This window comes from Archocentrus centrarchus, unplaced genomic scaffold (assembly GCF_007364275.1).
Source record: "Archocentrus centrarchus isolate MPI-CPG fArcCen1 unplaced genomic scaffold, fArcCen1 scaffold_35_ctg1, whole genome shotgun sequence".
Lineage (NCBI taxonomy): Eukaryota > Metazoa > Chordata > Actinopteri > Cichliformes > Cichlidae > Archocentrus > Archocentrus centrarchus.
The window spans coordinates 3829646-3936766 of NW_022060262.1; the positions used below are offsets into that span (position 1 = coordinate 3829646).

General features: G+C 42.3%; 1 protein-coding gene across 1 annotated transcript; it reads left to right on the plus strand.

Moving 5' to 3' along the window:
* The first annotated feature begins 8648 nt into the window (after positions 1 to 8648).
* Positions 8649 to 91667, plus strand: LOC115776627 (5-hydroxytryptamine receptor 3A-like). Its single transcript, XM_030724353.1, has 12 exons — positions 8649 to 8706; positions 9380 to 9448; positions 21846 to 21911; positions 22398 to 22558; positions 69819 to 69863; positions 70006 to 70115; positions 73156 to 73325; positions 86585 to 86745; positions 90582 to 90792; positions 90875 to 91045; positions 91137 to 91225; positions 91437 to 91667. Exons 1-12 carry the CDS (start codon positions 8670 to 8672, stop codon positions 91665 to 91667), a joined length of 1521 nt encoding a protein of 506 aa, XP_030580213.1. The 5' UTR covers positions 8649 to 8669.
* Positions 91668 to 107121: the final 15454 nt, after the last annotated feature.

Consider the following 107121-nt stretch of genomic DNA (forward strand, 5'->3'; position numbering starts at 1 on the left):
GTAACCTCAGAATCTCATCTCTGGGTTTTGCAGATGATGCGGATCTCCAGCTTACACTGGAGCAGCTCACAGATAAATGTGAAGTGGCAGGTATGAGAATTAGCACCTCTAAGTCTGAGGCTATGGTCCTCAGTCAGAAAAGGGTGGAGTGCCCACTCCCCACAGGGACAAGTCGGTGCCCCAAGTCGAGGAGTTTAAGTATCTCTGGGTCTTGTTTACGAGTGAGGGGAGAAAGGAGGGGGAGATAGACAGATGGACTGGATCTGCAACTGCAGTGCAGCTGTACCAGTTCATTGTAGTAAAGAGAGAGCTGAGGATAAAAGAGAAGCTGTCAGTTTACCAGTCAATCTATGTTCCCACCCGCAGCTATGGTTGTGAGCTCTGGTCAGTGACCAAAAAAACCAAGACTGCAGATACATGTGGCAGAAATGAACTTCCACTGAAGGGTGAGGAGTGCAGCCATCCAGAAATGGCTCAGAGTATAGTCGCTACTCCTCCACATCCACAGGAGCCAGTTGAAGTCGTATGGGCATCTGATTAGGATACCTCCTGGGTGCCTCCTGGGTGAGGTGTTTGATGCATATCCTACCAGGAAGAAAATGGATGGACTACAGACAAAATGTCATTCATGTTCAACTAGTGTGCGCTACAAGAAACTATACAATGTTTTAGAGCATTTGTGATGAATCCAGATAGTAAAGATGTGAATCCACAATTTGTGTTCAGATGTATTTGTTTAGATCCAAACAAAGTTGCACACAGCAGGTCATAAGTCACTGCAACATACAGAACTTTGAAATATATCTGGACAACTGCACATTTCCTTATCAACGAGGATGTGGGTTCAAACGCTCTTAGACGTTCACACATTCATCAACCACACATGAGTGATATGAGTGTGAGGAGAACAACAAGAAAAACACAGCCAGTTAAGTGCTCCATTAGAAGAATCAGTTAGATCCTGTTATAATACATATTTTGTTGTTGCTGCAAATAGAAATGTCAGTGTTCACCAGTTATTTTATACTGATAATTTTCAAGTTCACTGCATATACTGCCTTTATAAAGCAGAATGCACAAACTCATCCACATTAACAGTGCTTTTTTTGAGGGGGGGGGGGGGGGGGGTGACTGATGATTAGACATTACACTTTCCTTTGATTGGATTTCATTGTGAATACACAGAGCACAGACTCATCACATGAGGAAACCTCCAGCAGAGATCCTGTGGGAAGAAGAATGGAGGCAGCATTACTAATGTGTGTGTTTGAGATCTGTAAGGAGGACAAGTCCAGAACGAGGAGGAGGGGACAGACAGAATAAAATCATCAGTGTACAGGGCAGCCCTCCTCTTCATTTTAATCATATGTTGAACAATACAATTGTTTACATACTATTGGCAAACTCAAAAAGACAATTACAGAAAAAATGTTATACCAATAGTTTGAGTTTTTAAGGGACAAGTAGTATGTGAAAATGTATTCAAATACAAGTTCTTTCACGTGAGATTGCATTGTGATTTAGACTCTGTTAATTAAACCTGCTTTCTGGAACCTTTTTTTTTTTAAAACATTCCCACCAATTACTCATTCCACCATTTTGCTCAAAAAAGGCTGGGGACCACTGCCTTAAAGGCCTCCCATCTCACAGTTGCAGAGGTTCAGTATGTATTTAATTCAAAATACATGTCTATTTTTGTTCCACTATACTGTATGAATTCTGGGTTCTTTAGTCGAATCAGCTGTAAACGCCACTTTGTTGAGAAAGAAAAGTTGGGATCTTTAAGCCTAACAACCACAAAAAGCTCATAATTCAGTGACTGTTTCACTATTATCAAAGCTGGCATTTTTCACTTAAATAGAAGTACAAATACTACACCTGGTAAAAGCTGAAGTACTGAGTCGACTCCTTTACTCAAGTAAAAGTAAAAAAGTACAGGCTCTGAAATGTATTCAAAGTAAGGAAGTAAAAGCAGCTCTTTCTCTTTCTGTGCAAAGCTAAGTGAACCTTGTGCTATATTAATATAATAATAAAATATTATTATATGGGAATACATATATTAAGAAAAAAATTACTATTTAAAGTAATACCTGAGCTGGTAGCTCCCCCCCGTCTGCAGGAATGAGACCTTGTTACACCAGCCTGAGGTCACTAGAGTTAATATCAAATAGGTGTTTAACTTTGCCAAAGCAATCTCAGACTGTAGTTTTCTCCCCCGTTGGATGAGGAGCGACATGTTTAGCTGCATGTTCTTCAATTTCTAAAATGATGTGGGCTTTATAGATAATTGGAAAAGTTTCTGGGGAAAACTTCGTACTGTTAGGAGAGACAGCATCCATCCTACTTTGGATGGAGAAGCTCTCATTTCTAGAAGTCTGGCCAAATTTATTAACCCCCACCTCGCCAAAAAAAAAAAAAAAAAATTTTTTGTTCATTAGGAATTAGAATTTATATTATTTAAATATTATATATATTTATATAGAATTCATAGCTTTTTAGATAGTGCACTTGAAGTGAAGTTGTTGTTTTGTTTGTTTGCTTGTTTGTTTGATTTAACATCTGCATATTTTTCTGATATTAGTGAATGGGAAGATTTGTTATTGTCACTCATGACAGGAGTCATTGGAGCTTTAACTGTCTTAACACTGTGTGGATGCTGTGCCATCCTCTGTGTTAGAGGTCTGACCGTTAGACCCACTGTTAAATATCTCACACCAAATGGAGCCCATCCCAGCTGTCATAGGGCAAGAGGAAGAGTTCACCCTGTACAGGTCACCAATGTGATAGAAAAGTTGTGTTTCAACTCTAAAAGCCTCTGTGAACCTCTTGGGTATGTAACTGTTCTTGTACAAAGACTGAGTGTGTGAAATGTCAGCTGGTTATGATGCTGGTTATTATCTTGCTGGTACCTAAAAGGTGGTGGGAACTCCACACAGCTAAGAGAACGAGATTGTATCCACACAGTGAGTGTAAAGGAACTACTATAATTTTGTTCTTTGGTCAATGCCAGTATGGAGACTGTTCATGCTGTATCGATCCCTCAATAAATCATCAGAAATCAGTTTGGTTTCTCCACTCCTGGTATTAAAGCTTTGGTGAATCATACCCAGAGCTGATTGAACTAAGGCGGGGGTCGGCAACCTGAATGAGCCGCATGCAGCTCTGGAGCCGACCCCTGAACTAAGTGATCAGCTGTTCTGGAAATGAAATCCGAGTTGGCCAATCTGAGCTTGTTGCTTTCTGGACCTGGTCCTGATTATTTTTTCCAACACTGAGAATATGTTTTCTTATTGTAGCAGCCATTTGATAGTGGAAGTTCTTGAAAGTTGTTTTGTATGGGAGAAAATAAAATTAGATTTGTGAAATTCTAAAAATAACTAAAGGATTTTTAAATACTTTGCATATCCATGCCTTCCACTGTTTAACATCTCTTCTTTTACTAGTACTGCCTTATTCTGTTAACTACTACTACAGTACAAAAACACTGACTCAACCAATACTAATTAAAAAAAATACTTTCCCTGTCACAGTTTCTTTTAGCCACAACTGAATAATCTAATACTCCCAACAAATACTGCAAACCTCTGGAAATCCCAAAGAGGCATGAGCAGCACTGCTTAAAATGTGTCTGCTTCTGAGTGCATGCAAGGCTGTGGCGTGGCAAGTGCTCAAGACATCCTGATACCTGATGAGTGACCAGGAGATGGCAAATGTGGAGAGTCAGCCAGCTTGAGTGGAGGACCCCCAGACTGAAGCAAATGTTTGCCAGGAGAAACCAGCTCAACAACTCCTGCAGGATGGCACACAGCAGGGTGTCCACCAAGAGGTGAGAGTTTAATAAAGTCCTAAATTAGTGTTGCTCTTGTTGTCGCTGCTGCTTCTAGTTTATGCAGTTTGTTTTGGCTGAAATTGAATTTTTTTTTCTTATCAATTAATGGTCAAATTGTCTCGATCATTTCTTTGATTAATTTAGTTGTTTGGTACATAAATAAAGAAATGGAGAAAAGTAGTTTCTGGAAGAAGGTAATGTCCTTAAATGCCCAGTTTGTCCCAAAATGAAGATATTTGACTTTATTGTTCAGTTAAGACACCAAAGTAACACATTTTCACTCTGGAGCTGAAACCAGTGGTGTTGTTGGCATTTTCTTTACTGAAAATAAAATAAAATCACTGAAATCTTTAAATGTTCAAAATACTTTCAGATTCATTTTCTGTCAATCATAAATATATGAACTATAGTGCGGCAACTGTCAGTTAATGCATTTCAAGCTAGTTATTGGCAAGAAAAAAATTTCCTACTGGAATGATTTAATGTGTTTTCATGTTCATGTGACCTGTTTTGAGGCAGATCTATTTTTCATTCAGTATATGCACACATATCCTAACTTACCTGTATGTAAGCAAGACTTGTAACAACTTCCACACAAGCACACACATTTCCACACACAAACACAGATCAGTATGATCAGTTTAGTGAATGAAAACTTGCTTAATTTTTTAGAAACAGTTTGTTTTTTCTGTTATTGTGTATGCATGGTTTTGGAAGTAAACGCTTTTTAAATGGATTTTAAGCATTGTTGGTTTTTTTATTTTTATTTTTTGTTTAGTAACTCCTGCCAGTACTGCGTGTGGCCCACATTAAATCTGTATTTTCCAGATGTGTATTAAACGCCTGTCCAAAAGGGTTTTTTCTTGGTCCTCTTGACAACATAAGAGACATGCAAATCAAAATTTGGGATTTTTTTTTTCCTGATATTGTAAAATATGATGTAACATAAAATGTAAATTTTATGAACATTTCTTATCATGTATTACAGTAATGTTGTAAATGTCACTGAATACATGCTGTGTGCATATGTAACACAACATAAAGTTAATATGCAAAGACAAGATCATCAGCAGATAAAAATATTGGGCTTTTGCAAGTATATTTCACAGATGGATTTTTCAGGGCCCAGTCTTGCCCATTTACAGAGTTATGCAACGAGTTTGGATATAAAGTCTTTAGCCGAATATATATTAGGATATAATCCAGAAATTAACCGGCTGAGTATCTGGAATAAGAATTTTTTTCAGGGTCCAGTCTTATTATGCAGAATTCTCCAAAACGCTACAGATCAGTTGTGCATTCTTCAGGATATTCTTTGTATCTGTGTCAAATGCAGAGATATTATTACCTCAGTACTGTATTTTAGAGAATTTATTCCAGTGCCAGATGACACACAACAATTAGTTAAACTGTAGGAATGTCTTAAAGACCTGACCTCTAATTTCCTGCTTTTAAATTTAGATTAAACTGAAGTTATTGTACTCAGCCCTAAAAATCTTAGAAACATGGTGTCTGACCAGATATTTACTCTGGACGGCATTACCTCCAGTTGCTCATAGGGGGTCATTTTGACTGTTGAGTTTTCTCTGTAATTACTGCAGGGTCTTTACCTTATAATATAAAGCAGCTTGAGGTGAATGTTTTTTGTTATTTGGCACTGAATTGAGTTGAATTGAATTGAATGGAATTTGGTGCTAAGAAAATAAACTAGAAATGAAATTGAATATGGGTCATTTGAGTTGCTGGAAAAAAAAAAAAAAACATTGGTATTTAGATTAGAGGACTTAGAAGGAATCTTAAAAGAATCTTTTGTTACCAACCTTACATGTGGATGTCTAATGAAAAAGTATTATATTTCATTATCTTTTTAAGCCGAGTGTGAAGCAGCTGGCATGAGAATCAGCACCTCTAAGTCTGAGGCCGGAAAAGGGTGGAGTGCCCATTCCTGCTCAGGGACGAGTTGCTGCCCCAGGTGAAGGAGTATCTCGGGGTCTTGTTCACAAGTGGTGGGAGAAGGGAGCTGGACATTGACGGACAGATCGAGGCTGCATCTGCAGTGATGCTGATGTTGCACCTGTCTGTCGAGGTGAAGAGGGAGCTGAGTGTGAAAGAGAAGCTTTCGATTTATTGGTCAATCTACATCCCTACCCTCACATATGGTCACGAGCTTTGGGTAGTGACCAACAGACTGAGATCGCGAATACAAGAAACAGAAATGAGCTTCCTCCACAGGGTGGCTTGCCTCTCCCTTAGAGAGAGGCTGAGGAGTGCAGCCATTCAGAGTAGAGCCGCTGCTCCTCCACATTGAAAGGAGCCAGCTGAGGTGGTTCAGGCATCTGGCTAGGATGCTTCCTGGGCACCTCTTGGGTGAAGTGTTCCAGACATGTCCTACCAGAAGGAAGCCGTGGCGCAGACGCAGAACACACTGGAGAGATTATATCTCTTGGCTGGCCTGGAAAGTCTTGGAGTCCCCCAGTATGATCTGGAGTAGGTGACTGGGGTGAGGGAGGTCGTGGCTTCTCTGTTTTGTGATGGATGGATGGATGGATGGATATTTACCCAGCAAGCTAGGTAAAACTGATAATGTCAGAAACTGACTAAAGCGCGTGCAATTGTCCAGGTGAAAGTAGGTGCCAGAGTAAAGTGAACTTAAAATTTGTTATTAGGAAACAATTTCTGCTTGTTTAGATCTGATTACAATAAGGGGAAAAAAATAACTCTATTATTTTTTCACCATTTCAAACTATGATTTCTCCTGATGGAGCACTAAACTGTGGTCTCTCCACCTCCCTGCTTCTTACATCTTCTGGCAGATGACAATTAACTCTTGAAAGCTTTTACCCACATCCTGATTTTAGCAGAGCCACTGAGGAAATGTGTTGTTACACAGATAGAGGCTCAATATATAGCAATTACTTACTGACTGTAGCATTAAGACAGTTTGCCATCAGGCAAAGCAAATCCAAGAGAGTTGGGATGCTGTAAAAAAAATGTGAATAACAGAATGCAATGATTTGTACATCTCAGAGCCAACTCCTTTTATTCACAATAGCATATGATGATACTTTATTGATCCCACAATGGGGAAATTACAGTTAACAGAACACCATCCAAGAAGACAACCAGAACAAACATGGGGAGACAGGTGAACTGTGGCCATGCTGCCCCCCTTCTGGAGGCGCTGCCATTAAAAAGACAGAAACAATAGTGAAAACATATAGGGATGAGTGAGGGAAAAAAACATCCCATACTTTGTATACATACTCACATACACAGAATATAGAAATAATCAAATGAATAAACAGAAAAAAAAGTACCACTTTAAGAAAAATATCAGTTCATTTTGAATCTGATGGCAGCAGCATGTCTCCAAAGCTGGGCTGTGGCAACAAAAGGCTGGAAAAGTCCAATGAAAACGGTTATAAATGGTTATAAAAAAGAGCATTTAGTAAATTTCATAGTAAAGATGTGCAGAGGTTTAATTTGTAAACATCTGCATCTACAAATTGTGGAACAATTTCTTCAGTGTCATCATCTACAGTATATAATACCAAAGGATTGAGAGAATATGGAGAACTCTCAACAGAAGGGACGGGCCTGAAAATCAGCAGTGGATGTTTGTGATCTTTGGGCCCTCAGGTGGCCCTGTATTAAAAACAGATGTGATTCAAGCATGGAAATCAGTGCACAGCCTCAGGAATATTTTCAATAATTTTCAATTATGCGTGTGGAAATTTTCTTTAAAAAAGGAAAGTTTGCATCCAAACTCACCATCAGATTCACGACACGTCTATACTGGCCAGTTTTGTTCTTACAGCTGTGGCAGTGACGCAGACATATTCCAAATCCACAGGTTTCTGCTCCCTGCCTACAATCTGCATACTATCTCAATACCTTCACACCCCCTTATGCCCCCTGTGTGTGAGGAGGTAGAGAGGATAAAACAACTTTCTCAAGAAATGACCTCTTTGCCGTTGTTGCAGGATGTGGTTTGTGATGTCTTCTATTTCCCAGAAGAATTAAATTATTGAGCTATTTGTCTGTTAGTGTTATCAGGAGCACTAAGAGTAAATAATTAGTTTGAGGCAGGATTTTCATTTGTTGCAGTTCAGACAAAGATAATGCAAGGCTGATCCAGCATTTGTAATATTTTTCAGCATTTTTAAGAGGCTGTAATTGAAGTTAAAATCTCTGTTGCCAATGTGAAGTGGGGGGGAAGGGTCCTGAGCTCAGAGAGTGGCAGGATTGTTAATTTATTCCAGATGATTATGTATTTAGAGATTTTATAATCCCGGGTTATACTGAAAGTTTCTTGTAATCAGATATGTGGATCTCTAGATATAATAATAATAAATCATTGGCATATAAAGGCTTTGTTGTGTGTATTCTTGTCGTTTATTTCTTTTATTTTTTCTGATGCTGCAGCAAGTGGTTCAGTGAATATGGGAGTTAAAGATGGACAGAGAAGGCATCATTGTGTGGTTCCCCTGGGAAGTGTCAGATGTCTGTGATGTGACCCCGTTTGTGGTTATTGTGGCCCTGGGTGAAGTGTTTTTATCCAGTGGATGATCAGCTCTCAAAAATCACATCTGTGCAGGGTACTGCATAGAAATGAGCAGTTTACTTTATCAAATGCATTTTCTGTGTCTAAATTAGGGGCGAGACTTATTAAGCTGAATAATCTTCAAACATGCCTGCCCACCCTCTGGCCAATTGGTCTTTTCATTTACCCCTCCCTCTTCTACAGTAAGGCAAAGTCCTTTAACAGACATAAATAGAGCAGGAAGCATCTGCAGACATCACAGAGGACGGACGTGTTTACAGAGCTGTGACAGCAAAAATGATCACAGATTTCTTCTTTCTGCTCTTACTCATAGGTAAGCTAAGATTATTCTGTCTGATTTAACACAGGTGATCATTTCTGCTATTTTTATTATTATTATTTATTTAAATTCAGGAACACTTTGTTTTTTATTCTAATAGATAAAAAAATCTGTTTAAGTTAATAAATTAAATTAATATAATATTTTTATATCACTGTGTAGCTTACTAAATCAGCCTTTAAGATATCTGGAAATATACAATCAAATTCTAAACAACCTTTTTTCCTTAAATTTCTTGTATCTACTGACTGAACCACTCACAATGTTTCACAGTCCTAATGTGCATTTTAGAGATCTATAATTAAGAAACATTGAAAAACCTGCAGAAAATGTGTCAAAAATGAATAAATAAAATAAAACTCCTTGGTAACTGTTCATTTGTAGAAGCAACTTAATAGGAGAATCAGCTGGATTGGTGAAAGGAAAAAGAGGATTGTTTGGAAAATAGGATGCTGGGAGTTTGGTGGGCATAAAAGACATTAACATAACTCTTGCCTCCCTTCATTGGCTTCCAGTGAAATTTAGACTTATGTATCTATATTTGTAGGTATGTAAAATTACATCACATTTTCTTTGTATATAACATTTGGATTTTTCTGTAATGTGACACACTCTGCAAATGTCTGTGTGAACTATGCTAAAGATTTTTTACTCTTTTTTTTGTCAGGTGGACATGGCTCCAGTTCAGAGCTACAAGATGGTGATCAACAAATAACCAATGAGACCATTATCAGAGGTACTATTATTTTATTAAATGCTGTAAAAATCAACTTGAACATACACACATTATGTACATGAGAAAAGTATTTTTACATACTGTATTTTTTTAACAAATAAATAAATGGTATCAACACAGAAACGTGGCAAAGGAAGCACACCATCTTTCAGTTCAAAGCTTTTACATATTAGGTCATAACTGTTACTTTGAGTTTTTTACTTGTGAAGGAAGGCGTCATAAACACTTTAGTTTTCATTTAAAAGATTTTATATAAAATATCATGTACATGGATCCTCTCGGCTCAGAAAATTGCAGTGTGCAAGCAGTTAGCTACTACCAACCTTACCGAGAAGCTAACTTAACGTTTTATTTTCCTGCTAATCACAACCCTATTGGTTCAAAAGAGGTGGGGGCGGGACTATGGTTTAGACCTTGCCTTTCCTTTGTTGGTGCACGGGCTGGTCCCAGCCCCCCCGGCACAGCCAATCGGCAGCACAGAAACCCTGAACAGGAAAACATCTACAGACCAGACCACACTCTCCTTAAGAAGATGTGGCTATTTTGCATTTTCTGAAGCAGTGGGAGAGTGACATTTTTACTGTTCACTTTTCACTTTAATATGTGTGTGATTTTAGCAAAGTTATCAGGGATCTTCGTACAAAACATATTCTCCAAAGCCGTGACGGTTGAACAACAAGATTAATATATATTTATACAGCTGTGGAAAACAATCTAGGGCGAGACTATGCTGTAGTAACGTGAGACTTCAACGCGAACCCCGCCAGTATCGTGCAAGGCGGTGAGTCAGTGATTGTTAGACATTTTAGTAATTAATTTTCTTAGCCAGCTCAGTTATAGACAACTTTAAAGGCTATAAAATTTATATTAGCTAGATAGTCACTAACTGAAGCGCACTGGAGGACGGCGAAGAGGATCTGGACAGTCTGCAGATTTATATTGACGAGTGTTTCGAGTGAGTTGTCATGGGTAAAACAGACAAGACGCCGACTCCCTCCGGAAACAAAGCAGTGCCATCCACCAAGAGGAGTCGCCTTGAAGATTCCCCAGAGGCTGCTTCTTCACATTCCAGCGAAGTGGTGGATATTTTGGAGTCCATAGACAACAAACTGTCCAGGTTCGACGCTCGCCTTTCCATTCTGGAAATTCTCCATAAGGAGTTTCAGGCTCTCCGCGAGTCTGTAGAGTTTAGCCAGCAGCAGGTGGAAACGCTTGCTGCGGAAAACGCCGTCCTCAGAGAGTCGGTGAATTCCCTCACCGAGGGAATGACCCGGCTCTCCGAGGAAAATAAGAAGAAGAAACCGTCATCGAGCTCCAGGCCCGTACCATGAGAGACAACCTCGTGTTTTCAGGAATACCGGAGAAGGCTGAAGAAGACCCGGAGACAACAGTGAAGGAATTTATTCAAACCTACCTGAAGCTCCCGGAGGACACAGTGAAGACCATCACCTTCGATCGTGTTCACCGCATAGGACCCAAGCGACCCGGAGGACACAGACCCAGACTGATCGTGGCCAAATCTGAGCATTTCAAGCAAAAAGATCTGGCGAAGAGCCGCGGCCGGGAGCTGAAAGGAACGGACTTTAGCGTTAATGACCAGTTTCCCAAGGAGATCCTGGAGCGACGCAGGGTCCTGTTCCCGATCCGGAAAAAACACATCCAAGGAGGCTCCCGAGCTGTCATCACGGTGGATAAACTTTACATGAACGGACAGTTGTACCGCGACCAGGAAACCAGGAAACATGGCTGTACTGATCTAACAGGTGATCACGAAGCTGAAGTTGGTTTCTGATTGCAGCTTCTGATTCGGGAAATGGGTAAAGGGCCATTCCACTTAATTTTTCACTACCTTCAGCATCTTTAATCTGCTCTAGTTAAAAATCTACAACACCTACACACTTCAAACCTGGATTAGATTATTCTAAACTGATAGCAGAATAATTTAAACCAAGTTTGTGATTTGTGAAACCTTTATCTGATTTGTGAAACTTCAACAAAAGGCGATTTCCGCACCTTTCTTCCGTCTGGATCACATTAGAACTGCTCCAGCTCCAACACTTACACACTTGAAACCTGGACTAGATTTTTCTATCGTACTGGCTAAATAATTAGACCACAATGAAAAGAAAAGTCAAAATAGTGTGTGGTAGTATGACAAGTCCTAGTTAAAACCATAAACATGCCAAACTTCAAACTTGTAAACACTTTTATTTCACAGCTTTTCTTTGATTTTAGAGATTTGATCATCTCTCTATTTCTGCTCGTAGTTGCATGAGAAGCTCTCCTCTCTCACTGTAAAAAAGGCATTAAGTTATGAATCACTTGAATTCTTTTTCTGTTTTTTATGCATGATTATTTTTGGATTGTCATATTGCTTCAGTCCTTTTAATTCTCTTACCTCTCCTCCACTTGGCCATGTTCAATTTGTTCCACTGCCTCAGCCCTGGTTAGTGCTCTGGTGTTTTCCAGTGCATTTATAGATGCCTGCGTTACATGCAAAAATGTAATGGTAAAAACTGTTTTCTAAAAATACAAATATTTACTTTACATTCTAATAAAGGTTACAAAGGGTTTACGCTAACATGTTTCATTATTTCAGACCCTGCTTCACCTCACCTATTTCTACCTATCTTTGTTGTGACCAGTGGACTTTCAAACAACAGATTTCTTTTGAAAAATGTTTTTGTTGCACTACTAGTCTTTTTCCATAAGTCAATGAGCATGAAGAACAGGTGCTAATGACCTCATTATTTTACTCAGGTGTGTTAAAGCAGGACAGCGGCCCTGGAGCCCTGGATTTGAACCCCCCCCCAACCTAAAGGAAGCCTTACCTTAAAAAAAGGTCAATTAAACCTAATAATACATACATTTCAATTGAGAGTAGTAATCAAACAAGCCAGTAAAGTTCAGATTATTATTCTGTCATGGCCGGGGATGAAACGGGTGAGGAAGGGCAAACACGCAGGACTCCAGAGGTCGGCATAACATAAAGGGTATTTATTTAGTTAGGGGGGAAAGAATACAAAAACCTTGGAAGGGAGACGGAGGGCAGACACAGGGAGCACAGGAACATGCTGGCACAATACATCAGCAACGTGACAAGGAACACATGGAAACTGAGGGCTTAAATACACCATGGGTAATCAGGGTAAGAGGAAACAGCAGGGCACAGCAGGTGAAGCAAATGAAACTAATAACACAGGGGAAGCAAAACTAAACACAAAGCACAGGGAAAACCAAACTGTCAAAACAAAACAGGAAGTGACAAACCAAGGTACACGCTGACTCAACAGGGGAACTGGCATACAGACACAAAACCATAGATACAGGGGGAGACAGGGACAAAGGGAACAAGAATCAAAACATACTGGGGACAAAAACTCAGGAAATACGAAACACAAAACACAAAATGCTGGGCAACGGCCCAGACCGTGACATATTCACACTTGTTCCAAGCAGTTTGGGGCTGGGTTGGCTGCTTCCCTGGGGTGCTGCTGGCTCTGTGCTGATACCCGCTTGCCCACAACTGGTGTCCATGTGAGTTCTGTGTGTGTGCATGTGAATGTGTGACGGTCATATGTGTGAGCATGAGTAAGCGGCAGGACCAGACGGGGTACTGGGCAAGGTATTAAAGGCTTGTGCTGACCAGCTCTCTGGAGTCACTCACAAGGATTTTTAACATCTCCCTGAAGCAGGGTACTGTTCCATCCTGCTTGAAAGCAGCCACCATTATTCCCGTGCCCAAGAAAGCCCCCATAAGCAGCCTCAATGACTACAGACCGGTGGCACTGACCTCTGTGGTCATGAAATGCTGTAGCCCCTTAACTGGCAAGGGCCCGGTGACGGGCCGTTTGTAGTCCCTTTTATATGGCAGGCTAGACCCTCCCATTTTTATTGACACGTCATTCGGCCAATCATGTAACTGGCTGCACCAAATCACCTGACAAAGCTACGTGACGCCCTCTGAGTATTATTGGCTCTGGGAAACCCATTTCTTAACATGATTGGCCGAATGAGGTGTCAGTCAAAATGGGCGGGTCTAGCCTGCCATATAAATGCACTTCATTCGGCCCGCGGACCAGACGCAGCCGATTAATAGGCTATGAAATGGGTTGTTCAGAGCCAATAATAACAAGAAGGCGTTATGTAGTTTTTGTCAGGTGATTTTTTTGCTGCCAGTTAAGGGGTTAAGAGGCTTATCCTTCACCACCTCAAATCCTGCCTCCCCCAGAGCTTTGACCAGTATCAGTTTGCTTATAGGGCGAACAGGTCAACAGCTGATGCCATCACCACTGTCATACATGCTGCTGCCAGTCACACAGAGAAAAAAGGGAATTACGTCAGGATGGTTTTTGTTGATTTTAGCTCGTCATTTAACACCATTCTGCCGAGCATTCTTGTCAAGAAGCTGACCGACTTGGGGTTCCCTCCCCTCATCTGTGACTGGATCTACAGCTTTCTGACAGATCGCCCACAGACAGTGAGAGTGGGGACCTCCAGATCCTCCACCCAAACGCTCAGCACCGGCTCACTCCAGGGCTGTGTGTTAACCCCTTCCTCTACGCTCTATACACACATGACTGTGTCCCCCATCACCAGTCAAATATCATAGTTAAATTTAGAATAGAATAGAATAGAATGCCTTTATTGTCATTATACAGGATGTACAATGAGATTGGAGGGCCACTCCTGTTCAGTGCCATGTAACAGAAAATCAAACTCTCTAAAATAAAAATATTATAAAAATATTATAATCTAGTATGATCAATATAATCAAGAGATATACAGAAATAAACAATGTGTAAAATATACAAAAAATAGAATGTATAAAAATATATACATACATTGGTGCATCTGTACATTGTAAGAAAAGTAAATATGTGTATACATATAATAATGAAGATGATGAATATTGCACTTGGTGAATGAATATTGCACTAGTGAATGAATACTGGATATTACACAATATAGGAATGTCAGATATTGTTCAGTATGAATAATATAATATTGCACAGTTACAGTGGGTGAGTGTGTGAGTTCAGGGTGGTGATTGCTCTGGTGAAGAAACTGTTCTTGAGTCTGTTTGTTCTGGCTTTGATGCACCTGTAGCGCCTGCCAGAGGGCAGCAGGTCAAACAGGTCAAAGCCAGGGTGTGAGCTGTCCTTGATGATGTTCCTGGCTCTGCTGATGCAGCGGGAGGTGTAGATGTCCATCAGGGAGGGGAGAGGGCAGCCAACGATTCTTTGTGCTGTCTTGACTACCCTCTGAAGCCTGACCCTGTCTGCCTCAGTGCAGCTGCCGTACCATACTGTGATACAGTACGTCAGCAGGCTCTCAATGGATGAGCGGTAGAAGGTCAGCAGCAGGTTTGAGTCCAAGTTGTTCTTCCTGAGGACCCTCAGGAAGTGAAGTCGCTGCTGAGCCTTCTTGATAACAGCTGTGATGTTATCTGACCAAGAGAGATCAGCAGAGATGAGGACACCAAGAAACCTGAAGGTGTGGACCCTCTCCACATGCTCGCCGTTGATGTAGAGGGGAGCTGGGTCAGTCCTGTGCTTCCTGAAGTCGATGATGATCTCTTTGGTTTTCATGGTGTTCAGTACCAGGTTGTTCTCTGAACACCAGGCTGTCAACTTCAAGACCTCCTCTCTGTAAGCTGCCTCATCTCCCTTCGAGATGAGTCCGACCACTGTGGTGTCGTCAGCAAATTTGACGATGAGGTTGTTATTGTGGGCCGGACTGCAGTCATGGGTGTAGAGGCAGTACAGGAGGGGGCTCAGCACACAGCCCTGTGGGGAGCCAGTGCTCAGTGTGCGGGTGGAGGAGAGATGGGGGCCAAGTCTCACAGTCTGGGGCCGGTTGGTTAAGAAGTCCTTGATCCAGGAACATGTGAGAGGGGGGAGGCCCAGGGTGTGCAGTTTGGTGGTGAGAATGTCCGGGATGATTGTGTTGAACGCTGAGCTGTAATCCACAAAGAGCATGCGAGCGTAGCTCTGCTGCTGCTCCAAGTGGCTCAACACAGAGTGCAGCGCTACAGCGATGGCGTCCTCTGTGGATCTGTTTGCTCGATACGCAAACTGATGGGTGTCGAAAGTGGGGGGCAGGTGGTCTTTGATGTGCTGGAGAACCAGCCTCTCAAAGCACTTCATGATTACCGGTGTGAGGGCCACAGGGCGGTAATCATTTAGGCTGGTGACAGATGACCTTTTGGGGACAGGGATGATTGTTGATGATATAACGGTGGTGGGTCTCATCTCTAATGGCAATGAGACAAAGTACAGGGAAGAGGTTCACAGGCTGGTAGCCAATCTTGTGCTGAACACCAGCAAAACCAAGGAAATGGTGATGGACTGGAGGATGAAGACTGTGGGTCATGCCCCACTGCAGATAGATGGTGTCTGCGTGGAGAGAGTCCCCTATTTCAAGTTTCTTGGGCTGCATGTGGCTGACAACCTAACGTGGTCTACCAACACATCAGCAGTGGTTGCCAAGGCTCAGCAGAGGCTACACTTCTTAAGACTATTAAAAAAATGCCACCTGGAGGTAAACCTGCTGCAGACTTTCTATCGCTCCACAATAGAAAGTGTGCTGGGATACTGCATCACAGTGTGGTATGCTGGCTGTACTGCAAGGGACAGAAAGGCCCTGCAGAGCGTTGTTTGTGGACAGCGGGGCCTGACTTTGTGGCTTGCTGAGCCTTGGCACCTGTGGGACATGGTTGCGGAGGGTGGGAGTCACCCCTCCCTATCGCTCCCTACCGCTTCCCGCTGATTGCCACTGCCCGTGGGTCCCGGGGTTCATGGTCGGATGTCTTGGCGTGGTTCTTGGCCCGCTCCCTTGGTGGTTGTGGCTTGGGGATGGCTCGGGCATCTTTGGCGTGGGGGGGGCTTTGCTGGGTGTTGGGCGGTTCTCGGGTGCCTGGGGCCTTGGGGCCGCATTCTCGGCTCGTGCGGGAGCTGCCGGCCTGCGGGTGGGGGTTGGCTGCTCATTGCCTCTGGCTCTCTGGACTCTTGTCGTTTGACCGTGGGGGGGGTCCATATGGGGTCTCCCTCCTTTCTCCTCTGGGGTGTGTGTGCAGTTGCCATCAGGATGTGTGGCCTCCCGTCTTCTGAGGTCCTGGTGGGCCATGGATAGGCCGCGTCCCCTGGGTCCTTCCCTGTTCACCTCTGGATCACGGGGGGTGTGGTTGCAGTTTCTTGCCCCCATTGGTGAGTACGTTCCATGACAGAGGCACATACACACATTATTTTCAAGCAACAGCAGGATTGTGTGTGTGTGTGTATATGTATGTGCATGTGTATAGATTTGTGGATGTGTGTATGTATGTATGTGTGTATATCATTCTTTGATTATTCTTTTCTCCCCTTTGCTTTTTGCTTTTGTTTGTTTTTTCTTTTCTTTTCTCTTTCTCACTCTTTTTTCCTGCCCTTTCCTTTCTACCTGTCAGGCCTGGTGTAAATAAACAAAATAAAATTAAAATACAAACATTAACAAGAGTAGCCTACTGGAAAACTTACAGAGCTATTCTTGGAAAAGCAAATATGTTTGGTACACCAGAGCATTCGGATCATATTCCGATTGCGAAAACTGCCAGACATGACAGGCTTAAAAAAAAACAAAACAAAAAAAAACAAAAAACAATCTGGCGACTACTGGGCTCACATTTTATTTGCTCTCTGCCTCTCTATGTAATTCTTCGACCCACTGCTTCAGCCACTACTTAGTTATTTTAGTTATTTCATTATTTAATCCAACTAATAATTTATCAGTTAACCAACAACTATCTTGTTCCATCAAAAAAGAACATGGCAGCATGTTTGCAAAGTTGCATCTAAACAAACTGCAAGACATCTGGACCAAAGTGGAGATATTTGGTCAAAGTGCACAACGCCAAATTTGGAGAGGACCAAACACAGCATTTCAGCACAAACACCTCATATCAACTGTCAACATGGTGGTGGTGGAGGAGGGGTCATATGAGTTTGCTTTGCAGGGACAGGACCTGGGTAACTTGCAGTTATTGAGATGACCATGAAGTCCTCTATATACCAAAGTATTATAGAGTTAAATATGAGACCATCTGTCCAACATCTAAAGAAAAGAATCAAGGTGCTGCAATGGTCCAATCAAAGTTCAGACCTTAACCTGACTGAAATATGTGGTGGGACCTTTAGAGAGCTCTGCTTAAATGAATGACCATAAACCTCACTGAGCTGAAGCAATGTTGTAAAGAAGAGTGGACCAAAATTCCCTCACAGCAATGTGAGTGATGGAGAACAATAACTGTTACTGCTGCTAAATGTTGTTCTACAAGCTGTTGAGTCATGGCACCTACTTGGTTTTTTCCATACAGTTTTTCTGCATTTTCGCTTATGTCATTAAATAAATAATGACATGACGTAACATGTCATGTGCTGTTCATCTGAGTTTTTACATAATTGTGGAACCTAATAAAAAGAGGACAGTGTTTTTATTATGTTCTGATATGTAAAACCTAAGAATTGAAGGAGGATGTGTTTTTCACAAAATTGTATTATAAAATCTATACATCAAACACATATGCATGCATTTTGGGTTTCTTTAAAGTCTAAAATACTGAAATATTTCAGTTACTAAAATATGTGACATTTTATTTAAAAAAATAATGAATTAGCTCAAGCAATCAGCACTGACTACACATAACCAGATAAAGATTTCCTGCAAAAGTCTAAATGACAGCTTTTTGAAAAAAAAAACAAAAAAAAAAAACATTTGCGATGCATAAAACTAAAAATATGTGATTCCACACTTACTATTCAAGTCTGTCTTTGTATATTTTATGTACTTCCTTACAAAAAAAAAAATGTTGGTGCATTGTCTAAAATGTAAATTAAAAACAATGCAATTTGCAAATCTCAAACCCATAGATTATTCACTATAGAACATAGAAAACATAAAAATTTTAAGCTGAGAAAATATACCATTTTAAGCTGTTAAGCTTATTTTAGATTTTATGACAGCAACACACTTTAAAAAGGTTGGGATAAGGCCATATTTCACACTGTGTAGTATACACGCTTCTTTTAACTAAGGAAAATAATTGTTGGGATTTTAGGAGAGGAATTCTTTCCCATTCTTGTCCGATACAGGATTCTAGCTGCTCAGCAGTCCCACATCCTTGTTCTAAAAGTTTTCAGTGGTAATAGCCATAGTCCAGGGTCCTGTGGGCCCTGTGTGTTTTTATTTTTGTTTTATTTTATCTGTTCTGGGTTTCTTTTGTTGTGGGGTTTGGTCATGTTTTGATTTTCTAGTTCCTTGTGTTTCTGGGTGTTCTGTATCAGGTCTGCCTCTTTGTTCCTTCATCTCACTTCCTGTTTTATTTTGATAGTCATCTGGTCCCTGGGTGTTGTGTTCAGTTTTGCTTCCCCTTGTCTCGTCAATGTAATTTGGTTCACCTGTGTTCCCAGCTGTTTCCACTCCCCTCATTATCCCCTGGTGTATTTAAGTCCTGTGTTTTCTATGCCTGTTTTCACATCCTTGTCATTGCCTTGTCGTCATTGGTCTCCTACTGTGTGTCTCTGCTCTGGATTTATGATTTCGCTTCAGTCTCGTCAAGTGTTTTGTTTTCCAGTCTGTAGTTTTTGCCACTCGTCCCGTCCAGTCCGGCTTTTTGTTTGCCAATAAAGCTGAGTTTAAAGTTTTACCTGCCTGGCGTATCCTGTATTGGGGTCCTCTTCCTGTCTACCACACAGTCGTTGCATGACAGGTTCCTTCTCAGATGTGCAGGCTGCTAATTTCATAGGCACTAAATCACCCCCGTGCCATCAGAGATCCGGGCTTTTGAGCTGAGTGCTGATAAGAAGTCGGATGGTCCCTCTCCTCTTTAGTCCAGAGGATGCAGCATCCATGTTTTCCCCAAATGAATTGCAAATTTTAATTCATCTGATGACAGAACAGTTTCCCTCTTTCCCTCAGTCCATTAAACATGAGCTTTGACCCAGAGGAGACAGTGTCTGAATCGCTTGTGACTTCTTCAAACTGTGTATACAGAGAATGAGTTCTGGACGTGTTCCTGAGACCATGCACTGATTTGCATAGTAAAATCATTCCTATTTTTAATTCCTGATGACCTGAAGCTTTCTCCCTTGCACACAGCAATTTCTCCAGATTCTCAGAATCTTCTGATATTATAGTATGTACTTGGATTATCTTGACTTGAGGAACATTATTCTAAATCTGTTTTACAGTTTGTACATGCAGTTTTTTCCAGATTCCAAGGCCTAGAATTTTTCTCAGCAGACAGTGTGAGGGCCAGATGCTCTCGTAAAGTAAAATGAAATTAATATTGTATCCTAAGTAATAAATCATTCGATAAATCAATTTTCCTTTCAAATTTATACTATTTGTAATGATGTCATGTGCAAGTCTTGCACTTACATGTTCTTCTTAAGCTGACGGTTGTTATGGAGACACAAGTGTGTCTGCAAGTGTGTACAGTTGTGCTCATTATAGATATAATGACTCACTCACTCTTTTATAATGAGCACGAGAAACAAAGGTTACGAGTGCAACAAGTTTATCTTGGCACAATCTATTTCTCAGAAGCTGTTTCTGTAGCAGATTTTTTAAAAAGAATATAGAAACATGAAGAGTGAGATGCAAAACCTTCTAAATCTGCCTGGACACCTTTCTTTTATAAGAGCATTTTCTTCTATCTGGACCTTATGGTAAATTTTAGTAATTTCCTTTCACTGATGATGGCGAGCTGCCTTTTTTTCAAAAAATGTAAATATAGTAATTTACCTGCTTTTTTAATAAATAATATATAATTTTTTGAAGCCAAACCAGTAAAAACTTCAGTCTGTCCTCTGCCCAGTGTGAATGATGGCAAAAGGTGCACATATCAGGCAATGATTAAAAAGTTGTAGTTGTAACCACATGCGGGTACACCCTGAGCCGCTGATCCACCTACCTGTCTGATCCCCCACAAGCAGACCATGTGAAAGACCCCCAAAGCACAGCAAAGGAGATGGTCCCACACACAGGCTGGGGAGTACACTCTGCAGCCAGTAACGATCCTTCCACAGGTTCACCGACGGAAATCTCATGACGACTTTTACTTCCTATAGGTAGACAAGTTCGATCACCAAAAATTTTTCTACACAAAACAAGTCTAGACTCACATTTATGGAGCTAAATTGGGGCCATAAAGTTTGTTCAAAAAAAAAAATTGAAACTGAAGAATTATTTTGAACCTGAAAAAAAATTTTAAACAGGAAGAAAAAAGTTTTGCAACTGAAAAAAAAAAAAAAAAAAAGTGAAACTGGAAAAAAATTTCAAAACTACTTTTCAGATTCAAGTTGGTTTTTTTTTTGTTTTTTTTGTTTTTTTGCATTTTCAGATTTTTTTTTCAGGTTCAAACTTATGGCCCTGTTTTGGTGTGGGGGACGGCGCCTCAGGCATGATTCCACACCCCCCCGTCATCTGAGGCGCCGCCCTCCACGCCAAAACAGGGCCATAAGTTTGAACCTGAAAAAAAAATCTGAAACTGCGAAAAAAAAAAAAAATCTGAAATTGCAAAAGAAAAATCTTGAATCTGGAAAGAATTTTTTTTTTTTTTAAGTTTTCCATCTTTTCTTTCAATTGCAAAACTTTTTTTTCCTGTTTAAATTTTTTTTTCAGATTCAAACTAATTTTTCAGTTTCAAATAATTATTCTTTTTTTTTTTTTAACAAACTTTATGGCCCTGTGTTAGCTCCATACACCTTCAGCTCTGTTTTACAATCTGATCACCACCAACAAAAGCCGGCTCAGTGCAGTCAGAAAAGGCTTGAAGTCACATGGTCCAATCTTGCATTCTGATTTGGTCTAGGGACATGGAGGCATTCACAGGCAATAGGAAGTGCGTTACATAATTCAGACTAGTCAGAGATGGGTATTTGATGGGTTATGACGCCACACGATTGACTGGCGTATAATACCTGTTGCAGTACTATTCAGGGGGCTGGCGGGCCAGATGTGACCCGGGGTTCACCAGTTAACGTTCCCTGGTCTAAGATGTTTTTTTTATTCCCAATTATGTTATTGACTTATTGATAATTAACCTAACTAGTTGCAAAATATTCCTCCAGTTCCTTCATTTTAAGACCATAATTGGGCCCCATATCCCAATTATTTTGAGACTCTTTTGAGATTATGTTAATAAAGTATGGGTTTATACATTTGCAAATCATTGCATTTTGTTATCATTTACATTACAGCATTCTGGCATTTTCAGAATTGAAATTGTACATTAATTATGTATATTTTTGCATCATGATATCTTCTGTAAACAAGTTGTGTCAACGTGTTAAATATGCAAAGCAAGAGATGTGTATACATATGCTTGTATAGAAATTAGTGTATTCTTTCCTGTCAGGTGAAAATGCCTCCAGTGTAGAGCCTCAGACTGACCAAGAGTTTCCAAATAAAACCACTACCACAGGTAAAGACTTGCAAACACTTCCAAAGTTTTCTCAGAAATTATACAAAGTCATCCTGGCCCAACAAAGTTAATGAGCATATTAAAATCAATACGTACTCATTAGCAATGCTTTACTGTTTTTATGTCATAATACATATCTAACCTTCCTGAGCTGATTGCACTAAAATGAAAAAAGAATATATATATATATATATATATATATATATATATATATATATATATATATATATCTTAAAAGATCATCACGCTTTAAATATTTTAAACGTTGCAGTCCTGATCTCTTAGTCAACAAATAGTCTTGTATATATTAAGCTAATCCTCTTTTTTTTTTTTTTGAATGTGAGCACCAAAGTTCTGAAGTTTTTCTTTTTTTTTTTTTTTTTATTGAAAATCAAGAATGAAAGTAAGGAAGTTGCTTTATTGTTGTTGTGTAATTAAATAATTATAATAATTTTTGACAGAAAATGTATCTTGATATCATTTCAGATAAAGAAGAGGATGGGAAGAAAAAGTGTAATTTTCCAGCTATTGCACGCCACCTGAAACTGGAAAAAGACAGTATCGAGTACACCCTGAGCCGGCCTGTTTTAGGCAAGAACAGAACAGAAGTATACATTGTATTGAGCCTCTATGCCATTATCAATCTGGTAATTTCTTTGGACAATTTTTTACGATGATAGAAAATATATTAGGTGGCTGATGTCTATGTCCTGTATCCCATATTTCCCAATATACATATAGTTACATTTTAATTGCCTGTATATAATCAAAATGGACATTATTTTTAAGAAATATTCTGCTCCCTAAAAACTAGTTGTGAATAGATTATAACTAGCATAAAAAGTCTGTGTTGCTGTGAGACAGGGTTCCACACGAACTCATTTTATAATTAGGTTCATTTATGTCCCAAGTCTCTCTGGTCTCCCCATATAAATCTCTATTATAGCTGTAATCCTAAAGTTTAATTGGTAGAGTCTAGGTAGGGCTTGATAAAGGGATTTCTTATCTTAATGTACAAGATTAGAACTTGCCTTCAAATCTGAGTTTTTTTTGTTTTTTTTTTTTTAAGATTTCGTTGGTATTAAAGTAATCCAGTGATACTTGTCAGTACTTCCACTGCTACACACACCCACACAAACAAAAAAAAATAGTTAATTTGGTTCACTTCATTTTTCAAAATCTAACCAAGTGCAGTTTTAAAAACCCACATGTTGCTGTCATTGTGTAACACAGTAAACCGAGCCTGTCAATTCCACGGCAGTGATTACCTGCACATGTGAAATTAGATTATTTACTTATTTATTTTTTATTCACTGATTTTTTTTTTTTTGTTTGTTTTTTTTATTTTTTTTTTTTTTTTTTTTTTTGCACAGTAGTTCTGACAGAAATCTATTCCATAAACCAGCATATCTTTTTTCTGGTTCTTTGCCAGTGGCGGTCCTAGCCTGTTTTGGTGCCCTGGGCGAGTATCCCCGCCTGTGCGCCTAATTTTATTAGACGCACAGATTCATTCTATATGGAACACTGCAAGGGACATGGGGGAAAAAAAAACATGGGAGGACAAAAAAAAAGAGTTTTGAAAAGAGTTTTGCGACATCCCGAGTTACTTTTGCAAGATCTCGCAAAACTGTTCATTATTAGGACATACGCTTTCACGTTTATCTTGATATGGTTGTGTCAGTCGCCTTTATTTATAATTAGGCCCGAGCCAACCAAAGGGTCGGTGAGGAGCCTATAGTGATTGTAAGCGGGGGGAGGTGCAAAAAAGGGGGGCGGTCGCATGGGACGCGGTCGCAAGTGACCCCGGACCTCATGGGGACGTGCGTCATGTCGAGACGTTTCCGAAAATGTATATATGAGGGTGACTGGAAAAGCGGTATATTGGAATTGTTAGCGTTATTCATTATTAGGCACGAGCCAACCGAAGGGTCGGCGAGGAGCCTATAGTGATTGTAACGGGTGGCGGTGCAAAAATGGGGGCAGTTGCATGGGATGCGGTCGCAAGTGACCCCAGACCTCATGGGGACGTGCGCCAGGTCAAAACGTTTCCGAAAATGTATATATGAGTGTAGAGGCTAATCTATAGTTTCTTTCGATCTTCTGTAATTTCCATTTAACCTCTTCCTTTGAATGACCAATACAGAGCCGGTTTTACGCGTGTGACAACATTCAGCCGCAGCACGGTAAAACTACCGTGTTGCTCCATCGGCCATCTTTATTCTTCTACATCTTCAAATACAACAACATTTTATTCTTCATGGGCCTTAACAACAGAATTGCGCCCTCTGTAGTTCAATCACATAAAATACATCTTCTTAACAGATGTTCTCAAATCCAAATGTTACAAATGAAATACATTTCCCTTTAACTTACTTATACAAATATGAAACACAAAAGGAAACTAATATATGACATAAATCAGTTATAAATTTATAAACTCTACAAAATGGTGCTTACATTCCGGCCCCTAATTGTTCTTGCTGAGGCATGACAATTACCAAAATTACATAAGCAACATTTTCAAACTCTTTTGTTACTGTACCAGTACTCTTAACTGTAAACAACATCATAACACAATGGCTTTAAACAAAAACACATCACTCATCCATTTCCAGTAAAAGACACAATTTGTCCACTGGTCTTTCCAAAACACTGCTTTTTGTCTTAACCAAAACTCTTCTCACATGACCATTTGAATCACAAATTGCCTTTTCAACCTTTCCCATTAACCATGAACCTCTTGGTGCACTATCATCCACTATAAGAACAACATCACCAGGTTTTAGGTTTCTTTTCACATTTAACCATTTCTGTCTCTCTTGTAAAAGTGGTAGATACTCTTTGGTCCAACGTTTCCAAAAAATATCAGACAAGTATTGGACCTGACGCCATCGTCTTTTTGAGTACAAATCCTCCTTTTGAAATAAACCAGGTGGCAACACAGGTTGTTTTTTCATGAGAAGCAAATGATTTGGGGTTAATGCTTCTATATCATTTGGGTCATTAGAAACTCTTGTAATGGGTCTATCATTTATAATAGACTCTACTTCACAAAACAAAGTATGAAGATGCTCATCATTAAGAGTCTGTTGTCTCAGTAGCTGGGTAAGGATTCTTCTGACAGAACGTATCTGCCTTTCCCAAATCCCACCGAAATGAGATCCAGCTGGTGGATTGAATGTCCATGTAACACCTTTCTGCAAAAGTGACTCAGCAATTTAATCTCATTCCAACCTTTGATTGCCTCGCGCATTTCCTTTTCAGCACCTACTAGGTTTGTACCATTGTCTGACCTCATAACAGACACTTGACCTCTCCTGGCCACAAACCTTCTAAATGCATTAATACAAGAGTCTGCTTCAAGTGAGTGAGCGACCTCTAGGTGAATCGCTCTTGTGGTGAGGCATGTAAACAAAACACCGTATCTTTTTACATAGCTTCTGCCACATTTAACCTCAAAAGGTCCAAAATAATCTATCCCTACATTTGTGAAAGGGGGTTTGTCGGTTTCAAGTCTGTCTCGTGGCAAGTTTGCCATTCTCTGTTCACCAGGCTTACCTGACAGCTTTTTACACTGTACACATTTTGACAATATTTTCCTGAGAGCTGCATCAGCTTTTGGAATCCAATATTTTTCTCTCAGTTTAGACAGCACAAAATTTCTGCCACTATGACCTGTTTGTTTATGAATATGTCTGAGAATCAATGTGGACACATGGTGGTCCTGATGAAGTATCACAGGGTGTTTCACATTGGATGGTAGAGCAGCCTTATCTAACCTGCCACCAACCCTTAAAATACCATTGTTCAACACCGGATCTAGTTTCACAATGTGACTAGTCCTTTTAACCTTTTGACCCTTCTGTAGAGTTAAGATCTCATCTTTGTAACTTTGTTTTTGACAAAACTTAACAATCTCCATCTCTGAATTTTCTAATTCTGTGACTGTTAAATAACCATCTTTGTTTGATTTCTGCACTTTCTTAGCCATTTTCTTTTGACATTGAGTATCGCTGGCTGACAAGGATTTGCGTTCACGTGACAGCTCTTGGAGGAGCCGTTTAAATCTCAGCATCCAGGCAAAGGCCTTTTTTAGTCTGTACCAATCTGAGTAGTGACAAATGAGTTGACTGATAGGATCAGTTTGCATGACATCAACATCAACACTCATAACTTTCACTTCTGCATCATCATGAATGTTCAAGGATATTATCGGTGACGCTGGCCAGTGTTTATTGTCCTTTACTAGAAAGTCTGGACCTTGAATCCAGGCTTTGTTTGACAGGAAATCACTTGCTTTCATTCCCTTAGATGCGTAGTCAGCAGGGTTCAACTCAGAGTTTATGTACCTCCACTGACTGACCTTAGAGTGATCTCTGATAAGTGAAACTCGGTTTGCAACAAAAGTCTTAAATCTGACACTGTCATTCGCAATGTATCTCAACACTGTGGTGCTATCAGACCAGAATGTGGATTCCTCAAATGGCATTCTTAGCTCGTCTCTCATCATTTTGTCAATTTTTACAGCTACAGCCGCCGCTGTTAGCTCTAATCTAGGAATAGTGAGTTGCTTCAAAGGCGATACTCGTGATTTGCCAATCAAAAATGAGCAATGAGCTTCACCTCTTTCATTTGTGACACGAAGGTATGCAACAACACCATACCCTCTCTCACTCGCGTCTGCAAAAAGATGCAGTTGTGCAGATGTTACATTTCCAAATCTAACTGGTTTAAAACACCTGTCCACTGTAAATCCTTGTAGTTTTGTCAAGTCCAACAGCCACTGTTGTGACTTCTTAGCCATGTCAATTGGAATGTCCTCATCCCATGAGAATCTCTTTCCACACAGTTCCTGCAGAATCATTTTGGCTGGGAAAATAACTGGGGACAGAAACCCTAACGGATCATAGATTGAACTCACAAATGACAGAATGCCGCGTCTAGTTTGTGTCATTGGTTTTTCATTGATTTTGATTTTGAACGAGTCTGTTTCAATGCACCAGTTTACTCCTAAGACTCGCTCATCTGGAAGGTTGTCATGACAGAGGTCTAATGCCTTAACTTCAGATGCTCTTTCTGTTTCAGGAATAGAGGCAAGAACAACTCTGCTATTACTATTCCATTTTGTAAGATGAAACCCTCCACTTGCGCATAGTTTTGTTAGCTCCTTCACCATAGCACAGGCCTCATCTTCATTCGACACGGATAAAAGACAATCGTCTACATAAAAGTTATTCTGCACTGCACTAATGGCCATGGGTGACACCTCATCTGAAGCATCCTCTGCTGTTTTCTTTAAAGCAAAGTTGGCACAGCTTGGTGACGATGTTGCACCAAACAAATGCACAGTCATTTTGAACTCCTGTAGTGGTTCATCCAGGTTTCCCTCAGGCCACCAGAGGAATCGAAGCATATCTGTATCCTCGGGCGGGACCTTTACCTGATGATACATCGCCTCAATATCTGACATTAGAGCAATATAGTCATGTCTGAAGCGAGTTAAAACACCAACCAATGTGTTTGTCAAATCAGGACCTTGTAAAAGTTCCTCGTTCAGTGACTTCCCCTGAAACGAGGCAGCACAGTCAAAAACAACGCGGAGCTTTCTTTTCTGTGGATGGTACACGCCATGATGCGGTATGTACCACAGTCTTCCATCATCACGTTCAAGTTGTTCATTTGACACAGGGACAGCATACTTCTTGTCTATTAGTTCAGAAATGAACACTGTGTACTCTTTATGAAAGTCTTTTCTCTTCAGCATTTTTCTTTTGAGGCTTTCTGCTCTCTGCACAACTAACTCACAGTTGTTGGGTAGTTTAACAGACTGATCTTTAAGAGGTAGGCTTATACAATAATGTCCTTCCACCTTTTTAACTGTATCCTTGACAGAGTCCATGAATTTCACATCCTCTCGTGACATTTCATGACGCTCTTCAGAAGCCTTTTCTGGAAAATCGTGGTTAAACTGTTTCACACACAATGTTTCAATCTCAGACATTGATATGCGGTTCACCGAAACACTTTGTTCACTTTCTGAGTCATTTCTTTTCAAAGGACCGTTTATAACCCAACCTAGGATTGTACGGACTGCATATGGACCCTCATCTACGCTGTGAATAATTTCCCAGGGTTCCATTGCCTTGTGAGCGTTTGCTCCTATCAAGAGTCCAACATCTGCATCTATTTCAGTCAGTTCTGCTCTGTGCAGGTGCGGCCACTTAACTAAGTCTGTCTGCATAGGAATGCTCTCTTTTGAAACTGGAATGTCTTTATGTGTGTACGTATCAGGTAAGTCAATATACACATTTTCTGTTACACCACTTACTTCTAAACCTGAAACAATGTAACTTGGCTGCAACCTTTTCTGACCCATAGTGCGGAGAAGGATTTGAGTTTTCTTTCCTTCTATGCCAAGCTGTCTCATAAGCTTCTCTGAGCAAAAAGTTGCTTGGCTGCCATTGTCCAAAAATGCATAAGTGTCAATTATCTTGTTGTTTTTCTTGAGCTTAACATGAACTGGCACAATAGCCAAAACTCGACTGCTATTACCGGCCCCAGTAGCACCACATGTGCCACCTGTGATGGGGACAGGGCTGGGAGCTTCAACATCTGAGCTTCCAGTGTCATCATTTGGTTCGTTATTTACTGCTACATCCTCTGTCGTGTCATAGTGGAGCAAACTAGGATGTCTTTTGAAACAGTAGTCACATAGCAATCGTTTCTTGTAGTCTTTACTCAAGTGCCCTTTGCTCAAGCATGAAAAGCAAAGTCCTTTTCCTTTAAGGAACTCTACTCTCTCTTTGTGAGGCAGTTTTCTTATTTTCTGACAGTCGGCAAGTGAGTGATTTCTGTCACAATACACACATGGTCTTTGAAAGGCATTAATTGTCTGACGCACAGTGCCTTTGTTTGCATCTAGCAACCTTTCATTTATTGCAGGTGCCACACTAGTGGCAAACGCACTACCCTTTGGTCTAAATGTCTTCTCTGGTTTTGAGTATTGCTTGCACTTGTCATCGGTATCTTTAATGTCACCAAATAAAGGATCTGATGCTATCTTAGCTTGTCTGTTCAGGAATTTCACTAAATCTGAAAACCTAGCTCTTCTTCCAGAGTTTTCTTGGATGTCGAAAGCTGAGACTCTCCACATTTCTCTCATCTTATAGGGTAACTTGGAAACTATTACCCTGAGATTTGTGGGGTTGTCTAATTCCTCCAAGTAGTTAATATCTTGCATGGCATTATTACACCCAGTTAGAAACAGTGAGTAACTATGAAGACCTTTGGTGTCATCTGCTTTCAACTGAGGCCAACTTACAGCCTTCTTCAGGTAAGCTGTCGCTATTTTGATGTCATTGCCATAATGATAATGTAAAAGTTTCATTGCCTCATGGTAGCCTTTTTGTGGGCTCATGTGTTGGCAACTTCTGACTAAGTCTCTAGGCTCACCTCTTGTGAACTGTTCAAGGTAGTAGATCTTGTCATTATCATTATCTGTCTTGCTACTGATTGTATGTTCAAAGGCTCTAAGGAATGGATTGAATTCTAAGGGATCACCACTGAAAATGGGAACATCTCTCTGAGGTAAATTTGTGAGTCTTTGTTGCTTAACCAACATCTCTGTAATACTATTCTGTTTCAGCATTACTTCACACAAATTAACCTTTGTGTCCATTTCAACCCTCTGAGAAGGAGTCTCCTGTGCAACTTGGTACTGAGATCCACTTAAGTGAGTGTTCGACTGTCTGTTGACACCAACTGGGGGCAAACCACTAAATGAGTCTGCACGGCGATAAGTTACACTTCTCTTTTCGTTGTCCTCATACTCACATTCCTCCAGTACCTTTATCTTTGCAGTAGAAGCAGCAATTTGAGTTTCAATTTGCAGCTGCTCCTTCCTTGCCTTTAACTGCAGCTCTTCCAACTCCAGAGCTTGTTTCTCCTTTAACTTCTCTGCCTTTGCCATCAGAGAAGCTCTTTCTGCTTGTTCCTTGCGACGTGCAGATGATGATGATGATATTATTGAACCACAGCGCCTGGACCCGACCCTGGACACGCAGGATCCTGGACGCTTCCCTCTTGAATCACCTGTCAAAGACACGCTGTCATCTGGACCCACGTCGTCCTGTTGTTTCTGCCTTGCGCCGATTGTCCACTTCTCAGCATCCATCATAAAATTGCTGAAATGCTCCTTTTTGGGCTGATACCAATATGTCTGATCAGCCTCTTTCTCTTCCTCTGACAGCAGTTGTAGAACATTCTCATTTGTTTGAACAAAGTCACTTATGAGTTTTGAAAACTCATTTAAATGTTCATCAACAATATCTACAGCGTCATCATTTTTCATCATAGCACTTATTTTATTCAGTTTCGCTGTCACCTGAGAAAGCTTTGCTCTTCTTGAACCGATTTGTCTCTGTAAAAGGTCCTCCAGGCCCTTTTCCGTGTATTTCGGCGCCCTCTTTTGGCCGTTTTCAGTACCGCAGACATTTTCTTGCTCTCTGGTTTCTTGTGACTCGTCATCCGCCATCTTGCCTTGTTTTCTTTTCATTCATCAACAAGAGATCGAATAAAGTAGTCCATGACACAAAGCATGCTTTGCTTTCCAAATAAGTGCCATCTAGTGAAGACTACAACATCCTTGTTGTCTTGTATTTTTCTCTTGGCTCATTTAGGCAAGTTACCAGTTCGTAGCTTGTGATTCCATGACGATCCGTTGTTGTGGTTACATCGCTGGGCTCGGTCTCGGCTCGTTCTTGCTGAGCGCGGTAGTTTTACTTATTGTAGAGGCTAATCTATAGTTTCTTTCGATCTTCTGTAATTTCCATTTAACCTCTTCCTTTGAATGACCAATACAGAGCCGGTTTTACGCGTGTGACAACATTCAGCCGCAGCACGGTAAAACTACCGTGTTGCTCCATCGGCCATCTTTATTCTTCTACATCTTCAAATACAACAACATTTTATTCTTCATGGGCCTTAACAACAGAATTGCGCCCTCTGTAGTTCAATCACATAAAATACATCTTCTTAACAGATGTTCTCAAATCCAAATGTTACAAATGAAATACATTTCCCTTTAACTTACTTATACAAATATGAAACACAAAAGGAAACTAATATATGACATAAATCAGTTATAAATTTATAAACTCTACAAAATGGTGCTTACAATGAGGGTGACTGGGAAAGCGCCTAATTGTTTTTGCTCGAATTTTCCATTATTAGGCCCGAGCCGACAATGTCTCAGCAAGGAGCCTATTGGATTCACTATGCCACATATCCCAAAATGCGCAAAAATCCCCACGGTCGCATGGGACATGGTCGCCAGTGACCCCTGACCTCATAGGGACGTGGGTCAGGTCGAGACGTTTCCGAAAAGGTATGCTTCGGGGTGACTGGGAAAACGCCTAATTGTTTTTGCTCGAATTCTCCATTATTATTATTAGGCCCGAGCCGACGAAGTCTCGGCGAGGAGCCTATTGGATTCACTATGCCACATACCCCAAAATGCGCAAAAATCCCCACGGTCACATGGGACGCGGTCGCCAGTGACCCCTGACCTCATAGGGACGTGGGTCAGGTCGAGACGTTTCCGAAAAGGTATGCTTCGGGGTGACTGGGAAAACGCCTAATTGTTTTTGCTCGAATTCTCCATTATTCTTTATTATTATTCTTTATTATTAGGCCCGAGCCGATGAAGTCTCGGCGAGGAGCCTATTGGATTCACTATGCCACATACCCCAAAATGCGCTAAAATCCCCACGGTCGCATGGGACGCGGTCGCAAGTGACCCCTGACCTCATAGGGACGTGGGACAGGTCGAGACGTTTCCGAAAAGGTATGCTTCAGAGTGACTGGGAAAGCGCCTAATTGTATTTGCTCGAATTCTCCATTATTCTTTATTATTTATTAGGCCCGAGCCGACGAAGTCTCGGCGAGGAGCCTATTGGATTCACTATGCCACATACCCCAAAATGCGCTAAAATCCCCACGGTCGCATGGGACGCGGTCGCAAGTGACCCCTGACCTCATAGGGACGTGGGACAGGTCGAGACGTTTCCGAAAAGGTATGCTTCAGAGTGACTGGGAAAGCGCCTAATTGTATTTGCTCGAATTCTCCATTATTCTTTATTATTTATTAGGCCCGAGCCGACGAAGTCTCGGCGAGGAGCCTATTGGATTCACTATGCCACATACCCCAAAATGCGTTAAAATCCCCACGGTCATATGGGACGCGGTCGCCAGTGACCCCTGACCTCATAGGGACGTGGGTCAGGTCGAGACGTTTCCGAAATGGTATGCTTCGGGGTGACTGGGAAAGCGCCTAATTGTATTTGCTCGAATTCTCCATTATTCTTTATTATTTATTAGGCCCGAGCGGATGAAGTCTTGGTGAGGAGCCTATTGGATTCACTATGCCACATACCCCAAAATGCGTTAAAATCCCCACGGTCGCATGGGACGCGGTTGCAAGTGACCCCTGACCTCATAGGGACGTGGGTCAGGACGAGACGTTTCCGAAAAGGTATGCTTCGGGGTGACTGGGAAAACGCCTAATTGTTTTTGCTCGAATTCTCCATTATTCTTTATTATTAGGCCCGAGCCGATGAAGTCTTGGTGAGGAGCCTATTGGATTCACTATGCCACATACCCCAAAATGCGTTAAAATCCCCATGGTCGCATGGGACGCGGTTGCAAGTGACCCCTGACCTCATAGGGACGTGGGTCAGGTCGAGATGTTTCCGAAAAGGTATGCTTCAGGGTGACTGGGAAAGCGCCTTATTGTATTTGCTCGAATTCTCCATTATTCTTTATTCTTTATTATTATTATTATTAGGCCCGAGCCGACCGAAGGGTCGACCGTAGGGTCGGCTCGGGCCTAATAATAATAATAAAGAACTCTAACTATTCCAATTATGCGCTTTTCTAGTCATCCTCATATATACCTTTTCGGAAATGTCTCGACCTGGCGCACGTCCCCATGAGGTCCGGGGTCACTTGCAACCGTGTCCCATGCCACCGCACCCATTTTTGCAGCCGCGCCCCTTACAATCACTATAGGCTCCTCGCCGACCCTTCGGTTGGCTCGGGCCTAATTATAAATAAAGGCGACTTTTGCTGGCAGTCTCTTGCCAAAGGTTTCATCCTCATGGACACTGCCATATCAAGATTAACGCGAAAGCCCATGTACTAATATTGAAAAGTTTTGCGAGATCTCACAAAAATGCCTCTTTTTTTCCTCTCTCATTTTTTTTTTCGGGTTCCATAATTCTAAACTCAGGAACCGAGATGAGAGAATCCCCCGCCTGCCCCTTTCCTTCTGTTACAACCTGTCTGTCAGACCATGGCAGAAAGCTACATGCACCACACAGCAGGCAGAGGGCGCCCATTACCCCACAAGTGGAGAAGTGCGGTAGGCGCTGCTGCGGTGATCGCAATGCGTTGGCGGGAGGGGCAGTCATGCCACCCTGGATGAAAAGCCGCCCTGGGCGGCTGCCCATGTCACCCATATCAGAAACCGCCACTGTTCTTTGCACATGGGTGTTATGGACAGACCTCGAATCTTTTGATGGGAGGCTGATGGGAGACTAGCATGCTAGTCAGTCTGCTTCTGGCTCTACTTTTGCTGCTCTGAGATCAGTTAGTATCTGTGCTTTCTATGTCAATTAAACAAACGTCTGCAAGGAAAGCTGTGATGATGGAAAGCAGACATCAGCTCCTAAATAGGCAAGCTGAACCAGTGCAGGCTCCATGGAGCTTTCATCCAAGTTTTTAAATCATTTGGGCACAGATCAGAAGATAAAACTACAAAATCTAATTTTGACCTGTAATCTAGGGTGTCCTGGTGCCACATGCACTTTTGAACATTTGTTTTTGGACAAACTGTCAAGCACAGTCCAATAGCACACCACACTGGTTCAGATTGGGCAGGATTTTCCTCCCAGTTACACCTCTCCACGTCTCATTGTTAGTGTTCACGTGAACAATGAAGTTCCTTATTAAGACAATGGAGTCAACAGATGGAGCGCCCTCCAACACCCGACCCAGTGATTTCAAGAAGGCAGTATACTCTGGATAATCTGGAAATTCAGTGCATAAACATCTCATATTCAGAACAGATTCTTGACCTGAAGGCGAAGCAACACTTGTTCAAGCCTATTGTTCAACCACAGAACTGGAAGGATACAAGTTTATCCACCCCTGCCCGCTGCCTTTCACCAAGGGCAACTCCAGATTGAAACAGCATCTAGCACTTCTCCAGGAGATTGCTTTAAGATCCTGAAGTGTGCATTGAGGCAGGGCCAAATATAGCTAGCCAGTTTATCTCAACCTGATGTACTAGCTTTGGAAGCTTTCCCACCAGTGAAGTGAAACGCATATAAAACACCAATTCAATTCAATTCAGTTCAATTCAATTCAGTTTAATTCAATTCAATTTATACAGTGCCAAATCCCAACAAACAGTCGCCTCAAGACCCTACAATAATACCAGGACATGACCACAAGGTAGTTAACACAAAATGCACCACAAGCACAAGACATCGATTTATGTGGACCCAATTTCACATCCTATTACCGTATTTTTTCCTTGTGGTTTAAGTTTTCCTTTAATGTACAGCCTCTTTTTTTTTTGTTATTTTATTTATAGTGGGACACTACAGTATACATCCTAGACAAAGCTTTAACAATGCGGGCCTTCCACATGTAAACACATAGCAGTTAGCAAGATGACAGCTGCGTGTCTCCCTGATCACAGCCTTCAGCCAGTCCAATGTTTCTGTTTCAGTGATCTGAACCAGTGTTAATTTTGACAGGAAACTTTGATTTAGTTTTAGTCATAGACTTTTGACTATGTTACCGTTTTTATCCTTTGAGGTAGTTTTAATTTAGTTATTGTCTCGTTATTGTCATGAAAAAAAGGGTTGTTGACGAAAACTATGACGAAAATATTTCGTCAAGGAAATTAACACTGGTCTGAACATGCTGATATCCAGATCAGTGATATACCTTCCACAGAATAGCTGCTGCATCACTACATGATTTCCCTAATCAGCGATACAGGAACAGCTGACTGTCTCCACCACTCCACTTTCCCTTAGCATGACCCATGCTAAGTGCTTAGCTTGAATACTGTGGATATGGATGCATACTTACAGCTAAATCTTTAATTTCTGGAGAGAACAGAAACATTCCTGCACTCCCTTCACCTTCCTTCTCACTGCTCAGCATGGCATCTCTGTTGGCCTTAACAGTCATACAGTATGACACTGTGCAGCCATGTCTCCATGAAACATAACACGCTGTACTCCCAGTACTCTCTCTGATGTCTTACCAGTGCCCACAGCTTGTCCATCTCATTAACTAGAGAACTCACATTCGTTACAATAGCCAACATAACAGATGGTGTACATTTCCTTCTCCTTGCTCTGATTTTCACTCTGGCTCAGCACTCGTGTCATCTCCTCTTGAGTTCCAGCAAGATGATGATCTGGCTCCAGGAAGCAGTGTTTTGGAGAGATTAGACCAGTCTTTAATATGAAAAACTTAGATTTCTTTATATGTGGTTCTGCCGTTCTGTGAAACATAATCTTGGTGCTCTGGGAAGTTCATAATTCAGCCATTTACTTATAGGGTCTATAACATTTTCTCACAAAGGAAGAACCTTTGAACATTCCGACAGTGCAGGAATAAAGGTGCCACTCTTTTTTCCAGCACACATCATTAAGTAAGCTAAGCCTTGTTGGGGTAAAATAATATCTGTGAATTATTTTATACTGTGTAAATTTGCCTTTCGCTTCACTAATGCATTCTTCAGTGTTGGAAAGGATCCCCTCCCACGTCTTTTCATCTGTTATAGAGGACAAATCCTTTTCCTATATCAGCTCAAGATTGTTACAGCCATTACTGTTTGTCCGAGGACACATTTCATTCCATTTTGATGCTTTAAGCTGTGCTTTGGGTAGCTTTAGGTACAGTATCTCTCCACTACACTTCTGTCCCTGCCAGTGGGAACAGTAGCTTTTATAAAGTGTCTGATCTGTAAAGACTTCCAAAAATGGTCCCTTTTCTCTATATGGAATTTTTTTCAGAAGTTGGTCAGATGAAAGAAAGTTGCCATTTTCACATAAGTCACTTTTATTATTCTGATACTTTTTCTGAGCCACTGAGACCAACAGATGGTCTGTATCTCTGTCTTTATTTTTGAGGGATTCATACAATTCTTATTTACCTCTTGTCAGACCATTTTCTAATGTTCTAAGATAGGGTTTGTAAGAGCCATATACAACTTATTTGTTATGGTGAACATACGGTGTTGCATGTTTATGCCTGGGATTACGGTAGGCATGTAGGTCACGTGGGAGGTGTTTGGTTAATGGGTAGGAAGTATTATCACCTGGTCACCGGTGTGTCGGCATGGAGTATCGGTGAGTAGGGAGAATGTATTTTTGTTGACCGCTTTCTAAGCACTTTCTTCACGCTTTCTATGTGCTTATCAATGCCTTGCTTTTTATGGAGTGCCATGAAGTAGCCTACATGTGCTCGGGCTTGACTGCTGTGTGGATGGTTAAAACATGCAAATAAACAACCTGAAGTGCAATGTTGGAACTGAATTTTTTGTCGATTAACCAAGAGCGAGTCAGCAGTGCAGTACTCCCTGCTCAAAGGTGTAGGGGCAAAAGGTGGTGGAGTTGTTACACAATTGCTTTTTTTATTATTATTTGTTTCTGACTGTTTGTGTGAGTGCTTCAATTGACTTTAAAGGTGAGTTCTTGTTCAAGTCAAACCCAGTCTAGTCCAGCACCAGCTTTGTCCCAATGTCTTGTGAGTCAAGCAACCTCAAAGGAACTATGGTAATATTTCATGTTTGGCAATAATAGACCCCCTCTCTTCTTTGACTGGCATAATTTATCTATACGGATTCTAGATTTTTCCCATTCCAATTAATTTTTATCAGCTCTTACTAATAGTTTCTTACACTGTAAAAAAGGATTTGGGGCTTTAGCCAGATGGACTCAAGTAATTATGCTGGGTGAACTCATGGCCCATTTCCACTAACTAAGATGAATTACAGCAATTTCAACTTGAAAAAATACTTTAAAACTCATTATAATACGTTCAAGTAACAGCCGAAAATGTGTCAGCGGTCATACTTCATGGAACATGCATACACACTTAATATAACCTCATTGTCATATGATGTTCCCTCATCTCTGAAAGTTAGCTAAGAACGTAGCAGCCATTTTGCTTCAGAAGACGAGCTGCAGGTTTTTATCAAGTAAGTATTTCTAAGTTTTTTTAAAATTTTGAAACATTAAACACCTGTTCTTTGTCTAAGTCAGTCACTGCAATTTTCAGTGCATTTTTCATGTTTAGTTTGTTGTGGTTATTGGCAGTACATGTTCACGCGCTGGTTAGCTAGCTTTGAGTTGCAAATCCTGTTGACTTAGCTAATGTCAGTCCACATTTGATCAACCACGGGATGAGTGGATACAGTGTTTATTATATATTATTTTTCCTTTTTAATATCTATCGGTCTCTGTCAGACTTAATTGGTTTTATCGGTTGAACACACACACACTGTTGCTGCTCCACCTCTCGCCACAGAGGTTTTTTTCTTTTCTTTTTTTGCATTTTGACCTAGCTACCATCACGCTACAAGTAATTGTCGTAAGTATATGTGGTTGGTGCTCACTTGACAATTAAATTTTCTTGAGTAAACGTGTTGCGATAGTGTCAATAGCAGCTGCACTGAACAGTTATGGGCTGGACACACAGGGAGCGACGTCACTCACTCTCCATTCACTTCCTATAGAACTTGTGCCAAGCAATTGTGGCCTCATCGCACAAGTTCCATAGGGAATGAATGGAGAGGGAATGCGCACACATGCACACACCCGTTTGTACTGATAGTACTAATTACTCTCTGGAGCTTGAAAAAAGGCGACTGGACTTCTTTTTGTTTCTTGAAGACGTTTCACCTCTCATCCGAAAGGCTTCTTCAGTTCTCAACCAAATGGTGGAGAGACCCAGGTATTTAAACCCCTGTGGGCGTAGTCCCCTGGAGGTGGTTATGACCCTCTATTGTTCATGTGCGTAAACACCTGTGCCCAGGTGTGAAGGGAGGCGTGGGTCATTTCAATCAGTGGTTTCAGTTGAAACCAATTTAGGACTCCGCTCCATTGTTTCCTGTGGCCTATTGAGGTCACTGGAACAAAGGTGTGAATGGGGGTTGAGACGTCTGGGAAGGGAGCTCAGGACAGCACTGTAAGCGGGGGAAAGTTGGTGACGTAATCCACCTCCTCTGTTCAATGATGGTTGTTCACAGTGGACATAGATGGCTTCTTTCACTCCTCTTTCAAACCATCTGTTTTCCCTGTCCAAAATGTGAACATTGGCATCCTCAAAAGAGTGCCCTTTTTCCTTCAAGAAACAAAAAGAAGTCCAGTCGCCTTTTTTCAAGCTCCAGAGACTACTATGACCTGGATGACAGAGAATCTACACAGATATACAGTACTAATTACTGTTTTTTTCTTTCCCTAAAAACTTGCTAATTTTAATTTAATTGCTGTAAAAATTAAGAAAAATAGGGTGGCCCTGAAGTGCAAACCACAACAACATTAACAAAAGCACTATTACAAATTACAAAAGCACAACATTAACAAAAGCACAACAACATTAACGAAAGCACAATTACATTAACGAAAGTACAACAACATTAACAAAAGCACAATTACAAATTACAAAAGCACAACAACATTAACGAAAGCACAATTACAAATTACAAAAGCACAACAACATTAACGAAAGCACAACAACATTAACAAACCTGAAAAGGTAGGTCCCAGTGGGAAAACCTGGGAAATTGCTGATTGGACGACGCCACTTTTGGCTTTTAAACCGGAAGTTAGGCCATAGCTTCTGCAAAAGTTCGGTGACAGCTCAGCCAGCTCTTTTCCACAGCTATACGGTAATACATAGCGCTGTGACTAGCTGTGTCCAAATTCAGGGGCCGCATCCTGCGAAGGACCCGGCCCACGTAAACTGGGTCTTTCGCAGCCCACGAAGACCGCAAAGACCGGAAGTGAGCGGCTGTGAAATTGGACGGTCTAGCCTTCATTTCTGCCACCTGCCCTTACATCTGCATAGCTCATGTCGCCTAGCAACCGTGACAGTGCGAAGCACAGCTGTGTAAAAGCAGCTGATTAAACGGAGAACGAACTTTTTCTCCTTTTTTTGTTTTAATTTTAAGTCTTAATTCAAAATAAGCTGTTAAAACAAGCATAACACATTTCAACATCAAGGAATACAGCTGAGCGAATGATTAATTTCCAACCATATTAAGTGAGACATTAATGTTGAATAAAACTATGCACTTATGAAGCTTAATTTTAATTTTCAGGCAAACCAATTTGCTCAGGAACAAATGAAATGCTGAAATAAACCAAACACCAGCCATTAGAGATCATCTGAAGGAGTTGTGCCTGTGTTTAACTTCCAATCAGCGGCGAAAGCCAGCAGGGCTTTGAAAAGGATGTGACATCTTAAAAGACATATAAAAATCTTAGAAGACATATTAAGTGAGACATCTTAATATCTCACATCTTAATGTCTCACTTAATATGGTGGGAAATTAATCATTTGCTCAGCTGTATTCCTTGATGTTGAAATATGATATGCTTGTTTTAACAGCTTTACGTGGGCCGGGTCCTTCGCAGGATGCGGCCCCTGAATTTGGACACAGCTAGTCACAGCGCTATGTATTACCGTAGCTGCAGAAAAGAGCTGGCTGAGCTGTCACCAAACTTTTGCAGCAGCTGTGGCCCAACTTCCGGTTCAAAAGCCAAAAGTGGCGTCGTCCAATCAGCGATTTCCCAGGTTTTCCCACTGGGACCTACCTTTTCTGGTTTGTTAATGTTGTTGTGCTTTCATTAATGTTGTTGTGCTTTTGTAATTTGTAATTGTGCTTTTGTTAATGTTGTTGTGCTTTTGTAATTTGTAATTGTGCTTTTGTTAATGTTGTTGTGCTTTTGTTAATGTTGTTGTGTTTTGTAATTTGTTATTGTGCTTTTGTTAATGTTGTTGTGCTTTTGTAATTTGTAATTGTGCTTTTGTTAATGTTGTTGTGCTTTTGTTAATGTTGTTGTGCTTTTGTAATTTGTAATTGTGCTTTTGTTAATGTTGTTGTGCTTTTGTAATTTGTAATTGTGCTTTTGTTAATGTTGTTGTACTTTTGTAATTTGTAATTGTGCTTTGTTAATGTTGTTGTGGTTTGCACTTCAGGGCCACCATAGAAAAAATACATTAGCTAAAATTTTTGTATTACTATAGATTGTTTAATCATCTTTCTCTTTGTACAGTGGCAATTTTTAGAAACCAAGCTGTCCAAAGCACACAAGCAAAAGGTATTGTAAAACTGAAATTTGACTTTTATGTTAATTTATATTTGTTTTGCTTGAGTTACAAAAATCATTAAATTCAATTCACAACATATTAGTTTTGGCTCTTTTTTTATTTATTTATTTTTTACTGTGCCTTCTAATAAGTTTTTCTATGTCTGAATACATTAAAATGTGGAAAGCTAATATCTTTTTGCATAGTAAAAAGTAATTTTCTATTATTTTTCAGTTTGTTTTACTACTATTATGCTGATGATAAACAGAAATTTAATGTTTCTTCTTTATTTCTTCACAGGATCACTGCAGTGCAGACGATGCAGTGTAATGAATGAGGTGGTCCTGCAAAAGTTGCACTTACTCCTCACCCAGCCAATACACTCCAATTGTCCATTACAAACTGAAGCACTGTAATCAGGTAAGGAACTATCCTCTTCCCTGTGTCTGTGCAGACTGTTTGTGCTCTTTCAGGACTGAATCATCTCTGAAGAAACTTTTATTAGAGACCATAGTCAAGCCTGGACAAAACAAGTCACATCAAAGTTAAATTGTGAGCTGTGCAGTTTCTCAGAGACTTGCAGTTATAAACAGTATTTTGCACAACTAAAAACACACATAAAGAACAAAAAAATTGTGAAATGTCTTTTTAAAGACTGTAGCTTTCAGTCTAGTGTATACAGTACTTTTTGTGCACATAAAGAGTAAGAAACATCAGCTCTGTACTGTTGAAAATTTTCCTACGAACTTGTATCAAAGTTGTACTCCAGACACTTCATATTTTGAAAGCACATATTTTGAGACACATTCAGACCATCTAGACTTAACAACAGAGGGTTGCATAGACAGTCAAGCCCCGCATGAGTTGCTTCAATACAATGTTGCATCTCTTTTACTGCGAATGCAAACAGTTTTGCATGTGTCTAAGACAACAACTCAGGAAATTATAAATGAGCTTTGTAGTATTAGCTCAGTTGTTGATGAATGCACACCAAAACTAACTGAAAGTGTACTGATAAAGCACAGCTGTTCAGTTAACACTGCGGTCACTGCTGCTGTCACAGAGATAATCAAAAAAGTTAACCCCCTAAGTTTCCTTTCAAAAGATGGACCTTTTGTTTCTGAATATAAAAGAAGAGCTTTTTATAAGAGTCACTTTAAAGTGATGGAGCCAGTTGAACATGTTTTAGGTGGATTATCCAGATGGACATGTGCTTATGTCCTAGTTTTGAAAGTTTTGACAGAGCTGTTAAATCATGATGATGTGTTATAAAAAGTCTTGGAGACAGAAGACAGGGAAACTGTTGGACACTATAGAACATACAGAGATGGTCTGTACTGCAAACAGAATATTTTGCTCTCGTCAAAAGATCTAAGCATTCCTTTAGGACTTTCAGATTTACCAATATGCTATAGATCATGTGTACAATCGGTCTATCTCGCATGTCTGTGTCATAGCAATGATGTGAAGAAATATGGCTACAAAGCCATTCTTGGACCACTACTGAAAGATCTTGAAGTACTTGAGGAGCAAGAATTATATGTACAGAAACTGGGAAAAGCAGTTAGAGGTAAAGTGCTGTATGTTTAATAATTTCTGATAATCTGGGGCTCATTCTCTTGCTGGATATCAAGAGAGCTTCAATGTTGACAAATTTTGCAGATTTTCTTTAGCCAGTCGGGAACATATTGACATTCATGAGGTGAAGGAAGGAGTGTTTCCACTATGGACAGTTGAAACTCACAAGAATGACCTTCTAGGATTAAACAGACAACAGTTAGATTCCCTAAATGATGTAAAAAGAGACTGTTCTCAATAGATTTTCACATTTCCAAACAATCCAGGGCTTCCCTCCCGATGTCATGCATGATCTTCTTGAACTAATAGTGCCAAGAGAGTTAAGTCTGTGTATTAAGTCTCTGATATCCAAACGGAACTTCACATTAGATTATCTGAACTCCATCACTGAAGCCTTTCCTTTCAAGTTTACAGATAAAACCAACAGACCTCAGGAAATTCCGCAGTCATTTGAATTGAAATATTCTATTGGTGGGAATTGCCATGAGAACTGGACATTACTGAGACCCCATTTACACGACGCCGTTTCGATGCATTTCAGCCTTCCGTTTACAAGGTAGCGTTTCAGAAATGATCTGCGTTCACACGGTGTCATGGTCCCTCCACCCTCCGGTGTGTTTGTGTGTGTGTGTCTCTCTCTCTGTGTCTCTCGTCACCCTCGTCATCTGCCTCACCTGGGAGTAAGCAGACACAGCTGTTCAGGCTCATCTAGTCTCCTATTTAAGTTGGCCGGTGACAGTTAGTCTTCGCTGGATCATTGCCCTTAACAGTTTCCAGCAAAACAAGTCGAGACATTCCAGACAAGACAAAACAGATGTGAGCTCTGGAGTCGTGGACCATCACAGGAGAGGGTCAGGGTGGAGTGAGAGTGAATCCCCGAACAAGAAAGGACAACATACCTATTATTTCCCCCCTATCATTTGCACCTTGTAAATAAACACTATCAAACTCTAACCTGGAATTTCTGCCTGCCTGAGTCCTTTTAGCCCCAGCCATGACACACGGTGACACATGAAACGATGAAAACGATGTAGTTCCCATGCCAGGCCACAAGTTGGCATTGGTTTTCCCTTTGCAAAGCTGGTTTACACAAGACACGCATGCATGGAGGGACACTGTAGGAGGCGCAGGAAATTGTTCATTATTTTCAAAACGGCCAATGTGAGACTTTTTGTGTGGACTGACGATGAGGTTCGAACGCTGCTGCACACAACACTGAATTACAAAACAGTAAAAACACAAGAGAAGCACAAGAAGCACTCATGAATCCCCGAGTACTGTTCATCAATTTGTGCATGTGCAGACAACTGTGGCCGTCTCAACCATAGTGCGCATGTGCGAGTCACCCCATTTCAAATCACCCCGGTTTCAAGCGTTTACACGACAACACAAGTTGGTGCGTTTCCAAAACACATCGTTTTCACTCCATTGTCATAAATGGAAGGGAAAAAAGCATCAAAACGACGCCGTTTTCATTTTAAAACGGTGTCGTGTAAACGGGGCCTGAGACTTCTACCATTGATGATTGGTCATGTTATACCAGAAAATGACAAGATGTGGCAAATTCTATTAGATTTGAAGGAAATTGTTGAAATTCTGGCTAGTGGACATTTTTCAGAACAGACATTGTCATACCTTTAATGTAAAATATCTGATCACAGGTACCTATTAAAAGAAGTGTTTCCTGATTTCCACCTCCTGCCCAAGCATCACTTTCTGGAACATTATCCAGAACTTATCAGAAAATTTGGACCTCTGATTGATTTTTGGACTATCAGGTTTGAAGCAAAGCATAACTTTTTTAAGAGGGTGGTGCGTGATTCTCACAATTTCAAAAACATCTTGTTCACACTGGCAACAAAACATCAGCTTTCTTTAGCTTAATCTAGACTTGCCAAGTCTTTTCAGACCTGATGTGGAATTTAGACACATTACAGTTGTTTCACCTGATACACTAGAGCAGTCTATGAAGAAGGCTGTAGAGCAAAAACATGGAAACATACCTCTTATATCTCTTGCAACCCATGTCTTCCTCTTTAGCAGAGGGTATTCAGAGGGTATGTTTCTGTCTGTGAGGAACACCAGCGGCCTGCCTGACTTTGGGAAAGTTGTTAAAATTTTAGCTGTAACTAGTAAAGTGTCTTTCATTACTGAACCGTACCAATCATGATACATAGAGCTCCTAAAGAGTTATGAACTGATATGAAAAATAAAATCCCCAAATTGCCCAGCCCTATTGCATAGGTGTATTTGGTGAAATTGTGTTCATTTTTGCTGTTTCCATGCCTTGCTGTTAGATCCCACAGGTAAAATCGGTGACAGCTTCTCCGTTTCAATAGGGTCCTGGCCACACACGTCAGCGGAATATTACCCCAACTGATACTCTGTGGCACTACTTAAAGCTATAATGGGGTGACCCGCCTGGCTTCTTACCACTGATAATCCTAACGTCTGCCCCGCTTCCTCTGCACTCCGATGCTGCCAGGCAGGAACGCTTACACAGCTGACCCCGAAGTACAGTCCCGTTAGATGTAGTGGCTAACAACTTATCGAACCATGCGCTTGGTACTTGCCAGGGATTATATAAGGGCTAGGCAGAAAGCCCTAGGGTCATAAGTAAATTTTAAGTGGATTCAAGACTGGGGGGAAATAACTGTCAAAAGGACTACTTCTGACTGTCAAAAGTCAAATTTTATTATGCAGGTTTCAGCTTGAGCAGTTTGCAGTTAGCTCAAAATCAATCCTTAATCAATCTTTAAAATTCAGTACCCAACTTATAAATCAGATCTCAAAATCAATATATATCAATCACAGAATATAATCTTCAGAATTACTAGATCTAAATCATAATGCAATACTTATGAGCTGAGTTGAAGGAGAAGGGGGGGACATGGAAATGTCCAATTGTCCATGAATCCTTTTTTGGAAGAAAAGACTTCGAGCGGGTGCCTGGTAGGGTTTCCCGGGAAATGCGATCAGAACCATTGCCCGTTTCCTGGGAAGCGTTAAGACGGGAAACCGGGAAAAAAGTCGCGTGAAAGAATAGAAAAGAAAAGAAAGCTTCAGAATGTTAAATTTAAGGAAATATTGAGAGAAGGGTTCGTTTAATGCAAAAAGCATTACTCTTCATTTCAGGCACGTTCAGCCTCCGTTTAAGGCTTCAGCCTTCATCTCAAGCGTTTTAATAGAGGTATTACACAGTTGTACTTTTTTCCTCTTTAATTTGTTGAAATCGTAGGCAATGTGTTTACCCTAAGGTATTTTGTATTATGTAATTTTATATTATTATATATTGTTATATTGCATTATATAGCCTATAAAATATGCCTGCCCTGAACAATAAAGAAATATCTGTTTAACTTCGAGTGTTTCTTTTCCTCGTTTGCAGCCGCTTAGTAACAATCATGAATTAGGATACGGGCCTAATGTGTAAAGAAATTATCATGAAATAGATTACTTTAACATATTTCGCTTTTAAAATGGAGTTGAGTAAAATGTATATTTTTTAAGCTATAATGATTGGCCAGTTTTTCAAAAGATGATTCACAGCGAACCTACTTTAACCCTCAGACACAGCGTTATAAATTTGTTGTTGCCAGAATGGCAATGACCAAGTCGTAGTGCATTACTCAAGGCCCTGTGTTATGTCATATTATAGTGTAGTACGGTAGTTAACTTTTCAATGACTATTACAGCGTTCCACTGGTGGAACGGTGTGCGTTGTGGACAGCACCAGTGGCTGAGCCTTTATCAATGCTGTGTGGAGATGAACCGTATTGTTTTGCACCAGCAGTTGTAAAATATCTTGGTATAATTCCATGTACAATGCAGGAATATTCTAATTATATTTGTTAAGGGAGTGTTGAGGAACGATACAACACCGCATAGCTCGAGCACTCAAATGCCGAGATGTAGGTTTTATTACATAAATCAAGCCAACGTTGCCCCCTACTGGGCATAACAGGACATAGCTGGAAAGCTATGTCCCAACACAGTTAAGCCCGACACAGGTTACAGAAGGCCTAATTAAAAAAAAAAAAAAAAAACTTTTTCCCGGGATTCCTGGGAAATGGCTCGTCTTTTCCCGGGATTTGATTCATGTTATTTTCGGGAAAAATATTAAACCCTAGTGCCTGGCCAGAAGCGACCACACCCAAGGTCTAGTCCGTTACTGCTTCGGTGAAGCGGGGAAAGAAGGGGAAGTCCAAAAGAAATAGGTTTTCTGTTCTTCTGTAACTTGTCCCTTTTACAATCTCTGCCGCTCCTCAGAAATCCACTGCGACTCGATACATAGTCCCTAAGATGGAAATCCGCGGCAAAAGCACCTCCAATCTTCACCTGAATTGGCAGGGAGAAAGCACTCAAAACCGTTCAAAGTCAAATTAGTATTCCACAGAAGAGCTGGGCTCGTTCTCTCTGCAGGGTAGTTCTGGCGCGGGGAAGAAGCTCCTGAAATTCTCGTCCGATGCTTCGGTACACCATCCTTTAAGTCCAGGGCACATCCTAGATTTCATACATCATCATTACAAATTATCACCCCACCGTCCATACCCATTTATGGGACTGTTGGGCTTAATCATTACTTCACTGGGCCTCTTAGGTACTTTTCCATTCTAGACATGTCTGGACATGTTTTCAACTTTGCTCCTACTGGTCTCTAAGCAACAGTTTTGGGTTCCTCATTTCACCCTCAGCTCAGTGATTTCACAATTTCTTTTAATACAATGCATGCAGATCATCTCTGCTTTACACACACTCTTATCATTTGATTCTACATCATGTAAATCATCCTTTAACTATTCTATAACTCTGAATTACGATTGTCCACACAGTGCAGGGCATAGGCTATCATGTAACCAAGATCTCAACTCACTTGACATTGTGTTCTCTCTTGAGAACTGTCATTTTGTTGCTGTTTTCTAAATTTTAACTTTTTGCATTTCTAAGATATTTTAAGTTTCAAAATATCTTAAAGGTAGCAGATGAAATTTTGTCAGCTGATATCACTGAAAAAATACTGATTAATGTAAACAGCTGACAGTTCAAAGCATTAAAGAACTTGAAATGCAAAAACTATTGAATGGATGTTTGTTGGCTTATTGCTCATTTTGTATTTACTCTTCTTCTTTTTTTTTTTTTTTTTAGCCATTGTCAGATAGTCTGAGAATTTCCCAATCAAGCAAAGATGCTGCTGCAAGTGATAATTTCACCACAGGATATTAGGAAGGTTCACTTGGACTGTGTTCCAGATTCAGTTGCTGCTCTGAACCTGGAGCTGAAAAACAGATTGCAGTTACACCAGTCATTTGACCTTCAGTATGAAGATGAGGACTTTCTTCTTCTGACTTCTGTAATCTCACACACATTGATGATCTGCCAAAGGAGAAGGTTACACTGAGAGTCATTTTCTGCTCTGCTGTGTCCTCAGACTCTTGTGTGGACACCTCAGGTTTAACGTCATCTCCATCAGCATCTTCACTGAGCAGACATTCAGAGTCCTTTGCAGGTCGTTTACAGCCATGGCCAATTCAATTTTCCATTCCCACCTTTGCATTTGATGTTGAACTGAGGCTCAGGCAAGTAAATGAAGGTTTTAGAAAAAAATGGGACACTTTTAGCCATTTCAAGGGACACGAAGTCTGAAATTCTGGAGAAAACTACTGAAACCATATATTCCTTCCTATCCTGGGAATGATGATTTTGAGAGTGTAGCCATTGCTCTGATTACATTTATTTTATGTAAAAATACATTTTTTTTATTGTGTGTAAGGGGGGGGGCGACAGGAGGAGGGGAGGTGAAGGAGCACAGGGGTGCCTAATCAGCGCCGTTCCTCTGTTATTGATCATATCATATGCACAGCTGTTAAATACAGAAAATGCCGACTAGAGAAATATTTTTGCTGCATTGCTTTGGCGCCCCCCTCTTGTGAGGCGCCCCTATGCATTGCAATCAGTGCACACCCACTTTTTGCGCCACTGTCTCCCATCTGAGCTCGGATCCATTCTTTAAGTGTGCTCTCTTTCTCCCACTCTTTATTATATTTTTTCTATATTTTCCCCACTTACTGGAGCTCATTCTTATCCTTCCTCCTCACTCTGGGCTGTTATGAGTGTTTGTTTGGGTGTGCGCCCGGTCAACTTGGGCGGGAACAATAAACAGGAAACGGGGGCTTGGAAGGGACAAACTACCTACCACTCGTCTTTTGCTTTATTATAGGGCGCCGAGAGATAATCAAGGAGTTTCACCCGGAAAGAAAGTCAAGCCCAAATAAGCAACTTGACGTTCAAAAACAAGCCTTTTCGGCTGATTTTGGTGCAGCCAGTTACATGATTGGCCGAAGGAGGTGTCAATCAAAATAGGAGGGTCTAGCCTGCCATATATAATGCACTACATCCGTCCCGCTTACAGGGTGGCTGTCAGTTGGCGAAATCCTCGATCTCTGAGGGGAGAGAAGCTAGAGAACTGAGGCTCCAGCATAGCATGAACAGTTAAGAATCAATTTGAAATAATAAAAAAAGCAATCTATTAACTGATTAAGTCGTGTTTTAGACAGCTTATTGCTAACGGATCTATTCTGACCCAAAGTTCACCCGTGACCGGTCCTGAATGACAGTCTCTCCAACTCTTGCCGGTACTGCGGATTGGCGCAGAATCCTTTAGTGGTACATAGTACCGGACCATACTGGCTTACTTTCAGTATGGTCTAAATTTCAAAAATGGTGAGTTTTCACCAGAGGGCGTGGCCGTGACACCACAGTGAATTTCAGTCATTCGCCAGGAAGTTTTGATTGCCTCTCATTCAAACCTGCATTATCCAATCTGGATCAAACTTCCACAGTAGAATGACGGTCCGCCCCTGAACCCATGCATATGATAATATGTGCTGACAGTGGCAGCGCCACCTAGTGGGTACAGGAAATGTCATGTTTTACACTTTGAGGTACAGCTCCAAGGCGGTTGAGCAGAACCATCTCAAATTTCCCCTTGAAAGCCTTAACCTCTTTGAACCGGTGGGCCCGCTCATTTGCATGTACATTTTGTAATGACGCTAGAACTGCAACCAGATAAGAGAGAGCAATGATTCTTTTTGCATATAAATCCGGAGGACTTACACTTACATATCGTGCATTCAATGTGTCCCAGAGCGCTGTATACTTCCTCCAACAGCTTTGTGTAAAAAGCGCAAACAACAAAAACATTATAATCCAGATGCAACTCCTTTACTGATATGATCAGCTGTTCACGGGACTTCCTAGTTGGAATTTACGCCATCACATTGTGAACATGAACTCTCGCAGAATTTACATGAACCATGACAACAGAAAATGACGTCATCTCCCGCGAAATTTGTTTTTCTTTTCCCTCTGCTTGTAGTTGCGCTCTAGCAATCACTTGTAGTCGCCCTTTCGGTCACGATTGCATTCTCGTTCACATTAGATTTAGACACACACTGATCACACCTATTACACACTTGCCACAAACACACTACACATTCGCGCATACAAAATGTTACCGCAAAAACCTGGACCAGCCAAACGGTATAATTTGCAGGAAGCTTTGGCGCTAGTCACGGCACCAGATGAAGATGGCGTTGCGGTTCACTCGTCTGGTCCAGATTCGGCCGACAGTGGAGAAGAAGCCGACTTCGTTGAAGGCATAGACCCGTTCCATGACATGTATGTATATTTTCATGAAATATTTCTTTTAGAGTAAGTAAGGAAAATATACAACTCTAATAATTTAGCGCCAAATACACATTATTATTATATTACTCTCATTCTAAACATGCGTAACACACCATGTAACTTCTTCTGTGTACAGTGTTGCTGATGTTGAGGAGGAGATAATTGAGGGGTCCTCCTCCACTGAGGAACCCTCCAGAGTGCAGGGTTCCTCAGTGCAGGGTTCCTCCACTGAGGAACCCTGCACTCTGGAGGGAGGCAGAGGGAGAGGAAAGAGGAGGAGGAGGAGTCAGCCTCCGGCAAAACCAGACAAGCGCTCCAGGTCAGAGACACTCTCTAGTGAGGAACCTGCCTGGAAGAGTGAAACAGAGCCTGACAGCTTGCCACACCCCCCACCACATTTCCTGCCTGAAAGAAGGCCAGGTGTGCAGCCACCTCTGTCAGAATATGTGGACGGTCCATCTCCATCTGAACTGTTCAAAATGTTTTTTGACCAAGCAGCCATCAAAACACTGTGTGCAAACACAAATAAAAATGCAGAAAAGAATATTGCTGCAGGGAAAAAATTCAAACGGACTGACATCACAGAGGCTGAGATGTACCAGTACATTGGGCTGACGCTTTACATGGGGCTTCTGAAGCGGCCAAAGATGAGAGATTTTTGGTGTAGCGGTTCCATCTTCCGTGTGCCGTATCCTTCTCAGGTCATGTCCAGAGACCGGTTCCTCACCATCACTTGGAACATGCATATGAGTGACCCTGCAGAAGATGCTGTCAATGACAGCAAAAAAGGCAGAGATGATTATGACTGCCTGCACAGAATACGCCCCCTGTACGACAGCTTACGTGTGGCCTGCAAAGCTGTTTACCACCCCCAGCAACAGCTTTCAGTGGATGAACGCATGGTAGCCACCAAAGCCAGAATTGCTCTAAAGCAGTATATAGAAAACAAACCCACAAAGTGGGGAATCAAACTTTTTGTGCTCTCAGACAACACAGGCTACACTGTGAACTTCAACATTTACACAGGCAAGTCCGCTCTGGCAACTGGGAAGGGGCTGTCATTTGATGCTGTGATGTCACTCATCAACAAAGGCTACCTGGGATCTGGTTATCATATTTATTGTGATAACTTTTACACCAGCCCAGCACTTTTCATGCACCTGTATGACCTGGGGTTGGGAGCTTGTGGCACATTTTGAGACACAAGAATTGGCGTGCCAAAAACCAGAGTCAATGCCCTCACAAAAAAGTCTCCAAGAGGGACAATCAGGTGGATCAGAGAGGGACCTCTGATATTCATCAAATGGATGGACACGAGGGAGGTGAGTGTGTGCTCCACCCTGCACACCGCCTTCTCAGGGGACACTGTGAAGAGAGCATGCAGGGTTGGTGGAAAACACAGAGCAGTTGAGGTGCCAGTGCCGTCTGCTGTGAAGGACCACAACCGCTTCATGGGTGGAGTTGACCTCTCAGACCAGCTGATTGGCTCCTATTCATCATGGAGAAAAAGCAGGAAATGGTACATTACAGTGCTGCATCATTTCATTGACATTACTGTAACAAACAGTTATTTGCTCTGCAAGGAGCTGTGTGGCAGACTGGAGCAGCAGCCGATGACACACCAGGCAATCCAGGAACAGTTGACAGCTGAGCTCTGTGGGGTCCCCTCACAACCGGTCCCGGAGAGCTATCAGCACCTTGCTGTTACCATTGCTCAAGGGGCATCTGGCCCAAAAAAGGCCACAGATGGGCGCAGGAAGTGCAAGCTGTGTGGGAAGAAAACTCCCTTCATGTGTGAGGCATGCAAAGTACCTCTTTGTTTGATTGTGGACAGGAACTGTCACAAGGCCTATCACAGCCCCACAGATGGTATTGAGAAGTGACATTTTACTCTGCCTTCCTGTACATTAGTTCCTGGGCCACTTAGAACTTGATTGCACTATTGTAAATAGTTTATTTTGGTGTAAATGCTGTATTTTTTGCAAGTTGTGTAAATTTATTTTTTATATGAATTCTGGCTATACTTTGTGTTGTGGGCGCGTAATAATCAGGCACGTATGAGAGAAAAGACAACGAACTCCGATGTAAGCACTATACCACCATTTTACTGTACTTCTTCTCCGAGGGTAAAACAGTTACAACACACCTAGTCCTGGGTTACAGCGACGCCTAGTGCTGAAGTATAGCAACTGAATACACAACATATTTCCCCCCTTGTTTAAGAGCTTACCCGTTGGGACAGAAACGTAAATCTCCTATATTCAAACAATATCCTGGCAGTACCATAATACCAATTTAAACAGTTGCTTCCTTTTTTTCCAAGTAGTGCAAATTTACTTTACTAAGTAATTAAACATTAATATAAACTGCATCTTGTACAACTAACCATACCTGACCTGTACGCTGCACTTAAACAGTGTTAACAACTTTCCTCAAACATTCTTAATACATATTTGCAAACCTCCAAAGAACTTTGGGTATGAACACTATCAGTACATTTCAGTCACTTTGCATTCTTCAAGCATTTTCTTTTTTTTTTTTTTTTAATTTTAGATTACTTGTAATGTTCTTCCCTTCCTCCCCGAAGGCCATTAGCTAGGATTATTGTTCGTAATCGTTAAGCCAAGCAGGCTTCATCCTGACCCGAGCGGGTCTTGGTGTTTTGTCATTTGTGTTTTGCGGAGGCCCTGGCTCAGGATCTGGGGCAGCAGGACCTGTGACACTGGTCGTTGCTCCTTCCGGAACCAGAGAGAGGTGAGCAGCGTTCCACGTGCGGCCATCCTCCAGCACATAGGAGCTTGCATTCACTTTCTCCATCACCCTGGTAGGTGCATGGAATTTTGACAGTCCTTTTTTAACATGAAAGGGCTTCCTCACATGAACCAGACTTCCCTTCTTAATTTTAGGTACTTTTGCACCTCGCTTTGCATCCGTGTAAGTTTTTGATACATTCTGTCTGGAGGCAACACGATCACGCAGTTGCTCTTCTGGCAGAGGCGTGACTTTACTGGCTGGGCCAATGTTCACTTTTTTGAGCATCCTTCTGTTGAACATAAGTTTATACGGTGACACCCCTGTAGTGCTGTGCGGAGTGGCACGATATGTGAGCAGGAATTCCTGTATGAAAGGTTTCCATGGCTTCCTCTCATGCTCTGCTGTGAGGAGTGTTTCCTTAAGTACACGATTCCAGCGTTCCACAGCGCCATTTGCTTGAGGGTAATATAAAGACACTTTCCTATGTGTGATGTCTCTCACTGCCAGGAATTCTGCAAACTCGCCTGACGTGAATTGTGTCCCATTATCACTTATGAGCTCTGTAGGGTTTCCAAACCTCGAAAGTAATGTGGACAGGAACGTGGTGATTGCTGTGGTGGTAATGGTAGGAGTGAAAGCAACCTCTGGCCACTTTGTGTAGTAGTCAATCAGAGTTATCGCATAGCGACAATCCCAGGTTGCTGGCTCAAACGGACCCACAATGTCGATTCCTACCTTCTGCCACGGGCCATCTGGCAGAGGTACTGGGTGCAGAGGTGCAACTTGTGTTTTAGCACTTTTATCATTCATCTGGCAAGTCACACACATGCTGATGCTGTCGTGCACACACACGTCCATGCTTGGCCACCAGTATAAATCCCGCAGTCTCTGCTTAGTCCGGACAATGCCTTGGTGGGTCTCATGTGCTAGGCTTACAAGCTGTTGTCTTAGGGCCACAGGAACCAACCGTCGCTGAGGGCCCCTGTACACTGTCACATCTTGGACTGAAAGTTCATTCCTGACAGCAAAGTAAGGCTGAAGCACTGCAGGTAAGGACTTTGCTGTCCTGGGCCATCCTTTTGTCATTTGTACTCTCAGGGCAGTAAGTTCTGGACATACCTCACATGCCACAGTGAAGTCCTTCACTGAGAGAGCTTTCAGTTCTGTGTTTAGCAAAGCTACCAATTCTGGCTCTTTCACTGGTTCTGCATTTTCTTCAGATGGAAGAGGCAGCCTGGAGAGGCAGTCAGCGGCCAGATTTTGTGCACCAGGGCGATACACCACATCATATGTAAAACACAGGAGTCGGGCCGACCAGCGTGCAATTCGCATTCCTGCACGTCCAAGTCCTTTTGTAGCCAGCAATGTGGTCAGGGCCTGATGATCTGTGTGCAGGGTAAATCTTGTCCCCCACAGGAAAGTTCTCCACTTTTCAGCTGCCCACACACAAGCTAAGGCTTCTTTTTCCACAATGGAATATTTCCGTTCAGCAGGTGTGAGTGAACGAGAGGCAAATGCAACTGTACGCTCTGTTTTGTCAGGGTGCATTTGTGTCAGTATGGCCCCTCGACCATAATCTGAAGCATCTGTTGACACGATGGTCGGGAGGCCTGGGTCAAAGGCCGTCAGTGCTGGGCTGTTCACAATGCGCTCCTTAACTTTGTCGAAACTTGACTGTGCAGCTGCAGTCCATTTGAATACATCGTTACGTAGGCAGTCACGCATGGGCTCCACCAGCGATGTGTGATTTTGCACAAACTTGGAATACCATGCTGTGAGCCCCAGGAATGAGCGCAGAGTGGTGGCATCATTAGGTGCCGGAGCTTCTGTGATTGCTCTTAGATGGTCCTCGTTTGGTAGAATGCCCTGGGCTGACACTGTGTGTCCCAGGAACTGCAGACTTTTCTGGTTAAAATTACACTTTTCTGTGTTGAGCTGGAGACCTGCTTCCTTCAGTGCAGCGAGCACCTCTCGCAGGTTGCGGTCATGTTCCTCCTGGTCCCGGCCATAAACTATCACATCATCTAGATAGTTCTGGACCTCTTTGAGGCCTTTTAGTACCAGAGACATGAGCTTGGAAAATGCACTTGGGGCTGAACATAGTCCATATGGGACTCGGCGGAACCTGAATAGTCCTTCATGTGTTATGAATGCTGTTATGTCACGGCTCTCTTCAGCCAGCAGCACCTGATGATAAGCATTCGCCAAATCAATAGTGGAGAAAACCGTGGCTCCACGCATTTCAGAGAATATGTCATTCATATGGGGAAGTGGGTGACTGTCCATCACTACTGCCTTATTCGGCTCACAGAAATCCACACACAGTCTCACTTTTCCATTTTTTCTCAGTGTGACCACGATGGGAGATACCCACGGGGAGGCATCAATCCTTTCAATCACATCCATGTCCAACAGCCTTTCCAGTTCAGCAGAGACAGCTTGTTTGACAGAGAGCGGCAGTCGTCACAGCTTTTGTTGCACGGGCTGGATGCCTACTCTGACTTTTATTCGGTGAATGAACCCTTTAGCAAGGCCCAGTTTCTCCCCACCCACTGGTCCAGCTTTGGTCTTTGTAACCTCTGCGACGGGAGCTGCAGGTAAGGTGCCTGTTGGGGAGGTGAATGCATTTGAGAGCACAGCGTTGTTTCCAATAAAGAGTCTCAGGGTTTTGAATAAGTCTAGTCCTAGTAAAGCTGTGCCCATTTCCACTACTTATAGCTTAGCTGGCACAGTTAAGTTTTCATGCTGCACGGTGGCTGACAGGCAACCAAGTACCGGGACCTCAACTTTTGTATATGTCACTAACCTTGAAGGTGGGTCGGTCAGTGCCACATCACTGAAGTGTTTTCTGTAGAGACGTTCAGGAATAATAGACACTGCAGAGCCTGTGTCCACCACTAGTTTCACCTGGCAGGAAGCTGACTTTGCGTTTATTGTAACTGCGCATGTGATCTTGTCATTTGTTTGTCCATTTTGTAACATCATCACTGTATTCATTTCAAGAACAACCACTTCTGCTACCTTGACTGTAGGTTTCTTGGACTTGCATACGCGGGCAAAGTGTCCTATTTTGTTGCAGTTTCGGCAACTCACTTTACGTGCTGGGCAATCTGGAGCATCTGCAAGATGAGCTGATGTCCCACATCTAAAACAGCTTCGGTCCTGTTTCGGTGCTGCTGCCGGGTTTGTAGGGTCATAATTCCTTGTTTTGGGTCTGAATGGCTGCTTTGGCTTTGCCTTCACAATTTGTACTGCTGGTTGCGGCTCCGACGTGAGGCTCTGCGCGTGCCCGATCGCCGCTTCCACTTGGCACGCCATTTTTATTGCAGCGTCCAGTGTGAGATTTCCATCCGTCTGCAGTAACAACTTCTCACGTATTCTTTGTGAGCTAGCATGCTCTATGAGTTGGTCCCGTATCATTTCGTCTGTATTTCTAGCGAACCCACACGCTGCAGCCAACTCGCGCAGCGCGCCTACATACTCAGCAACAGTCTCGTGCGGTCTCTGCCGCCTTTGCCTGAACTTATGTCGCTCCACTACGACATTTATTGCTGGGCTGAAATGTGTCTGCAGTGCACCCACTGCTGAAGCATATGTCGTACCTACATTTGTGAGTGTATAAAATACACGTTGTCCTGCCGTGCCCAAGCAGTGCAGGAGCAGTGCACGTTTCCTCGTATCGGGCCAGTCGTCCCCCTCTGCATGTATGGCTAGCAGGTAGTTATCAAACATCTTCATCCACATGTTGAACAGAACTGCAGGTTGTCCGGTGGATGGTAGGAACAACGCAGGGAGAGGCACAACATTCGCCATCCTCGTCGCCAATTTGTTGTGGGCGCGTAATAATCAGGCACGTATGAGAGAAAAGACAACGAACTCCGATGTAAGCACTATACCACCATTTTACTGTACTTCTTCTCCGAGGGTAAAACAGTTACAACACACCTAGTCCTGGGTTACAGCGACGCCTAGTGCTGAAGTATAGCAACTGAATACACAACACTTTGTTAACAGCATTTCTCAAAAATCTCATTGTGGGCAGGAACTGTCAAATGGCCTATCACAGCTCCCATGGGGCTGTGATAGGCATAAAGCTTTAGCAATGCCTTTCTATATATCAGTTCCTAGGACAGTTAAAAATTTGATTGCACTTTGTAAATAGTTTATTTTGATGGACATGCTGTCTTTTTACATATTGTGCATAATATTCAATTTTTCGTTTTTGCAACAATTTATAAAAATGAGTGTTTCTCCAAAATGAAGTTATGAATGCACTCAAAAAAATTTTTTTATGTGGTTTGAAAGGCTTTTGTGCAACTTTTTTTCATTTATTGTTTTGAGGGATATAGCTTTGATATATCTGTATCTAGAAAAATATGTGTAAAAAAAAAAAAAAAAAAAAGATTTTCAATTTCTTGTGGTTTACTGCACTTTTTAGTGATTTATTTAGTTGCTATGGTGTTATGATATACATATTAAAAATTGGGCTATAGAGATTATATTGATGTATAGCAAGTAGAATTGCTCTAAAAATTGGCACTGCAGCATGTAAAAATGTAAAGATAAGGTCAGGCGGATTTGTTCTATGGTAGGTAATAAGGGGTTAAGGAGTTGGCCTTACATTGTTTTCCAAACTGTGAGTTTTTGCCAAAGGGCGTGACCCTGGCAGGATGGCAAATTTCGGTGTTTCGCCATGAAGACAAAAATGGCAGTAACTCAAAGCCGTTTGCGCAATCTGCATCAAACTTTAGTGGTTTGATAAGCCTCCCGCCCTGAACACAATGATATGCATAAAGTTCCCAAATGTTAGAGCGCCTCCTAGTGGGACCTGGAAATATCATGAAATACCATGTTTTTTGCATAGCCCCGGAGCTACATTTTTACCTACATATCTGAAATTGTGCATGCTCATGTGACATCCTAAGACATACAAAAAAGTCTCTTGGACCCATACCTGAAACCCTACAAGAAGTCAGCCATTTTCAACTGAAGGTGTCAATTTTTGCCATTTTCAGGCCTGCTATTTAAATCATCCCCTCCCTGGGGCATTTCACCCGGTGAGACCAAAATGGCTCCAGATCATCCACACAAGTAGCCCATCAAAAATAATTCATGGTTTTGTAGAATATTCAACGGCCTTGTCACAACAGGCCGTTGAATTTGGCCTTCGTTTTTCTCCCTTGCCACAAAATTTTTTGTGCACTCGTTCGCACATGCTTTGCCCGATCAGCCTAAAAATGTAATCACTTATGTACAAACTCAGGTTGAACCCATAACTATGGATTCAAGGCTTCAATATTCAATAGCGCCCCTACAGAAGCAAATGGAAATTCGTATGACAGTCCACAGAATTAGTTTCTCTGAATTTAGTTTCTCTGAAATGCATGAAAATTTGTTTCAACATTCCTGACATCATCCTGATCAAAAAAAGTCAATGAGACCCATGCTCCATTTTGCACGCTGGAGCTGTGACCACCCTCCAAATATTGCATTGGGTATATATGGAGAGCAAAGGAGAGAGTTTCCTGTAAATGAATGAAATTGGTGACAGACATTCTGTACACCATCATGATCAAAAAACCTCAGAGGGTGGCACGGCTCGAACGCGCCACGGGTTGATGCGTGCCAGTTGCAAGGGCCTAATCATCGCCACTTGCGGCTTTAATTATAATTTGTTTCTGTTTGGAGCCTCTGTGTTATAGTGGACACACTAACCCACTATCTCTCGCTCATGGTAAAAATGCGGTCCCACTGTAATATAGTCCGGTCAGAGACATGAGACGATGTCACATCAGGTGAGAACTTTATTTTCCATTGCCACACAATATGCACATACTCAGGCTGACCAGTAGAAATGTGGTTTCTGAAATATGTATAAAATGGTAACATTAAAATATCGCTTTAACTAATAAATATCTATTTAGAATGCATCACAGTCATTCGCAAAACAAATTATCCTATAACAGTAAGGACAAGTAAGGTGAAACAGCACAGAAGCATCGACTGGAGAAAATCTCTCATTTTAGGGCCAACACTACCCTCTACTGGACAGAATAATTCAGTCCAGTGCCGCGCTGACATACGGTTTAACACAAGCTGCTTTTCCACCAACGGGGTTCCGGTGCCGGTGCCAGTATTTGAACCGTTCAGCAGTTTTTCCACCACAAACGCACTCGGTGCTCAGCCGAAAAATGGGTTCAACTCTAGTCCCTCAAGCTAGCTGGTCTGGAACCAAGGACGTGACAAAAACAGCAGAAGGACTTGACTTTGCCGTCTCAGCATAAACTTTTCTACCATATTACATGTGTATTACATGAGAAAAGCGAAGTCATTTTCACGGCTGTGAATTAGGTTGGGCTCTAAGGCTGAACTTGCTGCTTTGTATCAGTTCATATCACAGATAAAAGGACACAAAGTGCGTACTTGTCGTCTTGCTCTAATCTGTCTGTGTTTCCCTCTGTGCTGCACACAGATGCTGCAGTAGTTTGGTTTGGACCCTAAAACGTATTTGCAGCACAAGAAAGGGGAGCGTGTTCTCCCACGTTTGTGCGCTTCGGCTTTCGTGTCCAGACGAGGACCCGCCCACACTCATACGTAAAGGAGCGCTCGCAAGCGCGGTGGAAACGCGGGCCCATTCCTAAGCTTTTTGGCTGTTTTTTGGGAACAGCACGGGCACCAGAACCCCGGCAGTGGAAAAGGGGTAACAGAGGGGCTGTCGACAGCAACCGGTATAAACATTACACACTAACTTTGTTCGACACATATTAACTCATCACAACTACATGTTGCAGGTCCCAGCTGACACAGGGACTCCGGTAACAAAAAGAGTGTCTGTAAAGCAATTGTAGAGTGGAAGTAAGAAGCACACCAACACTCATGTCTTTCTCCAGACCGCGTATATTAATAATTTTGTTTCAACTCATTTACAATACATTTCAATGCTTTAAATGTCCAGTACAAACCATCTAGATAGATAAAAATCAAAATGGAGTGGCATCCTGCTCTCATTCATTTCTTATTACACAGAACTAGATGCAATTACAACTTTTCCACCTCCAGGTGACTCTTAGGAATGCTGGTAAACAATGTATATATACTGTAGTTTCAATGTACTATAGGTTCCTATTTCAATAGTGCAAAACTCAGTGCATCACCTGTGCTTTCGCCTAAGCATGTTAAGCTCATTTATAATTGGACTTAGCTCTTTGAAATTTTACTTAACTATAAACTCTCTTGGTTGTAACATACTTCCCTAATACATAAAGTTAACACTGACAGTCTGGCATTAACACAACAACACTAATAATCTGGAACTATGCATCATTCTATGCTTATAAAACTCATCAAGCCACATCAGGAGTTATACAAAGGAGATTGGGAGACATGTACATATGAATGAGGTGATCAATATGATAATGTCGACCCCTTTAACCACATTTTAAGCGTGAATTCAATGTCGAGAGGAAAATGCTCATTATCGCGAGAAAGACGATCATTAACGCGAGACTAGCAAAGCGAGCGGCGCGGCTCAGCTCTACCGCCGTTACCGATCGCGGCTCAGCTCTACCGCCGTTACCGATCGCGGCTCAGCGATCCTCAATAAAACAGTCATCGCAAGTCACGGCGATCATCCTACGCAGTGACTAAGCAATCCGAGCTTGATGAACAGCTTAAGGCTTTAACTCACAGTTGTTCAACTGGATACCGACCTGTAAAGCAATTGTAGAGTGGAAGTAAGAAGCACACCAACACTCATGTCTTTCTCCAGACCGCGTATAAGCGTGAGCAGGAAGTTGCACCAGCTTATGCAGCCGGGACTGAGAGGTGCGCATAGGTTCCGCTCCTCCACAATATCATTTAAACAGGACTACTTATACAAAGTAAACGATTATAAGCTCAATACTCATGAAGGATATAAGGTAACACTTATAAAGTGGCATTTAAAATTGCAACCTTTAAACACTATTGTGGTTACATCATTTAGATGGGCCACACGCTCCCCAACAACAAAAGTGACTCCTGGAACTTGACTTTAATAACTCAAAAACCTCTTATAACCCTTAAGAGTCTCTTATCATAAGAAACGTCTCAGCAATGTCTTTTCAAGTGTCTTTTTGTCGCTTTCTTTTTTTTTTCTAAAGTTCAAGCGCAGGAAATGGGGTATGCGCCTGGTAGGTATGATGTTACGGGTGCAGAGTAGAAGGGTTGGGGGTAAGGAGAACAATAATATAGAAAAGGATACTGTGCCCGCTGAACGCCGACTGCGTTCACCATCGGGCAAGGCTGGTATGTGGGGCGACCCAGTGACGGGTACGTGAAGACCATGTTTGGACGCCTCCGTCTGGTGGACTGCCTCAGATGGTGTGACGACCCCGGTTGGACCTCACGCTGTAGTTCAGGACTAGATGCTGGCTCGGGATCGAGTACTAGTCGCGAAGCAGGATCTGCGATATGCTCCTCTTGATGAAGGGGTCGGCTTTCCTCCAAACTGTCATCCTGTTCACTGTCAGAGTTCTCCGCTTCTATAGCAATATCTCTTATTTGTTCTGGTTGACAACAAGGTCCCTCCGATCGACGTGTCTGACTTGGGGTGGGCCTGTTTTGTGATTCACTCCAACCTTGTTGTTCCGGATGCTGACTCCCGATTTGTGCATGTCTGGGCACGCGAAACCAATAGAGAGGCGCATCATCTTCAGAGTCACTTGCCTCGGGACTTAATATCTGTGTGGGAGTTTTTGATCTTTCTGCCGGGTTCCTGTTTCTCTTTTGTTTTCGTGAGGCTTCGTGAGGGTCTTGGGCTATCTCTACTGGTAGGTCATTCACTTGTAATAGCAGGTTTCTATGCAGAGTACGAATAGGACGATTTCCGGTTTCTGGGCTTACTTTGTAGACCGGGTTCTCTCCAACTTGCTCTCTCACAATGTAGACCATCTGCTCCCAATAGGGCCTTAGTTTGCCAGGTCCTCCTCTTTCACTGAGATTACGTACCAGTACTCTGTCTCCAGGCTGCAAGGTTACTCCTTTACATTTCTTGTCATAGTTTGTTTTTCCCCTGAAACTTGACTGTTGACTGTTTGCGCATGCTATTCTGTAGGCTTCTGTCATTTTCCCTGCCCACTTCTTGGCATATCCCTGTGCCGTCTCATCTCCATCTTCTGCCATAAGGCCAAAAAGGAGATCCACTGGGAGGCGGGGGTGTCTGCCATACAACAGGTAATATGGGGAAAAGCCTGTGGCCTCGTGCCTTGTGCAATTATAGGCGTGGATGATATGGGGGAGGTGGTCTTTCCAGTTATGCTTTTCTTTCTCCCCTAGTGTGCGGAGCATCTGTAACAATGTCCGGTTTAGTCTTTCTGTAGGGTTGCATTGTGGGTGGTAGGGAGACGTCCGGGAGTGACCTACACCTGCCAGCTGTCTGAGAGCTTTGAAAAGTTCATTTTCGAATTCCCTGCCTTGATCGTGGTGGAGTTTGGCGGGATATCCAAATTTGGGAATGAAGTCGTTGAAGAGCCGATCTGCTGCTGTTTTAGCTGCTTTGTTCTTGGTGGGGTAGGCTTGTGCGAACCGGGTGAAGTGGTCAACCACCACTAAAATGTACTCAAACCCACCTTTGGAAGCTTCTAAGTGTAGGAAATCTATGCACACAAGCTCCAGGGGTGAATTGGATGTTATGCTACCCATTGGGGCCCTCTCATGTGTTGCTGGCTTTTTCTGTTTAATGCATGGACACTTTCTGGTGACGTACTCTTCTACCTCTTTCTTCATAAAAAGGCCAATAAAACCGCTCTCTGGCTAGACCGAGGACTTTTTCCACTCCAACATGGCCCATGTTATTATGAAGGTGGGTCAGAGCTGTCTGCCGATAAGTAGCTGGTAGGACAAGTTGTTTGCGTGTTGTTGTCTTCCTGTACAGGAGGCCATTATCTATGTGCAATCTGCTCCACTCTCTCAAAAGTCTCTTAGTGTTTGTATCAAGTTTACCTTTGTTGTCCTCATTTGGTGTAATATTGTCTTCCTTCATCTTCAGGACTTTTCCAATGACAGGATCTTGGCGCTGTCCCTGAACCAATTCATCATGGCTGATTGTGTGAAGGGACCCTCTGAGAGGCTGGTTAGATGAGGCTAGGTTGAGGGCTGCTACCCAAGGCACATCCCCCTGCTTAGCTCTCCTGCTCCCTTCCCATACTGCTCCAACCGCTTCCTCTGGAAGCTCCTCAGAACACTGCTCCATGAAGGTATTGATGTCAAGGGGGCAGCGAGAAAGCACATCCGCATCAGTGTTGGCTTTCCCTGATCGATACTTTATGTCGAAGTGGTAATCTGCTAACTGCCCCACCCAACGGTGTCCCACTGCATTTAGTTTTGCTGTGCTTAGGACATACGTTAGGGGATTATTGTCCGTGAAAATGGTGAAATGAGGGGCATAGAAAAGATAGTCCTTAAACCTCCTCACAAACTGCCCACTTGAGGGCTAAAAACTCGAGTTTGCCGCTGTGCAAGTGGTAGTTTTGTTCGGCGGGTGTCAATGTGCGGGACCCGTATCCAATTACTCTCATCTTGTCATCCTGCTTTTGATAAAGGACTGCTCCCAGGCCTTTTTGAGATGCATCCGTGTGGAGTATGAAGGGACGGGTGAAGTCCGGGTATGCTAACACTGGTGGTTGGGTCAGCATGTCGATCAGCTGCTCAAGTATCTTTTGGTGTTCTTCGTTCCATTGTACTGGAGCTCGAGATGATTGTTGAGGGTACTTCACTCTGCCTCTGGTCGGTTTAGTCTGAGCTATGTCAGATTGGATTTGGAGTAGGTCGTACAGGGGCTTGGCAATGCGTGAAAAGTCCTGTACATATGCCCGATAGTAGCTCAGGAACCCCAAAAGCTGTCGCACACCCCCAACTGTTTGTGGTCTTTTGTGTTTGAGCGCCTGCACTGCCTCAATGTCTTTGGGATCCACCTTTACGCCATCTGCAGACACCAAGCGCCCAACATATCGGACCTCACTGCGGAACAACTCGCACTTCTCAGGCTTTAGTTTTATTCCATGATGCTGTAAAGCCTGCAACACTTTGCGCAGCACTTGGACATGTTCATCAAATGACTTGGAGAAGCATAACACATCGTCCAGGTAGGGGATGCAGCATTCATCCCTGAGTGTGTCGAGCATCTCCTCCATGCTCCGTTGGAAAGCTGCTGGTGCATTTGACAGCCCGAAGGGTATTCGTACCCATTCGTAAAGGCCCCATGGTGTGGTGAAGGCGGTCAGGTACCTGGACCCTTCTGCTATGAAACCCTGATGGTAGGCTTTACCCTGATCCAGGATTGAGAACCAGCTGTAGCCCCCAAGTGAGTCCGTGAGATCCTGGATTCGAGGGAGCGGATGACGATCTGGCACTGTTTTGTTGTTAAGAAGGCGATAGTCAATACACAACCGTAGAGTTCCATCCTTCTTTCTCACACAGATCACAGGGGCTGCGTAAGGTGACTGTGACTTTACAATCCATCCTTTGATTAGCAGTTCTTGGATATACTCCTTGACTTCGCGGTAAAGGGGCTTCGGGATGGAAGCATAGGCCCTTTGGACTGGCGTGTCGTCTTTGAGTCGGATGTCCATTTGCAATGACGGGATACGGCCTATGTCGCTGCTGTCACGGGAAAACGCCTCACACTCTTCCCTCAGCACCTTCTCCACTGCCTGTTGTTGGTCTGGACTCAGGTGACTAAGACTGACTGGTGGTAACCAGGACTCAGCAGGGGAGACCTTAGGAGAGGTAGATTGGGCCGCCTCCACGGATGTTACTGTGGCTGGCATGGTTTGGGGCAACTCTACAGGGTCTTGTTCTATTACTTTAGCGACATGCTGGATCGTGCCTAGTGTGGTTCTTTTTGGTAAAATTACTTCATGCTTTGAGTGGTTGGAGATGGGGATCTTAACAAGGGGTTTTTGGTTGTTATTAATCTCTAGGAGTCCTTCTCCAACACTCAAATGTCTTAAAGCGACATTCTCTTCTGCAGGTTCATAAAGCACAAGGGGGTCAGCGGTGTCAAAGTTCTGGGGCACCCTACACCAAACCTGCACTGCTTTACCTGCTGGAATGGTTACATTGTCCTTACCAACTCTTACTGTGACTGGGTCACAGTCACCATTTTGTGGCACTTGAATAAAACTAACCATGGCCACAACTTGTTCTTCATCCAACCCAAAAGCTCGGCGTAGGAGACTCAGTAAAATGGTATTAGCATCTTCATCTGATTCCTGTTGTTGGATGATTGCCCCTAAAACATTAGCTCCTACTAGTGGCTGGGGGAGGGTCAGACTACTTACTAGGAAGGGGGCCTGCACAGTTAGATTTGGATCCTCGTGACCAGAAAGAGTGACTGTGAGTTCAACCCACCCCTCATAAGGAACGGCTTGGCCATTGACTGCATACACTTCTAGTCCATCATCTAGAAGCTCTTGTAGTGGTCTAACTGGATAGCTGGGAATGTGTGTCTTCGCCCACTGTCTGTCTACTATGCTCACTTGGGAACCCGAGTCAAATAACGCCGAAACTGGATAACCATTAATCAAACATTTCAGGAGACTCTTCTTCCCGACCAAGGGAACTTTACAGCCCGCAGTAGTTCGATAGGGGGGTGCATAGGATTTGTTCCTCTTGCGTTTGGTTTGCTCTCCAGTCCATTTACGGGGTTGCTTGGCAGACATTACTGGCTGGGACTGGGGTCTGGTACCGGTCTCTGACTGTCCCTCAACAGAGACCGATTCCAGTTTCCCTGAAACTTGGTGCGCTTTAAGCATCCAACTGCTCTATGGCCTAGTTCTCCACACACAAAGCAGTGACTACAGTCCTGCAACTTCTGTTCAGTGCACTTTGGACAAAGGGCTCCCCTCTTAGTGGAAGCTGTAGGCCGATTGGTTGAACGCTGATGGTGGCTACTGGGTTGTGGTGGAGGAGAATATGGATGGGTATGAGGAGAGCCTTGGACGGGCGCTGATGGGGAAAAGTGGTGGGGGTTCACAGCTTTCAGTTCCATTAGACTGGCTACCATGTTGGTCAGAGTCTCTACTTGGGCAGTGAGTTGTTTGATTGTCTGAGAGGTTTGGTGTTCCTTGGTTTCCTTTTCCTCAGTTTCAGCTGCTACACTTTGAGCATGTATTGTCTTTTGACGGGGTGTTTGGCCTAATCTCCGCTGGCGTTCATTCTCATCACTTATTATTTTAGTGACTTCGCTAAGGATCTCTTCATCTGTGACATTTCTATTCAGGGTGAGGGGTCTCAGTCTCTGTCTCATGTCAGCATACTTAACCCCCAGGCCTTGGTAGATTGTGTGCAGGAACACTTCCTGAATGGTTTTCGGGTCATAGGAAATGTCTACGCTGCCCTGCCTTGACTGGAAGGTTAGCTTTTGTTTGAGCCCAATCATCCGATACAAAAACTGCTGGGGTGATTCTTGTTCACTTTGCCTAGCACACATTAACTCCTGAAACATCTCAGTTGTTGCCTTTTCTCCCAGGTGGGACCTGAGGAAGCCTTGGAGTTCAGGGAGGGACAGTTCATCTTTGAGCATGAGCATGTCCCTGAAGGTGCCAGGTTTGACGATTCTAAGTACTCCCCTCACAATTTCTGTTTCGGTAACCCCTTCTTTTAGTCCCTCATTGATTTGCTTTGTGAGACTGTTATAGCTGATTTCCGAACTATTGTCTCCTATTTGTCCTCCAAATACTTTGAATTCTCTACGTGGGAGGTAGGAAAGGTCTCTTATGATGACTGGTCTCTCTAGGCTGAGGTGTGAGCGACTGAGGGAGTCAGAGTGGCTTTGATCACCGGCCATTACAGCTGGTCGGGGAACCGCTGCTTCGTACTGCTTCAATCTCTCCTCCAGATCCTCATACACTTTCCTCAGGTCCTCTATCGACTGTGTCTCTGTACTTGCGTTTGTACGGAGGTCCGTTTGATTTTCAGGGGAGGCTGGTGTTTCTGGTGGCAAATCTGATGGATGAGGGCTAGGCATGTTTGGCGGTGCAGCTCCAGAGGGATTATCTACTGTTCTGACTTGAATGGCTTGGCTGATTAAGTCATTTAATGACAGCAGATGGCGCATGCCTTCGTCCTCAAGTCCTAGGAGAGTCTCTGACTGGATGTAGGAGGTGAGATAGTTCATGCAGCCCTCAATATCATCCTGGTTGAAAGGTGCTGTGTCTTGAATGTCTGCAGCTATGTTCCTTGCTAGCTCAAAAAGTTTAGTGTCTGAGAGCAGGAACAAGCGCCTCCTAATGCTCCATGTCAGTTCCTTCCGTGCAGTTGACATGTGTGTTTTCTCTGGTTTAGCTCTGTGGCAAATAGAGTGTGTTGTCTTTCCGTTGCAGCCGTGCAGCTCCCTGATGAGGCAAAGATCCTTCTCACCTTGATCTTCCTCCGTGGACACTCACTGGCTTGCGTGGCCGTAGCAACACCTAGGTCGTGGTTATCTTGTGGTTCTGTTATCACTGGATCCCCCCTAAGACTCAAAGGGAGGGATCCCGGACGAGCCCCCACAGTTTGTTGCAGGTCCCAGCTGACACAGGGACTCCGGTAACAAAAAGAGTGTCTGTAAAGCAATTGTAGAGTGGAAGTAAGAAGCACACCAACACTCATGTCTTTCTCCAGACCGCGTATATTAATAATTTTGTTTCAACTCATTTACAATACATTTCAATGCTTTAAATGTCCAGTACAAACCATCTAGATAGATAAAAATCAAAATGGAGTGGCATCCTGCTCTCATTCATTTCTTATTACACAGAACTAGATGCAATTACAACTTTTCCACCTCCAGGTGACTCTTAGGAATGCTGGTAAACAATGTATATATACTGTAGTTTCAATGTACTATAGGTTCCTATTTCAATAGTGCAAAACTCAGTGCATCACCTGTGCTTTCGCCTAAGCATGTTAAGCTCATTTATAATTGGACTTAGCTCTTTGAAATTTTACTTAACTATAAACTCTCTTGGTTGTAACATACTTCCCTAATACATAAAGTTAACACTGACAGTCTGGCATTAACACAACAACACTAATAATCTGGAACTATGCATCATTCTATGCTTATAAAACTCATCAAGCCACATCAGGAGTTATACAAAGGAGATTGGGAGACATGTACATATGAATGAGGTGATCAATATGATAATGTCGACCCCTTTAACCACATTTTAAGCGTGAATTCAATGTCGAGAGGAAAATGCTCATTATCGCGAGAAAGACGATCATTAACGCGAGACTAGCAAAGCGAGCGGCGCGGCTCAGCTCTACCGCCGTTACCGATCGCGGCTCAGCTCTACCGCCGTTACCGATCACGGCTCAGCGATCCTCAATAAAACAGTCATCGCAAGTCACGGCGATCATCCTACGCAGTGACTAAGCAATCCGAGCTTGATGAACAGCTTAAGGCTTTAACTCACAGTTGTTCAACTGGATACCGACCTGTAAAGCAATTGTAGAGTGGAAGTAAGAAGCACACCAACACTCATGTCTTTCTCCAGACCGCGTATAAGCGTGAGCAGGAAGTTGCACCAGCTTATGCAGCCGGGACTGAGAGGTGCGCATAGGTTCCGCTCCTCCACAATATCATTTAAACAGGACTACTTATACAAAGTAAACGATTATAAGCTCAATACTCATGTAGGCTATAAGGTAACACTTATAAAGTGGCATTTAAAATTGCAACCTTTAAACACTATTGTGGTTACATCATTTAGATGGGCCACATACAACATAACTTGTGAAGCAAGGCTAGCACACTCGCTTATAACAACAACAGAGCTGCTTATACACTAACAGTAATAGCTATTATCAAATATGGCTAAAACTATGTGGAACAAAAACAACAAGCACGATGCTCACAAGGTGAACTTACTAGTCCCATGAACACACACAGGCCAGCTTTAGTCCGATTTTGTCCAAAGTCCAATAACTTGTGTGCAGCTGCTCCATCCATCTGACTACGCTCTCCGCTGCTACAGCAGGGGGAGAGCGGCTGTGAGCTATTAACTGATAGCTGTATGCCTATTGGTCACTGAGTGAATCGTGCTCCCTCCATGCTGCTAATGCGTGGTCTGCAGGATGGGCTTTTTAACACTGTGTCTTTGGGACACTTGATTTTATGAACTCTGAACAAGTCACTTATACAACATTGATACAATAAAATGCTTTCTTGAAATGCAGCTTCAAGTATTTTTTGTGTCTTGCGTTTAAGTTTAGAATGACTTGGTCATTGTCATGGTATAGTAGCTTTGTGGGTATTTTCTTGTCAGTAAGTTTTGGAGTGTATGAACTAAGCTACTGCTTTGTAATATAAGTTTAAAAAAATAAATGTTTTATGTGGAGCCATTTGGTCAAACTTGATAAACAGTTCAAATTACATGTTTTCAGTTCTTCTAACTAATCCTTTTAAATCCAAATCATGCAAGAAGTTAAGTCAACAAACTGCATGTTAGATCAACTAATTTATTTAAGAGGAGTTAACTTGGAAATTTACACATTCAAAACTTAACGCAGTCAAAACAACAAGTTTATGTGACAAAGTCAAGTTGAGTCAACAAATTCTTTTTTACAGTGTAGGAACTGACATAATTATTATCCCAGTAAGGTAATTTATTTGTGGTGCCACAACCATTTTTATTGTGTTTACTTGACCCCATAAATGTCATTTAGTTTACTTCAATTATCCAAGTTAACTTGGATTTTTCCTAATATTTTCATAGTTTCTCTTACATCTGGGCCCAACTCTATCCCTAAGTATTTCATTCCTTTTGGCAGCCATTTAAAATTGAATGCAGCCAGTTGGTTGTGTGTACAGTTTTGTGATACTGACATGGCTTTGGGCCAGTTAATACAATAACCAGAAATTTTAGAATATTCTTTGATGCTTTGTAATAAAGCTGGCAGTGAAGTAGCCAGGTCCTGACACAGTACCAAAATATCATCTGCATAGAGAACAGTGTTTATATTTTTAAGTTTAGGCTTCAAACCTTCCTTTTCCTCACAGCTAGGGCTGCATCAGTTGACCTCGATCCTTCCTTTAATTATTCTGCAATGGGATCAGGCTGCTAGGGGACTTCCCTTGATGCAATGACTGTTTCTTCTCCGCTCCCATCTTTTCTCTCTCCATGTGTTTATTCACTGTTTAATGACATTAAGTTTTGTCTTCTCTCTTCCATAGTCTGTGTTTGGTCATGCTTTCCTTTTCTCTTCTTTTTTCTGCTAGCTTTGCCTGGGTTTTGAATCTGAATTTGTGTCTTTAACCTGTAAATATGAGAGTTCCTCCATCAGCTCTGTTTTGATGGAGGTCTTGAGCTTTTACTTCCCATTGTTGCCAAGTGCTGCTCAGTGTCTTAATTTTGGGGATTGTAGGGTGTTTGCCTTACAGTACAGTACCTTCATTCTGAACTGTAGTTGAGCTTGACTTGTATCTACCTGAATAAACACTGTGTTAAAATTCTTTATTTACAGAGAGAAATGGACCAGACCTTCGTTTCTTACCTTTGGATTTATATGGTGAGTTTCCTCTTGTATGCACATAATTTTTTTAACTGTATTGTTAAAATTCAAACTAATCATGATTACATTGTTTCATCCTTTCTCTCTGTATTTGTCTCTGCTTCTATCCCTTCCTTCCTTTTTGCATCCCTTTATGCAGGGTTGGAAGAATGAGCTCATTCACTGGGATCCAGATGAATTCTGTAGTATTGACTATATAACAATTCCTACACAATATATGTGGATGCCAGATATAGTTATTGAAGAGATGTAAGTAACATATATGCACATACAGTACATTCAAAAATCACATATCTTCACTTTCTGTGTGTGTGTGTGTGTGTGTGTGTGTGTGTGTGTGTGTGTGTGTGTGTGTGTGTGTGTGTGTGTGTGTGTCTGTGTGTGTGTGTGTGTGTGTGTCTGTGTGTGTGTGTGTGTGTGTGTGTGTGGACAGTACCATATAGGGAATTGCACCCCGGGAAATATTACTCTAATGAACCTTAATTATATTATCAATTGATCACAAAAGCACACAGACTCATTACTGAAAAGAAAGCAGCATAACAAACTGATTTTAACATTTTAATAAACCAGAAAATCAAAAATGAGACTGCAGCAGAAACAAAAAAAGTTAAAACAGAAGCAGAAACAGCATTTACTTAAAATATTACTGTATTATACAAAATATTTCTAGAAGAGGAGATCTCCGATCAGTGATAAAACAGCAAGCCCAAAGTGACAATTCAGCTCACAGTGGGTTACTTGGGGAGGCTGGGTGGACAGCAGATGGTCCAACTTATTCAGACGTTTCACTGTCAATCTGTGGGTGGTACGCACTCCTCCAAAAAGACTTCATACCTAGTAATTCCCGAGCTTCTTACCTTTCCTGATATGAAGAATGTGCCCTGGTCTTTCAGGTTCTCTTTTGGTATTGATGACCTGAACATCCATAAGCAGTAAATGGCAGAAAAGTGCCTTTAGTATGGGTGCTGGATTAATCAGCTGGCATTCAGCACAGGACAGGATGTGCACCAGCAGCTTTTGACATTAAGGGAGAACAAAACTAGAGCAAAGTGAGAGGGAAACTGAACAGAGATGGGCCGAGAGAGAGGAACAAAACAGACACAGGAACAAAACAGACACAGGAACAAAACAGACACAGGAACAAAACAGACACAGGAACATGAACAAAGGGAACCTGAATAACATACAAATAACTAAATAAACAGAACACCCAAACAACAACCTGAGAAACTAAACCATAAGATGAACTAAGAAACACAACTTGAAAAGTAAAACAAAACTACACAAAAGTGTAGTAAACACACTGGGCCACAGGTCCAGAACCACGACACCTGGGGTATTTAAGCGTAGAATGGGAGGCAGAACCTTCAGCTTTCAGGCTCCTCTGCTGTGGAACCAGCTCCCAGTTTGGTTCCTTTGGGTTCTCCCCTTCAAAATGTCAAAAGTCATTTGATTCAAGTGAGCAGAATTGAGCTCTGAGCTTCATTAGACACAAGAGTGAATCTGCTGCACTGCTCACAAAAAAGATGTGTTTACATGCATGATAGCTTCTCTGTAAGTGCGACCTGTGTATGATGTCTTCTCAGCTCTTTAAATAATTGATCAGCATTGCATCAAAGCTAGCTAGCTACACTTTCAGGCTCGTTACAGGCATTTCTTACCTTTAAATCTAACCTCTCTTCTTCCTCTCTTTTCCTTTTTCTTACATCTTTGTCCTTTGAGTGAACTTCTCTGTCTTTCTTTTCTCTCCCTGTGAATACAGCAGCTCTTCTTTTAGCTAGCAGACACTGTGTGACAAACTGCACACACTTTTTCTGTTTGCTGATATTTTTTGAGCATTTAGAAATGTTGCCTTTAAAATTACCTGCCACACGTTACTCCCTTTCTGTTTGCTCTTCTTCAGCAGTGCTAGCTAAGCTGTTTATGTCCCACGAGCACAGCTTATGGATTTGGTTCAGCCCTCGTGTTAGTCCTGATTATAGCGCTATAAATGATACATAAATTATATGGTTTTACCTCTTTAACCTGTTTGTATGCAATAAGCCCCGGTGATGGAGGACACTCCAGTATGATTGTCTCTTATGTGTTATTGTTCTGCTTTTTAAGCTCAGACCATTTGATTGACAGTGCAGCGACTGGAAATAAAGACTTCTCTCAGATGTGTTGAACCTAAAGTAACGAGTCTGTTTTTGAAAATGTAAGAAGCAGAAACTACAGATACTTGTGTAAAAATGTAGGGAGTAAAAATAAAAAGTCACAGTAAGAAAATATTTGTACTTCGTTACTTTTGGTTACAGTTCAGTAACATTCACAGATGTGTTACCTCCACATGAATCCTTCATTACTCTGAGGACTCTGACCCATAATCCTTTGCCATTATTAGTCAGCGCAGTGACATTGTTACTATAACTGATTCTAAAGTATAGTTTCACTAACTCATAATTCAAGACACTCTGGAGTAGCAGATGTGGTGTGGCAGTTTTTTGACTTGAATCTTAATCTTCACATTTTGACTTTTTTCTCAAAATTTTGACTTTATTCTCAGAATGCATAATTTAATTTTTTCTCAATGTGGCCCTAATACTCCTTCCTAAATACCTTTGCCTGCAAAATGAAATTATATGCTCATGATGATGTTTTTTTTTTCTTGTGTGATTAAAATCTAATTCTATAATTCTATACATATCCCTCAAAATCCAGCAAACAAAATCATGCTATTCTTTTAAGAGTTTTGTTATATTCCATATGGTTAGTCATGGGGTTGTAATGAGCCAGTCAGGAAACCATAACCCACTGCCATACAGATTAAAAACAATCCAAATGTTTTCAGGCTTCAGAAAATCTATGCAGAGCAGTTATCACAGTGACCAAATTTACTGTAAAATAAAGGTCATCATAGTTGCAACAGGATATTTGTCTTGATGTGCACTAAAAAAATGAAATGACCAAAAAATTATTTAATACCTATTTTTAAAGAAATTCAGGTCAAGAATCTTTTAAAAAATATGGAGATAATGCAACAAAGTTCATTATGATTCAGTGCACCACAGCAATAATAAAATAACACAATACAGTCAAAAACTGTTTGCTTTGTCTACTGCAACACATGCCACATGAACACACTAAATACACTAGCTTTATCTGTGGTATTGCTGCACCCATAGAAGTAGCAGGTTTTATTTAGTAAAGATGAAACATGACTGCAAAAATAGTAAATAGTAAGTAATGCCATAATGTAAGTTATTTGCCATAGTTTGATAATCAGTTTTCATTTGCTCTCATACAGGACAGAGAAAGACAAAGCTGCAGCAAGTCCTTACCTCTTCATTCATTCAGACGGCGGGGTTTATTATAAGAATGAGCAGGTGGTGGTAAGCACCTGCAGGATGCACGTTTACAAATTCCCTTTCGACATCCAGAGCTGCAACCTCACCTTCAAGTCTGTCCTACATGATGGTGAGCCCATAACAGCTTCTGTTTACATGTGCTTGTTATGCTCTCAAAAGCAGACACCTCAATATTAGATACCTCAGTATATGCTGCCTGTGTCATGGTCCTGGGTTTGAACCAGTGTTTTGTGTTTTTCAACTTTTTGAGTTTTGGTGTTTAAGGATTTTCATGAAGATTTTTCCTGCTTTTTCTAGTTAAGTTAGTATCTGTCTCTGTATTCTGTATGGATGTCTTTGTATTGGTCTCTCTGTCTGCCACTTCCTGTTTTATTTTGATAGCGTCTTTGCTTCTAGTGCTTTGGGTTTAGTTTTGCCTCCTATGTGTTCTGCCCAGCTGTTCCCCATTATTTCATACCTGTGTGTGTGTGTGTGTGTGTGTGTGTGTGTTCCTTTTGTCCCCATCACTTTGTTTATGCCTCCCTGTTCGCAGCCTTCCCAAAAGGGAAAGGAAATAAAAAGTAACATACAAATTTTCTTTTGGACCACCTTTAGCTTTGACAGCATGCATTCGTTGTGGCATCATTTCAGTGAACTTATGTAAAACCACAAACTTTATTTCCATCCAAATTTGAATTCATTTACACCAAGATCTTATTGTGATGATGCCAGAGTCAGACTACTGTGTAAACAAAGCAGCGTGCCTTGTGGCTTGTTGTGGTTTGGCACTATATAAATAAAATTGATATCAAGTCTGTTTTGGGTTTGAACCCATAAATTCAGGTTCAAGATCTGAGGTGGAAATGCAAAGAACAGAAGACAGGTAATCATCACTGAGAGGATCAGTATCTGGATTTGTTATACAGATCCAAAGAGAACCAAGATCTTCAGTGCTGGCAAGAAAGTTGCTCTTCAGTTGGCTTAAAAGAAACTGCAACTTTCTTATGAAAGTCTTCACCAGGCAGTGCATCTCTTCTGCAAATAACATGGTTAATTTTTATCACTGTTACCTGGTGTATAATACAATGCAAAAATAGCCATTTCAGAGAGAATGGCAACAGTAAGCCATCCTCTGTTTTTAAGTTCAATAACGGCTGTTTTCCTGGCTGAAACTGGTCAACCAGCATGATGTATACATATTTACTTATTTCCTAATTTTCCATTGACCTGATATGGGCCTGTCAAGGACAACCAAAGGGCCTGATGTGGCCTGCTGGCCTTACAGTGCCCAGATCTAGAGTAAAGTCTTTTCCGGCACATTCCAAAGATCTCATGCTCCCTGAACCATTACTTCAATTCAATTTTATTTATATAGCACCAAATCACAACAAACAGTTGCCTCAAGGTGCTTTGTAAAGACCATACAATAATTATAGAGAACTCTTTTTCACAATTTGAGCCCAATTAATCTTGGCATTATCATTTTGGAACATGTCTGTATCATGAGGAAAGAAAAATTATTCCTGTGCCCAAGAAAGCCCCCATAAGCAGCCTCAATGACTACAGACCGGTGGCACTGACCTCTGTGGTCATGAAATGCTTTGAGAGGCTTATCCTTCACCACCTCAAATCCTGCCTCCCCCAGAGCTTTGACCAGTATCAGTTTGCTTATAGGGCAAACAGGTCAACAGCTGATGCCATCACCACTGTCATACATGCTGCTGCTAGTCACACAGAGAAAAATGGGAATTACATCAGGATGGTTTTTGTTGATTTTAGCTTGGCATTCAACACCATTCTGCTGAGCAGTGACGTGCGGTGAGGGTCGTGACTGGTGAGGCACTGACGTCATCACATCAGATTTACAAACATATAGCTTATTCACCATTTGATTGGCAACAGTTGTTTTGTTTAACATTAACATAGTCTGAAGCAAACCTTTTAGCTCCGGTGTTGGTCTTCCTTTAATTATTATCTTCTGCTTCGATTGAAAGTCCAGTTTAGAAAATTCTTTCAGTTGAGTTATGTAATCTTCCATGTTGAACATAAGGCCAAGCAACAGGAAAAACTAACTGGCCTTGCTAACTGTTTATGGTAGCTTGCCGCCGAGGAGTCGTAGAGTCCCTGGGATCACCAGCGCCCCCTACCATGAGGCACGAGAACTGCGTGCCTCACCTAGTGTCTCTTCGCAGCAGTTTCATGATCGCTAAACACAAGAATGCATTACACACACATACAGTTGTTAATGAAAAAAACAAAAAAAAAAAACTGTGCATTATATACACCAGCTAAAATATGGAAATTTAGTTCATATAGTAAAAGTGTTAGAACATTTTAATAGCCACATGCAAAGGGAAAGTAATCCGGTCTCACTGCATAGCATGCCAGCACAGTTAGTAGTCATTGGCAATGACTATACTGAGCCGCACCACGGATTGCGCAATCCGTGGTGCGGCTCGCCGGGCTGGTGCCTCACCGTTCGTCTCTTAGTATTTGACCGGCAAATGCGAAAATTCAGCGATTTTGAAAAAACTAATCTAAAAATGGTGTAGTTAAATCGAAAAGAACTTTAAAATACAAATCACTGAATGAATATAACCATTTAATTTATTTTTTAATTTTATATTTCCACGATGACAGGTGAGGCCGTGCCTCACCTGCCTCCCCTGACTGCACGTCACTGCTGCTGAGCATTCTTGTCAAGAAGCTGACCAACTTGGGGTTCCCTCCCCTCATCTGTGACTGCATCTACAGCTTTTTGACAGATTGTCCACAGACAGTGAGAGTGGGGACCTCCAGATCCTCCACCCGAACGCTCAGCACCGGCTCACCCCAGGGCTGTGTGTTAAGCCCCTTCCTCTACACTCTATACACACATGACTGTGTCCCCATCACCAGTCAAATATCATAATTAAATTTGCAGATGATATAACGGTGGTGGGTCTCATCTCTAATGGCAATGAGACAGAGTACAGGGAAGAGGTTCAGAGGCTGGTAGCCTGGTGTTCAGCAAACAATCTTGTGCTGAACACCAGATTGTTCAGCAAGGAAATGGTGATGGACTGGAGGAAGAAGACTGTGGGTCATGCCCCACTGCAGATAGATGGTGTCTGCATGGAGAGAGTCCCCTATTTCAAGTTTCTTGGGGTGCATGTGGCTGACAACCTAACTTGGTCTACCAACACATCAGCAGTGGTTGCCAAGGCTCAGCAGAGGCTACACTTCTTAAGACTATTAAAAAAATGCCACCTGGAGGTAAACCTGCTGCGGACTTTCTATCGCTCCACAATAGAAAGTGTGCTGGGGTACTGCATCACAGTGTGGTATGCTGGCTGTACTGTTAATTCAATAACCACATCACTGATGTTAGAGTACGCACTTTAATGGTTGCCATAAACAAAACCAACAACCCAGCACCCCCTGCGCACTCCGAACTCCCTCCTCCGACACATGCGCAGTAGGATAATACAACTTAACAATCTCCCCTCTTTCTTTAAAGAATGTAGAACAAACTAAAACAACATTTTAACTTTACTTATTTGAACTTAATCTTTAAATTGCCACTCCCCCTCACTAAGGGCTCTCAGCAGTCCAAGCGCAGATGCTCCCACTTTTGTTAAGCAGTTAGCAAGCTGCTCTTTGGTAGATGCCCATATGATTTTCTGAATTGTCCCTGAGTCCATAAGTTCTTTGATGCCGCTGATCTCAAGTCGAAGTCTCTTTTCAGTTACAGATTTTGTAGACTTTACAGCATCAAGAAGGGAATGGTTGTCTGTTACACAGATAATGGGCAGGACATTGTGTGTGCCATCACCAACCATGAGCTCTGCATAGAGTGTAGCTAGAGAGACAGCACTATCAATTCCATCTGCAAGTGCTAAAGTCTCTCCAGCTAAAGTGCTTTGTACCACTCTCTTGATCCATTTTGACTGCCAGCATATAGGTGAAAATTTTCCATCTTCTCCCATCAGCATGATGAAATGTCCACCTTGTGTCCCTCCATCCGAGACGTTTCCCATTGAGGAATCACTGAACACCACTAACTTGTGGTTTTTCTTGTCTCCCAGGTATTGGAACTTCAGGGTAACTTCTTCGGATTTAAGTTTTCTGACCAGTTTGTTTGCACAGTGCAATGTCTGGATTGGAGCATGTTTTGTATTTGACGCCAAGATGGATATGTCACACATGATGTCAGGTCTGCTCTGTCTTGCTGCCCACAGAATCTGTCCAATCTTGGATTTTAACATATCCATCTCTGTGTTTGTTAAAGGAGCCTCCCGCTGTGGTGCTCTGGTGGGATCTATAAGAACGGGCTGTAGGTTCTTTATGTATGCACGCTGTTGTACTTTTATTTCATTCTGCAGAGAATGAACCTCCATCCCAATGTAGTTGAAGCTGTTATGTTCTTCTCGTCCAACTTGAAAAGCAGCTTTCAGTTTGGGGATAACAGCTGAAGATAACATGTCTGAACCACCCCATACAAAGTCATCCACATGGCATGCAAGGACTCCTGTCACCTTACAGAAGTCATCTTGCCAGTAGAAGACAGCTGGATCGACTTTTGACACAGTGCCTCCCAGTTTCTGCATGGTTTCTCTCACCTTGTTGTACCAGAACAAGGAAGCATCTGCCAAGCCATACACACATTTATTTAGCTTCCATACAAATCCTTCACTTTCTACCTGTTGAGGTGGACGGATATACACATGCCGGGTTAAATCTTTACCTTGCAAGAAGGCTGCTTTGATGTCCATGGAGTTCATTTTCCATTTATTTTGACATATGACGGCTATGACCATCTTCAGGGATTCAGAGGAACAAGTGGGTGAATCTTTAGGAAGTTCTTGAGTGTTTATTTCTTCAAAGCCTCTTGCAACCAGTCTAGCTTTGGGTACAATGCCCACTTGTGTTTTCTTGAGTGTGCACACCCATCTCGTTGATATGCATTTCTGACCTTCATCTTTTTCCTCTGTAAATACATTGTTTGTTTTCCAGTTGTCAAGTTCAGTTTGTTTGGCATGTGAGAAAATATCCTCGTTCACCACTAATATTTCATCTCTGTTGCTGTCGGTGTTTGACTTGACATTTTCAACTATTTCAAGGTTGTTTATTTGTCCCATATCAACTGATCCTGTGGATCCAGCTTTTTCCTCTGGCTCACTGTATTCCAAATTGTACCAGTTTCTGTGTTTCCCACTGGCCTTTCCTGCCCGGCTGGTTATTCTTCCAGAATATTTTTGTCCTGTTTCTTTGTCTGTATATTTAACTACTTGTCCAGCTTTCAGTTTCAGTCCTTCACTTACGGTTGTTGAGTGTGCCAGTGGGAGATCACCCTCTCCAGGTTGTACTGATTCACAGGAGGATTCGTTGTTTTCTGTAGTGCGATGTGGTTCATCCCTTGTTGATGTCACCTCCTCATGTTCACTTTCAAAATCAAGTCCTGCTGCTGGTGTTTCAAAAATTTTTTCTTCCGTTTTGATCAGATTTTCCTTCTTAGTTTCTTCCTGTTTTTCTTGTGTTGCATTCACTTTTCTTAGCTTAGACTGGTGTACTCTGACATATGTTCGACCATGCCTGACAAATATTACTACGCCATCTTGGCCAATAACCACGCCTGGACCTTTCCACTCCGTGGTCCGCAGCTGTTTTCGAAGGGCTCTTCATATCCTCTCAGAACATTCAGCCTAAGCAAAAGCCTTTCTCATGCAATGCAGTGTTGCAGTCTGATGACCCATCCATGTATTGACATTAGTTTCCAATGCTGGATGTCTATCAGTTAGGACTGAAGGTAGGTTTGGGTTTTGTCCAAAGACAAGTTGATAGGGGCTGTAGCCGTGTACATTGTGCATGCAGTTTTTTGCCATCAAAGCCCAGTCCAGAGCCATTTTCCAGTCACATTTGTTGTCTCTCTTTACCTTAAGTAATATTTCAGTGAGGATCTGATTGTGTCTTTCCAGGAGGCCGTTGCTCCATGGACTGTATCCTGCTGTGGTTTTAACCTCAGTGTTAAAATGTTCGGCCATGTTTCTTATTTCTTCATTGTTAAATTCAACTCCATTGTCACTGAATAGTCTGCGTGGTGGACCACGAATGCTTATCCAGCAGTGAATAAAGTGATTCACTATCTCTTTGGGTCTTTTCGTGGTGATAATACTTCCTGCACTGAACCTTGTAAAATGATCAATGGCATGTAGATACCACAGTCCTGGCTCAAGCTCATGCAGGTCCACAGCTACGGTTTCATTATATGTTGCAGCCATGGGTAAACCCAATGCAGGTTTGTGTTTTAGTTTACTGTATCGAATGCATATTTCACAGTTTTCTACAATTTCCTTCAGGATTGTAATGCTTTCCTCATCAATGTTGCCTGAGCAGGACAAGTTTTTGCAATCTGTCAACTGAGGAATGTCCAAATTGTTTATGCAGCTTTAGCAGTACTGCTTTTTTTCCTTTGTTGTCATGTTTTCTGTCACGATGAGAATTTCATCTTCATCATTTGATGTCGCCTTTTTTTTCAATCTGACTTTCATTGTTGTTCATTTCTTTTCTTAAGCTTACATAATAATGTCCAGAAGATGTCAGTTCAAGTTTTACAGGTTGGTCAAACATTGTTGCCCTGTCTTGAGCAATGTCCAAAACAGCACTTGCTCTCTTCAATGATGTTTTGCTCAAAAGCATCGGTATATCTGCTGGAACCACTTCTGTCTCTATTTTGCATCTAGTTTCTCCAGTTTTTGCCAGAATAGTCACTTTTCTTATGGATTGCACAATTTTTCCATCCCCAAACCGGAAGGGTTTTGTACTCTTTTCATCTTTAATTTTTAATAATTCTCTCTGGGGTAGTCCACTTACATAATCTGCAAGCCATTTTTCACCACACACAGTTCTTGTACAGGCAGTGTCAATCACAGCAGATCCTAAAGGTTCTACCATGAAAATGTGTGCATCAGAGAAGGATTCGTTTGAAAACAGAGTAATGTTACATTCTTCCACATCATCTTTTGATCCCTCAACGTTTGTTAGTTTTACATGTTCTTTTTTGTTGGGGCAGTCCTTTGCCCAGTGATAAGTGCTTTGGCATATTGCACATTTAGTTCTTCTCCCATATTTGTCAAGTGGATTAGTTCCTGCAGCTATTCTTGGGCTTTGCTCTGAGTTTGAACTCCGTTCACGTTTGCCTGTGTATTTGGTGAAGAAGGCGGTGTTGCCTTCTTCTAGCCCTAACCGCCCTGCGGTTTCTAGGAGCTTGAATGCTAACACTGCATCTGGCAGTTTCATTTTGAACTTACGTAACTTGTTGTATCGTCATTCAAATTCGATAATTTAATGCATCATGGATGTGTCGCCCTGTCTGTTGATCCGATCAAACTCCGTGTAAGCCTCGTACTGTCTATCCTTTTCTTCTTTTAAAAACACTGAGTCCAGCTTGGTCAAAAGAACAGTCATTCCCGTATCGGCGTTGAGGTCTTGCTCCGCGATTTCCAGCGCGCTTTCCCTCATTCTTCCTGATAGCGACAGGGTAACCGCTAGAGCCTGCTTCTTTTTGTCCAAGCCTGTAACGAGTCTCCAGATTTCAATCTCATTTTTCCAACTTGTGAAGACGTCTTCTCATCGAACGATGGAGGAACTTTGTAATTCCCAGCAGCGGCCATCCTCTGCTACCAATGTTAATTCAATAACCACATCACTGACGTTAGAGTACGCACTTTAATGGTTGCTATAAACAAAACCAACAACCCAGCACCCCCTGCGCACTCCGAACTCCCTCCTCCGACACATGCGCAGTAGGATAATACAACTTAACAGTACTGCAAGGGACAGAAAGGCCCTGCAGAGCGTTGTTAAAATGGCTGAGAAAATAATTGGCTGTCCCCTGCCCTCTTTAGATGACTTGGCAAACTCCCGAGGGTTAAACAGGGCTAGGAAGATCCTGGGCGATCCATCCCACCCCAGTCAAGCTCTCTTCAACCTCCTGGCCTCTGGCAGAAGATACAGGGCTCTGAAGAGCCGGACAAATCAGTTCAGAGACACTTTCTTTCCCTGGGCTATTACACTTCTAAATAACGCTCTAAATATTAGAAGGTGTAAATAAGTGCAAGTGTGGAGTGGGGGGAAACAGAGTTGTGTAATTTAAAGGGTGGGTTGTGGGGCAGGGTATTCATATGTATGTATGTACCTAGTTATTAGGCCCGAGCCGACGAAGTCTCGGCGAGGAGCCTATTGGATTCACTATGCCACATACCCCAAAATGCGCTAAAATCCCCACGGTCGCATGGGACGCGGTCGCAAGTGACCCCTGACCTCATAGGGACGTGGGTCAGGTCGAGACGTTTCCGAAAAGGTATGCTTCGGGGTGACTGGGAAAACGCCTAATTGTTTTTGCTCGAATTCTCCATTATTCTTTATTAGGCCCGAGCCGACGAAGTCTCGGCGAGGAGCCTATTGGATTCACTATGCCACATACCCCAAAATGCGCAAAAATCCCCACGGTCGCATGGGACGCGGTCGCCAGTGACCCCTGACCTCATAGGGACGTGGGTCAGGTCGAGACGTTTCCAAAAAGGTATTCTTCGGGGTGACTGGGAAAGCACCTAATTGGATTGGCTCGAATTCTTCATTATTATTTTTATTTATTAGGCTCGAGCCGACGAAGTCTCGGCGAGGAGCCTATTGGATTCACTATGCCACATACCCCAAAATGCGCTAAATTCCCCACGGTCGCCTGGGACGCGGTCACCAGTGACCCCTGACCTCATAGGGACGTGGGTCAGGACGAGATGTTTCCGAAAAGGTATGCTTCAGGGTGACTGGGAAAACGCCTAATTGTTTTTGCTCGAATTCTCCATTATTCTTTATTTTTAGGCCCGAGCCGACGAAGTCTCGGCGAGGAGCCTATTGGATTCACTATGCCACATACCCCAAAATGCGCTAAAATCCCCACGGTCGCCTGGGACACGGTCGCAAGTGACCCCTGACCTCATAGGGACGTGGGTCAGGTCGAGACGTTTCCGAAAAGGTATGCTTCGGGGTGACTGGGAAAACGCCTAATTGTTTTTGCTCGAATTCTCCATTATTCTTTATTAGGCCCAAGCCGACGAAGTCTCGGCGAGGAGCCTATTGGATTCACTATGCCACATACCCCAAAATGCGCAAAAATCCCCACGGTCGCATGGGACGCGGTCGCCAGTGACCCCTGACCTCATAGGGACGTGGGTCAGGACGAGACGTTTCCAAAAAGGTATGCTTCGGGGTGACTGGGAAAGCACCTAATTGGATTGGCTCGAATTCTTCATTATTATTTTTATTTATTAGGCTCGAGCCGACGAAGTCTCGGCGAGGAGCCTATTGGATTCACTATGCCACATACCCCAAAATGCGATAAAATCCCCACGGTCGCATGGGACACGGTCGCAAGTGACCCCTGACCTCATAGGGACGTGGGTCAGGTCGAGACGTTTCCGAAAAGGTATGCTTCGGGGTGACTGGGAAAACGCCTAATTGTTTTTGCTCGAATTCTCCATTATTCTTTATTAGGCCCGAGCCGACGAAGTCTCGGCGAGGAGCCTATTGGATTCACTATGCCACATACCCCAAAATGCGCAAAAATCCCCACGGTCGCATGGGACGCGGTCGCCAGTGACCCCTGACCTCATAGGGACGTGGGTCAGGTCGAGACGTTTCCGAAAAGGTATGCTTCGGGGTGACTGGGAAAGCACCTAATTGGATTCGCTCGAATTCTTCATTATTATTTTTATTTATTAGGCTCGAGCCGACGAAGTCTCGGCGAGGAGCCTATTGGATTCACTATGCCACATACCCCAAAATGCGCTAAATTCCCCACGGTCGCCTGGGACGCGGTCGCCAGTAACCCCTGACTTCATAGGGACGTGGGTCAGGACGAGACGTTTCCAAAAAGGTATGCTTCAGGGTGACTGGGAAAACGCCTAATTGTTTTTGCTCGAATTCTCCATTATTCTTTATTTTTAGGCCCGAGCCGACGAAGTCTCGGCGAGGAGCCTATTGGATTCACTATGCCACATACCCCAAAATGCGTTAAAATCCCCACGGTCGCATGGGACGCGGTCGCCAGTGACCCCTGACGTCATAGGGACGTGGGTCAGGACGACACGTTTCCGAAAAGGTATGCGTCGGGGTGACTGCGAATACGCCTAATTGTTTTTGCTCGAATTCTCCATTATTCTTTATTATTATTAGGCCCGAGCCGACGAAGTCTCGGCGAGGAGCCTATTGGATTCACTATGCCACATACCCCAAAATGCGTTAAAATCCCCACGGTCGCATGGGACGCGGTCGCCAGTGACCCCTGACCTCATAGGGACGTGCCCGATCTGCCCCCAAATGGAATCATTTATGAACACACCTACACTGAATCCATAAGTGCAGAAACCACGTCGATTGATGCCATAGCGCCCCCTACAGAACAAAATGAAAATTTGTATGGGGGTCCACAAAATTAGTTTCTCTGGTATGCATGAAAATTTTTTTACACAATCTTCAGATCCTCCTGGTCAGAAAAGGCAATGAGACCTATGCCCAATTTTGCACGCCACACGCGCCACCACACCGCAAATGTGCGTTGCGTTTATATGGGGAGCCAACAATTTACTTTCTCAGACATGCATGCAATTCGAGACAAACATTCTGTACCCCAGCACGATCAAAAAAGTCAATGAGACCCATGTCCACATTCCCACAGGAAATCCGCTAGCTTGGCTTGAAACTCTGTTTTTGCCAATTTTGCACTGTTGGACACCTCATATTTACTCGAACTTCTCCTAGGGCATTTGACGCGCTAACACCAAAATGGCTCTGCATCATCTAGAGACATAGGGCATCCAAAGTTATCGAAGGCTTCGTATTCAATTCAACGGGCTTGTCACATGATGCCCCTGAATTTGGCGTTCGTTTGACCAAAAATTCCCGTCCTCTTTCCTGCCATCAATCGCACGTGCTTTGCCCGATCTGCCCCAAAATGGAATCATTTATGAACACACCTACACTGAATCCATAAGTGGAGAGACAATGGCGATTGCTGCAATAGCGCCCCCTACAGAAGAAACTGCAATTTTGTATGGAGGTCCACCGCATTAGTTTCTTTGAAATGCATGAAATTTTTTTTACATGTTCTTCAGATACTCCTGATCAGAAAAGTCAACCAGACCTATGCCCTATTTTGCATGCTGCAGCCGTGACCACCACCCCAATGTCAAGATGACGTCACTATGGAGAAACCACAACCTTGTCACACGTATTGCGCAATCAGTCACGCACTCTTTCTGCACTTTGCTTGCAATTTCCTTTCCCTTATGTACTGGACAAGACTTAATTTAGATTTGTGGATTCAGAGCAACAAGTGCACTAGTGCCCCCTACAGATGGAACAAAAGCATTAGATGGTGGGAATCACATTTAGGTTTTCTGAAATGCATGAAAAAAGGTAGAAAACTTCGCAACAGTCAAATAGATAGATTCAACAGTGTTATCATGTCCATCCTTGCCAAGATTTTCATCTTTTGCCAGTGGGGATTACATTTGGCAGAACAGGTGGCTCTCTGACAGCTTGCAGGGGGATCTCAGGTGGCTCGCAGGTGGGTTGCAGGCTGTTTGCAGGGCAGGTTGTTCGCAGGGAAGGCAGGTCGCAGGTTGCAGGAGCAGCGGCTCTCAGGCGGCATGCAGTGGGGTTTGCGGGGCTCGCAGGTGGCTGGCTGGAGATTTGCGGAGCTCGTAGGTGGCTCGCTGGGGGTTCGCGGGGGCTCACTTGCGGCTCGCGCTGGGTTTGGCGGTCGCGCAGGCAGCGAGGGCCGTAAAACGCCGCTTGCGGCTTTAATTATTCTTATTCTTTCTCTCTCTTTGAACCCAAATTTGACCCCCTGGACATGCACGAAAAGTCACCAATTTTTGCATAGAGGTCAGGTCGCCAAAAACGAACTCTAAAATGCGGTTCCACACTGCCCCCTGGAAATTTCATTTTTCGGGCCCCTATGGGAGAAGCCAAATTCAAGTTTGCCCTAGAGCCATGACATTCTCGTCACACATAGATCATGGCAGGACAAACAAATAATCCTCTTGAGGCACCCCTGTACGACCCACAGGAAGTCCCCTAGCTTGCCTTGAAATTTGGCTTTTGCCAAGTCAGCAATTTCGCTCACCTTGTATTTGAATCTAAAGCTCCTAGGGCATTTGACCCACTAATCCCAAAATGGCTCAACATCATCTAGAGACATAGGGCATACACAGTTATCGAAGGCTTCCTATTCTATTCAATGCTCTTGTCACACTAGACCAAGTGTATTTTTCACGCTGCATCCGTGACCGCCACCCCAATGTCAAGATCACGTCGCTATGGAGAAACCACAACCTTGTCACACGTATTGCGCAATCATTCACGCACTCTTTCAGTACTTTGCCTGCCATTTTTTTTCTCGTATGTACTGCACAAGACTTAAGGTAGATTCATGGATTCAGAGCAACAACTGCACTAGTGCCCCCTACAGATGGAACAAAAGCATTAGATGGTGAGAATCACATTTAGGTTCTCTGAAATGCATGAAAAAGGGTCGAAAACTTCGCGACAGTCAAATAGATAGATTCAACGGTGTTATCATGTCCATCCTTGCCAAGATTTTCATCTTTTGCCAATGGGGCTTACATGTGGCAGAACAGGTGGCTCTCTGACAGCTTGCAGGGGGATCGCAGGTGGGTTAAAGGCTGTTTTCAGGGCAGGTTGTTCGCAGGAAGGCAGGTCGCAGGAGATTTGCGGAGCTCGTAGGGGGCTCGCTGGGGGTTCGCGGGGGCTCACAGGCGGCTTGCGTGGGGCTTGGCGGGCGCGCAGGCAGCGAGGGCCGTAAACGCCGCTTGCGGCTTTAATTTGATCTGTTATTTATTTTTAGTTATTTTTTTAAAGACACTAGATAGATTGCTTACATAATTTCGTTGTCACATCACTGCACAATGACAATAAAGGATATTCTATTCTATTCTATTCTAAACCATCTATTGATGGAAAAAACTGATCATTCAATATATAACAGGTAGTTAACTGACCATCATTATTTCAGAATCAGAATCTTTATTGTCATTGTACACAGAAGTTGCACAACGAAATTTAAAATGCATTCCTTTCTAGGTGCCTCAGACAATAAATAATAAAATAATAAAAATATGAGTGATAAAAATGATTACTAAAAACATACATGTTGAACATATGACATCAATCCAGTGGAAGGCTCTTGCCTATTTACTTAGTTAAATCCAGCTGTTCACTATGTTTTTGTTTTGTTTTGTTTTGTTTTTTTGGGGGGGGCAGGAACAATATATTCCTTGTTGATCTGCTCACATTTAACACATTTCTTTTTATAATCTATTTCAGATGCAGATATATTCTTAAGTCCCCCTCACAGCAGAACTTCCATGAAACAGTGGTTTGACAGCGACATGCATACGCAGTACGAGTGGGTGTACATCAACATGTCACTCATATCTGATACTGTTAAGCATTTTGGCTCCAACAAAACTAGACTCATTTACACGGTATGTATTCAGTAAGCAAAAACTCATAAAAGAAAACCATTCTGTTAACCTGTATTTGTCTACTATACGCACTCGGTGCCAAGTCAAGACATGATAATGTGAGTTTCCTCCAAAAAATGATGATTGTACTGGCCCATGCTGCAATGGTTAGGCTCAGTTCAGTTGTAGGGCAATGTTTGCTTTGCCAAGTTTGCAATGGAGAATTAGCTATGATGTACTTACATTTATTAATAAGATAAATATTGTATGCATTAAGTAAAATGAGTATGTACAGGATCAGTCAGACTTTTGGACACAACATCTCATTCAATGTTTATTTATTTTTTTTTTTCCTACATTGTAAATTAATTCTGAAGTCATCCAGACTATGAAGGAACACATAAGGAATCCTGTAGTAAACTTACAAGTGTAAAACAAACCAAAATATGTCTTACAGTTTAAATTCTTCAAAGTAGGCACCTTTTGCTTTCATTACAGCTTTGCACACTCTTGGTAATCTCTCATTCAGTTCAATTTTATTTATATAGCGCCAAATCACAACAAACAGTCGCCTCAAGTCTGTTGGAGATGGTTTTCCAGCAGTCCTGAAGGAGTTCCCAGAGGTGCTGAGCACTTGTTAGCTGCTTTGCCTTCACTCTGCGGTCCAACTCATCCCAAACCATCTCAGTTGGTTTTAGATCCCAAGGTGATTGTGGAGGCCAGGTCATCTGACACAACACTCCATCACCCTCCTTCTTGGTCATATAGCTCTTACATATCCTAGAGGTGTGTTTGGGGTCATTGTCCTGTTGAAAAACAAATGATGGTCCCACTAAGCACAAACCAGATAGGATGGCATGTTGCTGCAGAATGCTGCGGTAGACATGCTGGTTAAGAGTGCCTTGGATTTTGAATAGATCACCAACAGTGTCACCAGCAAAGCACCCCCATACCATCTCACGTCCTCCGGCATACTTTTTTCAGAACCATAAATCTCAAATTTGGACTCATCAGACAAAAGGACAGATTTTCACTGGTCTAATGTCCATTCCTTGTGTTCCTTGGCCAAAGCCATTCTCTTCCTCTTGTTCTTCATTAGACGTCCTTAGAAGTGGCTTCATTGCAGCAGTTTGACCATCAAGTCCAGATTCATGCAGTCTTCTCCTAACAGTTGATGTTAAGATGTGTGTGTTACTTGAACTCTGTGAAGCATTAAGTTGGGGTGCTGTTAACTTGCTGGTTCTGAGGCTGGTAATGTTTGGTCTAACGCTTGGTCTTCCTGTCCTGGGGTGGTCCTATTGAGAACCAGTTTCATCATAATGTTTGATGGTCTTTGCGACTCTATCGCTTGTTCTTGAAATGTTTTTGGATCATAGAGCTATTCACTGTATACCAGCTCTACCTCTTCACAACAGATTTGATGGTCTCAAACACATTAAGAGGGCAAGAAATTAACTTTTGACAAGGCACAGCTGTAAACTGAAAGCCATTCCAGATGACTACCTCATAAAGCTAACTGATAAAACGGGAAGATGTGTAAAGTTGTCATCTAAGCAAGAGGTGCCTACTTTGAAGAATCTAAAATATAAAACATTTTTTGGTTTGTTTTAACACTTTTTTTGCTTACTAAATAATTCCGTGTGTATTTCTTCATACTTTGGATGACTTTGGTATTAATCTTTGGTGTGTCCAAACTTTTGACTGGTACTGTGTGTGTATATATATATATATATATATATATATATATATATATATATATATATATAAAAAATGATTAGTGCACCTCATCATCTGGCGGTGCCTGTGCAGCCATCTTACTGCACTAAAGACAATGCAGTGTTATTTATGCACAGTATACTGTTGAAAGTGGGTAATGTTATGTTCTGAAATCAGATGTTTTCTCTGATGTTAACCAATGCTAATTATCAGTTGTCTTTGCTAATGTGAGGTGAAAAGGATTCTGTGTATTCAGGTTTTATGAACAGTAAACCAGTCTTTTCCTGAGTCCTGCTATCTACCACATCCTGGGACAATTTTGCTGTGTTCCTACAATTTTGGTATCACAGACACAGAAATCACCATTAACAACACGTATATAGCTTAGAACAGTGATTGCACTTTCACACACTCAATTCACCAATCAGCCTGTTGCAACAGAAAGATGAACAGAGGTACACAGGCACAAACATGCTCAGTAACACACAGCCTGGCACTCTGGCTACATAAAGCCACACACATACAGAAAGACTGAGGAGATGAGAAGAAGGGGGAGTGATAGCAGATGCACCAGCACAGTATAATGTGCATTTGTGGCTAACCAATTATTTATGCTATGTAAACTGTAAATGATTAGATAAAAAAACTGAGTGGCCATATGTAATATTATACAGCAGAGCTTGTGCAACCACACACTCAAGGAGCCACAATTATGTCTGAGAGCATACCTATGTAAAAACAGTGACTAAAGTGTTGAGTATTGTAATGTTTAAAATATCTTAAGTTATAAAAACAGACTGATACTTTTCTTTCGGGCCTACAGTTACATAATACATATTTTAGACATTGACACAATTTTTTTTTTTTTAACTTTTCCTTTGTATAGTACCAGACTGGATTTTAGCCACGCCATAATATTTCCTCCACCATGGGTTAGGGGTACCCTAACCCTAACCCTAACCAGATGATGTGGTATTATGTGTCCGATCACAAGCTCTGTCTCTTTTCTTGTCTCCATACTTTTCTCTTCCCATCCTTTTGTTACAAATTAATCTTGGGGTCATCTGTCCAAAGATTTTTTTTTTTCCAGGACTGTGGAGGTTTTTTTACATGACACCTTAGTCTAATCTGGTCTTCCTGTTCCTCAGTGTAATCTGAGGTTTGCACCTTCTGGTAAACCCTTGACTTTGAAAACCTCAATCTTTCCACCTCAAGAGAGTTCTTGACTTGGTTAGATGTTGTAAAGCATTTGCAATCATTTATTTTAGCTGCTTTCTGTGGTCTTTCTAGCCTTTTGGTGCTGGTGAGTTGGCCAATGCATTTATTTTTTAAAGAATGAACTAAATTATTGATTTGCCCCCCCAATGTTTTTCCAGTCTGTGGTTTATGTAGATTTTTCAGCATAATGATGGCCTCGCTCACTTGCTTCAACATCTCTTTGAACCTCATTGAGAGTTCCAGTGACAAGCTACCAAATACAAGTTCAACACTTGGAATCAACTGTTTACTTTGCCATGAAATAACCAAGGAACTATTTGTCAGTCACTTGTTTACTTTTGAGACTCTGAAGATCAGGGGCTGTGTATAAAATGCTGTTCAGTGTATGTATTAATCAGGCACATAGAAAGAGAAAGACAACAAACTCCGATATAAGCTCTATGCCACTTGGTTACTGTGCTTCTTCTCAGTGAGGAGAACAGTTACAGCAACACCTAGTGCTGAAGTAAAGTAACTGAATACACAACAAATGGCAGCAGTTCCTAATGGTTGATGCTAAATGTTTGTAAAATTAACAACAAAAACTTAAAATTGAAAGTCTGAAATTAATCTTTTAATTTCTTTAATGCACTGTGGTGATATACTGAGGCAAAACTACAGAAATTGTATCAATTCTCACATCCTACCTACCTAACTGTAGCTCACAGCCTTTCATTCCATTCACCATGGTTTGGCACATTTGTCACCACCCACAAGTTATAAAACTCCTTTCCTAGTAGTATTTGAATACATAGTCACATCATTACTTCTTTCAGCATAAATCTGTTTCTGTTGCTTTTTTCCTTGCTTGATGTTTTAATGATGCAGTATATGGCTCTGCTGCACATACAGTAGAATTAACCACCTGGGACAACATTTCACAGATTTACATGAAGAGGAGGTCTGTCCACTACCTTGCCAATTTCATTCTTCCAATACTATTTTTCTTGGTTCTGGATTTGGCCTCCTTCCTGATCTCAGACAGTGGGGGTGAGAAACTCGGCTTCAAGGTCACTGTCCTGCTCGCTGTCACAGTGATGCAGCTTCTTCTCAATGATATTCTGCCCAGCTCTTCAGACAGTATTCCACTAATAGGTAAAGAAGCATATTTGATGGCACATTGTGACTTAATCAATAGTGATTCATCCACATTAATAATGCTGCCTGCTCTCCTCAGTTGTCTACTGCGTTGGGATTTTTGCTCTGATGCTGCTCAGCCTCCTGGAGACGATTTTGGTGATGCATCTGATTGAGAAAGACTCTGCAGCCCAAGATGATGAGACAGATGGAGAACGGAGCTTGGCTGAGAACTCTAGAGACAGACCCAACTTCCACAGCTGTTTTAGAGGTGAACTTAATCATAGCAATCATTCCACAAAGTGGACACCTGTGTATGCAGTTTCTGCTTTGTTGCACTCATCTTTGTGTCTTTATTCCAGAGATGAAGAGATGTAATCCCTGTGCCTCTTCCTGTGAAGTATCTGCTGATGAAGAAACATCTGTGTGTATGTCATCTGTGACCCAAAAGGTTGGAATCGCTTTTAAGGTGGATTTTCTTTTTTTCTTTTTGTTTCGAAAGGAATTGTGTTTGCATGAGAGAGATTATCCTCAATCTTAACATGTATATCAAATGCAAACACTTGTATTAAATCAAAGTGGAAACAATGTAGCAGCAATCAGTGAACCTTATATGGCCCACTAAAATCTTGTTAATTACCTTTCTGCGAATCCTTTTTCAGGATAGCAGCAGTAAACTGACCGAAGTGTCCTCTGCTCTGGAGAAAGTCTCAGATGAGTTGTGGGAGACTCGGAAAACAGTGACTCTGCTCAGCAGCAGCAGCAGGAAGCCCGGCTACTGGACCAGAATGGTTAAAAAAATCAACAAGATTTTTGTCATTTGTTATTTGACAGCAATCATTGCATTTTTAACGGTCATGGCTTCATTGTGGGCCTTTGCTGAAGACCATTAGGGCTAAAGTTTAAAAACAGGTCCATCAGTAAATTGTTCTGATTAGCTTCAGTTTCCAGAGTTTTATCTTCAATTTCTATCACCCATATTTTGGCCTTGGCAGGTTACAGCTGAATAATTAGATTTAAAAATCAAATGTGAAATTAGGATTCCAACTTCTAATGAAATTCCAAGTTGGGTAAATACTTATGGTATATAGACAGTATTAGGAAATTCTAAACTTTTATACCTATGATGACAGAGTTGTCTGAGGTTATTGCTGTTTCTCCCCTGCTGTTTTTAAAGAAAAGCTTCATAGTCCACACTAATGCATCTTCCTATTCCTGGACGCTCTTCTCATTATTTTCCAGTTCCCAGGGTAAAACATGTCATCACAGTAAAACGTGATGTGGGAGCTCCACTGATGACGGCTTTTTTTTCTCATGCTTGTGCTTAACTCAGGGCTGGCATACCTACAGCTGACTGAACTCACTCTGATCGGCCTTTCTCGAGCTCAAACCTCAGCATCACCAATCTCAAAGTTATTCAGCTCAGAGTTAAGTTTTAAACTAAGCGTTTGAACATGATTCCTGGAATAGAACCCAGTTTTATTAAGTTTTGCTTTACATTTCAGTGATATCATAACGGTCAAAACAAATCATGAGTGTTTTCACACCAGTTTCAGCAAACTATTCCTTGAGCAGTGTTATTGCATGTTTTACTCACCAATATACACGTATCACATATTCCTTAATTATGACAAAGGTTTCAGTAGTTATTGTATGTACTTGATAAGGAATGCACACAATGTTAATGTTTACAGTGTATTATTCAGAGTATATTGTATTGAAAGTTTAGGTCTTTTAATGATCAATGAACTGCAAATGCATGGGAATATAAAGAAATGTAGTTTGTGTGTACTGTATATCCTTCATTTACATGTCATTGCCATTTAGAGCTGCATGCTACTATAACACTAAAATAAATGTTTTTCTTCTTCTCTGTTTGTATGTCCTTATGTGTATTATTGGACAACCAACACACTGAATTGTAAAGTGCCCTTCCTCATGTGAAGGTAGTGATCATGGAGGTTAGCTTTCCATTTTCTGTGCCCTCCTACATGATGAGAAATAGAATTGCAACAGGGGCTTGTCTAGGGTCAAACCTTGGACCAAATTTAACATACTACATGTAACATTTGAGCCATCTATGTGACACCTTCAGTGGTCTTTCTTGCTATTGTTTTGTCTTCAGTGACCATAAATCAATTTCTTTTAATGTTTCTTTTAATACAGAATCTTTTCCCCAAGTTTGCATTAAGCTTTATTGATGATTCTGTTTTATCTGAGTTTTCTTCTCTTTTCAGTTTTACAGCTCATTCTGATAATGTTGAGCTCCTTGTTAACTCTTTTAATGAACACTGCCTAACCGTTCTCCATCAGGTTGCTCCTTTGAAAACTAGTCATTGCTCTGTCAGTTATTACATACCCTGGTTAAACAATCAAACTCGTGGCCTTCGGCGCTCCTGACGTAAATCAGAGCGTCTGTGGAAATCTACGGGATTGACTGTTCATCAGGAATACTTCAAAGCTATTATGGTGTTTAATTATTTTAGCTTTACATTATTGTTTTTTTAGATATTATAGTGTTTAATTACTGTCTGTTGTTGTTTTTGCATGTACAGTGCTTTGTGACTACTGTCTGTGAAAAGCACTAAATAAATAAAATGTACTTACCAGGGTTATTATAGTTAACGAAAACGAACGAAATAACGAAAACTGAAATTGAAAAAACATTGTCGTTAACTGAAATAAATAAAAACTATAATTAAAAGGAAAAAACGATAACTAATTAAAACTGAATTGTGAGTTTACAAAACTAACTAAAACTAACTGAAATTATCGATAAGCTGACTTTCATTTACTTGTTTTGTTTTTTTTTTAAGCCTTGTGGATTGATATGAAATCATTGTTTCCGCTCTCCGAGTTTAAGCTGGGAGCGCCACAGGACAACTGTGTGAGTGCGCATGTGCGTGCGCTCACCGCGCTGGTCCGCAAAGTAATGGCTGCGGTCTGCAGAGAAAGCGGCAGAGTCCCGTATGGAGGTTCTTTGAGTACAAACACCTGCACACGACCACAAGGTAATAACACACACAATCCAGCTACACAAGCATAAATGTGGACATGAGGTCGGCAACTTCTGTAGGTTGTGTACAGAGGCCGCAAAGACCCTGCAGGTTTAATTAGCGAGCATCTAACCAAGCTAGCTCCAAAACAGAAGCAGCTTCAGGTGGTGAGAACATCAGGATGCAGCTGGATTTGAGCTTTGGCTCCTTCAAAGAGTTTGTTTTTGTCAAACACCACATGTAGCTGTTGTTAATCTGCTGCACTGATGCTGAACTTTATTGTGGAGTTTATTGTAGAATTTATTGAGTTTGGGAGTTCATGTTTTTCTTTGTTTCTCCCTGTTGATGCTCATGTGTGTCCTTAATATTACACACATTTAGCATGTCTTGTGAACAGTTGGTTGTTGAATATATTTCTTTAAACTGTATCTTTTGTCAAGTTTTCATTACACAACAGTCACTTTTGCGCCTTGAATCTTGCACCTGATTAGGTATGAAAATACTAAAACTAATACTGAAACTAACTGAAACTAACTAAAACTAAGCATGAAACCAAAAATAAAAACTAATAAAAACGAGAAAATCCACTCTGAAAACTAATTAAAACTAACTGAATTAAAGAAAAAAAGTAAAAACTAACTAAAACTAAACTATAATGTAAAATCCAAAACTATTATAACCCTGGTACTTACTTACTATTACTATGATGGTGATTCACAGCTGTCCTTTTCTATTAAGCCTAAAAACCTCAAAAAGCTCATAATTCAGTGACTGTTTCACTATTATCAAAGGTGGCAAAAGTGCAGACATTCATTACTGAAATAGAAATACAAATACTTGTGTTAAAATATAACCTGGTAGAAGTTAAAGTACTGAGTCAACTTATTTACTCAAGTAAAAGTGTAAAAGTACAGGCTCTGAAATGTACTCAAAGTAAGGAAGTAAGCAGCTCTTTCTATTTTTCTAAGTGAACCTCATGCTATATTAATATAGTAATAAAATATCATTACATAGAATAGAATAGAATGCCTTTATATTCATTACACAGGATGTACAATGAGATTGGAGGGCTACTCCTGTTCAGTGCCATGCAATAGAAAGTCAAACTTTCTAAAATAAAAATATAATAATCTAATATGATCTAAAAATATACAGAAAATAAAACAGTATGTATGAAATATAAAGAAAAATGAAACGTATAAAAATATATACAGAAAATAAAAATGTATTAAAAATACAGAAAAAAGAGAATGTATAAAAATATATATACATTGTAAGAAAATAAAATAAGTGTATACATATAATAATGAAGATGGTGAGTATTGCACTTGGTGAGTGAATATTGGATATTACACATTATAGGAGTGATAGATATTGTTCAGTATGAATAATCTAATATTGCACAGAGATGTGGGTGTTGCACAGTTACGGTGGGTGAGTGTGAGAGTTCAGGGTGGTGATTGCTCTGGTGAAGAAACTGTTCCTGAGTCTGTTTGTTCTGGCTTTGATGCACCTGTAGCGCCTGCCAGAGGGCAGCAGGTCAAACAGGTCAAAGCCAGGGTGTGAGCTGTCCTTGATGATGTTCCTGCTCTGCTGATGCAGCGGGAGGTGTAGATGTCCATCAGGGAGGGGAGAGGGCAGCCAACGATTCTTTGTGCTGTCTTGACTACCCTCTGAAGCCTGACCCTGTCTGCCTCAGTGCAGCTGCCGTACCATACTGTGATACAGTATGGTACGGCAGCAGGCTCTCAATGGATGAGCGGTAGAAGGTCAGCAGCAGGTTTGAGTCCAAGTTGTTCTTCCTGAGGACCCTCAGGAAGTGAAGTCGCTGCTGAGACTTCTTGATAACAGCTGTGATGTTATCTGACCAAGAGAGATCAGCAGAGATGAGGACACCAAGAAACCTGAAGGTGTGGACCCTCTCCACACACTCGCCGTTGATGTAGAGGGGAGCTGGGTCAGTCCTGTGCTTCCTGAAGTCGATGATGATCTCTTTGGTTTTCATGGTGTTCAGTACCAGGTTGTTCTCTGAACACCAGGCTGTCAACTTCAGGACCTCCTCTCTGTAAGCTGCCTCATCTCCCTTTGAGATAAGACCGACCACTGTGGTGTCGTCAGCAAATTTGACGATGAGGTTGTTATTGTGGGCCGGACTGCAGTCATGGGTGTAGAGGCAGTACAGGAGGGGGCTCAGCACACAGCCCTGTGGGGAGCCAGTGCTCAATGTGCGGGCAAAACGAGCAAAGAAACAGTTAAGTTTTGAAGCATCACAGGTTAAGATTATTATTTCCAACCCCGTGTGCACCCTAACAATCAGCTAAAAACATAGATGCTACTTTGCCCTGTTAACTGTAAACTGTTTTATTCTTTGGATTCATAAAAAAAGCTGTGACTTTAAAGGGCACAAATTAATATTCTATAATCCTTTGCTGGAAGCTTGGTTAAACTGCACAGACAGGCAGAGTGAACTAACAAGATGAGTGCAGCTGTGCAGTTATCACATTCATTTCATTGATCGTTTTGTTCAGTGAGACGTTTCTGTAGTTTCTTCCAACACTCCTGTGTTTGACTTAAATCCAGCTCCACACACTTAATCCGTTCTTGTTTTGGATGAATAAACTTACACTATCTTTCATCATGATTTTTACTAAATCAACATAATCAGTGGTTTATTTTATTTTTATTTTTATTAATTTTTACACTAGAAACATGTTTTCTGTCACTGAAGCCAAAGCAGATGTGACAGGATGATGAATCCAGCATCATTTCTTTGTTTTTGGTCGCCATCGCAGGCTGTGGAGGATTTTTTTTTTTTTTTTTTTAAGCCTGTCATGTCTGGCAGTTTTCGTAATCGGAATATGATCCGAATGCTCTGGTGTACCAAACATATTTGCTTTTCCAAGAATAGCTCTGTAAGTTTTCCAATGGGCTACTCTTGTTAATATTTGGATTTTAGTTTAATTTTATTTATTTTCAGCAGGTCTGACAAGTAGAAAGGAAAGGGCAGGAAAAAGAGTGAGAAAGAGGAAAGAAAACAAAAGAAAACAAAACAAATGGGGGAAAAGAATAAACAAAGGATGATATACACACATACATACATACACACATCCATATATCTATACACATACACATATATACACGCACACACACAATCCTGCCGTTGCTTGCAAATAATGTGTGTATGTGCCTCTGTCATGGAACATACTCACCAATGGGGGCAAGAAACTGACACCACACCCCCCGTGATCCAGAGGCGAACAGGGAAGGACCCAGGAGACCACGACCCACCAGGACCTCAGAAGACGGGAGGCCACACATCCAGATGGCAACTGTGCACACACCCCAAAGGATGAAGGAGGGAGACCCCAGACAGACCCCCCCCACGGTCAAACGGCAAGAGTCCAGAGAGACAGAGGCAATGAGCAGCCAACCCCCACCGCAGGCCGGCATCCCCGCATCAGCCGAGAATGCGGCCCCAAGGCCCCAGGTGCCCCAGAACCGCCCGACACCCAGCAGAGCCCCCCCCACGACAAAGAGGCCCGAGCCACCCCCAGGCCACAACCGCCAAGGGAGCGGGCCAAGAGCCACGCCAAAACATCCAGCCATGAACCCCGGGACCCACGGGCACCCAACACCCCAGGGGCAGCAGTGGCAATCAGCAGGAAGCAGCGGGAAGCAGCGGGAAGCGGTAGGGAGCAATAGGGAGGGGTGACTCTCACCCTCCTCAACCATGTCCCACAGGTGCCAAGGCTCAGCAAGCCACAGGCTGTGGATGATTAAACAGGTCTTTGTGGCGAATGAGAAACTGAGTCTCAGAATCAGAATCAGAATCAGAATCAGAAGGTTTTATTGCCATATGGGTGAACAGGTTCACAGCATTAGGAAATTGCTGCGGTACTTCGTGCTTACAGAAAAAAAACAAATAAGTATAAAAACTATAAGACAATATACAAGTATACAAATTGCAAATATACAGAGATATTAGAGCTATGACTATAACACAATATTACAAAATTACAAAATATACAGTGCAGAGACTTATTAAAAGATAAAAGAATGTAAACTATATTCCACTAATATGTACATCAGTGCAATCAGACAGGTGCATAAACATAGGGTCATCAGCGTTTGGGGAGGGTGGTGGTAACAGTCTTAGGGTAATTGTTCATGAGTCCAACAGCAGAGGGGAAGAAACTGTTCTTATGGCGGGAGGTTCTGGTCCGTATGGACCGTAGCCTCCTGCCTGAGGGGAGAGGGTCAAAAAGTCTGTGCCCAGGGTGAGAGTGGTCGGCTGTGATCCGACCTGCACGCCCCAGTGTCCTGGAGGTGTACAGGTCCTGGAGAGATGGGAGGTTACAGCCAATCACCTTCTCAGCAGAGTGCACAACGCGCTGTAGTCTCTGTTTGTCCCTAGTGGTGGCTCCAGCGTACCACACAGTGATGGAGGAGGTGAGGATGGACTCAATGATGGCAGTATAGAACTGCACCATGGTCCTTGCTGGCAAGTTGAATTTCTTCAACTGCCGCAGGAAGTACATCCTCTGCTGGGCCTTTTTGACAACAGAGGTGATGGTGGGCTCCCACTTGAGGTCCTGGGTGATGGTAGTTCCCAGGAAGCGAAAAGAGTCCACTGTGGTGATGGGGGTGTCAGTCAGGATGATGGAGGGTAGAGGGGCTGTGTGCTTCCTAAAGTCCACTATAATCTCCACTGTCTTCTGGGCGTTCAGTACCAGGTTATTGTGGCTGCACCAGGACACCAGACGTTTGACCTCCATCCTGTAGGCCGACTCGTCCCCGTCTGAGATGAGTCCGATGAGAGTCATGTCATCTGCAAACTTAATAAGCTTGACAGACTGGTGGTCAGAGGTGCAGCAGTTGGTATACAGGGAGAAGAGCAGAGGAGAGAGGACACAGCCCTGAGGAGTGCCAGTGCTGATGGTCCGGGAGTCCGAGACATTCTTCCCCAGCCTCACATGCTGCTTCCTGTTCATCAGGAAGTCAGTGATCCACCTGCAGATGGGATCTGGCACGTTCATCTGGGACAGCTTGTCTTGGAGGAGATCAGGGATGATGGTGTTGAAGGCAGAGCTGAAGTCCACAAACAGGATCCTGGCGTAGGTTCCCTGGGAGTCCAGATGCTGTAGGATGAAGTGCAGAGTCAGGTTGATGGCGTCGTCCACAGACCTGTTGGCTCTGTAGGCAAACTGCAGGGGGTCCAGAAGGGGGGCTGTGAGGGACTTGAGGTGGGACAGCACCAGACGCTCAAATGACTTCATGACCACAGAAGTCAGTGCCACAGGTCTGTAGTCATTTAATCCAGTGATCCTTGGCTTCTTGGGGACAGGAACAATGGTAGCGGTTTTAAAGCAGACAGGCACGTGGCAAGCAAGTGAGGAGTTGAAGATGTTCGTGAACAATGGGGCAAGCTCGTTAGCACAGTGTCTCAGTGTGGCAGGTGAGACACCATCTGGACCTGGAGCTTTGCGAGCTTTGACACTCCTGAACTGCTTTAGCACCTGGTCCTCCTGAATACAAAAGACTGTGGGGGTGGGGGATGAGGGGGACTCTGGGGTGGGAGTCCTTGATGATGTGGGCTTCTCTGAGGTGTGGGGAGTGGGGGAGGTTGGGGGGTGAATATTTGTGTTGGCTGTATTGTAGTTGGGACTGGTGGAGGTGTGAAGGCTGCTGAACTGACCATCAAAACGACAATAGAACTCGTTCAGTCTATTTGCAGTTTGTAGGTCGTCTGTGGAGTGGGGGGTTTTAGGCTTGTAGTTGGTAATCTGCCTAAAACCTTTCCATACAGAGGCCGCGTTGTTCTCTGAGATCTGCTGCTGTATATTCTCAGAGTGATGTGATCTAGCAGTGGCCACTTCCTTGCTAAACCTGTACTTGGCCTCTTTGTAGCAGTCTTTGTCCCCACTTTTAAAAGCCTCCCTCTTCTCTATCCACAGCTGCTTCAGTTTGGGAGTAAACCAGGGTTTGTCACTGTTATAACACACCCTGGTGCGTGATGGCACAATGCTGTCCTCGCAGAAGTGGATATACGAGGTTACAGTGTCCGTGTAGTCATCCAGACTGTCACAGGCAGCCCTCATTGAGTCCCAGTCTGTAGTTTCGAAGCATGTGCGGAGCTCCTCCACAGCCTCACGGGTCCACTGCTTTGTTGTCCTCACCACAGGTTTTGAGAGCTTCAGCCTCTGTCTGTACGCGGGGATCAGGTGGATCATGTCGTGGTCAGAGAGGCCGAGTGCAGCGCGGGGCACTGCGTGATAAGCCCCGCTTATCGTGCTGTAGCAGTGGTCTAGTGTCTTCTCCTCTCTGGTCGGACATGTGATATATTGTTTATATTTGGGAAGTTCCTGTCTCAGGCTGGCTTTATTAAAGTCCCCAAGTACGATGATAAGAGAGTCCGGGTATGTCCGCTCCATGCACAGAATCTGCTCTGTGAGCGCGCACTGGGCCTCGTGCACGTCCGCGTCCGGCGGGATGTAAACAGCAGCCAGTATGAATGAAGCGAACTCCCGCGGAGAGTAGAACGGTTTACAGTGAATGAAAAGATATTCCAGTGAGGGAGAGCAGTGCTTAGCAATCACTGTCACATCCGTACACCAGCCACTGTTTATGTAGAAGCAGACTCCTCCACCTGTAGCCTTGCCGGAAAGCGCAGCTTGCCGGTCTGCGCGGAGGAGATGAAATCCCTCCAACTGGAGCGCGCAGTCAATGGGACGACCTGTATAAATAAAGGTTAAAAAATAGATAAATAATTATCCAGGTATTGGTATGAATTGCATCAGTCTGGCAGCTGAAGGCGGATTCAGAAATTAAGTTAAATAATAAACGTAGAATACTAGGTTTTTTTTTTTGCTTTAGCACTGATGTAGTATTTATCACAGTACTTCCAGCTGGTTAGCTGTTTTTAAATCCAACCCATAATAAAATGCTTATATTTATTAGATCAGCTGTTTTCCCAAAAATATCTCTACATTTTCATGATTATCAGAGAGTGTAAGCTCCACTCAAAACATTTTTTGCTCAAAGGGGCACAAAACCCCCTTTTTCATGATGGTCTCATGCAGGTTAAGATTTTAGTTATCATGCAATGACTGGGCTGTCCTCGACTCAACACTTTTTGACAAGAGGTGGAATAATGTTCATCAGTAGCTGGGTCGCTAGGATACCAGTCCACAGAGGTCACAGGAGATGGGGTAGATGGAGGAAGAGCATCTGTTTACACAACTCCAAGGAGAATGAAACTTCCCAGCTGTCTCAAGGCCAGGAAGGGGAGGCCGAATTCCAGATGAGTAAAGTTGTTTTGGTGCAGGCTGTTACTGATAATGTTGCTGACAGTCCAGCAGCTCCCTCTATTGTCCATATCTAAAGCCTGTGGGAGGATGGTGTTAATCTAAAATGTGAATCATAGTGTTCCAGTCAGTCATCAGTGTGTCTCTGCACAGCTGTCATTAACATGTGTTCAGAGGGCCTCAGTGTGTGAATGGTTCCAGTTCAGCTCCATAACAGCAGCGTCCCTGGTTTGATTCCTGTGTTTCAGCTCATATCTGCCTCTCTCATTGAGGGGGACGTACACACACACACACACACACACTGCCTCTGGACCAATAGTAAAGCTGGTGCTCAGAGGAAGAGGAAGAGGGCGGGGCTTTACTTGGTGTCAGTGAGAGAATGAAAAAAAGCTCAAATGAGTGAGAAGGACGATGAAGGAAACATCTGTGCTGTGTCTGCTCTGTAAGTAGAATCTCTGTGTTTGTTTGAATTATTGACCTTTGACTGTCTGCTCTCCTGATAACTGATGATGGAGGAGAAGACATGAAAAACTAATCAGGCTGAATTCAAGTTCAAACACCATGAGGACCAACTGCAGGTCTGAACTGACTCTTTATCTTTGCTCAGGAGTCCAGGAAACACAGCAGGCAGTGAAAAGCTCAAATCATTCACTCATTACATGAACACAGAGGACACATGACTTTACTGTGATGCTGAACAGGAGAGACTGTTGTCCAAACTTTATTGAAACTTGTTGCTGCATCAACGCTAAAAATGAGCAGATCTATCAGAGAGAGACGAGTTTGTGGGTCTGTCAGCTGTTTGTGTGGAGTTGTTCTTTGTGTTCACCTCAAACCAACCTGAGTGTCATTTCTCTTTAGTTCTGATCTCACTGCTGAGCTGCACAACAAACCAAGGTCAGTAACCTTCTTCTGTCACAGCTTCAACCTGATAAATGCTCACTAATATGACCTGTTTGGCTTCATGTTTCATTGTAACCCTCACAGCTCGTCTGACTGTGAGTCCCAGCAGCTCTCAGGTCTTTGAAGGAGACTTTGTGTCTCTGAGCTGTGAGGAGGACGACAGCTCTGCTGGATGGACTCTGAGGAGAAACACAAGCAAACAACAGAGGACTCAGTGGGGAGATGGGTGGGGAAAACCAACTGGTTCTTCCTGTAACATCAGCTATATTTACACATCAGACAGTGGAGTTTACTGGTGTGAGTCCAGAGAGGGTGCCATCAGTAACATGGTTAAGCTCACAGTCTCTGGTAAGCTGAGTGTGTGGAGTTAGTGTTGATGAAGCTGTGTGTAAATGGATGAAATGCTGTAGTTTGTCTCTGTGTTGAGGTGGATCAGTGATCCTGCAGAGTCCTGTCCTCCCTGTGATGGAGGGAGATGATGTCACCTCTGCTCTGTCAAACAAAGACCACTCCCTCCAACCTCCCAGCTGCTTTCTATAAAGATGGCTCCCTCATCAGGAAGCAGCCTGCAGGTCACATGACCATCCAGCATGTTTCCAGGTCTGATGAAGGCCTCTACAAGTGTGACATCAGCGGTCATGGAGAGTCTCCATCCAGCTGGATCACTGTCACAGGTGAGGAGCTTCACTCTGATTCCACCTCTTATTTCATCCATGTATTCACCTGAACAGGTGGGGGGTCTCTGTGCAGATAAACTTACAACCGCAGCCCAACCCACCACCACACCTCCACCTCTTCTCTCTGTGTTGTCCTCTGTTGGATCAGTCTGTGTTGTGGTTCTACTGGTGTTACTGGTTCTGCTGGTGAGACGATGTTTCACAGGAAACCTGAAGGTGACACTCAGATTTCAGGATTGATTTTTTTTATTCCAAACAACTGTTTTTTTTTTTTTACTTCAATATTTTTTCCAGACTTATTCTTTTGTTTTTGCTTTTAAATTTGGATCATTTCAGCAGCACAAGACAAAGCTGCAGAACACGCTGACATCACTGACGTCACATACATCAAAATATTGCATCATCAGCAACAGCCAATCAGACAAACAACGGTAATTTTGTGTGTTTGTTTTCAAGAGCTGGTGTTCGGTGCTTTCAGGTTGTTGTGTTTGAGGACAACATTTAGCAAAATGTGAACACTTTAGAAAGGTGCTTACATAATGACGAAGAAATCTAGAGTAAAAATCAATGTGGCATAGAAGGACAGATTGGGCTTTGGCCAGTAGACAGAGATGGTTGCTACGTATGCCCACCCAGACAACTTAACAGATGACGTAGATTCAGCCACAGGTCCACCTTACGTTGACCACGGTGTGGCCCACAGAACATTTGGCAGTGCTACAACCAAGCATTAAAAAAAGCAGCAGAGGTTCGACTCAGATGTGTGTGCTTTTCCTCTCAGTCAGTCTCTTTATGAGTGTCACGATGACAGTAAAGTCTTCCTGCCGATCCTGCTAGCAACTGGTGTTTCACGGTAAAACCAGAAACCTTTCATCCAACAAGTCACTCTGACCTGTGTACAGTCTGTTTTAAAACCACAGCAGCTACTTCCTGTTATTCCACCTAAGTGCAGTTTAAGATTGATGAAACTTCTCACCGCAGAGTCTCCTGGTTTGGCTAACGATGCTCTTCATGTGTGAGAAAGTGTTTGCTTTGTGCTCTGTGGTCTGCATCAAAAGATGATGGCATCAGATAATTTCCACCCTCTTTTTCTGCAGAAACAGCTACGAGCTGATTGCAGTCATCTGTTGTTTCACAGTTGTGGGATTAAGAAGTGCAAAACAAAAAAAACTTTGAAAAACCTGCTGCTATTTATTTATATCTCTTCATAAAGATGTGTCCTCCATTGCTGTAATGTAACAGTGCTGTTATTGTTGTGCTTTCTGTGTTTCCTTGTGCAGAGACTGATCCAGGAACAGTCTACTCAGTAGTGAGAACAGGAGACGTCAGTCACGGACAAACAGCCGACCGACCGAGTCAAAGCGGAGGTACAGCTCAACTCTATCTCCACCTTTGACAGAGCTAAGCTAACCACATCCTGACTCAAGCCCAGTATATCAATCTTATCATCTGTTCTGGAACGGAAACAGTTGTTTTCCTGCAACGGTGAACTATTCCTATTCTATACCCCACTTTGTACTACTCAGAATGCCAGGCTGATCATACTTTTACCTTAAGAAATGCCCCACACATTGGAAACAGCAGCTGAAAGCAGCCACTCTTTAGTCTGAGGTATCCAAGAAAAGACAAAAGAAGACCTATTTCATTTTCCTTATTTATTTCCTTTATTATGAACTGTTTCTGTTTATATATGAATAATCTCTGCGAGCCAAAACTCAGATTTCAAACTGCTCTGAACACTCAGTTTCACACGTCTACCCTGGATTGTCACAAAGAAAGGATATCTTCTATGAGATGACCTAATCTTGACATCTCAGGCAAAAGCACCGCCCACCTGTTCGTATTTTTTGTGATGCAGCCAATCAGGGAGGCTGTCGTAAAGGGCGAGGAGCTAGATCAGCTCTTTTTCAGTAGAGGATGGACGGAAGGGCTGCAGAGAGGCTCAGTGTGAGATAAAGGAGGGTTATTTAAAACTGTGCATTATAAAATTCTCCTCTGAGAGATTCTAGGGATAAAAATGTTCAGATATAACATTAATGTCTTTCCTGCACACTGGAAATATCCCATCTGAACGTGACACAAATTGGAATCAAAGTTACCAAAACCAACCAAAGAAAATCCAATCACTCTGTTTCAGTCCAGATGCTTCTGTTAGCACACATCTGTCTAGTACACCATGTAACCTTCGTATTTGTAGTGCATGAATTTTGACAGGTCAGTGATGCATCAAGCTGTGACATTTAACTGAATGGGTCATACTAACACACACAGTAAACAAGACATTTTAACACATATTAACTGCCTGGAATATATCTGCTGCTCTAAGCTAGTTAGCAGTGGCAATGCTATCCAAGCTTACAACATATCCTCCTTGTACTTGCTGAAAATTTGTAGGTTGTCCGTCTCTGCCTGCTGTGTGATCACAGTTCACATTAAACTATTGGATCATTACAACATAAGTATCAAACATAGTTTTGCATGAGGCACAAGATACTTTGTTTTAAATAACGTCATTGATTGCCAGAGATGTCTCATATTCTGCACCTAACATTACCTGTGGAGCACCACAAGGTTTATTCATCAGTCCTATTTTATTTTCCATCAATTTGCTTCCACGGGGTCAAATTTTAAAAACACATGTTGTCTCGTTTCATTGCGACACTGTTGACACAAAAATGTAAATTCCAATGAGACTTGGTGAGCAACTTTTAGGACAGAAGCAGCTCATTCAGGAAACAGAGTTTGTTGTCAAACTGAACTGGTTCCCAGTACAGTCTGAACTGGGACTGTCCCTTACGAAAATTCACCATTGTTTCCTATGGTTTTTATGCAGTAACCATGGTTTTATCATGGTATCTCATGGTGATTACAGGTACTATGGTCCTACACATAGTAGTACTATGGTTTATTCGTAGCACTTCATGGTAGCTGTGGAATTACTATGATTTACATATAGCACTTCATCACAACTATGGGACTACTATGGTTTTAAAAAAAGATGCACTACCATATCCATGTTATTACCATGCTTTCATCCAACACAGTAAATGTTCTGCCCAACGCAAAAGGTTCAATTCAATTCAATTCAATTTTATTTATATAGCGCCAAACCACAACAAACTGTCGCCTCAAGGCGCTTTGTATTGTGGGTAAAGACCCTACAATAATACAGAGAAAACCCAACAGTCAAAACGACCCCCTATGAGCAGCACTTGGCGACAGTGGAAAGGAAAAACTCCCTTTAACAGGAAGAAACCTCCAGCAGAACCAGGCTCAGGGAGGGGTCATCTGCCGCGACCGGTTGGGCTGAGGGAGAGAAAGACATGCTGTGGAAGAGAGCCAGAGATTAATATCAATTAATGATTAAATGCAGAGTGGAGTATAAACAAAGTAAATAAGGTGAATGAGAAACAGTGCATTATGTGAACCCCCCAGCAGACTAGGCCTATAGCAGCATAACTAAGGGAGGGTTCAGGGTCACCTGATCCAGCCCTAACTATAAGCTTTATCATAAAGGAAAGTTTTAAGCCTAATCTTAAAAATAGAGAGGGTGTCTGTCTCCCGAATCCAAGCTGGAAGCTGGTTCCACAGAAGAGGGCCTGAAAGCTGAAGGCTCTGCCTCCCATTACTCTTAAGTATCCTAGGAACCACAAGTAAGCCAGCAGTCTGCGAGAGAAGTGCTCTGTTGGGGTGATATGGTACTATGAGGTCTTTGAGGTAAGATGGGGCCTGATTATTCAAGACCTTGTATGTGAGGAGAAGAATTTTAAATTCTATTCTAGATTTAACAGGGAGCCAATGAAGAGAAGCCAATATGGGAGAAATATGCTCTCTCTTTCTAGTCCCTGTCAGTACTCTAGCTGCAGCATTTTGGATCAGCTGAAGGCTTTTCAGGGAGCTTTTAGGACAGCCTGATAATAATGAATTACAATAGTCCAGCCTAGAAGTAATAAATGCATGAATGAGCTTTTCAGCATCACTCTGAGAAAGGATGTTTCTAATTTTAGAAATATTGCGCAAATGCAAAAAAGCGGTCCTGCATATTTGTTTAATATGTGCATTGAAGGACATATCCTGGTCAAAAATGACTCACAGTGTTACTGGAGGCCAAAGTAATGCCATCCAGAGTAAGTATCTGGTTAGACACCATGTTTCTAAGATTTGTGGGGCCGAGAACAAGAATTTCAGTTTTATCTGAATTTAGAAGCAGGAAATTAGAGGTCATCCAGGCCTTAATATCTTTAAGACATTCCTGCAGTTTAACTAATTGATGTGTGTCATCTGGCTTCATTGATAGGTAAAGCTGAGTATCATCTGCATAACAATGAAAATTGATGCAGTGCTTTCTAATAATACTGCCTAAGGGAAGCATGTATAATGTAAATAGAATTGGTCCTAGCACAGAACCCTGTGGAACTCCATAATTAACCTTACTGTCTGAAGAAGACTCCCCATTTACATGAACAA

Excerpts from the sequence above, each read along its gene's own strand:
- LOC115776627 (XM_030724353.1), top strand. The coding sequence starts at position 8,670 with ATGATCACAGATTTCTTCTTTCTGCTCTTACTCATAG. Across the intron at positions 91,046-91,136 it reads CTTCCACAGCTGTTTTAGAG|AGATGAAGAGATGTAATCCC; the intron begins GTGAACTTAATC and ends TCTTTATTCCAG. Across the intron at positions 91,226-91,436 it reads TGTCATCTGTGACCCAAAAG|GATAGCAGCAGTAAACTGAC; the intron begins GTTGGAATCGCT and ends ATCCTTTTTCAG.